We start from the raw sequence: 130636 nt of genomic DNA on the forward strand, positions 1-130636 counted from the left end.
AAGTGTAAGGCTCGGAGCAATGGCGCAGAGCTCCAGGGCCCTTACCATCGCCCTTGCCCATCACGCTGGGCCGCCCTGCCCCGGCACTCCCGCCGTTCCCAAGGGCTTCCTGGGGATAGACCACGGCGTGGCTGGGGATAATAAGGAAGGCAGGGCTCCACGGAGGGACAGGACTCGAACCAGTGGCTCAAAAGTGAATGTATGCTTCTCTCTCAACACTGCCGCTCTTTTATGTACCCTGCTCTACCCCAGCCCTTATGTATTTATGTATCCATTCATTCATTCACTCGTTCATTCATTCATTCATTTTGGTACTAGAGATTAAACCCAGGGGCACTCTGCCACTGAGATCCATCCCTATTTATTTATTTATTTATTTATTTATTTATTTTTGTCATACTGGGGATGGAACCCAGGAGCATTCTCTCTCTGAGCTACACCCCAGCCCTATGTTTTTTTTTTTTTTTTGGTGGTACTGGGGTTCCTGGAAGCCCTTCTACCTCTGGGCTACACTCCCAGAACTATTTTTATATTTTTATTTAGAAACAGGATCTCCTAAGCCAGCGCGCGCGGCTGGCTTCGAACCTGCGCGATCCTCCTGTCTCCGCCTCCCAAGCGCGGGGATTACAAGCGTGCGCCACCACGCCCGGCCCCCAGCCCTATTTTTTATATTTTATTTGGAAACAGGGCCTCACTAAGTTGCTGAGAGCCTTGCTAAGTAGCTGAGGCTGGCTTTGAACCTGTGCGATCCTCCTGTCTCAGCCTCCTAAGCGCTGGGATAACAAGCGTACGTCACCACGCCCGGCTTATTCTTTATTTTGAAACAGGGTCTCACTGAGTTGTAAAGGGCCTCACTAAGTAGCTGAGGCTGTTCATGAACCATGATCCTCCTGTCTCAGCCTCCCGAATGCTGGGATTACAAGTGTGTGCCACCACACCCGGCCTTATTTCTTTGATTTTGAAACAGGGTCCCACCTAGTTCGCTCAGGGTCTCGCTAAGTGACCGAGCCTGGTTTTGAACCTGCGGTCCTCCTGTCTCAGCCTCCCAAGTACTGGGATCACAGGTGTACGCCACTGTGCCCAGCTTCCTTCCTTCCCTCCTGAAGAGTTGAAGGGTGGCATCTCCATCTAGCCAGGTGACACAGACCAGCCTTCTGGACTCTGGTCTGGCAGACTCAGAGCCCAGGGCGACTCTCCCCTCTGCAGAGGTGACTGGACAGGGCGCCCGGGCGTGTTCAGAGGAGTCCCCAGGCAGCGGAGTGTGCAGGGGAAAGAGCTCAGCAGACAGGACTTCATGGTTCTGGTGCTCAGGACGAAGGGGCAGGGGCAGTCCACGGGGAGGGGGGCCAGGGAAGGGAGAAAAGGAAGAGTGCCTGCCATACTGGGAGGGGCGGGCAGGAGGGAGACGGGGTCATGGGGCAGGTGCAGCTTCAGAACCCTGCAGCAGAGAATGGCTTGAACTTCAGCGATTCGCTAGAGGACGTAAGTGGGCCGATACCTGGAACGGGTGGAGAAATAGCGACACCTTCCCCGGCTATACTGATAGCCCAGTGGGCATTAGCAAAAACTCTCTTCGAGGATGCTGGCTGTAAGGGGCCGCTTCCAACAAGTGTCAACTCAGTTGGAAAACAGTCACATTGGTGACGTTGATGCTCCCTTCGGGGGGATGGATCAGCAAAGAAGGGCACCGTCCTGTTCAATGCACCTTTATATATACAGACCCCAGAGTGTGCCACAGCCTCTGCCCGGCCTTTTTCTAGCACCCAGCACTGCCTGTCCAGCTCTGTGCCATAGCACCACCAAGACCCTCCTCCCCTGCAGGTTTCACACACAGCTCTTCCTAATCCGCCTCCTTCCTCTCAGCCCCTGGCAAGCACCAGTCTGCTTTCCGTCTTTACAGACTTACCTTCCTGGCCATTTTTATATAAAAAGACTCAGAGCACACATGCCCTAGCATGACGTTGGAGATTCATGCACCTGGTAGCCATCGGCGCTTTGTTCCTTCCTGGGGGGCTGAATGCTCTCCCCTGGTGTGGCTGTGACTTTATGGTCTGTATAGATTTTTGGTTGTCAGCCGCAGTTCCTGGCTCATAACTCCCTTCCCAAGGCAGCTGTAGAAACTAATCCTGGTTTAAGCCGGGCGTGGTGGCGCACGCTTGTAATTCCCGCGCTCGGGAGGCTGAGACAGGAGGATCGCACAGGTTCGAAGCCAGCCTCAGCTACTTAGTGAGGCTCTCAGCAACCTAGTGAGACCCTGTTTCCAAATAAAATATAAAAAAGGTCTGGGAGTATAGCCCGGAGGTAGAAAGCCTCTGGGTTCCACCCCCAGTACCACCAAAAAAACAAAAAAACAAAGAAACAAAGAAATTAATCCTGGTTTGGAGCTGGTAGATCAAAATCACAGGTAAAACCCCTGGGGTTTACAGCGGATTAAAGTGTGTGCAGTCGAGGGGGCAGTCCAGGTGGATAGCGTCAGAACTGGACTGAATTTTGAGGCCACTTGGTTGGCATCTGCCATTGGGCAATTGCTTTTTTCTTGCTGGCGGGGAGGTAACCTCCACACACCTGGTGGCAGACGTCTTGTGTTGGTTCTGGGGATTGAACCCAGGAGCGTTCTGCCTCTGAATGACATCCCCGGCCCTGTTCTATTTTTTAATCTTTGAAACAGGGTCTCACTAAGTTTCTGGAAGTCTGGCTAAGTTGCTGAGGCTGGCCTCGAACCTGTGCTTCTTCTGTCTCAGCCTCCCACATATTGGAATCAAGGGTGTGTGCCATCGGGCCTGGCTGGAAGTCTTTTGCGTTGGTTGTGGCGTGACGTCCTCCCACGGGGGTCATGGTGATATTTTGTGTTGTTCCAATTGTAGGATATGTGCTGCTAAAATGGGCAAGCTTGTGGTGTGAGAAGGGAGAAAAAAACAGACATTTTGTGTTTTGCCAACTCAGTGGCTGCACCACGTTCTCTTATTTGTGTTGTTTATAGCATTTGTCACTCTAACAATCCCAGACAAGTATTTGGTCTGATGCTTGTTTTTAATTCTTTTGGGAGTAAAGACCTCAAAGTGAATTGCTGAGGCATATGGAAACCCTATGCTAATATTTTTCTTTCTTTCTTTTTTTTTTTTTGGCAGTACTGAGGATGGAACCAAGGAGTATTCTACCGCCAAGCCAAACCCCTAGCCCGATCTTTTAATTCTTTATTTTGAAACAATCTCACTGAGTTGCAAAGGGCCTCGCTAAGTAGCTGAGGCTGTCCTCAAACCACTATCCTCCTGTCTCAGCCTCCCAAATGCTGGGATTAAAAGCGTGCACCACCATGCCCGGCTTATTCTTTCTTTTGAAACAGGCTCTCACTAAGTTGCAGAGAGCCTCACTAAGTAGCTGAGGCTGGCTTCGAACCTGTGCGATCCTCCTGTCTCAGCCATGGGGATTACAAGCGTGCGCCACCACGCCCAGCTAAATATTGTTTCTATAATCATTTCTTTTCAACAAATCTGTAAGGAAGGTACGTAAAGGGAGACTCTCTCCCACCTTTTTTAGTTACTGAGGATTGAACCCAGGGGCATTCTACAACACTGAGATAAACCCCCAGCCCATTTTTTAAAAATTGAAATAGGGTCTCACTAAGTTGCTGTAGGTCTCGCTAAGTTGCTGAGGCTGGCCTCGAACCTGCCATCCTCCCTCAGCCTCCCAAGTACTGGAATTACAGGCATGTGTCCCTGCACCCAGCTGAATTTCCTTTTTTTTTTTTTTTTTTTTTTTCAGATGAAGAATTGGTCCAGGAAGTTAAGTATCATCCCCAGTATGTTAGAGCTAACATGGGCTGTGGACCTCCTAGACTTCTTACTTTTCCTGTGGTCAGACCTTCAGTGGCTCCAGAGACATTTTGGTGAAGTAGGGAGAAGGCAGCAAGGTCAGGACACACCAGGCAGCTGACTCTGGCCTCTAGTCTGGCTCTGGTAGAACTGAAACATTTTTAGTCTAAATGGACTTTAGACAAGACCCTATCCACTCTTCTGCCCCCAGCTCCATAAATATATTTTATATTCACACACACATATACTGGTGGTATTGACTGAGGATTGAACCTATAGGATTTGACCTCTGGCCTATATCCCCAGCCCTTTTTCAAAATTTTTATCTTTAAAACAGGGTCTCCCTAAATTGCTGAAAGTCCTGCTGTGACTCTTATGGCCTCTTTCCTTGTCTGAAAAAACGGAGCCACGCATAGTGGCTTGTGCCTATAATCCCAGCCCTTGGGAGGCTGAGACAGGAGGATGCAGGTTCAAGAGCAGCCTCAGCAACTTAGTGAAGCCCTGTTTAAAAAAAAAAATCTATGCCGGGCGTGGTGGCGCATGCTTGTAATCCCCGTGCTTGGGAGGCAGAGACAGGAGGATCACGCAGGTTCGAAGCCAGCCACGCTGGCTTAAGAGACCCTGTTTCCAAAAATATATATATATAAAATAGGTCTGGGAGTGTAGTCTGGAGGTATAAGGGTTTCTAGGAACCCCAGTACCACACACACACACAAAACAAAAAACTGGGCGTGGTGGTGTAAGCTTGCAATCCCAGCATTCAGGAGGCTGAGACAAGAAGATTGCATATGGCGGACAGCCTCAGCTACTTAGTGAGGCTCTAGCAACTTAGTGAGGCCCCCGTTTCCAAATAAAGAATAAAAAATAGGGCAGGGGGTGTAGCTCGGAGGTCAAATCCCTCTTGCCTAAAATCTGGGACACGTGACTTCTCGTGTGTGTGTGTGTGTGTGTGTGTGTGTGTGTGTATTTAGGTGGGAATGAACCCAGGGGTATTGTACCTCTGAGCTACACTCCCATCCCTATTTTTTTTAATATATTTTATCTTATTTTTTTCTTTTTGTAGGTCTGGGGACGGAACCCAGGGGCATCCTGCCTCTGAGCTACACCCCCTGCCCTATTTTTTATTCTTTATTTTGAAACAGAGTTTCACTGAGTTGCAAAGAGCCTCACTAAGTAGCCGAGGCTGTCAGAGAACCCGGATGCTCCTGTCTCCGCCTCCTGAATGCTGGGATGGCAAGCGTGCGCCAGCATACCCAGTTCAAAATCTGAAACTTTCTGAGAATCACTATGGTGCTAAAAATTATGGGGCATTTAGCCGGGCATGGTGGCACACACCTGTAATCCCAGTCCTTGGGTTGTAACTCAGAGGTAGAATGCCTCTGGGTTCAATTTCCAGTACTACATATACACAAAAAATTAAATAATATTCCTATACACCAATCACCCAGTACAGTTCTGGTGCACACTAGATATCGGGTCCATTTTTTTTTTTTTCTCAGAGAATTGCACAGATGCATAGGTCGGCTGAATCAGGGAGATGCAAGGCATGGGGATTCCTTGACGTGTATAAACCCACCAGTTTATACAGCCCGGGGAATTCACGTGGCTGTGTCAAGTCGGGAGGGGGGCGGATATTTTTGTTTTGTTTTGTTTTTGCAGTACTAGGGATGAAACCCAGGAGCATTCTAACCTCCAAGCTACACTCTCAACCCTATTTTTTATTATTTATTTTGAAACAGGGTCTCACTGAGTTGCAAAGGGCCTCACTAAATAGCTGAGGCTGTCCGTGAACCGCGATCCTCCTGTCTCAATCTTCCAGATGCTGGGATTACGAGTGTGCGCTACCACGCCCGGCTAGGTAGGGGATATTTTTCCCGGACACTGCAGAGACATCGTAATAGCATCTTGAGGTAAGAAGCACAGAAGAAGCTGTTGGGCGCTGCTCAGGTGACTGGCTCTCCAGAAGTGATGGCTAAGCCTCTTCTCCTCCTGCCGGCCTTCGGGACACCTTGCTAGAAGTTGGAGGAGGACCTGCCTTTCCTACCAGCTCACCCATCGGGTCTCCCAGGAGGAGGTGTACGCTTGAAACTGTCCCCTGGATAATTACCAACGCACACTGGTAGATTACCAAGAACGTGAAGGCCTCTGGGATAGATTACCAAGAACGCGAAGGCCTCCGGGATCCTTGGGGGTGTGGAGAATATTGGGCAACACCGTTTTTGACCTCAGTTTCTTCCTGTTAGCAGGCCGTGTGGATCCTTAATGGCAGTGCTGGGATGGGAGGCCAACTTCTAGTCCCTCGACCGTGATGTATGCGCTCATTCAGCCTCCGCCTCACCACATAGAATTTGCTCAATCATCCACTTCACACTTGATAAATAACTACTGAATGGCCAGTGTATGCCAGGCACTCCTGGGGGCTGAGATACAGTAGTGGGCAGGGTGGCCTTGGTCACCACTCTTGGGAAATGAACATTCTCGTGGAAAGAAAGACAATAATAACCCAGCAAACCAACCATTACAAGACACCACAAGTATGTGTTACGAAGGAAACAACCAGGGGGGTGGAGAACAGCCGAGGCCGGGGGTGGTTGGGGAAAACTGGGGGGGGGGTAACTTTGGAGCCAGTCTGGGCGGGGGGCAAGGAGGAACATTGTAGGCAGAGGTAGTGGTCTGGCAAAGGCCATGAAACAGGAATGAACTTGACTTACAGGACCCACAAGCTTGACTGGAGCGTGGACTATTCTGAGTACAAGAAGAAAGGCTGTCAGCGAAGAGCGGCAGGATCCAACCTGTACCAGAAGCCTGCTCAAGCTGGAGGGAGGGAGGTGGCAGAGTGAGCCGGCCCAGACTGCGGTGGGCTCAGCGCGGAGGAGGGTCACAGATTCCAGGGAGGCTACTGTATCTGCCTACATACTGTAGGCACTTCTTTTTTTTATTTTTTATTTTTTAATTTTCTTTTTTTTTAAAAAAAGGCAAACTGCCACGTGCAGCGCCTCAGCAGCGCCTCATTTAGATGTGTCTGGAGTCTTGGAAGCTTGACTACCCTATGTTCTCCTACAAATGGACCTTGAGAGCTTGTTTGGAGGTTCTAGCAGAGGAGCGCAGCTACTTGTATACCCTTGACCGAAGACCGGTCCTCCTCTATTGGGGAAGGTCGTCCTCTTCGACCGAGCGCACAGCTTCGGGAGGGATGCACATGGGGCCGTGTGGGAGGAAGGGGACACCCGCCTAGCCAGCCAGATCAGCCGAATCAACCCTGGCGATCAGTGGAGTGACAGATGTCGCAGCCAGATCGCCCTCACATCCCTGTAGGCACTTCTATGTTTTTTATATATATATAAAATAATTTTTTGCTCCCTGTAGGGGTGCTTTAGCCCCTGTGGAGATACATACTGCAGATCAAGGTCCCCTTCCCAATTATAATGGGGACCCCTGTGTTCATGAACATGTCTACTTGGGCTTCCTTGGAGACCATGTCTCACCACCGCCCCTGCCAGCAGGCGCTTTCCAAGGTGACTCCCCTGCTCCTAAGATCCCAGAGGCCTTCAAAGCTGAAGGCATGAGCCGGGCGTGGTGGCGCATGCTTATCCCCGCGCTTGGGAGGCTGAGACAGGAGGATCGCACGGGTTCGAAGCCAGCCTCGGCTACTTAGTGAGGCTCTCGGCAACTTAGTGAGACCCTGTTTCCAAATGAAATATAAAATAGGTCTGGGAGTATAGCCCGGAGGTAGAAAGCCCCTGGGCTCCACCCCCAGTACCACCAAACAAAACAAAACAAAGCTGAAGACATTCATTGCAGACCTCACTTCAAGCCAGCAAGGCCTCACAGGAAGGAGGCCATGTCCTCCTTCCCTCTGTCCCACTGGGTCTCCAGGGATGGAGGCAGCACTGCGTCCTTCCATCTTGCCAGACAGACCTCGTGACTCCCTGGCCTGAGGCTGGGCCCAGCAAGGTGCCACCCGCTTCTCCAGTGCCGCCTCTGCTGCCAGGACCTCCCAGATGCGCTCCTGTATGAGCCCTGTCACCAACTACCGATCAGCAGCCACCGCGAAACCCCAGCCTGGGCCCAGCTGGTCTCCAGCGCAACGGGGGAGGCCACAGCCCGCTCTCAGGTGTGGCCCATTATCACCCTTCTCCTAACTTGCTTCATTTCACAGCTGAGCACCCCGAGACCCAGAGGGCTCTGGTCTCAAAGCAAGGTCCAGGGTGAGCAGCTCCAAGACCTAGTTCCTTTTTTCTGCACCAGAAGAGAAAAGAACCTCAGAGGCAGTGTCTGTGAATGGGGGTTCGGGGGGGCCCCTCCTCGGGCCTTTCAGGCGCAGAGAGGCCTACTCAAAGTGTGGTCTGCACACCGGAACCTGCCCACCAATTGTTGGTTGCCAGTCTGCGGTAAGTACAGGAATTAGAAGTAAACCTTTAGGAATGTTCCTTGCAATTTTATAGAGTAATTTTATGCTCATTAACACTAATAGAATCTGGCCTCGGATATTGGGGACTTTTTTTGCATTTCATTTTTCTTAAATTTTTTTCAGTTGACACATATTTGTACATCTTTAATGTGGTTTGATACATGTATACGATGTACTATCAGATAAGGGCCATTACATTTCTATTTTTTCAAATAGCTATCATTGCTTTGTGTTGGGAAACTGAGGACCCTACTAATTATTTTGAAATATATCGTAGCCTGGCGTGGTAGCACACTCCATAATCCCCGTACTTGGGAGGCTGAGACAAGAGAATCGCAGGTGAGCGACCAGCCTCTGCAATGTACTGAGACTCTCTGCAACCTAGTGAGACCCTGTTTCAAAACAAAGAAAAAAAAAAAAGAGCTGGGGTGTAGCTCAGAAGTAGAATGTTATCTAGTCTATCACTATACCACCCTACCCCCAATTCCTAGTCTCTAGGGATATTCAGCGGTCTGCTCTCTATTTCCATGACACCACATTTCATTTTTCCAAAGACAGACTTGGGCTGTATTTTATGAAATATGAAAGCGTTCACCTTTGCCAGTTTGGAAATTAAATAAACAGAAACAGCAACAACGAAAAGCTATTTCCTGCTGACAGCGTTTAACACACAGCGTAGAGGTTGTCTACCTCTTCCCAAGCACGAAGGTCTTTGACCTCACGATTAGGAGAAAGAAAATAGCATGTAGCTGGCTGAACCGACTGGAGTTCAGAGCTCAGAGGCCTGCCTTTCAGCCCCGGGCAGACACAGGCTCACGGTGGTCAGAGCCTGGCTCCTGGGAGGCTCCAGGCCTCGCAGCGCTTGTCCCGGGAGGTCGGGCCGGGCCCCCTTGCGTGCCTTGCCCCTGGGGACTTTGCTAGAGCAGTCGGGGATCTGAGACCCGGGAGGGTGATGGCTGGTTTATTTCCCTCTCCCTGCTGCCCGTTACAGAGTCTCTATTCCGGTCTCACCTGGAGCCAAGGGGTTTATCACGGGGTTTGGAAACGCAGCTCAGCTTAGCTAAACTGACACACCACGAAGCCACTATTAGGCCCTAAAACACTGAATGAAAGAAGAAAAGAAGAAAGCGGCCCACCTCAGGGCACACAGCAAGCAACTGATGGCGGGCTGGAATGTGAGTGGCGCCTGCTCACTCCTGGGCATGACCTCGCATGACCTTGCCCCCACGCTCTTATTACTGGAGAGGGCCTGGAAGCCCAGCCCAGCAATGGGCCCCCCTGGGCGGCCCAGAATGTGCCCCACACCAAGTGCCAGGCGTGTAATGCTGTCAGCCTCTAGCCTCTTCCCGCAAGGAGCTCACAGATCGGGTGATGAGGACAGATCCATGCAGTATTTTGATGCAGTCATCAAAGTGCTTTGGGAGCTGGAGGAGGGACCTTCTGGCTTTGCACGTGGCGGAATCTCACTGATGAGATCTTTGGGTTGAGCAGGAGCTTCAGGGAGAAAGGGTGGAGTCAGGTGCTCCGGCTGCCTTTGGCAGGCTGGCAGGTTATCGCCAGGCTTGGGGAATGTGAGCAATTTCACATGGCTGGAGGGCAGTGATGGAGGAGGGAGGCTCCAGACTGTGGGGTCTGGGCAGGAAGATGCTGCTGGCTGGGCTAGGGCAGCGCCTTGGGGCTGGGGAGAGGAGATCTACCGGAGACAGAGTTGACGTGGAATTAACTTGGCCCGCCTGTGGGGTCTCTCTCTGTACTGGGGATTGAACCCAGGGGCATTCTATCTCTGAGCTAAACTCCTAGTCCTTTTTATTTTTTTTTATTCTGAAACAGAGTCTCGCTAGGTTGCTAAGAGTCTCACTAAGTAAGTAGCTGAGGCCGGCCTCAAACCTGCGATCTTCCTGTCTTAGTCTTCCAAATACTGGGATTGCAGGTGTGTGCCACCATGCCCCGGCCATCTCGTTGATCTTTTTTTTTTTTTTTTAAGGTACTAGGGATGGATACCAGGGGCATTCTACCTCTGAGCTACACCCACAGCCCTATTTTTTTATTCTTTATTTGGAAATAGGGTCTCACTGAGTTGCAAAGGGCCTCACTAAGTAGCCGAGGCTGTCCTTGAACCGGGATCCTCTTGTCTCAGCCTCCCAAATTCTGGGATTATAAGCAGGTACCACCATGTCCGGCTTCTTCTTCTTCCCTCTCCTCCTCCTCCTCCTCCTCCTCCTCCTCCTCCTCCTCCTCCTCCTCCTCCTCCTCCTCCTCTTCTTCTTCTTCTTCTTCTTCTTCTTCTTCTTCTTCTTCTTCTTCTTCTTCTTCATTTTAAAGCCAGGTCTCTAAGTGGCGGAGGGCCTCACTAAATAGCTGAGGCTGGCCGAAAACCTGCCATCCTCCTGTCTCAGCTTCCCAAGTACTGGGATTACAAGCATGCGCCACCATGCCCGGTTTATTTTTATTTTGAAACAGTCTCACTGAGTTGCAGAGGGCCTCACTAAGTAGCTGAGGCTGGCCGCAAACTGCGATCCTCCTGTCTCAGCCTCCCAAATGCTGGGATTCCAAGTGTGCGCCACCACGCCCGGCCTCGCTTGGCTTCCAGATAGAGATGGCCAAGGGTGTTACGCGGTGGGGCAGGGCGAGTGTTCTTGCCACTAGGGCAGTTCTCAACGCTGAGAGATGCTGCTGCTTGGGTGCAGGGCCAGTTCATCCGAGGTCTGACAAGCCTCACGCACTTGAGGAAATCGTGGCGGCTGCATGTCAATGACACCGTGTAGCTTTTAGCCAGGATTTGTACATATTTTCAGTAAGAGGGTGGCTGGCTTCAGATGCCTAGATCAATCTTTCTTTCTTTTTCTTTCTTTCTTTCTTTCTTTCTTTCTTTCTTTCTTTCTTTCTTTCTTTTTTTCTTTCTTTCCTCCCTCCCTCCTTTCTTTCTTTCTTTCTTTCTTTCTTTCTTTCTTTCTTTCTTCCCTCCCTCCTTTCTTTCTTTCTTTCTTCCCTCCTTCCTTTCTTTCTTTCTTCCCTCCCTCCCTCCCTCCCTCCCTTCTTTCTTTCTTTCTTTCTTTCTTTCTTTCTTTCTTTCTTTTCTTTCTTTCTTTCTTTCTCATCAGCCTCTCAGCTTCAGAGAAAACCTCTCAGATTTCCTGTGGGGTAACTTCAAACAAGCCAATCTCTGGGTCTCAGTTTCCCTTGCTGACAGATAAAACCAAATAATCACCAAGTTGCCCTCCATGACCCCATCCAATTTTGGCCTTGCCCTGGGCCATGTGCCCCTGTGAGTTCCCACCCCCATTTCTCCTTCTGCTTTAGCTCTGCTCCTGGGGCTGCCTGGGGCTCCCTTTTCTTGGGGGTACATCCTCTGCCCCTTCTGAGCCTCTCAGAGTCAATTATGTGCCATCTGGGTTTGGCTGGTGTCTGCCCTGCCTCAAAGGACCCGTGGAGTGGGGGAGGGGAGCCGGGGAGGCACCACAGTGACATTTCTACCCAGCCCTGCAGGTTCCTAGAGACCCCCTTGGGGGGAAAATCCTTGAAACAGAAACCCAAATCCATACACTCTAGTTCCTGGCTCTGCAATTGCCCTGATTCATGGAGCCAGGCTCATGTCTGGTCAAATCAGATGATTAGATCACTGGTCAAATCAGATGATTAGATCAGGTGCTAAATTGCCTCCGGGGCCAACGTGCTAGCTAGTATCTAGGCCTTATCTATAGCTTGATGTGTCTGTTTTATTCCATTCGCATCTATAACAATTTCAAAAGTGCGTTTTCTGCCCATCACATCAGATGATTGGCACACAACACCCGGAGGCCAGCAGTACGTGTAGATAGCCCTTGTTTACAAGTGGGAAAAACTGGCCCTCAAAAGGCACGCTTGGAATCCCAGCATTTGGGAGTCAGAGACCCGGAGGATGGAGGATCGTGGTTCAAAGACAGCCTCAGCTACTTAGCAAGGCCCTTCGCAGCTCAGTGAGACCCTGTTTCAAAATTAAAGAGACTAAAAATTAGGGCTGGGGGTGTAGCTCGGAGGTACAATGCCCATGGGTTCCATCCCCACTACAAAAAAAAAAAAAAAGGTTAAGAGAGTTGCCTGAAGTAACGCTAGTTTGGCAAGAGGTTGTACTGTGCAGTTAAACCTGAAAGTCAGCTCCCAGTTCTAGCATTTGGCTTCGCTAAGCGCCGATGCCCCGAGCTGTAAAGCGAGGGTGGTAAAGTGATGCCCAATTTTCAAAAACACATATCCTCCTTTCATTGGCACCAGGCTCGGGCACCGTGGTTATGTGGCTGACCGAAGACGTGGGTACCCGAGACTTGCCTGATAAGCCCGCACAGGTCCCTACTCCAAGCAAATTGAAGGCTTCTAACCCTAGGTCTGAGCACACATCGAAGGTGGGAGGAGAGGATGCAGGGGCAGCAAAGGGGGGCGGCCCGGGACCCTCTCAAAGGCATATGTGTGTTTTGTGTGGGCTCAGGTCTTGCTTCTGTATTCACCTAGGCTCTTGTCAACACGGCATTGACCTTTGAGTCAGAAAATGCTTGAGTCAGACGTTTAGTCTTGCGCTGCCATTCAGCTGCTCTGTGGCCTTGGTCAAGCTCGTCATCCTCGCTGGGCCCCAGCCATCTTGTTGGTAAAATGAAGTCCTTCCAGCTCTAACACCAATACTATTACGTAATGGGCAAGTGCGCTTGAACGCGGTAAACTTGCGCGCAGGACCAGAGGTCTGCAGGCGGCTCTCCCTCCTAGCGGAAGGCTGCTTAGTCCCTCAGCCTCGTTTGTGGCGATAGTGGGAACTCCGTAACTATCTGTTACATATATGCATGAATGCTTTTAGAATTAACCATTTATCTATCGTTTAGAGACTACTCTCATTCAGCCAGTACAACTTGGTGGAAAAGGTGTGGGCCCGGGATCGGACAAATTCCTTCAGTGCTTACAAGATGCGGGCCCCTGGGCAAGCCGTGTGATCTCTGAGCCGTATTGGCATCACTGGGAAAACAAGGATACTGAATCCTGTCGTACAGGACTGTCATGAGGATTCAAATAGATAAAAAATTAAAAGCATGCAATACAAGCCGGGTGTGGGGTGCACACCTGTTTCCCAATACTTGGAAGGCTGAGACAGGTAGATTGCAGGTTCATGGGCAGCTTCAGCTACTTACTGAGGCTCTCAGCAAGTTAGCGAGACCCTGTTTTCAAATAAAAAGTAAAATAGGGCTGGGGATGTAGCCTGGTGGTAAGATGCTCCTCCGTTCCATCCCCGGTTTTATAGATGTGCACGTACATGTGGACACACACACACACACACACACACACACACACAGCAGGCAATACAGTGCTTAGTGCATAGTAAATCTTCAAGAAATGTTCATTATCAACATTGATAGCCAAAGAAGCAAACACAGGCAGCGGTACCAAAGCCATTACTGCTAATACAATGACATCGGGAATAATAGTAAGTCCCTTATCCTGGGAAGAGGGACTACTTCGTAGACTGTCAAGTTTTTAGTTTCCATTGTAACGGTCTGATTTTATCTCCATCATGCTCTTTCCAGTGCAATTTGGTGGAAAAGGTATAGACCAGGGATGCAACCAATTCCTTCAATGCTTACAAGATGTGGGCCCCTGAGCAAGCTGTGTGATCTCTCAAAGCCTTATTGGCGTCATTGGTAAAACAAGACAGGTAGTATTCCCATTTTACAGATAAGGAGACTGAGACTTGGAGATCACACAGCTGACAAGGAATAGCTCTTGGATGAGAATCTACGCTTTCTTTCTTTCTTCTTTCTTTCTTCTGTCGTGTGGTACTGGGGTTCCTGGAAGCCCTTCTACCTCCGGGCTGCACTCCCAGACCTGTTTTATACTTTTTTATTTGGAAACAGGGTCTCTTAAACCAGCGCGGCTGGCTTCGAACCTGCGCGATCCTCCTGTCTCTGCCTCTGAAGTGCAGGGATTACAAGCGTGCGCCACCACGCCCGGCGAGAATCTAGGCTTTCTGATGGCAGTTGTCTCTAGGGCCTGGGCCATGGTCCAGTGCCCTTCCTTGACAAGAACATAAAGAGACATGGGAAAATATCGGTTGATCTTGTCCGACATGAGAATCAAGACTAGACGCAGTGTGGACCAGAGTGGACTTGTCTCTATTCTTACATTTGCTTCCTGCAGAGGAAATCAGCCTCCTTAAATATGTAGAGTTGTGTTGGTTCTCCTTTGGGGTTCCAGGGAGGCCTAATATGGGTATTCTAGGACTTAGTGAAGGCGTCTAATTGCCCTGCATCCCACCCTTTATTATTATTATTATTATTATTATTATTATTTATTTATTTATTTTGGTGGTATTGGGGTTCCTGGAAACCCTTCTACCTCCGGGATACACTCCCACGAGCTACACTCCCAGACCTATTTTTTAACTTTTTTATGTGGAAACAGAGTCTCTTAAGCCAGTGAGGCTGGCTCCGAACCAGCGCGATCCTCCTGTCTCCGCCTCCCAAGCGCGGGGATTACAAGCGTGCGCCACCACGCCCGGCTTTATTTATTATTTGTTATGTTCCTCTTTTGATCTTTAGACGAAGGAGAGCATCCTTTTGCGGTAAGACACCTTCTCCCCCTCCTCCCTGCATCACGTTGGATGACACCCTCTATTTCTTTTAGCCTTTTGGGTTAGAGCTGCGGACAAGGCCAATGTTTCCAAAGGAAACTCTGCGTGTGTGTGTGTGTGTGTGTGTGTGTGTGTGTGTGTGTGTGTGTGAGCGTGCGCAAGGCAAGAACTAGGCAAGTTCTCTACCACTGAGCCACAGTCCTAGCACCCAGGGAACACTTTTATTTTTTTCAGTAATAGAGATTGAACCCAGGGACATTCTACCTCTGAGCTACACCCCAGCTCTATTTTTTATTCTTTATTTTTTTCTTTATTTATTTTTATACGATATTAGGGATGGAACCCAGGGGCATTCTACTTCTGAACGACACCCCCAGCCCTATTTTTTATTCTTTATTTTGAAACAGGGTCTCACTGAGTTGCAAAAGGCCTCACTAAATAGCCGAGGCTGTCCACGAACCGTGATCCTCCTGTCTCAGCCTCCCAAATGCTGGGATCACAAGTGTGCGCCACCACACCCAGCTTGTTCTTTCTTTCGAAATAGAGTCTCACTAAATTGTAGAGGACCTCGCTAAGCAGCTGAGGCTGGCAGCAAACTCACGATCCTCCTGTCTCGGCCTCCCAAGAACTGGGATTACACATGTGTGCCCTATGCCCAGCTGGGAATACTCTTAACATATATGAGCCGTCCTTCCTTGCCCCGCCCCTACTTAGTTCGCTAGGCAAGGTGGGACCATGCACCTTTTGAGGCCAAGGGAGGCCACGGCGAGAGCTGGGTTCAGTGTGCAAATGGCGGTGGTTGGGGGGCCTTGGCCAGGCCAGTAGCACAGGCAGCAGAGTAACAGGGGCAGAATAAGACATTTCAGGGGGAGAATCTGCCAAACCCCATACCCTTTTTTGTAAAGGTAGGGAGGTGGGAGAAGAGAGGAAGTAAACCATGAGAATAGTGGTGCCTTTAACAGAAATAAAGATGTTAGAATACAGGGCCGGAGAGGAAAAACCTGGTGGCAAATTCAGCTTCCTAACGGAAGTGGTGCAGCTTAGACCAGAGAGATCAAAAGGCCACATCGGGTAGGATTTCTTGCTTGGCTCAGGAAGGGAGGTTGAGGGTGCAGTGTGAGTGGGACCCCCGCTTTGCCTGCCAGGAGCTAAGTGGAAATGTGGTCGGGCCCTTGGGAAAGAGATGGCACCATGGATGTGAATGTGGTATGCAGAGTCCCCCCAAAATGTGGTCCCTGGGGGAGCCCCAGGCCACGAACATTGAGAGGGCAGGAGAAAAAAGGGAAAACCATGCAGGAGACAAAAATTAGGGGTGGCCAGAAATAGAACCAGGACTCTGTTGCCAGAAAATCAAGGAAGCCGGGCTTTTCAAAATGTCAGTCTAAGCCGGGCGTGGTGGCGCACGCTTGTAATCCCCGCGCTTGGGAGGCTGAGACAGGAGGATCACGCAGGTTCGAAGCCAGCCTCAGCTACTTAGTGAGGCTCTCGGCAACTTAGTGAGACCCTGTTTCCAAATAAAATATAAAATAGGTCTGGGAGTATAGCCCGGAGGTAGAAAGCCTCTGGGTCCCACCCCAAGTACCACAAAAAAAAAAAAAAATGTCAGTCTACAAGCCAGGTGTGGTGGCGCACGCTTGCAATCCCAGCATTTGGGAGGCAGAGACTGGAGGATTTTGGTTAGAGGCCATCCTCAGTTACTTAATGAGGCCCTCTGCAACTCAGTGAGATCTTGTTTCAAAATAAAGAATAAAATATAGGAGGGGGGGTATAGGTCAGAGGTAGAATGCCCTTGGGTTCCATCTCTAGTACTGCAAACAAACAAACAAACAAAAAACAAAAAACAAGATGTTGCCTGCCAGAGGCCCCATGGAGGTCTGAGAAGAGGTGAAAGGACTTTGGGGTGAGGTCCCAGGATGTTCAGTGGGAGGAGGCCAAGAAGGCTGCTGTGGGTCTGGACCCTGCATTCTACTGTGGACAGGTCAAGGGGCAAGACCTGTTCTCTCCCCCAGCGGCCACGTCTTCATCTGCCAAGAAAGAGTAATGATGCCGGCCTTAGGCCTTGAACTGAGGGACAGGGCCATGAGGAGGAAGGATCAGACCTTCATCTACTGAACGCTTTCTCTCTACAGGACATTGTGCAAGTGGTTTTGTCTATTACGTGAAAGTCCTCTGTCGTCCCCACGTGATAGAGCAATGGGCGGGACTTCTATAATTACTTCTTTTTTTTTTTTTTATGGTACCAGGGATTGAAGTCGAGCACATTCCACAACTGAGTTACATCCCCATCTCTTTTTGTTTATTTATTTTGAGACAGGGCCTTACTGAGTTGCTATAGATTCTTGCTAGGTTATTGAGTCTGGCCTTGAACCTGCCATCTTCATGTCTAGCCTCCCAAGTTTTAGGATGATAGGTGTCTACCAACACGCACAGTTTTTGTATTATTACTTTTTGCTGTTGTTTGGATAAGAGTACCCCAAACGTGTTAAAGACTTGGTCCCCAGTGTAGTGCTATTGGGACTTTAAGAACTGGGAACTAGCAGGAGGTCTTCGGGTCACTGGTCTGTGCTCTCAAAGGGGATGGTGAGACCCCCATTCTCTTCTTCTTCCTCTCTTATACTTTGTGACCATAAGATGTGACCCAGCAGTTTTTCTCTGCTGCATGCTCCCACATGATATGCCGACCCAGGAACTAACTGATCATGAACTGAAACCTCTAACACTGAGCCAATATTAACCTTTTTTCTTTGTTCATTTTTTTCTCTCCTCCTCCTCCTCCTCCTCCTCCTCCTCTTCCTCCTCCTCCTCCTCCTTCTCCTTCTTCTTCTTGGTGGTACTGGGGTTCCTGGAAGTCCTTCTACCTCCGGGCTACACTTCCAGACCCTTTTTTTTTTTTTTTAAATTTTTGGAAACAGGGTCTCTTAAGCCAGCGCAGCTGGCTTCGAACCTGCATGATCCTCCTGTCTCCGCCTCTCAAGCGCGGGGATTACAAGCGTGCGCCACCACGTCCGGCACCTTTTTTCTTTATAAGTTAATTATTTCGGGTGTTTATTACAGTAACACAATGCTGACTAACACAGTATTAGAACTGGAGAAGACTGGGGTTAGGGGTGTAGCTCAGTGGTAGAGCACTTGCCTACCACTCTGGGTTCCATCTCCAACACAGAAAGAAAAAAAATAAATAAAAGAAGTTACAATTGGACTGGAGATGATTGTGATGATCTGAGAAATGAACTGGAGACAGGAAGTATGCCCAGAGAGGACTGACTCTGGGCATACTTTATGAAATGTGGCAATGGATGGACTGCGAGGGCTTAAGAAAGATGGAATTTAGGAGATGTTTTGTTTGTTTTTGTTTAACGAGTAGGGGCGATGTGGCTGTATTTATCAACTGAGGAAACGGGAGAGATGGAAGAGGCCAGGGTGAGCATTCAGTCTCCTGGTGCCCCTAAGGGCCCTGACTATGGGATTCCCTCGAGCTGAGCCACCTGCTGCTGGGATGATTGGCTTTCACTTGTCCGGTGTACAGACCCCTTGTGGGGAGAAGATGGCGAGTCTTCCTCAGTGGGGACTATGGGTGTGGGCTCCATCCCTACTGGTCTGTCCCCCACCTACTTCCCCACTTGGTCCAGTTTTTCAGCCACTTGACTTGACTTAATGGGCCTGGGCCCCATGCCAATCAAATTGTTATCTTTTGCTCCTGATAAACATGGGTGATCATAATGAGTTTCCCAACAAGATTCCCAAGAAGCTGCCGGCCTTGGTGCTCCTGGGGGCAGAGAATGCCACAGAAACTTTACCCTTCTCTGAGATCACCCCTTTTCCTAGGCAACTCTGGGGTTGGCTGGGCAACCAGGTCATCAGCCCATCTAAGCAAAGAGAGCATTCAGTGGAGGGAGAGGCCAGAGGTGCGAGGCAGATGTGGCCAGGCCTTCTAAAGTCCTCTCTTGGGGGGGTCAGCCAGCTGATTGTGGCCCCCTAGCCCCTACGGCCTCTGGCTGCACCCCAGGCCAGCCCCAACCTGCTTCCCGAGTTCTCTTTCCACACCACAGGTCTGCTTGGTGAGTTCCCAAGGCTCCCCAACCCCTGCTCCACAAACTGAACTCTGACCTCAGGTGGCCTCCCTTGGGGCGATTCTGGTTCCTAAGTTCCTGGGATTTTTTTTTTTTAATTGTTATTTTTCTAGAACAACTCTGGCAAATGCCCAGCTGGCACCTGCTGGGCATCCGGGCTCTGGCCCATCCTGGGGCCTTCTCACTTGCTTTCTCCTCTGCCTCTTCGAAGGACCCTCTGGGGTGAGGGGACCGTCCCATGGGCCTCCCTTCCGCAACCCACTCTTTCCTCCGAGCGCCACAATCCTTAACAGTTGTTGTTTTCATTAAAGTTATCAATGTGTTGTGAAATCCTCTTTTAAAGAAATAAACGGTATTCTTGGTCCCATTTCAGTAAACATTTGCTTCATTCTCTCTTATCTTGTGGAGTTTTTTTGGGGGGGGTGGGGTGGGGATGTCCGTTTCCCTCCTCGAAGCCAGAAAGGCCTCTGCCTTGATTGGTTGGGAGTCTGTGGAAGGAATGATGTACACTCAGGAAGGATAACAACATGGAAGTCCTATAGGGCCACTGTGGGGATGGCATGAGGGGGACCCCTCCTCACCCCCAGCTCCCCTTCCCCAACAGTCACCCCGTGAAAGGGAGCCCTTAGGAGCTAGGCAGCCGTGTCCCTTGCCAAGGCCACTCGCTGGTCCTCAGCCTCTGTGCCCCGCCTCCTCGGTCCACCCCTATTCCCACCTGTCTCCAGCCGGCCTTCTTGGGGAAGTCAGGACTGCTTCTCCAGGGATCTGGGCTGGCCCCTTTTCTCCGGGTATGGTGTTAAACAGCAGCTGAGGACCTGCAGGCACTAGCCTGCTTGGCACCCTACTCTACACAACAGTACCGCCTAATAAACGCCCGTGGTCCTGTATTGCTTTAATGTTTCCTAACCAGGCTGCGAGCATCCAGGGCAAGGATCTCCTCTTGTCTTGGAAGCGCCACCGGCGTGCCCACGCCCTTCCTATCGCTGTCCCCGCCACCCCTGCAGGTGTTTAACACAAAGGGAGCAAAGGTTCATCTCCAAGACTGTCTGATTAGAGAGTTCAAAGCCCCGGAGGAGCCCGAGGCCCGCTCTTTGGGGACAGGGCGGCGGCGGCGGGGCGGGGAGTGGGGTCTGCGCGCCGGGCGCTGTGAACCGCGCAGGGTGCGGTGCGGGAATCTGCGTTCCAGCGGGCCGGGGAAGGGCGTCACCTGGCCGAGCCCGTGCAGGGCGCACCTACCAGCGCCGCGGCCCGTGCGCGCCCCGGGGCTGAGCGCTCTTTGTGCGGGCATCAGGTGCGGATCCTGGAAGCGCCGGGCGGGCGGGGCGCGGAGTGGGCGGCCGCCGGCCCTGCCCAGCCCTCCCGGGATCTCCTCGGCGCCCCGGGCGGCCTCGCGGGGAGGGAGGAGGCCCGACACGTAGCCGGCCTCGCGGCGGGGCCGACTGCACGCGGGCGGGGGAGCCGGGACCCGGCGCTCCAGCCCGCTGGCCTTCGAAAGATCGTCCTCGGCCAATGGCAGGAGGGGCGACGCGCCCTGATTGGTGCAGGCGCTCTGCTGATCACTGTGGAAACCCGGGCGGCGGGGAACGCGGGAGGATGCGGAGACCCGGCGGGGGGAGCCGGAGGGGCGGGCGGGGGAGGTGTGGAGGCCCCGGGCTTCCCGGGAGTTTTTACTGGAGGCGAAAGTGGCAGCGGGCGGGCTGAGGGTGGGGCGCAGGACGGGGACCGCTGGGGGGCACTGGGAAGCCAGGGTACCCGGGGAGCCGGGGGGGGGGGGGGGCTGGGGGGGGGAGGCAGGGATACTCGCGTGCGGAGGCTAGGAGGAGCGAAGGCGAGGGGAGGGGTCGCGGTGGGAGGAGGAGTAGAAGACAAAAGCCGAAAGCGAGCCGGGCGCGGGCCAGGAGGGAGCCGTGCGCGCAGCCAGCCCAGCCGCCGCGGGCGCACGGGGCATCCCGGTGGGCAGGCAGCATGGGGAAGGGGGGGAACCAGGGCGAGGGGGCCACCGAGCGCGAGGCGCCGATGCCCACCTTCAGCTGGGAGGAGATTCAGAAGCACAACCTGAACGCCGACAAGTGGCTCGTCATCGACCGCAAGGTCTACGACGTCACCAAGTGGTCCAGACGGCACCCGGGGGGCCACCGGGTCATCTCTCACTACGCGGGAGAAGATGCCACGGTAAGGGCCGGGGGCTCCGGCCGCCCCCCTTCGGCTGCAGGCGGTGTCCGGAGCCTGGTGTCCTTCCCTGGGCGCGAAACAGACCTCCGGCTCTGAATGGAGCTCGGGACGTCCGGGACGGAGGCGAGGGAATGCACTGCGCTCCTCCTGCGCCCGGGGTCTTCCTCCTCTGGGCCGACTTGGGGTGGGGGTAGGATGCTGGACCCCGGGGGTTAGCGCCTGGGGGAGGTCCTGGTGGTGCCGAACGGTGCACCTCTGCCGCGTGCGCCGCGACCCACGCGTCTGCGCCTTCCCGGGCTTCACTCGAGCCAGGGACTCTCCAGAGGGGGCGCTCGGGCCCTGGCGCGCCCAGCGTGGAAGATGGCCACCCTTGGGGGCTGCGGAAAGGAGCGAGGCAGCCGGCAGCCGTGTGTGGGACTCCGCGCGCGGCTCGCACTCCTGAGCCACACTAGGGGGCGGAGAAGCAAAGCTGGTCCCCGGCCGAGCTCCCTCCTGCTGGGACTCTCCAGTGCCTGAGAAGGTCGACAAAGGCGGCCCGAAAAAAGCCGCTCGGGTTCCCACGCTCCCAAGGGTTATCCGGACCCACTCCAAGGGCCAGCCTTCTGGGGCGACCGGGGTGGGGAAGAGAACCGGCTGCGAAGGCCAGCTCGAGAGGAGGTCTAGAGCCCGGCAGATTTGGCTTCACTGGGCTGTTTTGGCAACAGGTCCATCCGCGTCCGGGGTTACTCTCGGACATTTAACTCAATGGCTTTCTGTTTTAAAATCCCACCAGGAATGCCTTCCTTAATCTGCATTCTCTAAGGTAGTGGGCCCTGGGGCCTCTCCAGAGCGGGAGGCTCTCCTACCACCAAATTGAGCCCCAGGCTGAAATCCTGGCGGTTCTCTTTAACTGGAGCTCCCGGGACCCAGATAGGTGAGAGGGACTGAGACAAGAGGGGGGAAAGTGGCCTCTCTCGGTGATGGTGGTGAGCTGGAACCCAGAAAAGATGGGCTGGGATAGAGAACAGGTATGTAAAAGAGGTAGAAAGTTGACCAGGAATCATTCCACCAGAGGACTAGGAGGCTGACCTGTTCCTAGGCTTTTTTTTTTTTTTTTTTTGGTGGTACTGGGGGTGGAACCCAGAGGCTTTCTACCTCCGGGCTATACTCCCAGCCCTATTTTATATTTTATTTGGAAACAGGGTCTCACTAAGTTGCTGAGAGCCTCACTAAGTAGCTGAGGCTGGCTTCGAACCCGTGCGATCCTCCTGTCTCAGCATCCCAAGCGCGGGGGATTAAAAGCGTGCGCCACCACGCCCGGCTGTTCCTAGGCTTTCCATCCAAGTTAGACAGTACCAGTTCTTGGCTTCCCCGTCTCTTTTCATCTCATGGGAGCAGACCAGGCAGCCATAATGTAGGCTGTCCAGTGGACTAGAGGCTTTGAGGAACAGGGTCCTTTGGAGTGGGAAGAGCCCGGACAGTATTATCTACAGCTTTTGGACTCCTCCTGTTTTAAGTCCTGGGGGTTTGTGGGCAATCCCTGTGGCACCGCCTAAAGCCCTGGGGATTTGTGGTTCCAGCAGAATTTAGGTGGGCAGCGTTTTCACACGCTTTCAGTATTAGTTCACTTGGGCCTTTCCACAGTTAGGGGAGCCGCTTGGTGCAGGTAATTCCCAGGTGGAAGACCTCTGGCTCCCGTTGTGGTCTCCCCACTGTTCCATGCGGCTGAACTTGTTTTTGTGCTATCCTGTTCCAAGGTTCCTGTTCTACCAGGTTCTCACTAAAACGGTTCCTAGCAGGGTGAGTCAGATATGATGGATTAGGTCTGATTATTTTGTAGTGTCAAATAAACATTTTCCTTTTTTTTTTTTTTTTGCTGTACTGGGGATGGAACCCAGGGGCATTCTACCTCCGAGCTACATCCCCAGCCCGATTTTTTTATTCTTTATTTTGAAATAGGGTCTCACTATGTTGCAGAGGGCCTCACTAAGTAGCTGAGGCTGACTGTGAACCTGGATCCTCCTGTCTCAGCCTCCCAAGTGCTGGGATTATAAATGTACGCCAACACACCCCGCTAAACATTTTCTTATATGGAAGCTCAGTCTGTCAATTGCCTTGAACTTTATAGTTTAGTTCTTTGTTTTTGGTACTGGGGACTGAACTCAGAGGCTTTCTACCTCTGAGCTATACCCCAACCCAATATATATATATATATATATATATATATATATATATATATTTTTTTTTTTTTTGAAACAGTATCTCACTAGGTTGATGAGAGTCTCACTACTTGCTGAGGCTTTCCTCCAACCTGCGATCCTCCTGTCTCAGCCTCCCGAGTACTGGAATTACAAGCATGCGCCACCTGACCTTAAAAAAGTCTGTGTTCCATTCCAACCCATCAGAGTACTGGGATGCCTTAGTCTTCCACACCTTTCCCCGTCTTGTAAGTTTGAACTGAAAACAGAACAGTCTCTTCCTGTTTTTATTTTGCTCCAGTGCTTTCTGTTTAGCTTTCACTGACTGTAAATACGGCCTCTTGGATTTCATTTGCCCCATTATAGAAAGCTCGGTTGGGAGCCACGACGGGCTGTAAATCACCTGAAACTGGAGAAAGATGTGATCATTGGGCTTGTCCATTGCACGTTGCATGAGACTGAGCCCCCGCTCGTTGTAAGTGATATATGTCTGTCCCTTTATCATTTTATCTTATTTATTTATTTATTTATTTATGGTGGTACTGGGGTTCCTGGAAGCCCTTCTACCTCTGGGCTACACTCCCAGACCTATTTTTATATTTTTATTTGGAACCTGCGCGATCCTCCTGTCTCCGCCTCCCAAGCGCGGGGATTACAAGCGTGCGCCACCACGCCCGGCTTGTTTTTATTTTTTGTGGTCCTACGGATTGAACGCAGGGGCATTCTACCTCTGAGTTCCACCCCCAGACCCATTTTGTTTTTTACTTTGAAACAGCGTCTCGCTAGGTTGCTGAGGCCAACTGCGAATCTGCGATCCTTCTGTCTCAATCTCCCACGTACTGGGATGACAAGCGTGTGACACTTCATCCGGCTTTGGGTTTTGTGTCTAAAGAAGAAATGTCCTCAAGTTGGGACTCAACTCTTCCTCCAAAGGATGAGCAACTGTCATTTGGTCTTTTCCCAGAAATTAGACCTTGGCCTTGCCTGTAATATTAAAAGTCAGCCGGGTTCAGTGGCATATGCCTGTAGTCACAGCTGGTTGGGAGGCTGAGGCAGGAAGACCACTTAAGCCCAAGAGCTGGAGGCAGCCTGAGCAACGTAACAAGGCACTGTCTCTTAAAGAAAAGAAAAGAGAAGCCGGGCATAGTGGCGTACACTTGTAATTCCAGCATTTGGGAGGCTGAGACAGGAGGATCGCGGTTCGCGGACAGCCTCAGCCACTTAGGCGCTTTGCAACTCAGTGAGACCCGGTTTCAAAATAAAGAATAAAAAATAGGGTAGGGGGTGTAGCTCAGAGGTCAAATGCACCTGGGTTCCATCCCCAGACCTGAAAAAAAAAAAAAATAGGGCTGCAGGTGTAGCTTGGAGGTAGAATACACCTGGGTTTCATCCCCAGTGCCCAAAATAATAATAATAATAATAATAATAATAATAATAATAATAATAATAAAAGGAAGAAAGTAAAGAGAGACACTGGACCAGTTGATTCTGCAGCTCACGAAGTGTATGCATCCATGTTCTCTAATTTCATCCACAGATCAGCCCCATAGGTAGCTCACTGTTCTGAGGTTCAAAAACCTAGCTTAAGCTGGGCATGGTGGTGCATGCTTATAATCCCAGTACTTGGGGAGGCTGAGACAGGATCTCAGGTTCAGGGACAATTTAGTGAGGCCCTCAGCCACTTAACAAGACCCTGTTTTAAAATGAAAAATAAAGCCAGGCGAGGTGGCCCCTGCCTGTGATCTCAGTACTTGGCAGCCTGAGACGGAGGATCACAGATTCACAGCCAGCCTCAGCAACTTAGTGAGACTCTGTTTCAAAACAACGAATAAGTGGGGGGTGGGGGGCACACGCTTGTAATCCCAGCATTTGGGAGGCTGAGACGGGAGGATCGCAGTTCGCGGGCAGTCTCAGCTACTTAGTGAGGCCCTTTGCAACTCAGTGAGACTCTGTTTCAAAATAAAGAAAAAAAAATTGGGCAGGGGGGGTGTAGCTCGGAGGTTGAATGCCTCTGGGTGCCATCCCCAGACTCGCAAATAAATAAATAAAAATATAATAGTGCTGGAGGTATAGCTCAGAGGTAGAATGCCCCTGGGTCCAATCTCTAGTACTGCCAAAAAAATAAAAAAAGGAAGAAGAGCTCAGAGCTAAACTCAGGAGCTGCTGTCACCAAGGCCTCTGAGGTCACCTTTTCTCCCATCCTCCCTCCCTGCCCATTTCTGCCTCTCTCATCTCTTCTCTCTCCTCCCCTGGAGAGGCTTTGGTGCATCTCCTGTCTTTGTGGTGCCCTGGGCACAGAGGACCCTCACCTGGGCCTCCAGCCTGTGTCTGCTCTTTCTTTCCCTGGCAGTCTTGTTACTGGGACTTTTCATCTTCAGCAACCACTCATCAAACATTCATTGAGCGTCTCGAGAGCTCTGAGCTGGGCCCTGGCACAGATAAATAATTCACAGACAGCGACCGGCATCTGCTGGATTTGGGCCCCTCTCCCAAGCTGGGAGAGTCAGCGACCCTGTCTCCCTTGCTTTCTGTCTCTGCCTGAGAGCTCTAGGGCCCCCCTCTGCTGCGTCTGTCTGTCTGTCTGTCTGTCTGTCTGTCTGTCTCTCTCTCTCTCTCTCTGCGCCCCCGTCCCAGTCGTCAGGACTGCAGCGCCGTGTGCCCCATTTCTTATCCTGTTACTTCTCAAGTACTGGGCTAGTGTCTGGCGGTGCAAAGCTAGGTTGAAGTCTGGCTTTCATCTGCAAGAGGACCTGGCACTTACAGAAGCAGGTATGGGGCAAGAATTGGGTTTTTCCTGCAGTCAGCACAAGTGAAGCCCAGCACATGTAACACCAAGGACCCAGGCGCTGACCCTCCCTCCGGCAGCCTGCACTGGCCCGGGCCCTCTTGCTAAAAAAGGCTTTGGCTTCTCTCCCTGTCACACGAGGATAGAGCCGGATAGAGCCAAGTTCCAATTCTTGTTTCAAAATCAACACTTGGGTTGGCCCACTTAGTTTCTTGCACCGTGGCCTACCTCGCAACAGTCGGAGCTTGATTGCCCGTAACCACACAGCTGTTGGCGAAGGCCTGCAAGTGTGCAAGGCACATTCATGGCACCTTCAAGGGGGAAGACAGAAGAAATGATCACTTCTCCTGGGGGCAGAAAGCTCGCTTTGATCAAGGCCTTTGTATTAACAAGGAGAAAAAGTCTTGAGTGGGTGCAGCTGGCTAAGCTCTGGACCGCTCAGTCCTGCGGTGTGACCGTGGGCCAGGGGTCTCACTGGCCCAGGCTCCCTGCCCATCCCTCCAACAGGAGCTGCCTCCCAGGGTCAGGTGAGGAGTAGAGGCTTATGATGCCAGCCGCTTGCGTGGCTCGGGGGCCATCCGCAGCCAGCTCAGCAATCACCGAGTCATAGATGCCTGAAAAGATTTCTGGTGTTCCTGTAAAACGGTAGACAAGGATATTGTATGAACAGGACTGGGGGGTCTCCGGAGAATTGAGGGTGTACAGCTGTGGGGCCTGGAGTCCTTCGATCCCCTGTGAGCCCTTTGGGGGGGTTCTCTGGGTGGCACAGGGTCATCGCAGACGAAGCAGATGTTCTCCAGGGGACCTTCTACTCTAGAGGCTGAGTCCCACGTACGTCCAGCTCTGGCGTGGGAAGGAACTGGATGTATCCAAGGACCTGCTCAGGAAGCTGCCGGTGGCCTTGGACCGTGGCCAGTCCCGCGTAGCACTGGGTTTTTCTGAAATGCCAAGGGGCATGTGGGAGAGAGGAGGCCCTGGAGGCAGGTGGCCCTGGATCTGAGCCTGGCTTTGCCACCTGGTCCCAGGAGGGGCCTTGAGGCGGAAGGGAGGTAACACAAACAAGGGTCCTGGCCCCCAGCCCCGCACGCGGCTGTCCCCTTCCCCCAGAGGAGGCTCAGTGAGGTCAGGGCGGGGCTCTTCCTCGCTCCAGCAGGTTTAGGGGGAAGGACAGGAGGTCAGGACCTGGAAGACCGGGGTGCGCTGCGGGCTGGGGCGAGCGCACTTGCAAGCTGCCGAACTTCACCTCGCAGTGAACCGTGGAGAGGAATCATTGAGTTATCAGCCTCTGCAGCTGTTCCTCAGGAAACTGCCTTACCAAAGACTTCCTGGTCGTTTCTCAGAGGCCACGGGCTGTGTCCAGGGAGCACGTGAGGGGGCGTTCTCAGGCTGGGCCCGGCTTTGGCAGCCCTGAGCCTGGGAGGGCAGAGCTGTCTTCACTGCACTCCGGGCCTCCATGCTGCCTGCCCAGGGGTCCCCCAGAATAGACACCTTGAGCCTCTGAAAATACACTTGAGCCGACCCTTTGATCTGACTCGGGCCTTTCCACCCAGCTATGGGGGCACAGAGTTTTTTTTTAATAACCTGGGGCGCCAGTTTCGCCTGCAGCGTTGCTTTGTATGCCTGTTATAGACACAAATAGAACAAAGACCAGGCAGAGGCTGAATGCCAGGGCTGCAGAGGAGGGAGACCAGCCACGACTGGTGGGAGATCCTTGGGTGTGGGGTGAAAAGATGTTAACGAGCTGTCAGCATTTTCTCTTCCTTCCCCTTGTTGTTTTTTGGTTTAATTTTTTATTTTATTTTTTTTGCAGTACTGGGGATGGAACCCAGGGGCATTCTACCTTCGAGCTACACCCTCAGCCCTCTTTTTTTTTTTTTAGTTCTTTATTTTGAAACAGGATCTCACTGAGTTGTGGAGGACCTCACTAGTAGCTGAGGCTGGCTGTGAACCGCGATCCTCCTGTCTCAGCCTCCTGAAAGCAGGGATTACAAGGGTATGCTACCACTCCCAGCTTTGTTGTTGTTGTTTTTATTTTTGGTGATACTGGGGTTCCTGGAAGCCCTTCTACCTCCGGGCTACACTCCCAGACCTATTTTTACATTTTTATTTGGAAACAGGGTCTCCTAAGCCAGCGCGTGCGGTTGGCTTTGAACCTGCGCGATCCTCCTGTCTCTGCCTCCCAAGCGCGGGGATTACAAGCGTGCGCCACCACGCCTGGCTTGTTGTTGTTTTTTGATACTGGAGATTGAACCCAGGGACATTCTACCTCCTAGCTAAACCCCCAATCCTAACTGATTCTCTTTCTTCCTTCCTTCCTTTCTTTCTTTTTTCTCTTTTTCTCTTCCTTCCTTCTTCCTTTTTTTTTTCCTTTTTTGTGGCACCAGGGTTTGAACCCAGGGTTGTTCTACCTCTGAGCTACACCCCCAGCCCTGTTTAATTGTCCATCTTGAAACAGGGTCTCACTATTTGCAGAGGGCCTCACTAAGTAGCTGAGGCTGGCCACGAACCTGCGATCCTCCTGTCCCAGCCTCCCAAGTACTGGGATTACAGGCTCGGGCTACCATGCCCAGTTTCCAGTTTTTTTCTTTTCTTTTTTTGAACTTTGAAAGTTTATGAACGTACCTACATATGGAAAGAACGAGGGAACGCCTTTGTCCTCACAGTCAAGATTTGCTCATTGTAATAGCCGGCCACATTTGCTTTTCTTTACACGTAGGCGATTCTCTTTTGAAAAGAGGTCTCGTTCTTAATGGCGGCATCCCTACATCCCTGAGGTTAAGGGGAAGATGTTTGACCGTACTCACAATACTTGGGCTGTATTCAGGAAAATTAAGAAAAGCCTATCATGGTGGTGTGTGCCTGTAATCCCAGAACTTAGGAGGCTGAGACAGTAGAATCGCAGTTTCCAGGACAGCCTTGGCAATTCAGTGAGCCCCTCAGCAACTTAGTAAGACCCTGTTTCCTTTTTTTGTGTGTGTGTGTGTGGTGCTGGGGATTGAATCCTGTGGTGTTCTACCTCCAAATTATACCCCCGGCCCTATTTTTAAATTCTTTTTTATGTTTTGCAGTACTGGGGATGGAACCCAGGGCCATTCTACCTCCAAGCTACACCCCCATCCTATATTTTATTCTTTATTTGGAATTAGGGCCTCACTAAGTAGCCGAGGCCGTCCGCAAACCCGGCTCGTCCGGTCTCAGCCTCCGGAAGGCTGGGATTACAAGCGTGCGCCACCACGCCCGGTTCTTCTTGTACACTTTCTAACTTTGCCAAAGTCAGCACGTCATGTCTTGGGGGGATAAAGATGAAAACGCACACCCTGGCGGTGCTAGAGAAGCCTGGGGATATGAGACGATCCCGCAGGCGGCCCGCTGCCTTCCGCACGCGTTAATCACACGTTCGGCCCTCCACGCCTCTTCTCAGGAATGCTCTTTACACAACTCTGAGTTTGCTTTTTGATTCGAGGGCTCTGCTAAGCACATTTCCATGGCTCAGTTGCTCTCTTCAGTGGTAATTGTGGGTATGTGGGTGAGGGGCTCCCTGGGGTGCGGGGTAGTGTGGTTTTTGTGCGCTGAGCAAGGCACCCAGGTCGGGAGCAGGCCGGGACCCAGGTCCTCCCCTGGCCCTGTGCCCGCGGGGAGCACATGTCGACACAGGCCGGAGAGAGCACTGGCGATGGAGGGAGGCCCCGTTTGGCATCCACGTGTAGACTGGGCTGTGGCTGGCGAGCACGGTTCTCACCGGGGCCAGGGCTCCTCCTCACCGCTGGTCCTTCTGCTCCCAGGATGCCTTCCGCGCCTTCCACCCGGACCTGGACTTGGCACGCAAGTTCCTGAAGCCCCTGCTGATCGGCGAGCTGGCCCCCGAGGAGCCCAGCCTGGACCGTGGCAAGAGCGTGAGTGGGGCTTGCAACCTGGGCAGGGCGGGGGCTCCTGGGAGAGTCCCCTCAGAGTGTGGGGACGGGGCCCAGCCCGGGAGGAGCCATTGCTGAGCCCCCGGGGTCAGGGAGGACCTCGGAGCCTCCGCTGGGAGCCTGGCAATATCTGGTGGCGGCTCCTGTCTTCCAGGTGATTTCGTTTTTCTCCTTTTCTTCTTTCCAGAACGGTGCCAGGTGTTGGTCCTGTAGCATGGCAATCTAGGAGAACGTGCAGATAATGACAAATAGACTACTTTGGAGTGAGTGGAACCCAGGGGCATTTTCCCTCGGAGCTACACCCCCAGCCCTATTTTTTATTTTTTATTTTGAAACAGACTCTCACTGAGTTGCAAAGGGGCTCGCCAAGTAGGAGATGAGGCTGTCTGCGAACCCGGTCCTCCTGTCTCAGCCTCCCAAATGCTGGGATTACCAGCGTGCGCCACCACACCCGGCACTTAGTCATTTCTTACTTGTCTTCTCTGAGTCTGAGACCCTGCTGGGTGCTGGGATAAAAAGACAGCAATTTGCACTTGGGCATCATATGGTCCATGCCTGGAATCCCAGTACTTGGGAGGCTGAGACAGAAGAATCGCAGGCTCGAGACCAGCCTTACCAACTTAGTGAGACTCTTCAGCAACCTAGTGAGACCCTGTTTCAAAATAAAAAGATCTGGAGGTATATGGCTCAGAGGTAGAATGTCCCTGGATTCAATCCCCAGTACAAAAAAAAAAAAAAGAAAGAAAGAAAAAATAGTAACTTGTAAGGAAAAAAAATATAGTGACACCTGCAGCCTCCTGGGGCGTCCTGTTCACTTGTAGAATAGCATGAATGGCCAGCCCCATGGTGATGAGTCCTGTAGGCCCCTCCCCGCTGCCCTTCCCCTTCCCAAGCAGCCTAATTCTATCTTGCTCTTAAGCAGGGCCAAGGACACGTGGCTCATCCCTTCCTGGAGGCTATCTGGCCAGGACAGTGGCCACAGGCCTGCGGAGTTGAGGTTGGCACCATGGACATCCTGCTTCCTCCTCCTCGGGCAGGGCCTTGGAGGCTGTGTGTGGCTTTGGTGCCAGCAGGTGGCTGGGCTGATGGATTCCCTCTTTCCTTGGGCCACCGTGGCCCCTGCCTGCCATAGGGGCTGGCTCCATCTGACTCCTGGCTGGGCGAAGCTCTTTCCCTGGGGCAGCCAGGCCCTCACTCTGATGGGCCTGTCTGCTCCCTGCTCCCCGGCCTGGAGAATCTTCACCAGCCTGGACCCTTGGCTACTCCCTTGTGTCACCTCTGGCCCTCCCCAGAAGATGCAGGCTGCCCCCATGTCCTCCAGAGGCCGACGTCTTCCCCATCTGCGTCTCCATCCCTCCTCTCGCAAAGCTTTGCTCCAGGACGCCGCCTTCACCCTTTCCCCGCTGCCCCCTCCTCCCCACAAGCTGCACCTTCCACCTCTCCGGCCCTCTGCTGTGTCCTGCGGCTCCTCCGACTTCCCCAGCGCTGCCAGCTTCCGCTGCTTAGATGATTGACAGCTGCTCTTCTCCTTCGGTACCCAGGCGCCCGCTCTGGCTCCCTCCACCCACTCGCCACCAAACCACCCTTGCACACCCCAGCGGAACCTCTGGCCTCCGGCTCTCTTTCTTCTCCCCGCTGGCTGCTCTGCCTTCCACGTCCTCCTGCACCCAACCATGCCACTGTTTCCTGGAGCCGTGCTTGGCCGAGCCTCCCAGCCCCTCCTGCCTCCTCTGCTCTCCCCCGGGCAGGGATTCCGTCCTCACTAGCTTGTGTCTTCCTACCCCACTTCCTTTGAGACCCCACACAGCACTGGGTAGTGAAAAATGCAAGCTTTCTTATTTTAAGGATAGTGAAATACACACGGAATAAAATGTAATCGTATTTAAGTGTATAGTCTAGTAGCATTAAAGACATTCACAGCCGGGCGTGGTGGCGCACGCTTGTAATCCCCGTGCTTAGGAGGCAGAGACAGGAGGATTGCGCAGGTTCGAAGCCAGCCTCACTGGCTTAAGAGACCCTGTTTCTAAATAAAAATATAAAATAGGTCTGGGCGTGTAGCCCAGAGGTAGAAGGCCCCTGGGTTCCATCCCCAGTACCACCAAAAAAAAAAAAAAAAAAAGAATAAAAAAAGAATAAAAAGTAGGGCTGGGGCTATAGCTCAGAGGTAGAATGCTCCTAGGTAGGTTCCATCTCCAGTACCACAAAAAGAAGAAAAAAAAATCCCCTTCCTTTTAAAGGGTAAATATTCATGTATGTGTCTAGACCACACTTTGGTTAGCCCTTCAGCTGTTCTTGGAAATTCGGTCGTTTCTACCTTTCTCCTAGGATGACTAATGCTGCTGAGAACGGTGGTGTACAGGACGCAGCTTTGAGCTGAATTCCTTCCTGGCCACTTAGCCAGCCGTGGACAAACCCGCGGTCTCGGGGCCTCTGCCGTACACGTGGCCAGGGCACCTGTTGCCGAGCGCGGTGGCCGGGCTCCTGCTGGCTTTAGGATTGCCCCTCTTGCCCCAGCTCCTGGCGGGTGTCCCGCACCGGATGCATCTGTCCCCCGAGGGGCTGGTGGCTGACGGCCCTGCTCTGCGCTCTTACTCACCAGGCTCAGATCACCGAGGACTTCCGGGCTCTAAAGAAGACGGCGGAGGACATGAACCTGTTCGAGACCAACCACCTGTTCTTCTTCGTCCTCCTGGCCCATATCATCGCCATGGAGAGCATCGGGTGGTTCACTATCTTCTACTTTGGCAATGGCTGGATTCCTACGCTCATCACGGCCTGTGTGCTCGCCACCTCCCAGGTGAGGCGTGACACCCCCGCCTGGCCTCTGCAGCCCTGTCCGCCCCCTCGCAGAGGCCTGGGGCCAGTTCGCTGACACCGGTGGCCCCCTCTCCCCAGGCCCAAGCTGGATGGCTGCAACACGATTATGGCCACCTTTCTGTGTATAAGAAGTCCAAATGGAACCACATCGTTCACAAGTTCGTCATCGGCCACTTGAAGGTAAACGTCAGCAGCCCTGGGCTGCCGTCAGGACGCCATCTCGCTTCACTCTGACCCCGGGACCCCTCTTGGGTCAGGGCTCCGGGCCTCAGGGTGACAGTCTTTCTGAGCAGGGTCTCCACCGGGAAGGGTTGTGCCTCAGAGCATGCTGGTCTTCCGTTTCTCTGACTCTACCCGGTCAGACCATACTGTTAGCCAAGCATGGTGGCCTACCCCTGTAATCCCAGTACTTGGGAGTCTTAGCCAGGAGGATCTCAGGTTCAAGGACAACCGTAGCGACTTCGTGAGATCCTGTTTCAAAATTTTAAAAAAGGGTTGGTAATGTAGCTCAGAGGTAGAGGGCTCCTGGGTTCAATCTCCTAGCACTTAAAAAAAATAGAACCAGGCCGGGCGTGGTGGCGCACACTTGTAATCCCCGGGCTTGGGAGGCAGAGACAGGGGGATCGCGCTGGTTCGGAGCCAGCCTTGCTGGCTTAAGAGACCCTGTTTCCAAATTAAAAAAATAAATAAATAAAATAGGTCTGGAAGTATAGCCCGGAGGTAGAAGGGCTACCAGGAACCCCAGTACCACAAAAAAAAAAAAAAAAAAAAAAAAAAAATAGAACCAGGCCAGGCGTGGTTCTATTTTTTTTTAAGTGCTAGGAGCACTTGGGAGGCAGAGACAGGAGGATCCTGCTGGTTCGAAGCCAGCCACGTTGGCTTAAGAGACCCTGTTTCCAAAAATAAAAAAGTATAAAATAGGTCTGGGAGTGTAGTCCGGAGGTTAAAAGGGCTTCCAAGAACCCCAGTACCACCACCCAAAAAAAAAAAAAAAAAAAAAAAAAATAGAACCAGAAAAAGCCATGCTGTTCTAATTATAAAGACAGACACCCCCCTCCCCCCTTTGGTCTACTAGCTCAGCTGATTATATTGTTTAAAGCTCCTTAGCTATAAACTTTCCTAAGAATTTTTTTTTAAGCCTGGGCCAGTAAAGAAGCAGTCTCTCTTGGTGAACCGGTATGCTTCCTCTCCCTGCGGAGGGCAAACAGAAAGTGCAGACAAAAATCTGGAATGGCGATCGTTCTTAGGCTGTGGTTTTTATTTTTATTATTTATTATTTTTATTTTTTTGTGGTACTGGGGATTGAACCCAGGGGCATTGCATTCTACCTCTGAGTTATACTCCCAGTCCTATTTTTATTCTTTATGTGAAACAGGGTCTCGCTAAGTTGCTGAGAGCCTCACTCAGTAGCCGAGCCTGGCCGTGAACCTGCGATCCTCCTGTCTCAGCCTCCCAAGTGCTGGGATGACGAGCGTGCGCCACCACGCCCGGCCTCTGTGTGTGTGTTTTATTTCTTCCTCCTGCCTCACATGCCAATTATCTCTCTATCTTCATTTTAACCATCCTGTTAAATATGAGTCTATCCTCTCAAACCATCTCAGATGCTCCTTGGAAATATGTGGGCAGACACAGGTGGCCCTCAATTTATTACGGTCTTATGCCAGAATAAACCCGTCATAAGCTGAACACATCACAGGTTAAAAATGCATGTACTGTGCCTAACCCCCGGCATCATGTTTGGCAGCGCAGGTATTGGTTATTTATTCTCATGATCCAGGAAAAGATCAAAATTGAAAATTCAAAGGACAGATTGTGTGTGTGTGTGTGTGTGTGTGTGTGTGTGTGTGTGTGTATGTGTGTGTGTGTGTGGTACTGGGGGTGGAACCCAGGGGCTTTTCTACCTCCAGGCTGTACTCCCAGACCTATTTTATATTTTATTTGTAAACAGGGTCTCACTAAGTTGCTGGAAGCCTCACTAAGTAGCTGAGGCTGGCTTGGAACCCGTGCGATCCTCCTGTCTCAGCCTCAATAGCGCAGTGATGACAAGCGTGTGCCACCACGCCCAGCCTGGACAGTTTCTACTGAATACGTATTGCATAATCAGAAAGGTGAAGAATCAGGGCTGGGGATGTAGCTCAGGGGTGGAGCATGGCTTAGCATGTGCAAGGCCCTGGGTTTCAATTTCCAGCACTGCAAACACAAAAAGAAAGATAAATGAGTGGAAGAGTCCCAGGTTGTGCCATTATAAACTGGGAATCGGCTGTACTGTTATGTGTAAGTTGGATAAGGGAAATCCAGCTATTTGGTGACCAACTGAAACTTTGTTTTTTGGTGGTACTGGGGGTGGAACCCAGAGGCTTTCTACCTCCGGGCTATACTCCCAGACCTATTTTATATTTTATTTGGAAACAGGGTCTCACTAAGTTGCTGGAAGCCTCACTAAGTAGCTGAGGCTGGCTTGGAACACTGTGCGATCCTCCTGTCTCAGCCTCCTAAGCGCGGGGATGACAAGCGTGCGCCACCGCGCCCGGCCAACTGAAACTTTTGAAAGACGAAAGTTCCAAACACGGGTAAGGTAGTTTTTTTTGTTTTTGTTTTTTTTGCAGTACTGGGGATGTAACCCAGGGCCATTCTACCTCCAAGATACACCCCCAGCCCTATTTTTTAAATTCTTTATTATGAAACAAGTCTCACTAAGTTGCGGAGGGCCTCAGTAAGCAGCTGAGGCTGGCTGTGAACGCAGATCCTCCTGTCTCAGCCTCCCAAATGCTGGGATTTCGAGCTTGCGCCACCACGCCCGGCTCGTAAGGTAGTTCTGATGTTACCTCATCTCTGCAGATGAGGAGCGGGACCCATAGAAGGTGTCGTTACAGCTCAGCAAGTGTGTAATGACAGGCCCAGGCCACTTGTTGGTGACCTTGAGCCCATCTGATAGGCGTTATCTCCCTGGCTTTGGAGTCTCTCCAAAACAGACCGTTCCCACCCCAGTCCTAACCCAATAGCAGCCAGCTGCTTCTAAGGAAGGCCGGGTCCTAAAGACGCCATCCTGTTCACCCCAGCTGAGGAGAGAGCTCTTTGCCAAGTCACCCCTTGGCTCGCCGGCTGTGGGTGGATGGTTTTAAGCTCCGAGCTGGCCACCAGTTCCATGGCAAGCACTCTGATTGGCCCTGGAAGGTCTGAGAACTTGGACTCTGTCCAGAACTTGAGGGGCGAAGGGAGAGGGGCTGCATAGTGGACTGCTTTGTTTCATCATTCGGTGCTGGGTTTTGTTGGCTAAAAGCTCCTCAGTAGTAGAAAGTAACATTTCACTCCTTACCCAAGTTCTCTCATACCCTTAACAAAGATGGGCTGTGTCCTGTTTCTGGATTCTGGGCAGGAGCTGGAAGACCTTTTCTGCCCCACAGCCTTGAGTCTGTGTGTGTGTGAGGCGGAGGGGGGGGGTACTGGGAGCTCCACCCCCAGCCCTATTTTATTTATGCCTATTGTTATTAATTATTTGTGGTACTAGGGATGGAACCCAGGGGCATTCTACCTCCGAACTACACCCCCAGCCCTATTTTTTTTTTAATTCTTTATTTTGAAACAGGATCTCACTGAGTTGCAGAAGGCCTCCCTCACTAAGTAGTATCTGAGGCTGTCCTCGAACCACGATCCTCCTGTCTCAGCCTCTCAAACGCTGGGATTACAAGTGTGCGTCACCATGCCCAGCTTATTTTATTTTTGAAACAGGATCTCAGTTGAGGAGAGCTTTGCCAAATTACGGAGGCTGGCCTCAAACCTGCAATCCTCCTGCCTCGGCATCCTAAGTACTGGGATTATAGGCGTGTACCACCAGGCTGGCCTGGCCTTGACTTCTTGTAGGGCCCTAGAGCACAGTTCTAGGATCAAATGGAGACAGGGGCAGGGCAGAGATTGGCCTCCACATAGAATGTTGGCTATGAAATTTGAACTCTGGGAAAACAGAAAACAGGGTCCTTGGTCTCAGGGATGTGGCTTCTAGCATGCCTCCCAGCCCCTTCTAGCTAGACCCTTGGTGCCGAGTCTCATGATGGCTCACCCAGGGTGCTGCGGTCCACGGAGGCTCACGGTTTTGCCTGTGATCTGGTCCTAGCGCTTGGCGGACCCGCAGGCACAGTGGAAGTCTTGTCGGTCCATCTGTGCCTCTGGTCCCGTGGCTGGGGAAGGGGGTGGGGCCTGGTTGGCGGAGCCGGGTGAGCAGGGTGCCCGAGCCCTTGCAGGGCTGGGGCCGCTCTCTACTCTCGGCCTGCGCTGCGGCAGGGTCGCATGCGAGAGCTTGCCACCTCCTGGACTTACCTTTTTCCGCAGCCCATGCCCCTTCTGGTGGACATTCTTCCAGAGAAATGGAATTACTGGTCTGGAGGGAATTGTCTTTTTACGAGGACAGTTCAAAGCGGTCACACCCTTGCTTTTAAAAGTCTTTCCTGGTAGGGCCCTGTGCTTAAGATAAAATACATCCGTGAGGGCGGGCACCACTAGCTGCCTGTAGGAGGGAGGGTGGCCTTATCTAGGCCCCCAGAGCAAAGGTACAAACTTTATGGGGACATCAAACAAACTTGGTTTCAAGATGAATAACATTTAATGCCGTGTGTGTGTGTGTGTGTGTGTGTGTGTGTGTGTGTGTGTGTTTTACTGGGAATTGAACCAGGGCCTATCTCTCTATCTCTGAGCTACACCCACTATCTTATTTTTTGTTTTGAAGTAGGATCTCACTAAGTTGCTGAGGCTGTCCTCGAACTGTGATCTTCCTGTCTGAGGCCCCCCCACCCAGGTACTGTGTTTATAGATGTGCACTGCTACGCCCAGACACCTTTCTTTCTTTCTTTCTTTCTTTCTTTCTTTCTTTCTTTCTTCCTTCCTTCCTTCCTTCCTTCCTTCCTTCCTTTCTTCCTTTCTTGGTCTGGGTATAGAACCCAGGGGCATTACACCTCTGAGCTACACCCCCTGCCCTATTTTTTATTCTTTTTTTTTTTTTTTTTGGTGGTACTGGGGGTGGAACCCAGGGGCTTTCTACCTCTGGGCTATACTCCCAGACCTTTTTTATATTTTATTTGGAAACAGGGTCTCACTAAGTTGCTGAGGCTGGCTTCGAACCTGTGCGATCCTCCTGTCTCATCCTCCCAAGCGCGGGGATTATAAGCGTGCGCCACCACGCCTGGCACAGATATATTTTTTTAAAATATCAAAATTAATGAAAAGAAAATCCACAATAATTCCAAAATATCAGAATTTCCGAGGAAGGTCAGAGCTGGACTGAGGCGTGTGGAGAAACGCACATTCCTATATATGTGTTGGGATGTTATTTTAATGTTTGTTGCTTTTCCTCTTCCTAAAACATTAAACCAGTTGTAAAAGTGTTTAAAATCCGAGAAGTGTAGCTGGGCGTGGTGGCGCACGCTTGTAATCCCTGCACTGGGAGGCGGAGACAGGAGGATTGTGCAGGTTCGAAGCCAGCCTTGCTGGCTTAAGAGACTCTGTTTCCAAATAAAAATATAAAATATATCTGGGAGTGTAGCCCGGAGGTAGAAGGGCTTCCAGGAACCCCAGTACCACCAAAAAAAAAAAAAAGTTTCAACATTATTATTTTATTATTGTTGTTGTTATTATTGTTTTGTGGTCCTAAGGATTGAACTCAGGAGTGCTCTACCACTGAGCTACACCCCTGGCCCATTTTATTTTTTACTTTTGAGACAGGATCTTGCTAAATTCCCCAAGTTGGCCTTGAACTTGCAGTCCTACCTCATCAGCAAAGTCACCAGGACTAGGGCATGTACCACCATGCTGTGCTTGACCCAACCTTTAAGTTGAAATATTTTACTTATATCAAAATAAAATTTATTATACTTTTTTTGTGCATGTGTGTGGTACAAGGGATTGAACCCAGGGGCATTCTACCTTTGAGCTATACTCCAGCCCTATTTCTTTTTCTTTTTTTTAATAGAGTCTCACTAAGTTGCTGAGGCTGGCCTTGAACCTGTGATCCTCCTGTCTCAGCCACCCCGCACCACCACACCCAGGTGAATTCATTATACTTTTACTTCAATGTAAGGCAATTAAAAATTATTTAAATTTTCTCACTTGGTTGACACAAATAGTCAAATCCAGCAATCCTCTCAGAAAACAAGATGATACCAGGTATGGTGGTACAGCCTTTAATCCAAGCACTGGGGAGACTTGAGACAGGAGGATCGCAGGTTCGAGGCCAACATCAGCAACTTAGCGAGACCCTCGGGAACTTAACAAGACCCTGTTTCAAAATGAAAAAGGAGCCGGATGTGGTGGCGCACGCTTGTAATCCCCGCGCTTGGGAGGCGGAGACAGGAGGATTGCGGAGGTTTGAAGCCAGCCGCGCTGGCGTAAGAGACACTGTTTCAAAAATATAAAATAGGTCTGGGAGTGTGGCCTGGAGGTAGAAGGGCTTCCAGGAACCCCAGTACCACAATAAAATAAAATAAAATAAAATAAGAAGAAGAAGAAAAAGGAAAGAGTTGGGGGTGTAGCTCGGAGGTTAGAAGGCCCCTGGGCTCAGTCCTCAGTACCAGAAATTAAAACAATAAAACAAGGCAAGCCCCAAACCCCCCAGATTTTGACAATATTAATGATGAGTATGCCTCCATTAGCACCAGGAGTGTACGGTTGTCTTTTTTCTCAGTGTCTGATGTGACTCCACCCAGAGCTGCTGGTCATGCTTTTACCAAGGGGACCTTCCTTTGGCTTCTGGGATCTTCCACACCCCCTCTTTCCTGGCCTCGTCTCTGTGTGGTACCCGTGCTCCCCAGGACAAGGCTTGGGCTTCTGATCCAGCACAACGCTGGCTCTGGACTGGCAGCGTTTGTTCTGGTCCTGAGGAGTCCGGGGGCCGGCACAGTTCTCACACAGGCAGGGCTTTGCGATGTCCCTGAGGAGGGATTTTCTTATTTTCTTTTTTTTTTTCCTTTGGTACTAGGGATGGAACCCAGGGGCATTTTACCTCCAAGCTACACCCCCAGCCCTATTTTTTTTTTTTTATTCTTTATTTTGAAACAGGGTCTCACTGAGTTGCAAAGGGCCTCACTAAGTAGCTGAGGCTGGCTGCGAACCCGATCCTCCGGTCTCAGCCTCTCAAATGCTGGGATTACAAGTGTGCGTCACCACGCCCAGCTCTATTTTATACTTTATTTGGAAACAGGGTCTCACTAAGTTGCTGAGAGCCTCACTAAGTAACTGAGGCTGGCTTCGATCCTCTGTGATCCTCCTGTCTCAGCCTCCCAAACGCTGGGATTGCAAGCGTGGGACTCCACGCCTGGCAATACCATACTTTTTTAAGTTTTTTATTTTTTTGCAGTACTGGTGATGAAACCCAGGGGCATTCTACCTCCAAGCTACACCCTCAGCCCTCTCTTATTTTTTACTTTGTTTTTTCTGTTTGTTTGCTTTTTGTATTTTTGGTGGTACTCGGGGTGGAACCCAGGGGATTTCTACCTCTGGGCTATCATCCCAGACCTATTTTATATTTTATTTGGAAACAGGGTCTCACTAAGTTGCCGAGAGCCTCACTAAGTAGCTGAGGCTGGCTTCGAACCTGCGTGATCCTCCTGTCTCAGCCTTCCAAGCGTGGGGATTGCAAGAATGCGCCACCACGCCCAGCTTATTTTTTTTTTGCTTTGAAATGGGGTCTCACTAAATTGCAGAGTTGCTGAGGCTGGCTTCGAACCTGCGATCCTCCTGTCCCAGCCTCCCAAGTCCTGGGATTATGTCCAGCGTTCATTCCAGACTTGTCATATGTGCTCCTGGACATCTCTGTGCCAGGGACTTTTCCATTCAGAAAAGGATCCTGGGAAGTTTGTTCCTTTCGGCTTCAGACATAAATATGTTATCTGATTCCTCTAGCCTCTGGGCTTTCATTCTCTGACATTTTGGGTTTGGGGGCCCACCAGCCTTCAGGGACCGGAGGTCACCGAGAAGGCCGCGGCTGTTTATAGCTGCCCCCACCCATGGCTGTTAGTGGGAAGGCGCTGTGTGTGCGCGCCAGAAGCGGCTCCCACGTGCAATGTTTAAAACTTGCAGTGAGATGGCCAGACCCGCAGCCCCAGCGCTGCCCCGGCCCAGTTGGTCAGATGCTGAAGGTCAGCGGGGCCAGCTGACTTGGGTGAGGGCCACGCTTCCGCAGGACGTTTCCAGAGCTTGAGCTGGTGACACGGCGGTCTGTGGCCTTGCAGGCAACACCCTGTAGTGTTTCTTGTCTCCAGGAGGGTCGGAGTCCACTCAGTTCTTCTGCTGTTGGACCTGCTTATTGAGGTAGGGCCTTCCCGCAAACAGGAATGTAGCGGTCACACAAACACACACACCGTACGGGAGCCGGTCTGCACCCTCCAAGCACAAGGAAGAGGTTTTCTTTAAAAAGCTTTATTGAAGCCGGGCGTGGTGACTCACGCTTGTGATCCCAACATTTGGGAGGCTTAGACCGAGGATCTGGGTTTCCGGCTAGCCTCAGCTACTTAGTGAGGCTCTTTGCAACTCAGTGAGACCCGGTTTCAAAATAAAGAGTTAAAAATAGGGCTGGGGGTGTAGCTCAGAGGTAGAATGCCTCTGAATTCCATCCCCAGTACTGCAAAAAAAAAAAAGCTTTATTGAAGCTGGGCATGGTGGGGCACACTTGTAATCCCAGCATTTGGGAGGCTGAGACAGGAGGACCTCAGGTTCGCGGTCAGCCTCAGCTACTTAATTAGGCCCTGCATGACTTAGTGAGACCCTGTTTCAAAATAAAAAATCGGGCTGGGATGTGGCTTGGGGGTAGAATGCCTCTGGGTTGTATCCCCAGTGCCACACTACAAAAAAAAAAAAAAAAAGCTTTATTGAATTGGACATGGGGCACATACCTGTAATTCTAGTACTTGGGAGGCTGAGACAAGAGGATCACAGGTTCAAGGATAGGCTTGACAGAGAAGTGAGACTCTGGGCAACCTTTTGAGACCCTGAACAAGCAACAAGACCCTCTTTCAAAAAACAAACAAAGCCGGGCGTGGTGGTGCACGCTTGTAATCCCAGCATTCTGGAGACTGAGACCGGAGGATTGCGGTTCGTGGACAGCCTCAGCTACTTAGTGAGGTCCTCTGCAACTTAGTGAGACCTGGTTTCAAAAAAAAGAATAAAACATAGGGCAGGGGTGTAGCTTGGAGGTCAAATGCCCCTGGGTTCCATCCCCAGACCCGCAAAAAAAAAAAAAAAAAAAGAAAAAAAAAGAAATATAATGTACATACTGTATACATTAGCCTGGGCACAATGGCTCCCACTTGTAATCCCAGTGACTAAGGATACTGAAGCAGGAGGACCACAGGTCAGCCAAGACAATGTAACAAGAGCCTGTCTCAAAATAAAAAATAAAAGGCTGGGATGTAGCTTAGTGATGGGTATCCCTGTGTTCAATTCCTGGTACTGCCAAAAAAAAAAAAAAGTGTACAAATCAGTGCATATCCTTGTGGTATATTCATATTTTATGTCACTATCATCACAGTGAATTTAACAGCGTCTTCATCATCCCCCAAAAGAAACCCCATTCCCCTCGGCCATCGGATCCCAGGCCTTCAACCTAGGCCTGAGCAATCGCCGATCTGTGTTTCTCTGTAGGTTTCATAGGAATGGCGTCATATCCTTTGGGACTGGCTTCCTGAGCTTAACATGTTTCCAGGTTCATCCATGTTGTGCATGTCTGTCTGTCTGTCTGTCTGTCTCTCTCGTTTTCCTACTGGGGATAGAATCCAGGGCCTCACACGTGCTAAGCAAGTCCTCTCCCGCCAGCTCACCCCCAGCCCTCTTCTTCCTACGCGTAGCCAAGCCAATCCTTTTTATCGCTTGACTACATTCTATTTATCCATTGTTCTAAGGTAGACTCTCTTTGGGTCGACTCTACTTTTCGGCTGTTTTCAAGAATACTGCTGTGAGGCTTTGTGCACAAGTTTTTACGCAGACATGATTTCATTTCTCTTGGCTGTATGCCCAGGAGAGAGACCGGTCTTCCCTCTGCTAGGGAAGACTTCTTACTGTCCCTGAGACCCCTTGTACAACCCGGGGGCGAGCGGCTGCAGAAGGCCCGGTACCCGGTGTTGGCAGAGGGCCAGAGAGCGGCCTCCACGCCTGCTGGGTGGAGCAGCTGTGGTCCAGCGCCTGCTCTTCCACCCACCAGCACCATCTCGTGATGGAAGGCACCGAGGCTGGAGGGATGAAGCGACTTGACCCGTTCAGGGCTGAGCAGTACTCTGGGCTCAGAACTGTCAGGCCACGTTCTTCCAGGGGCCCAGACAAAATGGAAAAGTCGGCCCCGAGACTCAGAGGTGTGGCAAAGTGGGCCTGAGCAGCTCTGGTCTCGGGAGAGCTCGGGACTCCTTGGACCGTCTGGGTCACCCGAGCCCTCTTCCCCCCACAGGGCGCCTCTGCCAACTGGTGGAACCATCGGCACTTCCAACATCACGCCAAGCCCAACATCTACAACAAGGACCCGGATGTGAAGATGCTTCACGTGTTCGTCCTGGGCGAATGGCAGGCCCTTGAGGTAGGACCAAGGGGATGGTGTGGACCTGCGAGGACACAAGGAGGGAAGGAATCCTATAGGGTCAATGGCAACCCCACAGAAACCTTTCTTTCCTAGGCACCCAAAGCATGGCAGCTGGAATTTATTTTATGGGGGGGGGCTCCATGTAAATCCTGGACACAGCTCCTCCTCGGAGTGTTAAGTGTCCTCCATCCCTCCCACAGGGAAATGGGGTTGGGCTTCAGCAGGAAGGCAAGCTTCTTGGCCGGAAGCGCGGTCCCCAGTGGGCCAGCTCGCATTCAGGAAACTGTTTGGAGAATCATAGGCCCTCCCAGGGAGGGCCCTCGGCCTGGCCCGGCCCGAGCTGCCTCAGCAGTGATGAGAAACCAAGGATCAGGGAGTCCAAAAGACTGCTCGGCTCCTTCCTGCTGGCCGTGCGGGCCTCTCTTCTGTTTCTGTGCTGTAGCATAGACCACGCTATTTCATAAGACAGGAAAATTGGGTGTTACTAATCTCATTTTTTTTTTTTTCCTGGGGATTTAATTTCAGGGCCTCCCATGTGTTAAGTCTGTGCTCTACCACTGAGCTACGGCCCAGCCTCTTAGTATTTCCTTTGAATGAAAGCACTCCCAATGCTTTTAAAGAACATTCTCGTTTATTTTTTTATTTTTATTTTTTTTGTGTGGTACTGGGGATGGAACCCAGAGACATTCTATCTCCGAGCTACACCTCCAGCCCCTATTTTTTTCCCTTATTTTAAAACAGTATCTCACTGAGTTGCAAAGGGCCTCACTAAGTAACTGAGGCTGTCCGCGAACCCCGATCCTCCTGTCTCCACCTCCCAAGCACGGGGATTACAAGCGTGGCTACCACACCCGGTTTAAAGAACATTCTCTTTTAAAGCAGCATCTTCCGCCGGGCTTGGTGGCGCACGCTTGTAATCCCCGCGCTTGGGAGGCGGAGACAGGAGGATCGCGCTGGTTTGGAGCCAGCCTCACTGGCTTAAGAGACCCTGTTTCCACATTAAAAAAAAAAAAGTTAAAAAATAGGTCTGGGAGTGTAGCCCATGGGAGTGTATCCCTGAGGTAGAAGGGCTTCCAGGAACCCCAGTACCACCAAAATAAATAAATAAATAAATAAATCAGCATCTTTGTTATGGATCACTGAGTGTGTATGTGTGTGTTAGTTACTGGGGATTGAAACTAGGTGCATTCTACCTCAAGCTATACCCCCATCACTTTTTGATGGGGCTCATGCTTGTAATCCCAGTACTTGGGAGGCTGAGACAGGAGGATCCCATTTGCAGACAGGCTCAGTTACTTAGTGAGACCCTTTACAACTTATTGAGACCTTGTTTCAAAATAAAGAATAAGGCCAGGCATGGTGGTGCACCCTTGTAATCCCAGCGCTTGGGAGGCTGAGACAGGAGGATCGCACAGATTCAAAGCCAGCCTCAGTTACTTAGTGAGGCTCTCAGCAACTTAGTGAGACCCCGTTTCCAAATAAAGTATAAAATAAGTCTGGGAGTATAGCCCAGAGGTAGAAAGCCCCTGGGTTCCACCCCCAGTACCACACATGCAAAAAAAAGAATAAAAAACAGGGCTGGGGGTATAGCTTGGATGGGTGTGCCTTTTCAATCTCCAGTACTGCAAAAAAAAAAAAGTTTTTTTTTTTTGTTTTTTTTTTTTTTGCTTTGAAATAGACTCAGTAGGTTGCTGAGGGTTTCACTAACTTGTTAAGGCTGTGCTTGAACCTGTGATCTTTTTGTCTCAGCCTCCCAAGCACTGGGATCACAGGTGTGCACCACCATGCCTGACTTATGTCAGGGTTTAATTAAAAACTAAACCATATCAAACAAAAACCTCTACATATCCTTTGTTTTTTGGATAAACATTGATGATGAAAACCAAAGTCAGAAGGTCCTCGATGCCTTAAGAAGACATAAAGCGTGCAGGGCTTTTGGGAGGCTGAGTGGTTCGCGGACAGCCTCGGCTACTTAGTGAGGCCCTGTTTCAAAATAAGGAATAATAAATATAGGGCATGGGGTATAGCTCAGAGGTCGAATGCCCCTGGGTTCCATCCCCAGACCTGCAAAAATAAATAAATTAATAAATTAATTAATTAAACTATAAATATAAAATAGGGTCCAGAGGTAGAATGCCCCTGGGTTCCATTCCTGGTACTGCAAAAAAGAAAGGGAGGGAAGGAGGGAGGAAGGAAATAGGGCTGGGGGTGTAGCTCAGAGGTAGAATGCCCCTGAGTTCCATCCCCACTACCTCCAAGAGGGGGAAAAAAAAGAATGCCACACAGTGCCAGGAGTGGGGTCCCAAAACACATTTGCCCAGTGAAGCCAATTGACCTTAGTAGGCAGTGACTTCCTCAACGATAGCTGACAGTGTTGTCGCCCTGGGCTTGGGAGGAGGAGAGGGGCCCTCTCTCCACCTGAGCGAGTATCTGAGCAGAGATGGCTTTGTGGTGGCATGGCCCACTCACGGGACTTGAGCCAGGTCGTTGAGCGCCGAGTCTCTCTGGCTGGCTGGGCAGAGATTTTGTTTTCTGCCAAGATGCACGCCTTTATTTTTCTTCTAGGAAATAGCTTGCTGGCTTTGATTAGAGGTGTTCAGATAGTGGAATAGATTAATTCCCTGCCTTCTGATACTGAAGACAAAGGCTGCCTTTCTCTGGAGGGAGGTTCCTGGAGTAGTAGAGCGCTTGGCTATTCTGGCAGACACAGGTTCTCCGTGTCCCCAACAAATAAAACCTAGTCTCACCCATTCTGCTGGAAAATGACTGTTTCATCGGTCGGTTGGTGGCCCCATAAACCCGCTTCTGACATCTCAGTCCAGTGCTGCTTTGGAGGTGAGAGATTGTGGAGATCAGAATGAGGCCAACACCACGGTATTTGTGAAAATCTGGCCTCTCTCATACACACATGCACACACACACACACACACACACACACACACACACACACACGGAGCTCTGATCTCTTGACCAAGGGGACAGATGGAGGTGGATGATGGCTCTGGTGCAGCCCGTCCCAGACACCACAGCAGCCTTCCTACCCAGTTCCGCATGGCCAGGCCTTGAGCCTCCATCCCAGCCTCCAGAGCGAGGGCTCCTATCAGGGCTCTTGCCCTTGGGCACAGATGCTCACAACAGCCAGCCAGAGCCCACGGGACCGCTCAGCCTGCAGAGATGCCCACGGTGGGCTTTCTTCCTAGCTAATTGTCTACTTTGGGGTCTTATTTATGACTTCTAGGAGGATTTCTGTTTGTCTTGTCCACTTTCCTCCCTGGCGATTCCTTTCCTTGCTTTATGCCTAGGAAGTTCTTTCTACATCTTGTTGTCCATCTTTCAGGGCTGCACGGCTGAATGCTCAGCTTCTACCCAGGGTGACTGGGGTCAAGGGTGCTCTTTCTGAGTATTTCTGAGTATCAAGTCATCCAGTCTCCCCGGCACCTCTGAGGGGTCCCATTGCCCTCCCAAGTGATGCGGTGAGCCGTCCTGTACCCAGCGCCTGGTGTGGACTGTCCACCCTCTCCCAGGGCATCACCCAGGGGGCCTGGGCACTGCGCTCATCTGTCCTGCACTGGACGCTGTGGCAAGCTGACTGCCCCTTCTCGAGGAATGTTACGTTCTGCTTTAGCTCCCAGGACCAAGGCTCCGTCTCCACTCACCTCAGTCCCTTTCTCTCTGGACAAGACCGGATTATCTCTTTCTTTCTTACTTATATATTCACCTATTTGGTACTGGAGATTGAACCCAGGGGTGTTCTACCTCTGAACTATACCCCCAGCTCTATTTTATTTTATTTATTTATTGGTGGTACTAGGATGGAACTCAGGGGCTTTCTACCTCTGGGCTCTACTCCCAGACCTATTTTATACTTTATTTGGAAACAGGGTCTCACTAAGTTGCTGAGAACCTCACTAAGTAGCTGAGGCTGGCTTCGAACCTTTGCGATCCTCCTGTCTCAGCCTCCCAAGCCCCTGGGATTACAAGCGTGCGCCACCATGCCCAGCTATTTATTTATTTTTTTGCAGTGCCGGCGATGGAACCCAGGGGCATTCTGCCTCCAAGCGATACCCTCAGCCCTATTTTTTATTCTTTATTTTGAAACAGGGTTTCACTGAGTTGTAAAGGGCCTCACTAAGTAGCTGAGGCTGATGGCAAACTCGGATCCTCCTGTCTCAGCCTCCTAAATGCTGGGAGTACAAGCATGTGCCACTAGGCCCAGCTTTATTTTTATTTTGAAACAATGTCCCACTAAGTTGTAGTGGATGGTCTTGCTGTGTTGCTGAGGCTGGCTTTGAACCTGCAATCCTCCTCTCTCAGCCTCCCAAGTCCTGAGATAATAAGTGTGTACCACCATTTCTGGCGGCTTGGTTCTTTTCTTTTATATACCTCATGGACTATACTCTTCCTCCTCCTCCTCCTCCTCCTCCTCCTCCTCCTCTTACTGGGGATTGAACATGGGAACATTCTCCCTCTCAGCTATATCCCCAACCCTTTTTGAAGTTGTTATTATTATTTGTTTTGAAACAGGGTCTTGCTAGGTTACTGAGAACCTCACTAAGTTACTCAGGCTAGCCTCAAACCTGAGATCCTCTTTCTTGTCTCAGCCTCCCAAGTACTGGGATTCACCACCATGCCTGGTGAATGCTTTTTACATATATATATATATATATAATATATATATAATATATATATTATATATATATAATTATTTTTTTTATGTGTGTGTGTGTGTTGTGTGGCACTAGGGATTGAACCTATAGACAGCCTACATCCAAGCTATATCTATGGCCCTAACAGGGTCTAACTAGGTTGCTGAGAATCTCGCTAAGTTGCTGAGGCTGGCCTCGAGCCTATGATCCTCCTATCTCAGTCTCCCAAGTACTGGAACTACCAGCATGCACCACCACGCCCTGCTTCAACGGTTATTTTTGTCCTGATGATTCGTTTTCTCGGGTGTGCAAGGAAGCAGGAGATGTCTTGCTAGATATATCCAGCTTGCGTCCCTTGACATCTCTTTTGATGCTAGTTTTTGCGTTTCCTGGGTGGATGATCAAATCCTGAAAAATAAGGAAAATGTAGTCTCTTTCTCCCTAATGGCTCCGCTCTGTTATTTCTGCTTAGGGTGTTAGCGCACTGACGGAATCTTTCAGAGCCCAATTAAATATGGTGATATACGTGGCAAGGTTGCTCAAGGCCGTTATTCGTGCAACACTGTAAATGGGCAGCCGCGAGTGTGTGCGCGTCCCTGCCTGGGAGCCTCTTCCTCTCCCCTTCTCGGGAGCCTGCCTGCCCTCCACCCGTCCACAGTGGAACCCCTAGGCTTGCCGCCACCTGCTTCCTGCACACCTTCACGAACAGGCCACAGTCACCCGTCCCCTCTGTGACAACCGTGGCTCTCCTCTCGGGGACCGTGGATGGGGATTCTTCATTCTGTCCATGCCTGATGTGGCCGCGGTGCCCATTGTCCTCTGTGTGTGAGTTTGCAGGTTTCCAGCGGCACCCACAAGGCTTTCCGGCGCTCTGAAGCAGACAGGAAGGCTCTTATCACTTCTCTGACATTTTGTTTCAAACCTGAAAGATCCCCTCCACGGGCCTCTGGCACCTCCTCTGGCCCTCAGCCCTGCTGGCCTGGCAGTCCCTGGAGAGGCTGAGGCCGGGAGGGTGGCCCTGACCGCCCGCGCTGGAGGCATGCACCCCCCTCCACCTTCGGCCTGGCCCGCGTCCCCGGCTATCGCCTCTGCTTGGGAACATGCTGTCCCTTTTCAAGGCCAGCCCTGGGTGTGCTACCATCTCCTTTTTGGGGTCGGGCCACAAGCCACCCATGTTCTTGCCCACGGCTCAGCTGGTAAAAGCACCCTTTGTCTCCCAGCCTCTCCCCTCCGAAGGCCCTGCCTCCCCGGCTTTCTTGCTGTGTGCGATGGACACATCCTGGGGGAAGCGGAAGTATATGGGGGTCTTTCATTCCTGGTACTTCTCGGTAGCCCCCAGCTGGGAAGAAGTGTTCCCCTGGGGAGGAGAGATTAGCTCTTCGAAATTGTGGGGCCGGGTGTGGTGGCGCACGCTTGTAATCCCAGCATTCAGGAGGCTGAGACAGGAGGATGGTCATCCGAGGACAGCCTCAGCTACGTAGTGAGGCCCTATGTAACTCAGTGAGACCCTGTTTCAAAATAAAGAATAAAAAATAGAGCAGGGTGTGTAGCTTGGAGGTTGAATGCCCCTGGGTCTCATCCCCAGACCCACAAAATAAATAAATAAATAAATAAATAAATAAATAAATAAATAAGAATGAAATATAGGACTGGGGGGTGTAGCTCAAAGATAAAATGTCCCTGGGTTTCATCCCCAGTACCGCAAAAAAAAAAAAAAAAAAAGAAGAAGAAAAACTTGCAGGAGCAGCAGGGCGCAGTGGTGCATGCCTATAACCCCAGATACTTGGGAGGCTGAGGCAGGAGGATCCCTGGGCAACTTAGTGAACCCCTGTCTCAAAATAAAATATAAAAGGGTATGTGGTTCAGCAGTTAATCACCCTCGGGCTCAATCCTCTGTACCAAAAAATAAAATAGAAATGATAGGGTGGCTCCAGAGTAGATACTCCCAGCCTGACAACTCTTAACAATCTCCCAGCCCTTACCTGGGTTCTGCCAGCTGCTGTGAGCTCTGGAAGCTCTCCAGGGAGACTGGGCAGCTTTGCTCACTCCCAAAGGAGTGGGGACAGGCCCAGGAGCCCCCCTCGTGCCCGAGCCCCTGTGTGTCTCTCGGGTCCCAGCCAGGCCCAGTTCTCATGGCCCGGACGGTGGCTCTGGGCCTCAGCTCCATCTGCACTGGAACTGAGTTCCCGTGGAGGAGTCGGTGGCTCGGGGCGGTACGAGGACTGCTGAGAGGCGGTGGCCCGCAGGGCAGGTGGTGGCCGGGGAGGCTGGGACCAGGGAGGCTGGGCGTCCCGCCCCTCACCAGCTTTTTTCTTTTCAGTACGGCAAGAAGAAGCTGAAGTACCTGCCCTATAATCACCAGCACGAGTACTTCTTTCTAAGTAAGTACCGGGGTGCCGGCCCCATACCTTGACCCCACGCCACACCCTTTCCAGACCAGAGAGTGACCAGGAGTCTGCCCGCCGAGGGGAGGCGTCACGGCAGCGAGCCTGTGCAGGCCCCTCTCATCCTGGGCTCCTGGGCCCTTCTTTGGCCAGCGCCTCCCACTCAGGTGGGGGGCACCTCTGAGCACCTCGTTTCTCTCCTGCAGTTGGGCCTCCTCTGCTCATCCCCATGTATTTCCAGTATCAGATCATCATGACCATGATCCATCGCAGAGACTGGGTGGTGAGTCAGGGGGAGCCCCGGCTCGGGGGGCGGGAGGAGGGCTGGGGTGAGGGCGCCCAGTGGTCCTGCTCTGGGGACCTTCTGGGGGTAGCTACCCCATCACTCTTGGGAAGGGACTCTTTTGGGGACCACCAGAGTCAGGAAGGATATAGTATACCAGTCCTAAAGAGCCCTCCAATACTTAACGCATGACGGGAAGGGTCCGTGGGGATAGCCACTGCCTTTGCAGAGACCCTTAGAAAGTTCCAGAAAGCAGTCAGGTCATCCCAACACTGTGGTTGGAAATCAGGGAGCAGTCAGATATGGTGGCACATGCCTGTAATTACAGTGTTGGGAGGCTGAGACAGGAGGAGCGCAGGTTTATGGACAGCTTCAGCAACACAGTCAGACTCTCAGCAACTTAGCGAGACTGGGCGTGGTGGTGCATGCTTGTAATCCCAGCATTTGGGAGGCTGAGACTGGAAGATCACAGTTTAAAGACAGCCTCAGCTACTTACAGAGGCCCTTTGCAACTCAATGAGATCCTCTTTCAAAATAAAGAATAAAAAATAGGGCAGAGGGTATAGCTCAGAGGTAGAATGCCCCTGGGTTCCATCCCCAGTACCGCAAAACGAAAACCAAAAAACAAAAAAATACTGAAGACCCTGTTTCAAAATAAAGAATAAAAAATAGGGCTGGGAGTGTAGTTTAGAAGTAGAATGCCAGCCGGGTGTGGTGGTGCACGCTTGTAATCCCAGCATTCAGGAGGCTGAGACAGGAGGATCATGGTTTGAGGACAGCCTCAGCTACATAGTGAGGCCTTCTGTAACTCAGTGAGACCCTGTTTCAAAATAAAGAATAAAAACTACGGCTGGGGGGTGTAGCTCAGAGGTAGAATGCCCCTGGGTTCCATCCCCAGTGCTGCAAAAAAAGGGCACTAGTACAGTACCCCTGAGATTAATGCATCCCTGTTCCCTCCTGCCCCTCACAAATGGGGATCAGCTAGGCATTGGCTGAGAAAGCAGGTGTGTTTGTTTGCCAAGACCGCATAGCAAACACCCTGAACTGGGTCACTTATACAGTAATAAATTTGTTCTCACATTGTAGAAACTGGAGTTCAAAATCTGGCAATCTGGCTGTCGGCAGGGCTGGTTCCTTCTCAGGGCTGGAGGGAAGGCGCCTCCCGGCCTCTCTTCTTGGCTGGTGGACGGCCGTCTTCCTCCCGAGTCTCTTTTACACTGTCTTCCCTTTACACGTTTCTGTATCTATATCTAAATGTCCCCCTTTTTAATAGGGATGCCAGCCCTATTGGGGTAGGGCTCACCCTAATGACCCTATTACACCAGCAGTGACCCTATTTCCAAAGAAGGTCACCTTCTAAGGTTCTGGGGCTTAGATTTTTTTTTTTTTTTTTTTTTTTTTTTTTTTTTTTTTGCGGTACTAGGGATGGAACCCAGGAACATTCTACCTCCGAGCTACACCCTCGGTCCTATTTTTTAGTCTACAAGTGTGGTCCTTGCCCAGTACGGCACCTGAGGGAGAGGGGTCCTCCTAATGCCGTGTCCTGTGCCCTCCCCCCACACCCCAGCCACCCCTCACTCTCAAATAACAATACCTCAGCTGAGCATGGTGGTGTACACGTGTAATCCCAGTATTCGGGAGGCTGAGACAGGAGGGTCACAGGTTTGAGGACAGCTCAGCAACAGAGCAAGACCCTCACCAACCTAGCGAGACCCTGTTTTTAAGCAAAAAATTTAAAAAAATGGCTGGGGGCAGAGCTCAGAGATAGAATGCCTCCGGGTTCAATCCTCAACAATACAAAACCAAAAATAATGCCGCATCTTTGTAGGACATCTTAGGGCCTCAAACTACTTTGCGCTTACATCCGTTTATTGAAGGACCAGGACTAGAGATTCAACTTGAACAGGTGGGCAGGAGGAGGCGGGACCTGGACATCTTTGCCATCCCTGTCCTGGCAGAACCTGGCATAATACTGTTTCCTCAAAAGTGAGCATTTCAGCCGGGCGTGGTGGCGCAGGCTTGTAATCCCCGCGCTTGGGAGGCGGAGACAGGAGGATCATGGCTCGCGGTCAGCCTCAGCTACTTAGTGAGGCCCTTTGCAACTCAGTGAGACCCTGTTTCAAAATAAAGAATAAAAAATCGGGCTGGAGCCGGGTGTGGTGGCGCAGGCTTGTAATCCCCGCGCTTGGGAGGCGGAGACAGGAGGATCGCGCAGGTTTGAAGCCAGCCGTGCTGGCTTAAGAGATCCTGTTTCCAAATAAAAATATAAAAATAGGTCTGGGAGTGTAGCCTGGAGGTAGAAGGAGGGCTTCCAGGAACCCCAGTATCACAAACACAAAAAAAATCAGGCTGGGGGTGTAGCTCGGAGGTAGAATGCCCCTTGGTAAGCATTTCATCAGTAAGATACCATGTTCCAGTAGACATTTATGTACTTTCGCCCTGTTTTTGTTTTTGTTTTTGTTTGTGGTACAGAAGATTGATCCCAGGGGCATTCTTCCTCCGAGCTACTCTGAAACAGGATCTCACTAAGTTTCAGAGAGCCTCACTAAGTAGTTGAGCCTGGCCAGGAACCTGCAATCCTCCTGTCTCAGCCTCCCAAGTACTGGGATGACAAGCGTGTGCCACCACGCCCGGCTCCTTCACCCTGTTTGACTGAGGAGGCCATCGAGGGCTGGAGGGACAGAGGGATAAAATTTCTGGATTAGCTAAGTGGTGACATTTGAAGCCAGATCTCCTGCCCCTTCTAGGTCTACTGTTTCCACCAGGGCTCACCATAGCCCTGGGAGGGTTCACATCTGGAAAGTCCCGTGTGTTCTCTTATATGTTGTAGCAGATGACTGGGTGTAAATATATACTCTCCCCCCCCCCTTTTTTTTTCCCAATTGTGCTTGCTCCATAAGGAACAATTCATTGAAAGGAAAGAGCAGGAAAGGGAATTGGACTAAGCTCCTGGAGGGCATCCGAGGGCAGAGCCAGGGAAATCTGACAGACCCTTAGCAGGCCTTTCTGCCCAGAGTGTGCTGGGCTGGGCTCAGGTGGCTTAGATTCTGGGGCTTAGACTTGTGAGACCACTTGGTGACATCTGAGACTGTGTGTGTGTGTGTGTGTGTGTGTGTGTGTGTGTGTGTGTGTATGCATGTGTGCTACTGGGGATTGAACCTAGGGGCGTTCTGCCTCTGAGTTACACCCCTAGTCTTTTTCTTTTTTTTTCTTTTTTCTTTTTTTTCTTTTTCTCTTTCTTTCCTTTTCTCCCTTCCTTCCTTCCTCCCTCCCTCCCTCCTTCTTCTTTCTTTCTTTCTTTCTTTCTTTCTTTCTTTCTTTCTTTCTTTCTTTCTTTCTTGGTGGTACTGGGGGTGGAACCCAGGAGCTTTCTACCTCCAGGCTATACTCCCAGACCTATTTTATATTTTATTTGGAAACAGGGTCTCACACTGAGTTGCTGAGAGCCTCACTAAGTAGCTGAGGCTGGCTTCAAACCCGCAATCCTCCTGTCTCCAAGCGCGGGGGGATTACAGGCATGCGCCACCACGTCCGGCATTTTTTTTTTTTTTTTAAATTTTGAAACAAAGTCTTGCTAAATTGCTGAGGCTGACTCCAAACCCGCAATCCTCCGGTCTCAGCCTCCCAAGTACTGGCATGACAGGGGTGCGCCACCACACGCCTCCAGAGACGTTTTTGGTTGTCACAACTTGGGAGTGGGAGGGCAGTGCTGGCGCCTGGCCGGGGAGGGTGCCCAACATCCTGCCGTGTGCAGGAGAGCCCCCACCCCCATGATGAGCCATAGTGTGCAGGCTGGGAAACCCTGCCATGGGGTGGGGGGCAAGCCCAAGAGCTTGGAGGAAGGCCCCTGGAGGGGGGCTCACCTCAGCAAAGGGAATGGTGGCCCAGCCTGGGGGGGCTTTCCAGGTCCCACCTGGACCCTTGCCATATTTGACACCCCCGCGTCGCTTCCTGTGGCTTCCCTAGCCCCCCTCTTGGGCCTCCTCCCCTGACTGTTCCTGCCTGGGGGCTTCTCTGCATTTGTAAGCACAGCCTGGTCATGTGTGCTCCTGGCAAAGAAACCAGTTCATGCAAGGGCCCTGACGTGGAGATGAGCTGGCTCTGGGTACCACGGAGAGAGGGATGTCTAATACCACGGAGCTCTGTGTGCTGCCTGGGGCGGATGAGAGGTTGTTGCACAGGAGAGGTGGTATCTGCTTGGAGCAAAGGTCCCCGGTTGCCATGGGTGCAAAAGAACAGGCAAGAAAGCTGTGGAAGCTCCTGCTGAGGTCCAGCCGAGACACGTGGGCTCGGTGGCAGGCAGGTGGAGGGCGACGGGCCACTCTGAAGCCTGAGGTGGAGGGTGAAGCCCCTGGGGCTCTGAGGGAAGACGTCCCAGCTCAGGACCTGCACCCCTCCCACCCCCAGGAAGGGACAGGAAGGGACTCTGGGAAGACGCCTGCCATGCCTGCGGTTGCTAGGAGGGCCCTGGAGTCAGGGACAGATGGTGCCCACTGGCCTTTGCCCTCCCCTGCTGTCACGCTGGAGTGGCTAGTGACGGAGGCGGTGCAGGTGCGGGTGAGCGGGGACAGGCTGAGGACAGCTCCCTGCCCGGCACGTGTCGGTGGGCGGGCAGTTTCTACACACACCCGTAGGATCCCCTGGCCCCACTTGAGGGCCGCTGGCTTCAGTCTCTCAGCTGACATCCCTATTTCTGACTGACACACTCCAGGTTTCCCTGGACACAGGTGGTCATGCCAACCCCATGCCCGCAGGTGGTATTCAGGGCGGTGTTGCCTCTGCGAGCCTGGCGCCCAACTTCACAGATGCCAGCTGCTGGCTTTCCTTTGGCAACCTGTGCCCAGCGTGTGTGTGTGTGTGTGTGTGTGTGTGTGTGTGTGTGTGCGCGCACGCACGTGCGCCTGCAAGTTGGTAGCCAAGCATGCTGCGTGTCTGATATTGTTTCTCCCCGCAGGACTTGGCCTGGGCGATCAGCTACTACGTCCGCTACTTCTCTACCTACAGCCCTTACTACGGCGTCCTGGGAGCACTGCTTTTTCTCAACTTCATCAGGTACCTCGCTTCCAGGGCAAATCCCTGGGCCTCTGACTTGGGCCCCGGAGGAAAGGCCCAGGCACACCGCTTCGTCCTGGGCCCCGCATCCCGGCACTGTGGCTGAGCCCCTGCACTGCCCGGGCTGGGTGGGAGAGTGGGCCTGTCCCCCATGGCGGGGCCCCCTCAGAGGCCCGGGTGCTGACCTCCGCTCCCTTCCAGGTTCCTGGAGAGCCACTGGTTTGTGTGGGTCACGCAGATGAATCACATTGTGATGGAGATTGACCTTGACCACTACCGGGACTGGTTTAGCAGCCAGGTGAGGGCGGGCAGAACTGGCCACCAGGGCCGTGCAGAGCCATGTCCTCTCCCCGGGCTTGGCTGAAATAAAGGTGGCAGGGATCTTCCAGAGGGAGCAGGGGGCGGATCTGGGGGTGCTGAAGCCTCTAGGCGGAAACGGATGACCCAGAGAGGTGGCCCTGAGACCCCAGGTATGGCTGAGCCTCAAGGGAAAGAGACCGGGCCCTTCGGTCTTCCTTCTACCCCCGGCTGCTCATCCCGTCTCCTCCACAGCTGGCGGCCACCTGCAATGTGGAGCAGTCCTTCTTCAACGACTGGTTCAGCGGGCACCTCAACTTGCAGATTGAGCACCAGTGAGTGCGGCCCGGGCCAGGCTCGAGGGGGGGGGGCGGGAGGGGCGGGGGTAGGGGTGGCCACCAGGCCCTCGGGGGCACAGGGCCCTCTTTTCCCTTGGCAAGGTGGCGGGCTCATCCTAGAGCAGCCAAGCCCCACTGAGGTTGAGGGAGGGACGCTCTGGCCGTCTCCCTGCGACATCGGTGCCAGCGCCCCGTGCCCCTAGCGATGACCACGGCCAGAGCTCTGTGGTCACAGCGGCCGAGCCCCGGCACCTCATGATCCTGTGTGGCTAGCCAGGCAGGGGTGACTGATCCCACTATGTGACCAGGGCAAACTGAGGCCCGGCTAGGTAGCTTGCCTGGAACACAGTGGCCGAGGCACCGTCTCTGCTGCCCCTTGGCCTCGTCTCAGCTCTGGTTTCTGTTCCTCTCCCTGCACCTCCCTCTAGTTCTCTCATTTCTTTGTCTGGACATTTAGTCTTCCCGGCTTTCTAGAGCACAGACACACCTGCTCACACACAGCCCCAGCGGGCACGTGGGAGAAGTTACACACACACACACACACACACACACACACACACACACACCCCGGGAACCTTGCCCTGGCTGCAGACTGGGCCCCCCGGGGGAGATACTCACGCTCTGCTGCCTGCACCCCCAGCCTCTTCCCCACCATGCCCCGGCACAACCTGCACAAGATCGCCCCGCTGGTGAAGTCCCTGTGCGCCAAGCACGGCATCGAATACCAGGAGAAGCCGCTGCTCCGGGCCCTGGTGGACATCGTCAGGTGAGGGGCGGGGCGGGGGCGGAGGAGACCCAGGGGTCTCACAGGGAAGATCACAGGCTGCGCCCTCCCCCGGCCCTTTGTCCTTCCCCAGGGACTTCCCTGGAGAGCCTTGGCTAGCAGCCCCCAGTGCTATCTGGGAGGAAGCAGGGCCCCCCCAGTGTGGCCTCTCCACTCCCCAGGGCCCCTGGCTCCTCCCCACTCTGTTCCTGAGCCCCATCCCCTTCTCTCTCTCTCTCTGTCTGTCTCTCTCTCTCTCTCTCTCTCTCTCTCTCTCTCTCTCTCTCTCTCTCTCTCTCTGCAGTTCCCTGAAGAAATCCGGGGAGCTATGGCTGGACGCCTACCTCCACACGTGAACGGCAGCTCTCGGCGTCCACAGGAAGGGGCGTGGGTGGGGTGATAGCCAGAGTGAGGGGCGGGCTTTGGCTTGAGTGGTTCCCGTGAGCCTGGGGGACACACTGGCCCACACACCCCATGTTTGGCCTTTTACCCTTCTCCTCTCCTTTCCCTTCACTCCCCCACTCCCAGGCCCCCACCCCCTGGGCGCTCCCCTCGGTCAGCCCTAGCCCTCCCTTTCCCAAGAGAAGGGGGAGAGGTGGCCAGGGAGAGGCTCTCTCCCTGCCTCCAGCTTTTACCCCTAAAGATCTGAGGAGACCAGAGCTCCAGGGGTCTGGCATGGGGCTTCTTTCACCTCCAGACCACCAGGCCTCAGACACTCGGGGTCAGTGGGCAAGGTCCAGGCCCAGCTCTGCCCTCCCTGATGGCCGCTGGGGTCTGTCCCCGCGAAGAGAGGTGTGCTCTGTGCTCTGGGTCTCCTCATGGCCGGGATGGGTACCTCAGGCCTTCCTCCAGCTGTACAGGGCTCGAGACCTCGCAGTCCAGGGAGATGTCTTCCTCTGCCCACCACTGAAATACCAGGGCCCTGGGCTCATGAGGCTTCTGTTCCGCCAACTCTCGACCCCAGAGCCTAAAGGGGTCTGGAGAGGTAGTCCCTTGTGAGGGCTCAGCGGAGGCGATGGCCAGGCCAGGGGAGGGGCCGGCCAGCCTGGAGGCCCACTGCCTTCTGCCTCATTCACACATTTTTGGGGGATTTTTGTTTTTTGTTTTTGTTTTTTCTTCCTAGTTGAGAGTCCTAAGGTTCCGAAGCAATCAGATTCTCCCCCAAATCCCCAAATGCTCTGGCCAGTCCATGGCTACTGGGGCAAGAGGACTTGGTGCCCAGTGGACAGCGTTTAGCCTCCTGTCTCACCGGTTCTTAACCTTTTCCGTTTTAACCTTTTGCTACAGATGCATCCTGATGGGAGGGTGGCAGTGGACTTAGGACAATCCTAAATGCTCCTACCCGATGCCCCTTGCAGGGTGGAGCCTGGCTCACTCGCCAAGGCCATGGTGGCACTGTGCCGGGGCCAGAGCCAGGGGGACCTCAAGAGAGGCCGCTGAGGTGCTGGGGGAGAGGGGGACCCAGGGAGGGAGCTGGTGCTAAGAGAAGGAGGCTGGGCTGGAGGCCAGGGCAGCGGAGGCCGTGGGATGTGTGAGGGAGGGAGGGAGGGGAAATCTGTGCCATTGGGAGGGACCCAGGCCGCCTCACTCTAAGATCTAACCCACTAACCATTATTTAGGACCAGGGGAGAGACCGGGCATGAACAACACAGGGCTGGGGGGGAGCTTTGGGGAGACCTTCTAGTTCCCCCCCTTTCTGGGCAGATGGGAAGCCTCCAGGATACCAAGCAGCAGCCCCCCTCCCCACCCCAACTACCTACTGTATGTGCCCCCAGAAGCAGGATGAATCCATAGGGAACTGTGTTTAATTTGTATATTTCCCCCACCCCTGTGTTTTTGGGAAATAAATAATTTTATTCTCACTTCTTGTAGCTCAGTAAGATTAATGGGGAGCTGGCATGCTTCCTGTGTGCTGAGGTTGGGCAGGGGGAGTGGTCCTTGGCAGGGCCTCCGGCTCCTGGCCCCTGTGCCCACGCGATGGCTCAGTCTGTCTCCACAGGGTGGGGGAAGCCAATGTCATTCCAGCCCAGCCCCCTGTTCATATCCACGGACACCAGGTCCTAGGCCTGTCTGACCCCGAGCCTGGGAAGAGTCTGAAGGTTGCGGCAGGGGCGCTTGGACAGTTGCTGCTCTCTGATCATCCATCTCAGGCTGGCTGAGCTGGCTGGATCCTAGCAGGCGCCAGGGAAGGGCAAGAGGTCCGGGGTAGCCAGCATGTCCGGCTTCCCACTTGGCCTCCTTCCAGCAGGGCTCCAGAGACCTGGTCAGCGGCAGCCCTGTGGGGGTGTGATTGCCAGCTGCTGCCTGGGTGGCCATGGTGGGTCCTTTGACCTCCCTGGTACTTGGGCCACGGTTTCTGCATTTGAAGGGACTGAGCGAGAGGGCTGTTATCATCTCTCAACACCCAGGAGCCTTGCCCTCCTGCCAAGCCCCTTGGAGGCTGAAGACCTTGAAGAACATGCCTTCTGTCCCGTGCCCGAGTCCTGCCTGTCACCTGAGCTGTCCCCGGCACCTCTCATAAACCTTAGCCATGGTACAGGGCAGGGCTAGCCACCAGCCCAGGCCCGGCTAACCAGAGATTCAGGGTCTATCACCATGACAACCAGGGGCCTGGGGAGAGGGAGAGTGATGGGAGGACTGAAGGGCTGCGCAGACACCACAGCCAGGACATCAGGTGACTCCTGGCCCAGATCCATGGGCACTGGGGGAAGGCTGGCCAGAGCGCACACAGAGATAGCAGCTTAATCGGGGCCAGCACACAGGACTCCTCCTGATCCAGACTCTCGTCTCTAGTCCCCACTCTGTCCTGTCAGATGTCTGACTGCTCCCAGGAGGCCCGAGTGGGCGGAGGGCAGTTAGTCCAGGCAGAGGAGATAAGCGTTCACCCACAGTGGAAGTAACACTCATCAGCTTTAAGGGTGGAATGCAGGGTGCCGGGTTGAGGGGAGTTGGTGCCCAGAGGCAGCCAGCAGCCCGCTAAGTTCCTCAGACATCCAGGTGGACACTCAGAAGCCCTCTGGGCCCAGGAGGAGGGGAAGGGGAGGGTGGGCTGGGCTGGGCTTCTGCTAGTGCACTTTGGTCCCATCACGGCCTCTCAGCTAAGAAGCTGGCCCAGCCACTCCATTCCCGGGGAGGAGTGCCCCTTGGGACAGCCCCCTCTAATGACTGAGGTGGAGACAGGTGTGGATCTTCGCAGGGCATCTGGTGACTATGGAGAAACCAGCCAGAGGGAAGGCTTGCCGCAGGATTTTTTTTTTTTTTTTTTTTTTTTTTTTTTTTTTTTTGCGGTACTGGGAATGGAACCCAGGGGCATTCTGCTCCAAGCTACACCCCCAGCCCTATTTTTTATTCTTTATTTTTGAAACAGGATCTCACTGAGTTGCAAAGGATCTAAGTAGCTGAGGCTGGCCGCAAACTGCGATCCTCCTGTCTCGGCCTCCCAAATGCTGGGATTATAAGCATGTGCCCCCACGCCTGGTTTACCTGGTGCTCTTTTGACCAGATCTTAAATTTCTAACTAGCCTAGGTTCACACAAAGATGGATCATAGGGCCACTCAGCCTGCTAGTGGGTCATGATCATGGCCGTGTTGAATCCCACCATTTCAAATGTTTCTTCCCAGGTGTGGTGGCACGCACTTGTAATCCCTGTACTTGGGAGACAGAGATAGGAGGATCGCTGCAGGTTGGAGGCTGGCCTCGGCAACTTAGAGAGACCCTGTTTCAAAATAAAAATAAAAGGCCGGGTGTGTTGTCACACATTATAATCCCAGCATTTGGGAGGTTACAGGAGGATCCGGGTTCGCGGCCAGCCTCAGCTACTTAGTGAGGCCCTCTGCAACTCAGTGAGACCCCGTTTCAAAATAAAGGACAAAAAAAAAAAAAATAGGGCTGGGGGTGTAAGATTGGAGGTACAATGCCCCTGGGTTCCATCCCCAGTACCACACACAAAAAAAATTAAATTAAATTAAATTAAAAAGGGCCTGGGAAAGCTCAGAGGTACATTCCCCTGGGTTCAATCCCCAGTACCAAATAAACAAACAAATGCATTTTGAAAACAGTTCAGTCTTTCTTCCAAATCTGGTTCAAAAGCAAGTGTCTGACCCAGAGAATCTGTAACTGGAGCTCAGAAGTGGCCACTAGCAGCCACACGCTAAAGTGTCCCAGGACACAGTGTGCAGGAAGTGCGTGGGAAAGACCCAGACGGCAGGGGGAAAGGTCTGTGACCTGTTTGTTGGTCACAAAGGCTTTGTCTGCTCCCCAGGGCAGGAGGCTCCCACATGGCCGGGGCGGGCTGGGGCTGGTTCTTATAAATGGGGCCTGCAAATGTTGATTCGCTGAAGGCACAAATGAACACCCGTCTCGGCTTCCCTCAGTACTTTTTTTTTTTTTTTCTGGGTCTAGGATTTGGGCAGACACGAGGTTTATCGGAGGCTCCACCGAGACCTTTTTCTGCATGTTTTATACACTCAGCCCGCGGTCCTTATGTCTGGGTCAGTGACTAAATACAAAGAAAACTGGATGGGGAAGGGGCGCTCACTCCACTCGGGTGGTGAGTGGCTGTTCCCGGGGCTCCTAGCACGGGGGGACAGAAGGGGACGAGGGCAAAGGTGACCTGTCGGTGATGGATTCCAGGCAGTAGAGAAGGGGGGGGGGCTATCTGGAGAAGGGGGGCTTGCTTCCTCAAGGGTCCTTTGAGCAAGTAACTGGGTAACTCTGAGTCCGCCCACAGAGAAGTGCATTCCCCCAGGCCGCCACTAGGGGCAGCATGGAGCAAAGCCCAGGGCCCAGCGGTGCAGCCCGGGGGCTTGTACTGGGCGTTAACATCTGAGTGCATCAGAGCCACCGCTGGACTCTGACGACCATCTGCCATGCTGCGAGCCAGGCCCTGCCGGGAGGGGATGCAAGGACTGGTATCCAGCGCGTGCCTGTGTGACACCAGGAGTCAGCTGGATTCCGACGGGCTGGCTGAGGGGGACTCCACACAGGAGTCCTGTGCAGAGGCCGTGAACTGGGCACAGGCCTTTCAAGAAACATTCAGCCCTAGCCTTGAAAGGAAAGTGAAGCTCGGAGAGGGCAAAGCGCCCGCCTTAGGTCGCAGAGCAAGTAGCAAGCCCAGGGAACGGGACCTTGCGCGTAAAGTTGGTAAACAACTTCTGAGCCCCGTTGGGCCCTCGGCTAAGCACTTCCTGCAACATCCCGTTCATGCCCATCACTTAGGAGGCAGTCCTACAGTTCAGAGAGGTTGGGTGCCATCCCAAAGGTCACACAGCTTGGAGTCTTGATACAGTAGGGAACTGTTCACCCACTTCTACCCCTCCCAGGCCCGTCAGATCCCAGAGAAGGGGGCTGGATCAGGGTGAGGCTGAGGCGCTTGTGGCTAAATGAGCCCCTGGCCTCTGTCTGCTTCCTGGGTCCTGCAGAGGAGGCTCCTGCTGGCACAGCCCCGGGCACAGGGGGCATGGGCGTCTCTGGGCTGCCACCAGTGAATGAGGTCAATGGTCCAGGTGTGGCCCAGAGACCATGGCCTTGGGCTGGGGTGAGCAGGGGAGGAGTCTCAGTGCTCCCCAAAGGTGAGCCTCCAAGCCCATCATGAGTGCAGGGGACTGTCAAGATCGCCATTTGCATTGGGGGAGGTCAGCCTTGGAACTCAAGGGCAAAAACCCAGGGGCAGAGATGCCCAGGGCCACCTGGTGGATGGGGTGTGCTGGGGGGCAGGGAGGGCATCTCCCCCCCAGCTAAGCATGGGCAAAGCCATGAGTTCAATCCCAGCAGTGGGAAAATGATTAAGTAGACAAAGCCTTCCCCAGGGTGAGTCCTCAGATCTCAGCGCCCCAGGGACAGAACGGCCGTCTTTGAGGGGCCGGACTTATTCACCGCAGCGCCTGCAGGCCAGCACCGTGCCCAGGTAGGCAGGGGGATGGGTGCTCCCCTCCTGGGTCAGTAGGCACAGGCCGAGCTGCCTCTACCCAAGTGCAGTTCCCCGCCCGGCAGGCGGCCCACGGCTCGGCCCCCCGAGGTCCCACTACCTGGAGGATGAGGCTGCTGAAGGCCCAGAGACACGCCAGCTCCCCGGCCTGCACCCTACGGTGCCTACAGACACGGCCCTCACTCAGCCTGCTACCTTGTCTGCGGGACCGGCCCATCCTATTGGGCAGAGGAGCGAAGAGCTGAATCCCGGCATGCCTTGCACCAGGGTGCGTAAGTGCACCGAGAGGAAGGGACAGGCCCCGCCACTTCCCCAAGCCAGCGCACCCAAGGGGGCTCCTTAGCCACCCTGATGCCCCCGGTGCCTGATCACCTCTAAGGATTCCAGGGCAGATTCCAGCTCCAAAATCCAGGCCAATGAAACACTATGCTTCATAATATATTTGGGTTGGGTTTTATATATATAAAAATAACAGTTTTCCCTCAGTTCTTGCCGTGGGAAAACATGCTGGGCTCACCAGGTGGTTCTGCGTACCCTCCCTGGACCCCTGGTCCTCTGGGGCCCAGAGCCATGGCCGTAGGGCTGCTGGACAGACGAGGGCTGAGGGAAAGACGGCGGGACCGACCAAGAGGGCAGGCGCGGCGCCTGCCCATCCCGCCGGGGCCTGGCTCCGTGGCTGCTGACCCGTTACCCCTTCTCTGCCCTCCTGGGCTCCGTCTTCACTGGTGGAGGTAGGCATCCAGCCAGACATCACCGGACTTCTTCAGGGACCTGGGAGGCGGGAGAGGGTCAGAGGCTTCACTGCAAGACTCTTAACAGCCCGTTCTGCTTCTCACAGGGGTGTGGGTGGAGACGCCCCGCCCCGTTCCCTGTTCCCTTGTGAGTCCCTCCTCCCCTGGGGCAGCTGGCGGGCTGGGGCGAGGAGCTGGCCAGGGGAGGCTGGTATGGAATCCAGACTGGGGCGAGGGGCAGAGGAGGCGAGGGCTGATGAGGCTGAGGCTGGAGGTGGGGTTCGCCTCCCTGCTGCCTCCTCCTGCTGGGCCCTATGACCCAAAGACACAGGACACAGAACCTGCCCGCCAGGAGCCCCACGTCAGGCAGGGAGGCCAGAGATACCAACATCTTGCTAGGGGCCCTGTGCCCGGGGCTCTAACGGGGCTGTGCCAAGCGGCAGGGGCTGGAGGACCAGGCTGGGCAGGATCAGAAAGGAGAAACATAAGTATACACAGCACCAGGATAGAGGGACGGGCAGCGGGGTAAAGAGGACAGTGTGTGTGGAGTTTCAGAGGAGGGACACCTGGATCACGACCTCAGCTCCCTCCCGCCCCAGCTATCTTTCCAAGATGTTAAATCTGTTGCCCCCACACTCCACCCTCCTGCCTCAGGACCTTTGCACCGCCCAGCTCTCTGCCTAGAATACTCTTCTGCCAGATGCCTGCCCTGCTCCAGGCTCTGTTCACCGTCAGCCTCTCCAGACCGTCTACATATCATCCTGTTAACAACCACAACCCCAGCCTGGTGCTAAAATCCCCTCGCCCTCGGTTTCCGTGGTTATTATTTTGCCTCAGTACTGCTAGGACTTTATACCCTTCGCTCATCCTTTTTTGGGGGGGAAGTACTGAACCCCGGGACATTCTACCTCCGAGCTACACCCTCAGCCCCATTTTTTTATTCTTTATTTTTGAAACAGGGTCTCACTAAGTTGTGGAGGACCTCACTAAGTAGCTGAGGCTGGCCATGAAGCCGGATCCTCCTGTCTCAACCTCCTAAGTAACTGGGATTACAAGTGTACCCGGCTCACAGCGCCAGCAGACATAAGCCCTCAGTGTGTGCGTGAGTGGGGGAAGGGTGGGGGGAGGGGCTGATCTGGAAAGGCGCGGGATAGCAGCTCTTAGGAAGGGCCTCATATGGCCCGGGGGCTGCCGGGGACCGCACGGGCCCTGGAGAAACGCCACACGGGCCTGGGTGCGGCCTTACCCGATGATGTCCACCAGGGCGGTGAGGAAGGGCTTCACCTCGTAGTGCAGGCCGTGCTTGGCACACAGCGCCTTGACCAGCGGTGCCACCTTGCGGTAGTTGTGTCTCGGCATCGTGGGGAAGAGGCTGGGGCGGGGTACGGCCAGCACCTGAGCGCCCACCACACCTTGCTTCCCAGCCCTGCCCCGCCTCGCCCAGGGCCCCCTGGGATCCAGGGCTTGGGTCTTGGTCTCCCCAGGAGAAGAGCCCCCTGTAGAGGGGCTCCCGGTGCAGCCCCTGGCTCAGCCCTCCCCCCGCTCATCGTTGGGGCCCTGATACCCACTGGTGCTCAATCTGGAAGTTGAGGTGCCCGCTGAACCAGTCGTTGAAGAATGAGGGCTCCACGTTGCAGGTGGCTGCCAGCTGCCGGGGGCAGGCGGGGTTCAGGTGAGGGAGGCTGACCCCCGGGTATCCCTCTTCCCCGGCCCGCAGGGACGCCCCGCCCACCTGAGAGCTGGCCCAGTCCCGGTGCTTCTCGTGGCCGATCTCCTTGGGGATGTGGTTCATCTGCGTGATCCACACGAACCAGTGGCTCTCCAGGACCCTGTGGGGTGGGGGGTGGGGGCTCGGGCACTGCCCACGTCCAGCTCACCACCGAGGCCCTGGAGGGCGGCTGTCCCCACACCTGGGCCCCGGCTGTGCCACACTCCCTTGCTGGGCTTTAGAGAAGATGGACGGAGCAGCATCTCCTGCGAGGCTGAGCCCAGGGTGGACACCCAGGGAGCCGCCTGCGCGTCAGGCTGCTCCTCCCAGACCCGCTAACCCCGGGGTCCTGCCGCCAAGTGGGAGGGCTGCGGCTGGGGCTCCCACTGCCTGTGCGACCTCCCCGACCCGGCCGTACCTGACAGCAACGAAGAGAAGCAGCGCCCCCCGGACGCCGTAGAAGGGGGCATAGGAGAGGAAGAAGCGACAGTAGAAGCTGACGGCCCAAAGCAAGTCCTGCAGCAGGCGGAGGCATTGCTCAGGGAGGTGCCCCGGGAGGCGGCAGGAGGGGCCGGGTCACCCAGCCTCCTGCTCCATCTGCCTCAGAGCCCTGGACAGGACCCTGGCCCTCCCTGGGTGGCGGCTCGCTGGGCGCTGAGCTCCGTAAAAGGAGAGGGTCCCTGCCCGGTCAGCTCACGGGGCTGACCACGTAGGTGCAGGGGCCACGGACGGTGAGTCAGGACAGCCCCTGCCTGGCAACAGCCAGCTCAGTGAGACCCCGGGGAAGCCACTCCTGCAGAGAGGGACCCCCACCGCAACACCCGCGCTCCCCTGCACGCGTACGGTCGTGTGTATGCTCCACTGCCTGCACACAGCCACCTGGCTGCGTTTACGGATAGTGCCGCCCCCTGGAGCCCGGACCTCAGCTAGGTCCTCAGCCCCGACCACCTAGGTCCTCAGCACCCCTACTCACCGCCCACTGCAAGCACACCAGCATATATGCCAGATTCTCCACTTCAAAGTTCACCAAGGTGAGCAGCGGCGGGCCGACTATAAGACAGAAAGGAGAGAGGGCAGGGGCAGGGCTGGGAGGGGAGGCAGGGCAGGCGCGGGGCGGGGCTCTGTGTCTCCAAGGACACCTCAGATGCTGGTACCCTACCTGCCCAGCTGGGCGGACCCCGCATCACCACAGGGCCGGCCCCACCCTCTGCTGCCCCTGTGGCCTTTCTGCTGCCTGTCAGGGGTCACCCTCGCAGATTCCTGCCCTTGAATTCTCACCCTGTCCCTGCTGGCCGAAGCAATATCTCGAAGGCTTCAGGGTCCAGACCACCCTGATGTGGGGGCAGAAAGGCATTTGGGCTGGGCTGATTGGAGGCCTGGAGTCTCGAGAGGGACCACAGGCAGCAGGCCTCAAGGTGGCAGGGAGCAGCCCCCACACGTCGGGAGCCAGGACTTACTCAGGAAGAAGTACAGGTGCTGGTGGTTGTAGGGTAGGTATCTGCGTTTCTTCTTGCCGTACTGTGGAGACAGGCGGCAGCTGGGGAGAGCAGCTCTCTAGGCCAAGATGAGGGGGCTGGCTGGCTGGGGCCAGGTCAAAGGCAGCTCTAGGGCCGGGCAGCTTACTGCATCCTTCATCCCAGTGAGGATGGGGAGGAGCGGGGCTGGCATGGGTCCCCTCGGCCGTGGGCTTGGCCCGAGGGTATCTGTGTCCCTCTCCACCCACCTCGACAGAAGACTCCCCTAGGAGGAAGACCGGCGCCACGGTCACATCTGGGTCCTTGTGGAAGATGTTGGGCTTGGCGTGGTGCTGGAAGTGGCGGAAATTCCACCAGTGGGCCGAGAAGCCCTGTGGGGAGGAGGGTGTCAGCACAGCGCAGACCCAGCACAGTGCCCCAGCTCAGTGCCAGGCTGCCACCACGCCCTGCCCTCACCTTCAGCTGCCCCATCACAAACTGCTGGGCCACGTGGTTCCACCGGGACTTCTTGAAGATGGAGGCGTGGCCGAGGTCGTGCTGTAGACACCAGCACTGAGCCTGGGGGGAGGGGCAGGGTCAGGAGAGGCCCCCCACCCCCGGCCCTGGGGCCACAGAGGCTCCTCCAGTCCCAGGTGAGTGCTCTATTCCAAGTCCCAGTGGGCCAGCTTCCTCTATGTACACACCAGGCAAATGAAGTTTCTTTTCTTTTTTGGGGGTGGGAGGATACTGGGGATGGAACTCAGGGGCATTCTACCTCTGAGCGACACCCTCAGCCCTATGTTTTATTCTTTATTTTTGAAACAGGGTCTCACTGAGTTGCAAAGGGCCTCACTATGTAGCTGAGGCTGTCCACGAACCTCGATCCTCCTGTCTCAGCCTCCCGAATGCTGGGATTATAAGGGTACACTACCACGCCCGGCTCCTGAAGTTTCTTTTTTTCTGGGGGAGATGCGGAGTGGCTTGCAAATGTTGAGGCTCAAAAAGCCATCCCCCAGCAGGGCATGGTGGCGCACCCTTGTAATCCCAGCATTTGGGAGGCTGAGATAGGAGGATCATGGTTCGCGGCCAGCCTTAGCTACTTAGTGAGGCCTTTGCAACTCAGTGAGACCCTGTTTCAAAGTAAAAAATAAAAGTAGAGCTGAGGATGTAGCTCAAAGGTAGAATGCCTCTGGGTTCTATCCCCAGTACTGAAAAAAAAAAAAAAAAAGCCATCCCCTAGCTGGATGTGATGGTTCACACTTGTAATCCCAGTACTTGGGAGGCTAAAATAGGAGGATTGTGCAGGTCCAAAGCCAGCCTCAGCTACTTAGTGAGACCCTGTTTACAAATTAAACATAAAATAGGTCTGGGAGTATAGCCCAGAGGTAGAAAGCCCCTGGGTTCCACCACCCAGTATCACAAACAAACAAACAAAAAAAAGCCAGCCCCCAAAGTGCAGGCTTCAGGAGCCAAGTTTCTGTCTGACCACTTTCTTTCGGTCTCCTTTTCAAATACGGCAAACCAGAGAAACTCGGATTTTCTTCCCCAGGTAGCTCATGAAACCCGTCCCTAACCACCAGGGCCAGCCATAAGGCGTAACAATATTGCTCTAATGTCTCCTTTCTGTACTCGAGCTGGCTATAAAGAAATCCTCAGACCTATCTTATTTCAAAAGGGTCTCATCCCACCGGGCATACTGGCATATGCTTGTAATCCCAGCATCGGGGAGGCTGAGACAGAAGGATCTTGGTTCAAGAACAGCCTCAGCTACTTAATGACGCCTTCTGCAACTCAGTGAGACCCTGTTTCTAAATAAAGAATAAAAAATAGGGCTGGGAGTGTAGCTTGGAGGTAGAACACCCCTGGGTTCCATCCTCAGCACCGCAATAAATAAATAAATAAATAAATAAATAGGGCTAGGGGTATAGATTGAAGGGAGAATGCCCCTGGGTTCAATCCCCAGCACCATAAAAAATAAAAATGGGTCCCATTCCATACCTGCAGGAAGGAATACTCCTTCTTATCCAACCCCATTTCTAAACAGCTGTCCCTGCTTCATAGAACCCAAGCATAAAAATGGGTCAGATTGAAGACCCAGGCCTTTGGGTCTTCGATCTGAAGGCTCCCATGTCCCATAAACCTATGATTACATGAATGTGGTATGCTTTTTTCTTGTTAACTCATTTTTTGTTACAAGGGTGTAGGCCCTGAGCCTTCGCAATGGGCAGGATAGGGGTGGCCCTTTCTTCTCTTGTACAAACCTGTTGTGGGGTTGTGACCTTTGGCTCCCCACCCTAAGATCCAGGGTTTGTTTGTTTGTTTGTTTATTGGTAATGCTGAACCCAGGGACAATCTATCTCTGAGCTCCCTCCCCGGCACTTTTCATTTTGTAAACTTTGAAGCAGGGTGTCACTACGCGGTGGCTGAGGGTGTCGCTAAGTTGCGGACGCTGGCTTGAAAGCTGGGCGTCTTCTCTCTCAGCCTCCCGTGCACTGAGCTTGCAGGCCTGCGCCGCTGAGCCTGGCTGGGGATTTATTAGATAAGGAACCTCCTTAGGCTCATTTAGAATTCAGCTTGACCCACAGGCTTGCCTGATAGGCCCTCTGGATGTTCATTCATTCATTCACTCATTCATTCATTCATTCATTTATTACGCCCCCCAAATATGCTGGGCCCCTGTGTCTGTTGGGTAGAAGTGTGGTCACCTGGGAGATGGCCAGGATGAAGGCAGCAATGGTGCTGGGCACCCAGCCAGGACCCAGGAGGTAGACAATGAGCCAGGCCAACACTTCCATGGCTAGGATGTGGCCCAGCAGGAGAGCGAAGAAGGTGGGATCAGCCTCGAACAGCTTCATGTCCTCGGCTGTCTGGCGCAGGGCTCGAAAGTCCTCAATCAGCTGGGCCTGCCACGGCAGAATGGGCAGTCAGAGGAGGAAGCAAGGCCTCCCGGTCCCCAAGTCCTAGCCACGCCTCCCTCAGCCCTGCCTTGAAGTGGGGATAAAGGAAGATGGATGGAGAAACGGGAGCCGGTAACTGTCTGGTGGCAGAGGCTTACCCCTCGCTCCCCATCTAAAAGCTGTGGGGTGGGTGATAAGCAGAGACAGCTCAGGCCAGGAGAAGAAACCCCCAGAGCTCAGCTCATAGAAATCCCATTGCGGCCAGGCATGGTGGCGCACGCTTGTAATCCCAGCGTTAGGGGGGCTGAGACAGGAGGATCGTGGTTCCTGCCCAGCCTCAGCTACTTAGCGAGGCCCTTTGCAACTCATTGAGACCCTGTTTCAAAATAAGGAATTAAAAATAGGGCTGAGGGTTTAGCTTGGAGGTAGGACGCCCCCTGGGTTCCATCTTCAGTACCGCAAAAATATATATTATATATATACATATATACCTGCATATATATTTATATTCCATTGCAGTTGAGGCTGCTGGGCCCAGAGCAGCAAAGGGGTCTTGCCTGGAGACCCACAGAGGGCACCTAGCAAGCCTTATCCGGAGCCTCAACATCGGTGGGGCATTGCGACAGCTTCACCTACAACTGCTGTCCGGGCAGGGGTGGCAAAGCCAGCTGTGGCCCCGCATCCCTTGGGGTAGTTAGTAGCAGATGGAGCTTCTCCTGGCAGTGTGGCAATGTCCCCAAACCCTCCAGCACTTGCCCCACCCGCTCACATTCTGAGGTCCGTCCTGGCTGGGCTCCTCCGGGGCCAGCTCTCCGATCAGCAGGGGCTGCAGGAACTTGCGCACAAAATGGAGATCCTGATGAAAAGCGTGGAAGGCATCCTGAAGGAGAGCAGACAGTCAGGTGGACAGACAGACAACTGGAGCAGCACCCAGAGGCAGCTGGCTGATGGATGGGCAGAGCAGACAGACAGATGAACAGAAAGTCAGCAGGTTGCCCAGCAGTCAAAGAAACAGGACCACGGGGTCAGCTGCGCCCGCAAGCCCAACCCTGGTCCTCTGTAGGCCCCGGGTACCTTGCCCACGGGTACCCCGTGCCTGCCAGGCAGAGAACCCTCTCTGAATGTGGCCGAGTGCATACAATGTCTGGATTTACAGAAAGTTCTCCCTGGAAAACTGAGGGCTTTCATGAAACATTTCAGCTTTGCCAAAAAGCTCTCCGTAAGCCATACCCTTTTCTGCTGCGGGTAAAAGAAGATTTGGCTCACAAACATTAGATCTGCCCAGTTTTTACAAACCCAGGGAGCAGGTAGCGTGGGGGTGGGGAGAGTGGTGATTAAGGACCACTGGGTCGCCAGGGAAAATAAAATCAGTGGACGGCCGTTCACGAGGGGTTCTTGGCGGTGTGCAAGGAAGATGCTTGAATAGTTAAAACTGTGCAATTTAAAAATAGAAGCCTCAAGTCTGATTTTCTTAAAGTAAAACATGAATAATAAGCTAACATTCCTGTGATTCTCTGTAATAGCTGGGGTGGGGGTAGTGTAGGAGAAGAGAGAGAAGAGAGAGGTGGTTTCAGGAAAAGGTAAAGGAGAAAGATAAGGAGTTGCAGAGAGACAGCTGTCAGGAAGCGGCAGGACCAGCCTGCTTGGCCTTGATACTGAGCTCTACACAATGACACAATTTGGTCAGCTAATTGTTCTCAGCCCATCGGCATTTTACCTCTGAGCTATATCCCGGCTGGGGACATTCTACCTCTGAGCAATATACCCCTAGCCCTATTTTTTTAATTCTTTATTTTGAAATGGTCTCACTGAGTTGCAAATGACCTCAACTAAGTAGCTGAGGCTGGCCACGAACTGCGATCCTCCTGTCTCAGCCTCCCAAATGCTGGTATTACATGGGTGCACCAACACGCCTGGCTTTTTTTTTTTTTTTTTTTTTTTAACTTTTGAAACAGGGTCTAAGCTGCTGAGGCTGGCCTGGAACCTGCGATCCTCCTGTCTCAGCCTCCCAAATGCTGGGATTACATACATGGGTGCGCCAACATGCCAGGCTTTTTTTTACTTTTGAAACAGGGTCTAAGCTGCTGAAGCTGGCCTGGAACCTGCGATCCTCCTGTCTCAGTCTCCCCAAATCCTAGAACTCCAGGCACATGTCTCTTGAGCTGATTTTTGTTGTCGCAGTGCCAGAGGCTCCCTCTGAGTGGGCGAACTGGAAGCCATATAGCCGGCTGGACTACAGACACTGGGGTTACGGGGTGGAGTCCCCAGGGATGTGGGAAAAGGCTACTGAGTGGCCTCCCAGAGGCTGAAGTCTAAGTAAACACCTTTGTAGAAGGCTGCTGGAGAACAAGGGACTCTTATTGTCCTTTGGCTCATAAGCCTCCTCCGGAGTAAGTAGGTGTAAACAGAAGTGACCTTGTTGGCTGCGGTCGACCTGCTGTGCTACCGTGCCGATTACCCTGATCCAGTCATTGCGCGGTGTCTCCGCACTGCACGTTAAAATAACCCACGGAATCCATGAATATATATCTTTGTTAAGTAGCAATGAAAAAGAAAACAAAACAAAGTAATGGCGTTACAGTGGCAGCTGGCGCATTTCTGCAAAGTCCTGGGGACCTGAAGTTCTCAGACCCCTCGATCCCCATGGGTGGAGGTCCATCCTGGGGGTCCCCTTCCATGTTGCCGGCTCTCATTGGCCCCAAGACAGCCCAGGGACTGGGGCACTGGGAGTGTGCGGCTTCTAGAATGACCCAGGCTGAGTTGGCTGTCTGGGTTTATAATACAGAAGGGGGCTGCAAAAGCTCAAACATCATCTCTTGAAAGGGCCAGCAAGCCAGGCATGGTGGCACATGAAAGGACAAAGTTTGACCACACCAGAGACCACCTTATAGCCAAGAAATTTATTAGGGAGCTGGTATGGGCGAGGGGAGCGAAGGAAAAAAGAGAAAGAGCGCGTGCTGGAGTCCGGTTATATAGGGGCTTGGGGGTTACGTACTTGGGGCTAATAGGTTAGGGAAATGCCCTTGACCTAATTGGCTGGGTTCCCATAAGAGGGGGTCGTGCAGCCAGGTAATCGGCTTGAGGTCGGTGGGGGATATTCCCTTCACTGATTGGCCAACGGGTACCAGAAGGGGGGCAGGTCCCAGGTAAGTGACCAGGTGCATCAGAGGGGGGATGGTAGCTTAATCGGTCAGCCCAGGGCCTATTTCCGGGAAACTCAACTCATGGGGGTGGGGGGGCTCCTGAGATAAAAAACTTAATTCATCTAACAGCACACACCTGTAATCCCAAGATTTAGGAGGCCGAGGCAGGAGGATCGCAGGTTCAAGACCAGCCTCGGCAACTTAGCAAGGCCCTCGTCAATTTAATGAGATCCTGTTTAAGATATATAATGTCTGGGGATATACCTCAGAGGTAGAATATCCCTGGATTCAATCCTTGGTAGCAAAAAATGGGGGAGAGTGTGTAGAAGGGAGATGGGTGAAGCTGGGGTTGGTGAGGGCAAAGAGAGGGGGGAAGGTTGCTCTTGAGGCCCTGCTGTGTGACCTTGGGCTAATTCACTCTCTCTAGGCCTTTGCTCAAGGCCCCCACAGAAGTGAAGGCTCAGAAAGGTTGTGCCACTTATTTAAGGTCACACAGCCTCATCTGACTGAACGGGATCTCACTGTGAAACTCTCTTATGCTAATGGCCACTTGGCAGTGGCCCCAGGGTGCCCACCCCTGGATCGGAGGGGAGGCAGGGGCCTCCTAGTTGGGAAAGGGGAGGCCAGTCATCATCCCAAGCAGCCCAGGACCTGGCTGCTGAAAGCCTGGGCTGTGGGGAATGGGAGGTGGTTCTTGGGCCAGGCTGACAGTCTCAGGGGCACAGCAGGAGATCCCCCAACTTGTGTGTCTGGATGCATCCTCCCAGGAGTACGCGTGCCACACCCTATGACCCCCCACCTCCACCTGGACAAGTCAAAGGTGGCCCTTGAGGTGTCTCCTTGGGTCTGGGAGCCAAATTGAGAGAAAATAAAAAGGCTGGATTTTTTTTTTTTTTTTCAGTACTGGGACCACAGTGGAACCCAGGGGCATTCTACCTCTGAGCTACACCCCCAGCCCTGTTTGTTTGTTTATTTATTGCGGGTCTGGGGATGGAACCCAGGGGCATTCAACCTCCTGCCCTATTTCCCTGCCCTATTTTTATTCTTTATTTTGGTGGTACTAGGGGTGGAACTCAGAGGCTTTCTACCTCTGGGCTATACTCCCAGACCTTTTTTTTTTTAAATATATATATATACTTTATTTGGAAACAGGGTCTCACTAAGTTGCTGAAAGCCTCACTAAGTAGCTGAGGCTGGCTTCGAACCTGTGCGCTCCTCCTGTCTCAGCCTCCCAAGTGCGGGGATTAGAAGCCTGCGCCACCACGCCCAGCTGTTTTATTCTTTAATTTGAAACCGGGTCTCACAGAGTTGCAGAGGGCCTCACTAAGTAGCTAAGGCTGTCCGCAAACCGCAATCCTCTGGTCTCAGCCTCCCGAATGCTGGGATTACAAGTGTGCGCCACCACCCCCGGCTATATTCTTTATTTTTAAACAGGGTCTTACTGAGTTGCAAAAAGCTTCACTAAGTAGCTAAGGCTGTTCGTGAACCCCAATCCTCCTGCCTCAGCCTCCTGAATGTTAGGATTAACAAGCGTGCGCCACCACGCCTGGCTAAATTGCTGGAATTTTAAAACGGGGGTCCTAGTGGCCCCTGCAGGCTCTGTGCACAACGGTGTGCATGGTGTAGGACCCGCTCACCAGCAGGTGTGCAGTGGGTGAGCCAGCCTTCTGCAGCCCGGGAGGAGGGTGCTGGTGACACCAGCTCGGGCCAGAGTTCCGAGTGGCAGATCTGGGGAAGGAATGAGAGTCTGACTTCTGCGGTGTTCTACCCCGTCAGGATACAGCTGCGGCCCAGCTGCACCTTGGTCCCTGAAAACTTCAGAGTGGCCCGTGCCCTGTCCCCAGCTCCCCCACCCTGTGTTCACACACAGAGAGCAGCTGGCTTCGGGGAGGGATGCTCTGGAGCCGGCCTGTATAAGATGAAACCGGAGCTGCCACTTAGGCGCCCTGGAGCCCCAGAGGAGACTGTACCCCTCTTCAGCGGTGCATTTTCTCAGGAACCATTAGTGTCCATCTCACAGGCCACTGGAGTCAGAGCAGGTAAGGCACTTAGAAGGGGCCTGGGGACTGGCAAGGGCTGCACAGCCCTGCTCTCAAAGGAGCCCTGTGGCCCCGTCATGCACCTCCTCCTGGAGTCCACTTAGAGATCGATGCGTGCCGAGGTGGGCAGGAGAGTGGATGTACGTGCGTTTGTCCGCATCGGGTCCCAGCCATGCCTGGTACTAAGGGATGGGGTGGGGGAGGACAAGCAGCCGCCTTCTACCCCAGGTGGTGGGGGAGGAAGGCCAGAACGAGAGCAGGCCAGCTCGGTCAGGAAGAGGGTGGAGTAGGGACAGGGCAGGGCTGTAGGGTGGGGGCCCAGGTTTGTGCTAGCTGCCTGCTTTGTTTGGAGATGGGGTGGGGTCACCAAGGACAACCCCAGGTGAGATGATAAAGCAGGAACCCAGAACGGAGGCCCAGCACCTACCTAGCCAGCCTCTCCCTAGCACCCCCTTCCAGGAAGTCAGCGGCGAAACACTTATCAGTACCTTATTTTAAATTTTTTCATTTTTCTGTAGTCCTGGAGATTGAACCCAGGGGCACTGTGGGTTCATCCGAACGACACCGCCAGGCCTTTTATTTTTTAGTTTGAAACAGGGTCTCACTAAGTGGCAGAGGGTCTCGGTAAGTAGTTAAGGCTGAATACAAACCTGTGATTCTCCTGTCTCGGCTTCCCAAGTATTGGGATTCCAGGTGTGTGCCAACACGCCCGGCTCCGGTACCTCGCTTTTACAGAAAGGGAAACTGAGCCACGAGACGAGGAAACAAGGACACAGTACTCTGAACACGGCACATCCAGCTCTAGCCTGTGCGCCAGAGCCCGGCTCAAGGGCAGATACCCCGTCCCCTACACCCCGGTGTCCCTGTGAAGGGTGGCACGTATGCCCAGTCCTCCTCCAGCCAGGACCCTTGGCCTCAAAGGTGTTACTGACCCAGCAGTGGCCCCCAAGCAGCCAGACCCTCTGGCACTTGGCCCTCCCTCCACCCTGAACTCTGGCTCCACTGCTGGAGTCTGCCTGTTTTATCAGAAACCCAGGGCAACCCAGGCAGCCTCAGGAAGGAACGGGAAGGCTGCCTGAAAGGCCCAGCTCGCCAGCATTCCTGTTCATCCGCACGCTGCACTCCTGCTGGTGCCAGACAACCCCGACTCTTCCCCCAGGGAAGGGGTGGGCACTGCAGTCCTGCTAGAGGAGGGGCCCAGGTAGGGGGCATTGCAAGAAACGGCTGCCAGCCCCCTAGCAGTCATGCTTCGTGGGGAACGGCTGTTGAGCAGCAGACTTTCCAGGCAGTAGTTGGAGGGCGGTGGGAGAAGCAGAGGCACTGCTCCAGCTTCAGACCTGTCCAGGCTGAGCCCTGCCCCTCCCCAGCTCCCTCGCGGACACAGGACACGCATCTCATGTTCCCAGCCCAAGGGTGAAGACCTGCCCTTTCAGGGTCCCAAGAAGGTGGGCCTCAGTCTCCCCATCTGCAGAATAGGCTAACCATAGGCCCCATCTTGCAAGGTTGTTAGGAGAATTCAATTTGTTACTGCGTCTAAAACCCTCAGAATTAAGCCGGGCGTGGTGGCGCACGCTTGTAATCCCCGCGCTCCGCTCGGGAGGCTGAGACGGGAGGATCGCACGGGTTCGAAGCCAGCCTCAGCTACTTAGTGAGGCTCTCAGCAACTTAGTGAGACCCTGTTTCCAAATAAAAATATGAAATAGGTCTGGGAGTGTAGCCCGGAGGTAGCAAGCCCCTGGGTTCCACCCCCAGTACCACCAAATAAATAAATAACCCTCAGAATTGCGCCTGGTCAATTACTGTTGGTTGCAATGACTATGACATGGCTCTGGTGGTAGCACTGGCCACCCCACCTCCAGCTGAGGTCAGGTCCAGTGGGCCACAAGAAGGGAAGATCTCAGGCCAGGGGGTTCAGAAGGTCTCCTGGATCTTGGATCCTCCGATGGCTCTGAGTGTTTCAGCCTGAAGGGCACCGAGGAGTGCCGGGAATACCCTGCCCCTCCCTGGGGAGCTATGGGCAATGAATTCGCCACATCCATGAGTCGAGTTTCATAGCCCATGGTAACCAGTCACCCAAGTGCCCCTCAAGTGCCCCTCACCATCCCCAAACACTGTGCCTAAGACAAAAGCATTCTGAGCCCCATTACACTGATGGAGAAACAGACCTGGAAGGGAAGGGACATAGCATTAGGATAGGTCAGCTCCCTCTCCAAACATAACACCTAGCTAAGCCTAATGGATACCTCTGGTCACAAGGCACGTTGGGGTCTAGCTGGAATTCTGAGTGGCCTCCCCGAGGGGAGGGCAGGCCCCATCACACTTCTCTTACCCCCCTGCTCTCTATTGGGGTCAGATTCCTTTGGCTTCCCTGCTCAGCTCTCCACGGCTCCCCCGCCTTCTAGAACTCACCAAAGTCTTTCTAAGGACACGCTGTCCTGGGGGAGCCCTGGCCCTGTGGCCTCTTGACCTCACCCTCCCCTCCCTTCCCCAGCGCTCTCTACTGCAGCCTCGCTGTATTTCTTAGATACAGAAGAATGGTTCTACCTCTGAGCCTTCTTTCTAGCTGCAGATGTTTTATTCACAGCTGCATCTTCAGAGGTCAGAACAGAGGCGCACAGAAGACCCTCACGGATGGATTAAGGGTCCAGTCGCTGAAGAACGAATGAATGGTGGAAATGAACAGGGACGTGGCCAGGCAACGTGCGGTCTAGAGGGTACAGCTGTGCGTTCAGATACCAGACCTACCACCTAGTTTCAAGTCACCTGGCCTCTCTGGGCCTTGCTTCTGTCATCTGTAAGGGGGAAGTAACAACAGTGCTTGCCTCATGGGGGCATGTGTGTGTGTGTGTGTGTGTGTGTGTGTGTGTGTGTGTGTCTGGGGATGGAACCCAGGGGCATTTGGCCTCCGAGCCACACCCCCTGCCCTATTTTTATTCTTTATTTTGAAACAGGGTCTCACTAAGTTTCGGAGGGCCTCACTAACTAGCTGAGGCTGTCAGAGAACCACAATCCTCCGGTTTCAGCCTCCCAAATGCTGGGATTACAAGCTTGCGCCACCACGCCCGGCTTTCAGGGGGGCATCTTGAGGATTAAAAGAGAGCCTTTCAGCCAGGCGTGCTGGTACATGCCTATAATCCCAGTACTTAGGAGGCCGAGATAGAAAGAGCACAGGTTTGAGACCAGCCTCAGTAACTTAATAAGATTTTTGACAACCTAGTGAGACCCTGCTTAAAAAAATAAAGTAAGCTAGGCATGGTGACACCTGGTTGTAATCCCAGGAGTTGGGAGGCTAAGACAGGAGGATCTCAGGTTCATGGCCAGCTTCAGCTACTTAGTGAGGCCCTCTACAACTTAGTGAGCGAGACCCTGTTTCAAAATAAAGAATAAAGATAGGGCTGAGGGTGTAGCCTAGAGGTAGAATTCCCCTAGGTCCAATCCCCAGTACCACATACACAATAAATAAGTAAATACATAAATTTAAAATAAATAAATAAACAAAAAGGGCTAGGGCTGTACCTTGGAGATATAGATTGGAGGTAGAATGGCCCCTGGGTTCAATCCCCAGTACCACAGACACAATAAATAAATAAATACATACATAAATTTAAAATAAATAAACAAAAAGGGCTAGGGCTGTAGCTTGGAGATATAGATTGGAGGTAGACTGGCCCCTGGGTCCAATCCCCAGTACCACATACACAATAAATAAATACATACATAAATTTAAAATAAATAAATAGGCCGGGCATGGTGGCACACGCTTGTAATCCCTGCTCTTGGGAGGCAGAGACAGGAGGATCGCGCAGGTTCGAAGCCAGCTGCGCGCGCTAACTTAGGAGACCCTGTTTCCAAATAAAAATATAAAAACAGGTCTGGGAGTGTAGCCCGGAGGTAGAAGGGCTTCCAGAAACCCCAGTGCCACCAAAACAAACAAACAAACAAACAAAAAGTGCTAGGGCTGTAGCTTAGAGATATAGATCAGAGGTAGACTGGCTCCTGGGTTCAATCCCCAGTACCACAGACACACATACACACACACACACACACCAATAAATGAGAAGGTACCAACAGCAAGTGTTGAACTTAGAACCTGGCACTTAGTAGGCGCTCAGGGCCCGGCCACTCTGTATTAATGGCCAGCAGTGGCTGGGCCCTGCCCCCCTGGCCGGCTGTGCTGGTCTCAGGGTGCCTGTGACTCTTAGACAAACCTGGCCCAGGGCCCAGAGCACTCTCCCTAGGGCACCAGGCTCTGTATCCCAGGATGGCCACAGGCTGACTTCATGGCACAGGAACTCTGGGAATTTCCCGGCAGGAAGGCGTCTGTTGCCTGGACATGGGAACAGCTGGCGGTTGGTGAGAGGTGGCTGCCCCGCCCCCACCTGAGCTCCAGGGCCTGGGACAGGGCGCTTGGCATCTGGGCGGGTCCCACTCCCAGTGGACACTGATGGCGGTCCTCCACACCCAGCCACTGCACAATCCCTTCGCTGGAGCAGAGTACGTACTTCTGGCAACTCCAACTTGGTGCTTGGAGCCTCGAGGGAGCTAAGCGATGGCCTATAGCAATCCTCTCCTATTACAGATAGGGTTGAAATCAGACGAGGTCACGGGCAGGGCCTAGCCCAGCCACGCGGCAGCACACCGCTCGCAGGACACAGACTCGGAGCCGGCAACATTTACTGCGCTGGACACTATGGCCACCCGGAGTCCTTGGAGTCGAGAAGGCACGGTCCTATCCTTGGCTGGCTTGCCAATTGGCCCAGCTCTCCCCACTTTACAGAAGAAACTGAGGCTCACAGGAGCAGTGTGCCTATTCAAGGCCACCGAGCCTCCAATGGCCAAGCTGGGACCTGGCACCAGAAAAAAGATTTTTTTTTTTTTTTTTTTTTGGTGGTACTGGTGATTGAACCCAGGGAGGGGCATTCTACTTCTGAGCTACACGCCCAGCTCTATTTTTCCTTCTTTATTATTTATTTATTTATTTATTTTGCTGATCTGGGGGTAGAACCCAGAGGCATTTGACCTCCGCGCTATATCCCCTGCCCTATTTTTTATTCTTTATTTTGAAACCGGGTCTCACTGAATTGCAAAGGGCCTCACTAAGTAGCTGAGGCTGTCCGCGAACCGCGATTCTCTGGTCTCAGCCTCCCAAGTACTGGGATTACAAGCGTGCGCCACCACGCCCGGCTTCCTTCTTTATTTTGAAACAAGGTCTCACTGAGGCTGGCCGAGAACCTGCGATCCTCCTGTCTCATCCTCCCAAGTACTGGGGTTCCAAGCATAAACCACCCTGCCTGGCTAATTTTTTTTTTTTTAACAGGCCTTACTGACCATGAATCGAATCAGTGACAAAACTGTCAGAAGGAGGTCTCAGGTTCTCACACTAAATGTAAAGTTGGGAACCCCACGTAGGAGGGCCCTCCGCCAGAACTGGCACCATGCAGGAACTGGCGATTAATAAATGTGCTCAGTAGTCCTTCCCCTCACCTGCCTCCGCCCTGTCCTACAGGTTGCAGAAGACCTGGGAAGGGTGGCCAGGCTCAGGCTGAGGAGAGCCGCCATTGCCTGGCACCCCCCCCCCCACGGCTATGCGCTCACATTCAGGCTGGCACATGCCCACACATTCCCTGGCCCACAGGTTGCATCAACCCATGACTACACTGTTGCTTCCAGCCAGCGCCTGGTCCCTGGGCACCCATGGGCCCCATGGAGTTTGGTCCTTCCACTCCAATCCCTCAGCTCCCCGGGAGCGGGAGACGGGAAGACAAGAACCCTGATGTCCCGGGCGGCGCTGCGTCTCGTCTCCTCTGCCATCTAAAAGTGTGGCCACATTCCCCCGGGGTGTTGAAGGCCTTCCTGTACCCAGGGTGGCTGATCTAGAATTCTGGACGGTCAAGGACAGAACTCCGTGGCCTTAACTCCCATTGTCCAGGCAAGGGACTGGGAGAAAAAGGGCTGGTAAGTCTCTTCCGGACAGCTGGCTTTGTTAAGGGGGCTCCAGCCGGCCAGTCAGTCCTGCAGGGCCGGGCCGCATCCCTCCTTGTCTAGACACCGGCTGAGAATGGGAAGCCAGGGTCCCCAGGGGGCCAGCCTGTTCAGGGGGTGACTGTGCTTCCCAAGGAGGCCCACCCAGACTGGCTGGCAAAGTCCTCCCACTCCCACGTGGGGCTGCCAGCCCAGCGGGAGTGAGTCACTGGCCCTTAGAAGGGTTTTCGGCAGCTCTAGGGTAAAGCCACAGACCTCCAGGCCGTGCCCAGGCCATGTTGCCCAGCCCCCAGCCTCCCCAGACACATCGCTGCCTGCCTCTGGGGACCAGCCCTGCCCGGAGCACCCGCACCCGGCGCTGCACGACGGGCCCGTGGGGGGGGGACCTAGGACTGAGACTCTGAGCGCCACAGAAGGGTCCTCTCTCACCTGGGGCTGGCTCTGCCTTCTGCGGCACACCCACCTCTGGGGACCCTCTCCGCCCCCACAGGCTGGCCCCCTGGACTCCCACACAAGGAAGTCACCCCCACACCCTCCATCAGGCCCCCCGGCCCGGTCCCCACCCGGGATCCTGGGCGTGCAGAGCAAAGGTCAGCGCGGGCGGGGCGGATGCTAAAGGTCTGGCAGGTGGCAGGCGCAGGCGAGCGGCCCCTTACCGTGGCGTCCTCCCCGCCGTGGTGGCCGATGAGGCGGCTGCCCCCGGGGTGTCGCTGCGCCCAGCGGCTGATGTCGTAGACGCGGCGCTCCAGCACCAGCCACTTGTCGCCCGGCAGGTCGTGCGCGCGGATCTGCTCCCAGCGGAAGGTGGGCAGCGGCGCCCCCGGCCCCTCCCGCGGCGCCCCGACGCCGCCCATGGCTGCGCGTGGCCCCCGGCCCTCGCCCGCCGGCCCCGCCCTGCGCCGCGGCCGCGTACGAGCCTGCGCTGCGGCTCCGCGGGCAACTTTTCCCTCCCTTATAACCGCGCTGACAGCGCCGCCGCCCGCGCCGCTCCAATCCCGGCGCGGCGCCTCGGCCCCCATTGGCCGCCGCGGGAGGGCGGTGTCGCGGGCCCCGCCCACCGGGCCCCGCCCACCCGCCGGCCACCACCCGGGCCGGGGCCGAGGGGGATGGGCGCCCCGCGCCCCGCGGGCCGGCCTGGGGCTCGCAGCCGCGCCCATCCCGGTGCGCATCCCGGAGCCGGGAGGTGTGGACACCCCCGGGGGCGGGGGGTGGAAACAGCCCTTCAGATAACGGGCCCCAACTTCTGCGCGGCCGGGCGGCCCCCCGCCCCGCCCCCGGGAGCTGGGAGCTGCGGGCTGGGGATGCCCGGGGCCGGCGCGGGGGAGTCAGGAGGTCGAGGCGCGGGAGCTTGGCGCGCCGCCATTCACGAGGCAAAAGGATGGTGCTGCTGGATGGCTGCTGGTGACGGCCTCCCCCGGCTCTCCCACGCCGTCCCGTCTTTGACTTAATACACGCAGATCTTAGCCGGTTATGGTGGTGGTGGTGCCCGCCCCGCAGTCCCGGTACTTGGTTGGGAGGCTGAGACGGGAGGAGGATCGCAGGTTCGCAGCCAGCTCCAGCAATTTAGCAAGCCCCTGTTTCCAAATAAAACATTTAGAAACGGGGGTGAAGGGTAGAGCTCGGAGGAATGTGTGGTGCTGGGTTCAATCCCCAGCACCACACACAAGTAAATAAATAAATTCAAGTCCTGGGGTCGGGGGTTCAGTTCAGTGGTTGAGCCCCCTGCCTAGGAGGCCCAAGGCCCTGGGTTCCATATCTGACAGGGACCCACCCCTCTCTTCCAGAAGGGAAAAAATAACTTCAAGTTGTGTGTGTGTGTGTGTGTGTGTGTGTGTGTGTGTGTGTGTGTGTGTGTGTGTGTTGGTGGGCATTGAACCCAGGGGCATTCTACCTCTGAGCTGCACCCCCAGACTGACTTTATTTTTTATTTGAAACAGAGTCTCACTAAATTGCTGAGACTGGCCTCAAATCTACAGTCCTCCAATCTCAGCCCCCTTAGTACTGGGATCACAGGCATGCACTACTCTTTTTTAAAAAATGTACTTTTAGCGGGCCGTAGTGGCTCACGCTTGTAATCCCCGCGCTTGGGAGGCGGAGACAGGAGGATCGCGCAGCTTGGAGGCCAGCCATGCTGGCTTAAGAGACCCTGTTTCCAAATAAAATAATTGAAAAAACATATACTTTTATTGGTGCATTGTAGTCGCATATTATAATGAAGTGCAGTGATGGGGCACACTCCTATTCCACACTGGGTGAGCTGCTCCAGCTCCTCCTCCACTCCCTCCCCTCCCCCATCCCAATCCCAACCCTTTTTCCCATAAATAATACTGACACTGGCATGATAACTCCATATATACCCATAATGTCATAGGTAGAGCCCCAAACCACTGTGTTTTCTCTGAGTAGACCCTCTCTCTATCCTGCGGTGGGAGTGTGATTCAGGAGGGCCGGTTGGGGGCAGAGAAGTGGATTTCTTTCTTTTGTGTGTGTGTGTGTGTGTGTGTGTGTGTGTGTGTGCGCACGCGCACGTGAGGTTGGGAATGGAATCCAGGGGCATTCTACCTCCAAGCTCCACCCTCAGCCCAATTTTTAATTCTTTATTTGGAAACAGGGTCTCACTAAGCTTTGGAGGGCCTCGCTAAGTAGCCGAGGCTGGCCACGAACCTGCGATCCTCTTGTCTCAGTCTCCCAAATACCGGATTACAAGCCGTGCGCCGCCACGCCCAGCAGAGAAGTGGATTTCTAACAAGTTCCGGGGTATTGCTGCTGTGTTAGCAGGGGGGTGGGGGGGGATATACTTTGAGAAGCCGAAGCATATTTTTAATAAAATGCTAACATTTTGTCTTGGGCTGACAATTTGTAGGAAATTATTGTAGCTAATTCAGTGGCTCCTCCTGAGCATCCATGAGGGACTGGTTCAAGGACCCTCTCTGGATACCCAAATCCATGGGTGCTAAAATCCCTCAGGCAAAAGGGCGTGGCATTTGCAATAGACCCCTCACACACTGTCCCCTAGAAGTTAAATCACAGCTAGGTGACTTGTAAAACCTAACACAATGTAAATGCGCTGTGAAGAGTTGTTGTCCTGTGTCTTTTAGGGAAATGACAAGAATAGAAAGGCTGTCCGTGTTCAGTACAAACACGATCATCGTAATGCTAGCCACCTGATGCAGGAAGGAGACGAGGCCCCCAGTGCTGAGTGCCGCAGAAAGACAAGCTCTGAAATGTCCGGAGGCTCCTGCCGGATCCGCCGACACAGCACGTCATCCACATGCGTGCAACATAGTACCTGGTGCGTGACAAATTCAAGTTTTGCTTGTTCAATTTTCTGGAACTTTAAAAAAAAATGTTTTTGTGATACTGGGGATGGAACCCAGGATCATTCTACCTCTGAGCTACACCCCCAGCCCTACTTTTGTTCTTTATTTTGAAACAGGGTCTCATTGAGTTGCGGAGGACCTCACTAAGTAGCTGAGGCTGGCTGCGAACCAGGATCCTCCTGTCTCAGCAGCCCGAATGCTGGGATTACAAGCGTGCGCCACTACGCCCAGCTCTGGAACTTTTTTTTTTTTCCTGAATATTCCAATCTGTAGCTGGTGGAATCTGTGGTTGCAGAACACACAGACATGGAAAGCTGACTGCCTTTGTGCCCTGGACAGACCAGGGCTACCCGATCCCTCTCCAACTGAGAACACGTGTGCGTGGGGGTAGAAAATTATGGCAGGCCTTGGCCAGAGGGGCCTGGCGGGGGACACTGCTGCCTCCCACACCTTTACACTGAGCTTGGGGACAAAGGCGGCAGCCCCTTGGAGGAATGCACCCCCTGCGCCCAGATCTGACTGTTCACCAGGGCACGGACCTTGCCCATCTTCAGCAGCCCTCTGTGGTCAGGTATAGTTAGCCCAGAGCCATCCAGGAGTTCCTTGCCCAGTACCCCGACCTGGCCTCTGCCCGCCCCCAGCCGCCTCAAGAGGGTGGGGAGCCAGATGTGGAGGTATACAATCAGAATCCCAGTAAGCTGGGTGTGGTGGCCCACGCTTGAAATCCCAGCATTCGGGAGGCTGAGACAGGAGAATCGCAGGTTTGCAGACAGCCTCAGCTACTTAGTGAGGCCCTCTGCAACTCGGTGAGACTGTTTCAAAATAAAGAATAAAAAATAGGGCTGGGGGTGTAGCTTGGAGGTAGAATGCCCCTGGGTTCCATCCCCGGTAATGAAAAAAAAAAAAAAAAGAATCCCAGTACTTGAGAGGCGGAGACAGGAGCATCACAGGTTCAAGGCCAGCCTCAGCAACTTAGTGAGGTCCTTAGTAACTTAATGAGACCTTGTTTCAAAATTAAAAAAAAAAAGCCAGGCATGGTGACGCACACTTGTAATCCCCACGCTTGGGAGGCTGAGACAGGAGGATCGCACAGGTTCAAAGCCAGCCTCGGCTACTGAGCGAGGCTCTCAGCAACTTAGTGAGACCCTGTTTCCAAATATAGTATAAAATAGGTCCGGGAGTATAGCCCGGAGGTACCCCCCAGTACCACAAAAAAAAATATTTTTAAAAAGGAGGGGGTCAGCCGGGCGTGGTGGCGCACGCTTGTAATCCCCGCGCTTGGGAGGCGGAGACAGGAGGATCGCGCAGGTTCGAAGCCAGATGCGCTGGCTTAAGAGACCCTGTTTCCAAATAAAAAAAAGTATAAAAATAGGTCTGGGAGTGTAGCCCGGAGGTAGAAGGGCTTCCAGGAACCCCAGTACCACCAAAAAAAAAAAAAAGAAAAAAAAGGGAGGGGGTCTGGGGGGGTGTGGCTCGGAGGTAGAATTTCCCTGGATTCTGTCCCCAGTACCATCAAATAAGTAAATAAGTGGCGAGATGGGAAAGGTGAAGGCCCGGACAGGTTCTCCCCAGGGAGCTAAAACACAGACAGGGCTTGGGCCATGCTATTGTTTCTGGCTAATTCAGTCCAGCATGGGGCGGCAGGCAGTCCCGGACCCCGCCCTGCCACCTGCAGTCATGTGTTCCCATAAAGCCTGACTGTGAACATCCTCTTCCCAAAGGCAGGTGGAACATTGCTCCTCTGCAGTACCCAGAGTCTTCCATAGATTGCTTTACCTCTTCTGGCCTTTAATCCAGTGGGGTTGAATGTTCCGATGCCCAGGGATGGAGGCTGGGGAAACTTGGGATACCATTGTCCTAAATCCCAGAGTCGGGCAGCCAAGGCCTCTCAGACTACTTGGAAAGGGAGAGGCATCACTTGACATTCCTGAGCTGCCATCGGACCTCTGCCAGGGTGTGTGGGGTGTGTGGTGGCACCCGGCCAACTCGTGTTGGAGCAGGGAAGAGCTTGAGGTTTTGAGGGGAGCCCCTTCGAAATCCTGGAATGTCACCCCCACCCCGGCCCCTGCTGGATTTTTCCTGCTATGAGTTGCCACACTGCCCTCTTGTTAGACACATCAACAACAGCATTGCCACTCCTTAGAAGTAACTGAGTGATGCCCCAGCAGGGCTCAGGAGAGCTGGGCAAGCAGGGAGTGGCCAGGCAGGGCAAGTTGAATGGAAAGTTCCAGCACGGGCATTTACCCTGCAGCAGACATACATGCTGGACCCAAGTCAGGGCTTTACGACCTGACTTTGAGTTCAGGCTCTGTTATGAGTCCTGGACACAACCTTCTGAGAAGAGAAGGGTCTGGGGAGGTGAGGACTGCAGAATGATGTGTGGGTGATTTGCAGCTAGTTTGGCCAGAGACCACAGGCTATTAGCCACCACCAAAGGTCCTCCTTAGCAGGACAGAGATTCTTAGATAAGGCCCCTTAGTAAAAAAGGATGGCGTACAAATGGCTAACAAAGGTGAAGTGATGCTTACCATTACTAATCATTGGAGAGGTTTCCAAGTCAAAACCACATGAGATGTCATCGCACACAGGTTAGAATGGCTGTCAAGAAGCCATAAGGGCTGGGCGTGGTGGCGCACGCTTGTAATCCCAGCATTTGGGAGGCTGAGACGGGAAGATCTGGGTTTGCAGCCAGCCTCAGCTACTTAGTGAGGCCCTTTGCAACTTAGTGAGACCTCGTTTTAAAATAAAGACTAAAAAATAGGGCTGGGGGTGTATCTTGGAGGTAGAATGCCCCTGGGTTCCATCCCCAGTAAACACACACACACACACACACACACACACACACACACACACAGGCTAGGCAGCTGGGCATGGTGGCACACTCTTGTCATCCCAGCATTCGGGAGGCTGAGACAGGAGGATCGCGGTTCACAGACAGCCTCAGCTACTTAGGCCATTTGCAAAACAGCGAGACCCTGTTTCAAAATAAAGAATAAAAAATAGGGCTGGGGGGTATAGCTTGGAGGTAGAATGCCCCTGGGTTCCACTTCCAGTACCGCAAAAAAAAAAAAAAAAATTAATAATTAAAAAAAGGGCTAGTCATAGCTGAGACGTAGAATGCTCCTAGGTTCAGTCCCCAGTGACGCTCCTCCCCACAGAAACCATAAAAGAGTTGGGTGTGGTGGCACAAACCTATAATCTTGGGAGTTTGAAACCGGAAGATCGGAAGAGGAAGATCGGAAGATTGCAGATTAAAGGTCAGCCTCAGCAACTTAATGAGACTCTATTTAAATAATTTTTTTTTCCAAAAGGGCGTGTCCCCCCCCCCCCGCCCCTGGCATGGTGGCGCACGCTTGTAATCCAAGCACTTGCGAGGCTGAGACAGGAGGATTGCACAGATTCTAAGACAGCCTCATCTACTTAGTGAGGCTCTCAGCAACTTAGTGAGACCCTGTTTCCAAATAAAGTATAAAATAGGTCTGGGAGTAGAGCCCAGAGGTAGAAAGCCCCTGGGTTCCACCCCCAGTACCTCAATCAATCAATCAATCAATCAATCCATAGGGCTGGGGGTATATCTCAGAGGTAGAATGTCCCTAGGTTCAAATCCTAGTACAAAAAAAAAAAAAAAAACAAAGAAGGAAGCCGGGCTTGGTGGTGCACGCTTGTAATTCCAGCATTTGGGAGGCTGAGACCAGAGGATCGCGGTTTGCGGCCGGCCTCAGCTATTTTAGCGAGGCCCTCGGCAACTTAGTGAGACCCTGTTACAAAATAAAGAATAAAAAATAGGGCAGGGAGTGTAGGTCAGAGGTCGAATGGCCCTGGGTTCCATTCCCAGACCTGCAAAAATAAATAAATAAATAAATAAATAAATAAATAAATAAACAAAACAAAGAAAGAAAAGAAACCAGAAAATACTAAGTGTTGGCTAGGATGCGTAGAAGCTAGGATGCTCTGTCGGTGGTGAAGTAAAATGGTGCAGCCAGAGCCGGGCGTGGTGGCGCACGCTTGTAATCCCCGCGTTTGGGAGGCTGAGACAGGAGGATCGCACAGGTTCGAAGCCAGCCTCAGCTACTCAGTGAGGCTCTCAGCAACTTAGTGAGACCCTGTTTCCAAATAAAATATAAAAAAGGTCTGGGAGTATAGCCCGGAGGTAGAAAGCCTCTGGATCCACCCCCAGTACCTCACATACACACACACAAAAAGGTGCAGCCACTATGGAGAACAGTATGGAGTTGCCAAATAAATAAATATTGAACTATCAGACGATCCAGCAATCCCACTTCTGAGTATACTCCCAAAAGAACAGACAGTAAGGTCCCAAAGAGGTATTGGTCCATTCACGCTGATAGCAACATTAATCACAATCACCAAGAAATGGATTGCAGCCTAAATGTCTCAATGTCTCTCCACAGATGAGTGGACAAGCAGATGTATCTCACCCTGGAACACTCCCAAGCCTTAAGAAGGGAGGGCGCCGGGCGCGGTGGCGCGCACGTGTAATCCCAGCATTCGGGAGGCTGAGACCGGAGGATCGCGGTTTGCAGACAGCCTCAGCTACTACTTAGCGAGGCCCTCTGCAACTTAGTGAGACCCGGTTTCAAAATAAAGAATAAAAACTAGGGCAGGGGGTGTAGTTCAGAGGTCAAATGCCCCTGGGTTCCATCCCCAGACCCGCAAAAAAAAAAGGGGGGGGGAGGAAATCCTGCTGTGTGTCACACACCATGGACACTGAAGACATTATTCGAAGTGAAGGGATCCTACCACAGAGAGACGACGAGGGCTCAGATTTCACTTACAGGAGGTTCCTACAGCCGGGCGTGGTGGTGCACGCTTGTGAGCCCCCAGCACTTGGGAGGCTAAGGCAGGGGAATAGCAGGTTCAAAGCCAGCAGCTGCAACTTAGGAGGCTTTCTGCAATTTAGTAAGACCATTTTCAAATAAGAAATAAAATCAGGCTGGGGGTATAACTTAGGTAGAATGCCTCTAAGTTAAATTCCCAGTCCAAATAAAAAGAGGTTCCTACAGTGGTCAATTTTTTTTTTTTTTCAATATTGGGGCATTCTACCTGTGAGCTACACCCCCAGCCCTATTTTTGATTCTTTATTTTAAAACAGGTTTTCTTGCCGGGCGTGGTGGTGCACGCTTGTAATCCTCGTGCTTGGGAGGTGGAGGCAGGAGGATCGCGCAGGTTCGAAGCCAGCCGTGCTGGCTTAGGAGACCCTGTTTCCAAAAAATAAAATAGTTCTGGGAGTGTAGCCTGGAGGTAGAAGGGATTCCAGGAATCCCAGTACCACCAAAAACAAACAAACAAACAAACAAACAAACAAACAAACAAAAACAACAGGTTTTCACTGAGTTGCAAAGGGCCTCACTAAGTAGCTGAGGCTGTCCGCAAACCACGATCCTCCTGTCTCAGTCTCCCAAATGCTGGGATTATAAGCGCGCACCACCACGCCCGGCCAGCTCAGTGGTCAAATTTCTAAGAAATAGAAAGCAGAATGGTGGCTACCAGAGTCAGGAGGAGGCGTCGTTCAGTGGGTCCAGCAGTGCCCTTTTACAAGGTGAAGAGGTTCTGCAGATCCGTTTCACAACGTGATGTGCCCAAACAGTACTGAACTGTCCACTTAAACAGGGCTAAGATCGTAAATCGTGCTGTGTGTTTTTACATGATAAAGGCAGGATTCTGCAGAGAATGTTTCATCCCATCTTCCCAGCTTGTGGGTGAGAAAAAGGCCCAGAGAGCAGTCACCTGCTTGGATGCATCGCCCCAGCAGGCCTCAGTCAGGGTGGGCTTGGTGGGTTGTAAAGTGTGACGGACACCAAAGGAGCGCCGCAGAGGCTGGAGGGTGGGCTTGGGCTCAGCATCTCTGCCCCAGACACCAGAGAGAGCTAGCCCCCGCGACTGCTGCCTCATGATGTCTGCGAGGGTCACCCACGAGAAGCCTTTGTCCAAGAGCGGGGTCGTCTGGGTCTCCTGGGACTGGAAAACCAGGCCTGAGCTACAGTGGGGTCTTGGTGAGGCGTTGCGACCCCCTGATGCTGTGTATGGTGCTGGAGGCGCTGCAGGTGCTGGAGCAGAGCTGGGACCTGTCGGTGGTGCCCATTAAGGCCTACATCCTACAGACGTACCCCACGGTGGACATCACCCACTTCAAGTACCTGCTGAAACAGGCCCTGGACACCGGCATGCGCCGCGGGCTACTTGCCGGGCCTACTGAGTCCAGGGCCAAGGGGACCACGGGAAGTTTCAGATTAGTTCCCAAGCCCAGCCAGGGAGACACCAGCTCCCTCGGCCCCGAGGGAAGCCAGGGAAGGCCAGGAGAAGAGCCCCAGTAAACCAAGCTGGGCAAATAAAAACCCTGGCGACTCTGGCCAGGTGGAGAAAGCAGCCAGGAAGCTGGCCAAGGTGAAGGAGGCTCTTCCAGGGTCAGAGCAGCTGGGCAGGAGGCCCCGAAGAAAGGCCACCAGACTGGGGATGTCAAGGCGAAGCCAGGCAAGGCCAAGAAGATGCCCCCCAAAACCAGGCAAGGCTGCCCAGGCCCTTACCAATGCCAGCGGAGTCAATGCAGAGTCAAAGACCAAAGAGTCAGGGCAGACAAGGCAATGCAGAGGCTCATGGGAAAACAAGAGCAGTCAAGAATAGAGCTGCTTCCCCAAGCCAAAGGAAGTTGGACGTCAAGGCTCCTAAAGGGAAGCTGCCTGGGGGGCCAGAGCTGAGGCAGCTGCTCCTGCTGAGGGTGAGAACGCCACGCCCCCACCTGCACACCTGGCCAGGAAGGCTGAGGCCCCGAGGCCACAAAGACGTCCACGGCACCAGCCAAAGCCTCGAACCCAGGGCCATTCTACCTCTGAGCTACACCCCCAGCCCTATTTTTTATTCTTTACTTTGAAACAGGGTCTCACTGAGTTGCAAAGGGCCTTACTAAGTAGCTGAGGCTGGCCTCGAACCTGTGATCCTCTTGTCTCAGCCTCCCAGCTTGTACTGGGATTACAAGCATGTGCCACCATGCCCACCCCCCCTTTCTTTTTTTTTTTTTTTTTGGAAACAGGGTCTTGCCAAGTTGCTGAAGGCCTTGCTAAGTCACTGAGGCTGGCCTCAAACCTGCGATCCTCCTGTCTCAGCATCCTAAATACGGGGATTATAGGCTTGCTGTGCCTGGCTTAGCTTTTCTTTATGTAGTACTAGGGAGTGGAACCCCCCCCCCCCCTGAGTATTTTACCTCTGGGCTACAACCCTAGCCTTTTTAAAATTTTCTTTTAAGATAGGGTCTAAGTTGCCCAGGTTGTCTTTGAATGTACGATCCTTCTGCCTCACCCTCCTAAGTAGCTCGGATTACGGACATGCACCACCATGTGTGGCAGGCTGAGCTTTTGACCGCATTTGTAATCCCAATACTAGGGAGGATGAGACAGGAGGATTGCAGGTTTGAGGCCAGCCTCAGCTACTAAGTGACGCCCTTCACAATTTAGTGAGACCCTGGTTTGAAATAATGACTAAAAAACAGGGTTGGGGTTGTAGCTCAGAGGTAGAATGTCCCTGGGTTCCATCCCTAGTACCGCCCAAAACAAACAAACAAACAAACAAACAAAAACTGGTCAAGGAGGGCTAAAATGATTTGTATGTGCCAAAGGCCCAAGTGAATTATCTAGAAAATTCACTTCAGAAGAACAACTGTTTGCTAGGAGTGGTCAACTCATGGGTGAACTGAGGTGAGTGGGTCTTAAAATAAAACTAAGACGGGCTCAGTGTAGAGTGCTTGGCCTGGCACGCTCCAGGCTCTGAGTCTGATCTCCAGTAACGATGACAACAAGAAGTTGGGCGTGGTGGCACACACCTGTAATCCCAGGACTTGGGAGGCTGAGACAGGAGGATCGCAGGTTCGAAGCCAGCCCCAGCCACTTAGCGAGGCTCTCGGCAACTTAGTGAGACCCTGTTTCCAAATAAAAAATAAAAAGCGCTGGCAGTGTAGCTCAGAAGTAGAACACCCCTGGATTCGATTCTCATACAACAAAAAGCTCGCCTGCCTCTGGCCTCTGGGTGGAAGTACTGAGCCTCAGCCCACCAGCCTCTTGTAGCTCAAAGGTAGAATGCCCCTGGGCTTAGTCCCTCGGCATCACTGAATAAATAAATGAATAAATAAATAAAATACAATAAAACAGAAAGCATCCTCTAACCCCCCCCCCAAAAAAAAAAAGCCTGATAACACCTGTGTGGCTGATGTCAGCTGACCCTGCCTAGCCAACTCCAAGAGCCACGGCCTTGGGCTTCCCCAGAGCAGGGACCAGGGCAGCCATAATAAAATAAAACTGAGATCGAAAGTCTAGCCCTGCCACAAATGAGCCTCGGCTTCTGCATCTTGCTTTTTAAGGGTGGGACCCAGGGTCTAGAGCACGCTGGGCAAGCGCTCTATGGCCGAGCTTCTGCAGCCCTTAGGATAGGCGGGAACTCCAGGCACTGTGGGGCCTCGTGAAAGGCCTCCAGGAGGCTGCTGAACACCAGGCCCTCGGGCCGCGCTCACTACTCCTATCCTGGGGCCACCGTGGCTTCCTCTTAACCTCCAGGTGCTTCAGCCTGCTTATGGGCAATGTGGCGAAAATAACACTTCCTGGGTGTCTTTGAGGTTGAAATGGATTCGCTAATAAATTAACTTACTTATTAATTTTGCAGTACTGGGGATGGAACCCAGGGGCATTCTACCTCTGAGCTACTATGTATTCTTCTTTTTATTTTTATTTTTTTGGTGGTGCTGGGGTTCCTGGAATCCCTTCTATCTCCGGGCTACACTCCCAGGTCTATTTTTATTTTTGGAAACAGGGTCTCCTAAGCCAGCGCGGCTGGCTTCGAACCTGCGCAATCCTCCTGTCTCTGCCTTCCAAGCGCGGGGATTACAAGCGTGCGCCACCACGCCCGGCCTGTATTATTCTTTATTAATTTTTATTTTGCAGGTCTGGGGATAGAACCCAGGTGCATTCAACCTCCGAGCTACAGCCCTTGCCCCCCCCTTTTTTTAATTCTTTATTTTGAAACAGGGTCTCACTGAGTTGCAGAGGGTCTAAGTAGCTGAGGCTGTCCGCGAACTGTGATCCTCTGGTCTCAGCCTCTCAAATACTGGGATTACAAGCATGCGCCACCATGCCCAGCTTTATTCTTTATTTTGAAACAGGATCTCACTGAATTGCAAAGGGCCTAAGTAGTTGTGGCTGTCCTCAAACCACCATCCTCCTGTCTCAGCCTCCCAAATGCTGGGATTACAAGCATGCACCACCATGCCCAGCTGGATTCATTTATTTATTTATGTATTTATTTTTTTGGGTGGTATTGGGGGTGGGACCCAGGGGCTTTTTTCTACCTCCGGGCTATACTCCCAGACCTATTTTATACTTTATTTGGAAACAGGATATCACTAAGTTGCTGAGAGCCTCACTTAAGTAGCTGAGGCTGGCTTTGAACCTGTGCGATCCTCCTGTCTCAGCCTCCCAAGCACTGGGATTACAAGCGTGCGACACCACGCCCGGCTGGATTCATTAATTTAAAGGGCCTAGAACCAGCCCTCCCAGATGCTGTTCCAGGGACTAAGGCCAGCATGTTTGTCTCGTGGGTACCCCTGTTGTCTGCAATGTCCCCACCTGCAGCCTGGCATCAGGCAATGGTACTTCGAGGCGAGCAGAGCTAGACTGGGTGATGGAGCCTTGGCTGGGCTTCTGGAATGCTCCCCTTGTCTCCTTGGTCCTGGGTGTGGGTGAGACACGGGCACAGAAGCTGGGGGCAGGAAGACATGGCCCTCAGGCCTTCCTCCGTCCTTCTCCCCCCAGATTAGCAGGGGCCGACGCAGAGCTGCTATTCAGGAGGAGGAGGCTGCTATTCAGGAGAGGATGCTGGGGTCAGCCCCGTACCATGGCAGCCCGGAATGCAAAAACAAAACAAAACCAAAAAAAAGCAAAAAACAATAAAAAACCGACTTTTTATTGGCAGTGTCCAGCACAAGCCGTCTCTGGTATTGGTTGAGTCAATGAGTGAATGTTTGTTACAGAAAGCCTGGCCAGTGATATCTATGGAGACACCGAGGGATGACGGTGGAGTGGAGAGGAGGGTGGGGGCACAATGGGGGGAGAGGAGGCAGGACAGCCCTAGAAAAGCTGACTGGTGGGGGAGGGGAGGTGGGGGTCCCTGACAGAGCCCTGGCCAGCCCACAGTGGTCCTGCCCTGCCCCTGGGCCTCAGGCCAACAGGGCGAGGTGCCACTGGCCCCAGCAGATGCTGACCCGACTCAGAAGCTGCCACGCCCTACTGCCAAGAAGGTGGGGAGGGGGTCAGGCACAGGGCACCTCCTCAGCCCCACTCCCGGGCCTCAGAGTCCCTGGCCACCTGCGCCTTCTTCCAGCTGTGATTGCTGTCCCCGCTAAGAATCAACCTAAGCCCTGGGCCGGTGAGTCTGGCGCTCCCATAGTTCCCATCCATGCTGGGGGCAGACATCACCAATCAATCCTGCCAGCCTCGATGCTTTGACTCTGCACTAGACAGGAGCGGGCCATCTCTGAGCATCAGGAGACCCAGAGGAAGGAGTGGCCCAAACCACAGCAGTGAGGCAGCCAGTGGCCCCAGGGTTCTCCCCGATGGCAGCCGCTCCTCCCTGGTGTCCCAGAGCCCACAGAACGCTAATGGAGGACTCCAATGGTCTTCCTTACAGCAAGGAAGTGGGGGTGGAGGGTGGCTTTGGGATTTGGGTTTAATCCCAAGCACGAGGGCGGGCAAGGAGAGGATTTGGTTTCATTCCTGCAGATACCCAAGCCCTGGCCAGAGCCCCAGGGCGCAGGAGTGAAGGCCAGCAGCTGCCCAGCCCCTACCAACAAAGCCTTCCTTTATTAAATAGAGATCGTGTTACATTCCACTCCAAGAAAGAACACGGGGGCACGGTGAGGGACGCGTTCAGGTTGGCTCCCCAGCCCCCGGGCCAAGGGGCTGTGACAGGGGTCAGGGAGGGCCCAGGCCCTGCCCGCCTCATCCGGCCCCATGCGCAGGGACTCCTGCTGAGTGGCCACCCACAGCTCAAAACAGTCTGTCTGGGGCTCACTTTGGAGAAAAATCCCCCAGCTCCCCAGCAGTTTGGAGAGCAGGGCCTCTGGGAGCCTGGGGCTGAGAAGGGACATTAGGTGACAGGGGACCTTTGTCAAGAGAGAGAAGGGAGGGCCTGACTCATCTTAAAAATGCTTTGAGGGCAGTTCTCCACCATGTACAGGCCGGAGGGCGGGGAGAGAGTTGGGGGGGGGGGCTGCCAGCCCTTCCTCGCCTGGCTGCTATTCCAAGGGCCATTGGGGTAGCCCCAGCTGATGCAGAGGCCACCTGGCACAGGGGAGGGACGGCCACAAGGGGGTGCTGGCGGCTCTAGGACTGGGGGAGGCTACCCTGGGGACCTGGCCACCCCAAGATAGCCCCTTTTAGAAGATGTGGTAGCAATAATACACCTGCAGGCAGCAGCTCCCAGGACCATAGAGGAGGTGCTGGCTGCCCAGCGGCCCCTTCCAAGGGCTAAGCCCCTGAGTATGGCTCCAAGCTCTTTGATCTTTGGTGCTTTCTCGAAATTCTCCTGGTGGTTGCAGAACCAGAGCGGAGAATAGAAGGGTCGTCTCGAGCAGTCCAGGCCTGTCCGTCCCTGTGTCTGTCCCGGGATGGATGTTTGGTGCAGGCTCACTGCTGTCTCCATGGCCTGGCTGTCTGTCCGTCCTTTCAGCTTCTGGCTCAAGACTGGCTCCAGGACGCTGCCTTCCTGTCTGTCCTGGGGCAGGTGTCGGCTCCAGCCCAGAGCCCCTTCCGGGCCCGGGCCATGCCCTAGGCCTCCTGAGGGAAGAAGCCAAGCTTGGCCAGCGACATCTCCTTCCGCAGCCTCATGACCTCCCAGAACATTGGCTCCACTGTAGACAGAGAGTGGGCTAGCTCAGGGTCACCCCAGGAGGCCTGTGGTCCCCAGGAACTGCACTTGATAAGCTACAGATGGGGCAGTGAGCGGGGCCGCAGGTCTGTGCCGCGCCTTAGGAGGCAGCCCTGCAGGACAAGCACTGTCCTGGACACCGGGGAAGCTACAAAGCAGACACATAGGATCAGGGAAGAGATTCTCAGGGGGAACCCACAGTCCAAGACTTTGAATGCCAGGCCAGTAACAGGATGTCTGTGCCTGAAGGCTCAGGGGCCAAGAGCGGTTTCTGGGCAGCAGGCCCTGGGTGTATGGGAGGGATCCGGCTTGCTGTCCTGTAGGGCAGGACCCAGCAGGCTCCTGAGCTCATCTCTCAGCAGAACTCAACACTGAAGAGGATCTTGAGCTCTTTACTAACCCACAACCTTCCCCTTCTGTGGCTTCCTGCTGGAGGAGCCCCAGAGTCCTGTCTCTGTCTCGGGGCAGGGAGACCTAGGACACCCCCCTCTCAGGGGCGCTATCCCGCACTGGCCACCAGGGGGCGCTCACCATCCTGCCGCACCAGGCCTTGTTGGATGTAGCGTATGTAGGTGAAGAAGTTGCACACGGCCGTAATCTGTGGACAGAGGAGGGCAGGGTGTGCGCTGCCAGCCAGCCCCCGTGCCCAGGGCTCTCCCCCAAGCCAGTGTGGATCTGAGACCACAGCAGGAAGCCCCAGGTCTCCGGCAGTGGTCCCAGACTGGCACTAGGCATTAAAGTTTTCATTCACAGCAGCAAGACCACCAGTGCAGTGCCACTTCTAACAGTAACAGTTGCAGGTGTCTCTTAATGGGGCCCGTGTAGCAGACGAGGCAGGGATGCTTATCATTCCCACTTGACACGGTGGGGAACCGGAGGCCCCAAGAACAAAGCCACAAAAGCAGACAGCCTGCCCTAGGTTCTATGCTCGCCCCGGGCGGGCTGCTCTCTCCGGGTGCTGAGACAGGTGCTACGCTAGGAAAGGCCAGCTGCTCACCTGGGCTTCCCAGGTACTGGGCAGGTACCAGGTACTGGGGGTGGAACCCAGAAAATAGGGTCTCACTAAGTTGCTGAGAGCCTCACTAAGCAGCTGAGGCTGGCTTTGAACCCGCGCGATCCTCCTGTCTCAGCCTCCCAAGCGCGGGGATTACAAGCGTGCGCCACCACGACCGGCAGGAGCCTAAGGGCTGGTGATGTAAGCCCATACAGAGGGGCCACTGCTGTGGGACTTCTGTCCTGGGGAGGGCGCTCTGGGTGCCCTGTCCAGGGGCCATCCCCAAGGCTGGTCCCTCTCCCAGCTGCTAAGAGTCAATTCCCTTCTGCATCCCATATCCCTGCAGACCTAATGACTGACGGGCATGGTGGGTGAGTGAGGCCAGCGCCCTGGTCTGGGCGGAAGCAGCTCTGCACTCTGGGGCCCCTGTGGATCTGGCCGGAGCATCCTGGCTTGGCCCCCCCCCCCCCCCCCCCCCGTCCATCCTGATTCTGCTTCACTCGCTTTCCTAGGGGCTCCTGAAATCCCCATCCCCGGCTTTGCCTCCAGGAGTCCCGTGGAGGGGAGGCCGGGAGGGGGCTAGAATGTGTGGGACACGCCGGGCGTGGTGGCGCACACTTGTAATCCCAGCACGTGGGAGGCTGAGACAGGAGGATCGCTGTTCGCAGACAGCCTCAGCTACTGAGTGAGGCCCTCCGCGAATTAGTGAGACCCTGTTTCCAAATAAAGAATAAAAAAATAGGGGTGTAACTCGGAGGTTGAATGCCCCTGGGTTCCATCCTCAGACCCGGAAAAAAAAAAAAAAAAAAAAAAAGAATGTGTGGGACACCCCCCCCCCCGCTGGGGAATGGAGGGCTCCCACTAGGCCCTCAGACTTGCTAGGATACCAAAGGGGGTGCAGGAATGAGGGGGTGCGGGAGATAGGAAGTGTCCATCACTCTAGGCCACCATGTTTATCGTAATTTGCTATGTGGCAGTAGCAAAGTGATACGCCTGGCAAAGGCAGGGAGGTGGGAGACGGCAATGGACCAGCTAGATGTGGCGGAGCGTGGTGCCCCGAGGTGAGGTGGCTGTGGCGGGGCCGGAGCAGCTCTAGTGCGGGGTATGCAGGGGGCAGAGGGTACTGCCCGAGGCTCCTGAGCAGGGATGGGGGACCTGTCTCCCCAGGGCTGTGCCCCTCCTGGTCAACACCCTGTGCCCTGGTCTCCCAGGGTGGAGACCACCTAAAACACCAGCCCCTCCTCACATCCCCTCCGACCATCAGCTCTGCCCAGCAGAGCTGGTTCCCCAGGCCAGGAGACCCCAAAGGGCCAAAATTGGCTAGGCATGGCGGGCTAGCGTAGGTCCTTCTGCTGAGCCCTGGTTGGGCTTGGAAAGGGGCGAAGGGGACCTGTGGCCACCGAATAAGATTCTGGGCACCGATGATCCATGGGCCAACTCAGAGCGAGAAGCTCCAGGCTGAGGCCATGTGGCCCGGGGCACAGCCCTCTGCAAAGGCTCCGACTCCCTGCTGGTACATCAGCACTGGTGAAACACAGGAAGAACTAGGAGTGCGTGGCGACCCACGGGGGGGCCCCGCAGACACGCGGGCCCCCACAGACACGGTCTCCCACGGGGGAGGAGACCCATGCCTCTGGCGCTCCCAACCACATCCGCTTCTGTTCCTCTCAATCCTCTGCCCAGTCAAGAATGGGGCCATGGGCTGGAACCCCCGTTTCTCAATCCCAGCTCGTGCTGGGAGTTTGGTAGCGTCCTCGTCTGACCACTGCCTGAGCTGTGGCCGCACCTGAGAACCTTCCCAAGTGCCTCAGGCCAGAGCCTGGGCGTCGGAGCATCGGGCTTTCATTTGCAGTCTAGTGACTCTCTTGATTGGGTTTCCAATCAAAGGACAGAGGTGTGGATGGCAAATCATGGTTACCCTCCTCACGTAACACCATGCACTAGCCGACTGGATAGACAGACAGACAGACAGACCCTCCTGATGGCTGCCCAGCTGTGAGAGGACACATGGCAAGGACTGGGGGCAGCTTCTAGAAGCTGAGAGTCCCTGGCTAATAGGAGCCTAAGTCTTTTTTTTTTTTTTTTTGGTGGTACTGGGGGTGGAACCCAGAGGCTTTCTACCTCCGGGCTATACTCCCAGACTTTTTTTTTTTTCTTTTGGAAACAGGGTCTCACTAAGTTGCTGAGATCCTCACTAAGCAGCTGAGGCTGGCTTTGAACCCGTGCAATCCTCCTGTCTCAGCCTCCCAAGCGCAGGGATTACAAGCGTGCGTCACCACGCCTGGCAGGAGCCTAAGTCTTACAACCGTACAGAGCTGAATTCTTTTTTTTTTTTTTTTTTTTTTTTGTGGTACTGGGGTTCTTGGAAGCCCTTCTACCTCCGGGCTACACTCCCAGACCTATTTTTACATTTTTATTTGGAAGCAGGGTCTCCTAAGCCAGCGCGCGTGGCTGGCTTCGAACCTGCGCGATCCTCCTGTCTCCGCCTCCCAAGCACGGGGATTACAAGCGTGCGCCACCACGCCCGGCTACAGAGCTGAATTCTGCCAGCAGCTACATGAGCTTAGAAAAGGATCCTGAACTCACAAAGGAACGTATTCCAGCAGGATCCTGCCAAACAATACACGTACTCCTGGCCCAGGAGAACGGGGAAGGGGGAAGTGTGCATCAGTTTAAACCATGATGTCTGCCGGGCGTGGTGGCATACGCTTGTCATGCCAGTACTTGGGAGGCTGAGACAGGAGGATGGCAGGTTCGAGGCCAGCCTCAGCAAATAGTGAGACTTCCATCAACCTAGCGAGACCTTGTTTCAAAATAAAAATAAAATGGGACTGGGGATGCAGCTCAGAGGCAGACTGCCCCTGGGTTCAATCTCCAGTACCACACACACAAAACATGATGTTTATGGTGATTTGTGACACAGAAATAGCAAAGGTTTGGCTGTGGCCCAGGTCACTTTCCGCACCCCTCCGAGCCTGGACCCTGCTCTGTAGACTGAGGTATAGTGCAGAATGTTCTCCCAGGCCTGGGGCCCAGAGTCCCAGCCCAGATGGCCTCTAAGGACCCAAGCAGCACTCGTGACGGATGACTCACCCTGGCCCGGGAGGATGGCGAGATGTAGTAAAGGCTTTCCGAGTCCCCGAGTCGGATGCGATGGCGGCAGGTGCGGGCCAGCCCGCTCAGGGCACAGGTTCTAGGGGGAGAGGAGGCCACCGGGGCTGATGGGACTCGCCCGCCCAGTTCAGGCAGGGAGGGCGAAGCAGCCAGCAGGATGTACCAAGGCGGGCCTGGCCTCCCCTTCCTGCCCAGCTTCTAAAGGAGCCCAGGAGGTAGGGCGTGGTGGCGCATGCTTGTAATCCCAGCATTTGGGAGGCTGAGACTGGAGGATCGCGGTTCGCGGACAGCCTCAGCTAGTTAGTGAGGCCCTCTGCAACTCAGTGAGACCCGGTTTCAAAATAAAGAATAAAAAAACAGGGCAGGGGATATAGCTCAGAATGCCCCTGGGTTCCATCCCCAGACCCCAAAAATAAAATAAAATAAAAAATAAAATAAATGGTCTTAAATGTTGAGCCGAGCGTGGTGGCGCACGCTTGTAATCCCCGCGCTTGGGAGGCTGAGACAGGAGGATCACATAGGTCCGAAGCCAGCCTCGGCTACTTAGTGAGGTTCTCAGCAACTTAGTGAGACCCTGTTTCCAAATAAAATATAAAATAGGTCAGGGAGTATAGCCCGGAGGTAGAAAGCCTCTGGGTTCCACCCCCAGTACCACCCAAAAAAATAAAAAATAAAAAATAAATAAAATAAAGGAGCCCAGGGCCAGGCCTATCTCCTTTGTCCCTGGGAAAGGCCTATGTTTTCCCCTAGTGATCCCCTAGTCCCTATAGATACTGGAAATTGAACCCAGGGATGCTCTACCACTGAGCTACATCCCCAGCCCTTTTTATTTTTTATTTTGTGAACAGGTCTTGCTAAGTTGCCCAGACTAGACTGTGATCCTCCTGTCTCATCCAACCAAGTGCTAGGATTACAGGCATGGGCCGCCATGCCGAGCTAGGGACAGCCTTAAAACCAAGCTGGACCCCGCCCCGAGGCCCTGGCCTCGGTCCACCCGGGGAAGCTGGCTTAGCCAACCTCGTACCAGGTCGTACGAAAGCCTCAGCCACTGCAGGCTCTAAGGACCTCACTGGGGACCTCAGACCTAGTCGCCCCCTCCCCAGTTAAGCAGGAGGTGGGTTCTGGCTGCCTCCCCTTCCCCACACCAGCATGCTCAGCTGGCTCTTCATCTAGCCCTGCTACCCCACCGAGTCTACCACCCATCCCAGGGTATCCCCAGTGCCTAGGAAATCTTTACGGAGAATCCCAAGTAAAAGCAGGTTGAAACAGCTCCTCGACTGCAGGACTTCAGGGTCCTTGTTGCCTCCTGATTCACTCTGATGCTAAATGGACCAGACAGCTCTCTTTCCAAGGAGCATTCGCTGATGGCTTAGGGAACACCAGCCGGGTGGGCCGATGCCCAAACCCGTGGAGGCTCTTTATACCCCTCAGCCGAACCTCCCACCCACCCACTGCTCTGCCCCTGACCCAGGTGTTTCCACAACACCCCAGTTCCTCCTGCCTGCACTCTTCTGGTCCCTCTTTTGAAAGACCCTTCTCTACTTGGCTAACTCCTACCCATCCTTCAAAACCTCGGTTGCCAAGGGGAGACAGATGCTCCCGGGTCCCTATGCCTCGCTCCTCTGGGGAGGACCAGATGCACTGGGCTGTTTATTGACAGGAGTCACTGGTGGTCGCTGTGTGTCCCCAGGGGCCAAAACCCACTGTGAGAGAGGGGGACAGGGAGAAGGAGCGGGCGGCAGGCCAACCAGGCTCCCCTGGAGAGCCAGGGGGCTCACAAATTCCTGCCAAAGACGCTCCTTGCGCCGAGTAGGGGTACCCACTGTCCAGTCCAATGAGGTCAAGTGTTCCAGGCCAGGCCATGCACCCCGGGGCACCCCTGGGCCCCCACAGGCCTGGGACTCAGCCTTTTTGGTCACCCGCTGGCTCGGCCCTGGGCCTGGTGATGGACATCTTGGGGCGGGCAGGGAGGGCCGAGAGCACAGACTTACTTGGCGCTGCGGCACTGCGCCTCGGCTACCTTCCCTGCGGGCGGCGTCTGTGAGACCACGGGCTCGATGGTGAGTGTATTGTCCTCCACGGCGGCCCGGACCAGCGCCGAGAGCTGCGGCAGAGTGGGGCAGCAGGCGAGCTGTGCGGGGCCGGCAGCCGAGGGCCGACGGGCTGCCCCCGCCCCGCGCCGCCCTCCTCACCTCCTGCATGGTGAAGTCCAGGCAGGGGCTCACGTCCTCTCGGTACACTCTGTCCAGGAAGGGGCTGGTCTTGTCTAGGGTGGGCGATGCCCTCCAGGCCTGGAACTCTGCGAACAGAGTGGTGTCCACCTAGGGGAGGGGGTGCCGGGCGGGGCGGTCAGGGCCCAGGAGAGGTAAAGCCAGGGAGACAGGGGCAGGTCCAGCGGGCCACGCAGCCTGTCTCCAGTAGCCGTGCTAGGGGGCCAAGTCTGGGGAAAGTCCTTTTGCACCAAAAAAATTTAGAACTCAAAGATTTGGCCGGGCGTGGTGGCGCATGCTTGTAATCCCCGCGCTTGGGAGGCAGAGACAGGAGGATCGTGCAGGTTCGAAGCCAGCCGCGTGCGCTGGCTTAGGAGACCGTTTCCAAATAAAAATGTAAAAATAGGTCTGGGAGTGTAGCCCGGAGGTAGAAGGGCTTCCAGGAACCCCAGTACCACCAAAAAAAAAAAAAAAAAAAAAAAAAAAAAAAAAAACTCAAAGTTTTGTGTGATTTTGTTTTTTGTTTTTGCGGTACTAGGGAATGGAACCCAGGGGCATTTTACCTCCAAGCTACACCCCCAGCCCTATTTATTATTATGATTTATTCATTTCTTGTGTGTGGTACTGGAGATGGAACCCAGAGGCATTATATCTCCGAGCTACACTTTCAGCCCTATTTTTTATTTTATTTTTAAATACCTAAGGGTATTCTACCTCTGAGCTACACCCTCAGCCCGTGTGTGTGTGTGTGTGTGTGTGTGTGTGTGTGTGTGTGTTACTGGGGAATAGAACCCAGGGGCTTTCTACCTCCGAGCTGAACCCCCAGCCCTATTTTTTATTCTTTATTTTGAAACTGGGTCTCACTGAGTTGCAAAGGGCCTCACTAAGTAGCTCAGGCTGCCCGAGAACTGTGATCAGCCTCCTGAATGCTGGGATTACAAGCATACGCCGCCTCACCCGGCTCTACTTTTTATTCTTTGTTTTGAAACCGGGTCTCACTGAGTTGCAAAGAGCCTCCCTAAGTAGCCGAGGCTGTCCTCGAACCGCGATCCCCCTGTCTCAGCCTCCCAAATGCTGAGATTACAAGCGTGCGTCACCACGCCCAGTTTCCAGGTGTGGTTTTAAGTTTCCTGGTGCTACAAGATTCTAGACATCAGTCCGGAGCCTCGCTGATGACCCTCACCACCTCCTGTAGGAGGAAACCAAGACCCAGCTGGCTGGAGCCCACAGGTCCTCGCAGGTCCCACCCACACTCGTGGAAGGGAGGCACAGAGAGCCGTCCAGTTACAGATGCCTGCTGGCCTGCCCCGGGGCCGCATGCAGAGTGAGCGAAGCCAGGAGGGGGCAGGGGGGCAGCCCCCTCTGGAGCCATTACCTGCCAGGAAAAGGAGAGAGAGGTAGTGGAGCTGGGGGCCGCGGACGGCTCCCCGGGCGGGAGCTGCCAGGCCGGCTCGTAGGTGAGGTGGATGGCCTTGCTGGGGAGCACGCAGAGGAGCAGAGAGAGCAGAGGGGGGAGCCCGGGCTGGGCCGGTGGGCCAGAGAGAGACAGACAGACGGACGGATGGACGGACAGACAGGTGGACAGAGACAGGAGGAAGGAAGAGATGTCAGTGTCCTGTTGGCACCCCAGAGCTCAGAAGTGGGCCGGGGGGCTTTGCTTGCCCGTCCTTCCCGGAAGCTCCGGAGACAGGAATGGAGGTTGGGACGGAGCCGGGGCGGGGCAGACGTGAGCAGTCGGGAGCCGGACCCCACTGCATCTCTCTGTGGCGTTCACTGGCTGCGGCCCCAAGCTGGCTCTTGACATCCAGTGTGCTGTGCGGCCCGGAACAGCCCATCTGCCATGTGAGGAAGCTTAGGGCCAACGGGTGGCCTCACTTGCCCAAGGACCGAGTATCGGCCCAGCCTGGACCAAGCACCCAGGTGCCCGGCTGAGGCAGGAGAGAGACACCTCTCTGACGCTACACGCGTCCTGGAACCAGAGCAAGAGGCACCAAGAACCCTCGGATATGGAAAATATCACAAAGCAGTCCTGGCCTCAAGGCTGTGGCCACACAGTGTCCAGGGCCCCAGCCCAGCCTCCTCAGGATAATGGGGGGGGGTGTGTTTCCACAAAGGCCCTCAGAGATCCTCAGGGCCAAAGCGGCCCCAGGCCCAGAGACCACCACCCAGCGCCTCATGTTGGCAGCAGGGCTCACCAGCCAGGACCGTGCACCTGGAGGCTGAAGGCCAGATGCCTCATATCCTGAGAGGAGAGAGACAGAGCCTGCCCGCGCTCACGGCCCAGAGGACTTGGGGGCCCAGAGAGGGGCGAGGCAGGCTCCGGGCCCTACGCGAGGACTGGCCTGGTCCTCACCTCTTTGCCCTCCTTGTCTGGGGCGAGGGTGTGCCCCGCAGCGGGGCACATAACTGGGCAGAGGGCGCTGCTGGTACTCTTGTGACGTGAGTGGCCCTTGCGGGGACCAGTCTTGGAGGGGCTCAGCAGCTGCGGGTGGAGTTCACGGTTGGGAGAGGCCGGCGTGGACGTGATGACCAGTGTCTTCAAAGCTGTCACCTCCGCCTGTAGCATGTCGATCTGGCCGGGATGGGACAGCCATCAGCCCCAACTCGGGGCCACGGCCACCCTAGCCACCACCACCTATCAGCTCAGAATAGCCCGTCCCCACCTGCAACTAGCACCTGACCCACCCAGTCCTGGGGACAGTTTCTAAGGTGGAACCAAGACACCACATGGAACAGACAGAGTAAATGAGGCTGAGGGAGGTGACGTGGTGGCCTTGGGCCACGTAGTGCGCCAAACCTGGCTGGGAGCATCTTCTGGAAGCGTCCTGAGCATCTTGAGACCCCCCCAGAGCAAGGAACAGCCCTGACTTTGCATTTTACTGATGAATAAACAGATTCGAAGAGAAGCAGCTACCCGCCTGGGTTCCACAGTCAGCCTGAGGTTTCTGCTTTATATAGCAGGGTGAGAAGAAATTATAATAACCACAGGGTCCTCCAGTCCCTGGAAGGCTCCAGAAAAGTCTCAGTGGTGCAGCTGAAACACTGGTGGGGCTCAGGAGCCTGGGCCGTGGGATCGCAGACACCCCTGCCTCCCCGTCCTGGGTTCCCTGCTTCCTGAAGCCTGATGGCCTGCAAGGGCCTGGTTGGACATCCCGAGCCAGCGCTCCTGGGTGGATGGGAGCCCAGGGCTGGCCTGGGCAGAGGACAACCGGCCTCACCTTGCCCCGGGCCTCCTTCAGCTGCTTTTCAGACGCTGCCTGCTTCATGTTGGCTTCCCGAACCATCTTGTGGGCTTCCTGAAAGAGGGCCGCCTCCGCGTGAGTGGCCAGGAGCCCCCGGCTGCCAGGGCCACCCACTCCCCAGCTGCCCCAGCCCGCCCGCATGCCATACCTCAAACAGGCTGGCCGTGAGCTCCTCCAGCTCCTGCTCCAGCTGCTCCCGCACCCTGCACAGCCGCTCACATTCCTCATCCTTCAGCTTCAGCTCCTGGGCACAGGCAGGCCGTCAGCCAGCTCCCCGGGAGGCCCTGGCCCGGGACGGGTCCATCTGCCTGGGCTCCACGGGCCCGGCCATCCTGTGTGGTGCTTTGGGCTCCCAGCATCCTTTCTCTGGTACCCCACGCTCTGTGACACATCTTCCAAGTAGCCCATAGTGTGAGGCTAAATGGATCCCCACCCTCCTGTCAGCCCGAGAGCCTAGAGCAGGTGTTCATATAAGTCAAGATGTGTGAGAGTCATTTAAAAGACCCAAGAGTAGCCGGGCATGATGGCGCACGCTGGTAATCCCCGCACTTGGGAGGCTGAGACAGGAGGATCGCACAGGTTCGAAGCCAGCCTCAGCTACTTGGTGAGGCTCTCGGCAGCTTAGTGAGACCCTGTTTCCAAATAAAATATAAAATAGGGCTGGGAGTATAGCCCGGAGGTAGAAAGCCTCTGGGTTCCACCCCCAGTACCACCAAAAATAAAAAAATAAAAAATAAAAGACGCAAGAGGCAGGGGTGTAGCTCAGTGGCAGAACTGTGCTTAGTGAGCACGTCCATGAGGCCTGGGTTCAATCACCAGCACAAGATAAATATTAAAAAAAAAAAAAAAAAAGCCAGGCGTGGTGGCTCACGCTTGTAATCCCCGCGCTTGGGAGGCTGAGACAGGAGGATCGCACAGGTTCGAAGCCAGCCTCAGCTACTTAGTGAGGCTCTCAGCAACTTAGTGAGACCCTGTTTCCAAATAAAATATAAAATAGGTCTGGGAGTGTAGCCCGGAGGTAGAAAGCCTCTGGGTTCCACCCCCAGTACCACCAAAAAAAAAAAAAATATAGAGAGAGCGAGAGAGAGAGAGAGAGGGCAAGCGCACACGCAGTATGGGCCCCTCCTTCGTTCTTCCCAGGTGCCCAGTACAGGCCTGGCATGCAGCTGGCCTTGGGAAGTACAAGACCCCTCTCCCTTGGCCACATCTCCAGGCTATCCCAGGCTGATCCTCCTCCCCGAAGCCACCCCTCCCTGCCCCGGGGCCCCCACCTTCTGGGCTTTGTGCAGCTCCTCCTTCAGGAACTCTGAGCCCTTCTCCCGGATCTCCATGGAGGAGCTGCGCAGGCGGGACACATCCAGCGGGGCGGCCGCCGGGCCCTCCTCACCTTGGGCCTCCTGTCCTGCAGAGCCCTCCACCAGGGCTCCTGGGGACTCCCTGTGGCCCTTGCAGGGGCCCACCGTCTTCCAGGGGACAGCCGTGCAGGGTGGCGGGAGGCCCTCGTCTGGCTGGGGTGGGCTGGAAGGCAAGCAAAGACATCAGCAGGCACAGGGAGGAGCCCTGGGACCTGAAGCGCCATGCCGGGGACCCACGCGCACCTGCTTCGGCCCCGGTCTCTCCATCTATAAAACACGGCCGCTGGAAACTACGGCCGGGGTGGTCACAGGGCAGAGGGACTGAGTATGGGCTCTCAGGGGCAAGGACTGGACTGGTGGGCAATGTATCAGTGCTGAGACTCAGTCTCTACTTTCGTACAGCGGGGATCATTCCAATGACTGCCAACCGCGAGGCCCAGAGGGGGTGCACACAAAACCGGGGGCCCCCAGGAGACACTTAAGCGGCAGCCACTATCAATCATTGCTTCTGTTACTACAAATGTGATGACACAGTTCAGGCCAATGTTAATAGTATACAGTGAATGCAAACCCTACCCCTCTGGGGGCGGACCAGAGAGGAAGCAGGAGGTCAGGGCAGGCAGGCAGATAGCCCAGGCAAGGCAGACCCATTTCCTGCCCCCCTGGGCTTTGTGGGACGCAGTCTCTGCTCCCCCCTAGCAGGCTGGAGATCTCAAAAATAATAGTCCCTTCTCTGGACCTCAGGACCCTCTGCTCTCTGAGGCCCAAGGGGGAGGGGGCGTCTCCACACGGGTGGGGCCCGTGCCCTCATCCGCCCCAGCCACACTGCCCCCTTGGAAGGGATCCTGTAGAGGGAAGGGAGGGGAGGGGGAGGGCTCGGCCAGCCGTGGTCTGTGCTAAGAAGGCACCTCTGGATTCGCTTGCTCAGCAAAAGCGGGGGCTCCTGAGCCAGCAGCTTCTGAGCAGCGGTGGCTGGGGGGGATGGGCGCTGATAACAATGGGGAAGTGAGGGGGAGGAGGGCAGGCCAAGGGTGTGGCGGAGGAGGAAGTGGGGAGGCAGGTGTGAGGGCCGGGGGCACTTTGGGAAGGTCACAGGATGGAGTCGGGCCTCAGTTTCCCTCTCGGTAACACAAAGAGACCCCAACAAAGAACCCTCCCCACGGCTGTGTCCTGCTGCCCAGCCCAGCTGCCCTCTGCCTGGAGCTGGCCAGGCGTGTGGCCTGGAGGAGCCCAGGACACTTGGTGAATGAGGTGACAACAGAAATCCATGGCGTGGTCCCCAGTGAGCATGCCAGACAGGGCACGCTCCCAGTACCCTTGCCTGGGAGTCCCTAAAGCTCGAGGGGCTGCGGCAGTCCCTCCCACCTCATTTTCCCATCCAAAACCTTTTCCAGAGCTCACAGGATGGTCCTGGTGCCACAGATGAGGGGATAGAAGCTCAGAGAGAGGAACGGACTTGAGCAAGATCCGCTTTCAGCCCCGGCCGGAGCTCCCACAGAGGGCTGGGGAGCGCGCCTTGGGATTGACCCCTGGGCCTCAGGACCAAGGGCTACTGGGCCCAGGGAGGACTCAGGAGACTCTTCCTTGGCAGTAGCAAGGAAATCTGACCCAATTTCTGCCTGAACTGGCTCCTCAAACTTGCTCAGGCTTAGAAACCACCTTTCAGAAGCTGGGAGTGGTGTCCCATGCTTGTAATCGCAGCATTTGGGAGGCTGAGACAGGAGGATTGCAGTTTGAGGACAGCCTCAGCTTTTTTTTTTTTTTTGGGGGGGGGTCTGGGGATGGAACCCAGGGGCATTCTATCTCCGAGCTACACCCCCTGCCCTATTTTTTATTCTTTATTTTGAAACAGGGTCTCACTAAGTTGCGGAGGGCCAGACTAAGTAGCTGAGACTGTCCACGAACTGTGATCCTCCTGTCTCAGCCTCCCGAATGCTGGGATTACAAACGTGCGCCACCATGCCCGGCTTTAGCCTCAGCTATTTAGTGAGGCCCTTTGCAACTCAGTGAGACCCTGTTTCAAAAATAAAGAATAAGCCGGGCGTGGTGGCGCACGCTTGTAATCCCCGTGCTTGGGAGGCGGAGACAGGAGGATCCCGCAGGTTCGCTGGTTTAAGAGTCCCTGTTTCCACATAAAAAAGTATAAAATAGGTCTGGGAGTGTAGCCCGTAGGAGTGTAGCCCAGAGGTCGAAGGGCTTCCAGGAACCCCAGTACCACCAAAAACAAAACAAAACAAAACAAAAATAAAGAATAATCCGGGCGTGGCGGCGCACGCTTGTAATCCTAGCGCTTGGGAGGCTGAGACAGGAGGATCACGCAGGTTCGAAGCCAGCCTCAGCTAGTGAGGCTCTCAGCAACTTAGTAAGATCCTGCTTCCAAATAAAATATGAAATAGGTCTGAGAGTATAGCCTGAAGGTAGAAAAGCCCCTGGGTTCCAGCCCCAGTACCCCCCCCCACACACACACACATACAAATAGGGATAGCTCGGAGGTAAAATGCCCCTGGGTTCCATCCCCAGTATTGAAAACCAAAAAAAAAAAAAAAAAAAAAAGAAAAAGAAAAAGAAAAAGAAAAAAAGAAAAAGAAAAGAAACCATCTTTCTGGGAGGGAGGGCCTGGGCGGGGGGGGGGGGGCGGCTGTGTCAAGTGCACAGCCAGGCTTGCTTGGGCCAGGCTACACATGTGCCCCTGGGAATGTTCTCAAGTCCTCTCAACCTGTTTCCCCTGTAGGATGGAGGCTAAAAACCTGCAGGAGGTGCTGTAAGAATCTAGAAGTCACTTGATATGGGGCCGGGTAAATAGGGTTCAATCTGTAGCCATATTCGGTAGAGACACCCACAAATGCCTGCCCAGGCTCTGGGTCCCGCAGCTGAAACCACAGGCACTCCGAGAAGTGAGAAGTGGAACGGTGCTCCCTGGGAGGTGTAGGCCCCCACTCCATCTCTGCAACCACCCACACCTGGAGGGCTGTCCACTTAAAATGAGTAAGCCAGCAGGGATGGTGGCACACACCCGCAATCACAGTGGCATGGGAGGCTGAGGCAGGAGGATCACAAATCGGAGGCCAGCCTGGGCAATTTAGTGAGACCCTGTCTCAAAGTTAAAAACATTTAGCCGGGTGTGGTGACACAAGCTTGTAATCCTAGTACTTGGGAGGTTGAGACAGGAGGATTGCAGGTTCAGGGTCAGCTTCCCCAACTTAGAAGGCTCTCTGCAACTTAATGAGACCCTGTTTCAAAATAAAAAAATAAAATTGGGCTGGGGTTATAGGTCAGAGGTAAAATGCCCCCTTCCAAATTAAAAAGCATTTCAAATGCCGGGCGTGGTGGTGCACGCTTGCGATCCCAGCGCTTGGGAGGCTGAGACAGGAGGATCGCACAGCCTCAGCTACGTAGTGAGGCCCTCAGCCTCTTAGTGACGTAGCTTACTGGTAAATCACTCCTGCTGTCAATTACTGGTACTAAAAAAAAAAAAAAATGCGAGCCAAGGGTTGGGGGTGACCAACAGGACAACCGAGGACATGGGGTGGGCTCCCAGGTCTCAGGAGCCCAGCCAAGATCCCCCAGCCATCACCCACACCCCTGCCTACCAGCCCTTCCCACAGACAGGGTCAGCGCTTTGCCCACTGGCGTGGCCTGGCCCTCTACACCCTGAAGGCTGCTGAGGGCGTGGGCTGAGCGGAGGCCGGACAGTCCCCACATTTCCCCAGCAGGCTCTCCCTGTGGCCCGGTGGGGGAGACGGGACTCTATTTTGCAGCCAGAAGATGCAGTAGTCCAGAAGGCCGGAGTAGGGGTTTTCATGATACCTCCTCCTCCCTGAGGTGGAGAAGCCCAAAGCTCAAATCCTAATAAGAAGAAGTGCAACGGCGTCTTGCCCCCCCACCAACCAGCCTCCAGGCTGGGCGGGAGGAGGGGGGCATGGCTTGTGCTGGGAGGGGTGCTCCAATCTGCAGACTCTCTGCCCTCCCACTTCCCGAGTGGGACTCAGAGGAAGGGGGATGCGGCCCCCAGGTCAAGCAGAGCCAGAACTCCAGGCCTGTGTGTGGACAGTGGGCGCAGCAGGGAATTGGGGGGCAGCTCTTTTGCCTGACGATGTCCCTAACTCCTCCTGGGTCCCCCTTCCCTGCAGGAATAAAGAGGCCCTCCTCTGGGGGAAGGAGTCAGCTTGGCTTAGGGGAGGGAGAGTCAAGGTTAGAGGCAGATGGTGGCAGCCAGCAGCCCTCCCATCCTGAAGCTGGCTCCCAAGCCTGCAGCCCCTGCAGCTCATACAGGAAAGGCCCCCGCTGCTCACTTCCCCAGGAAACACTCGACCAGGGGGGAAATGTAGCAGTCGCCATCCTCGGCCTACCAGGCCTGCCCCGGGAGGGCCGGCGGGCCTTCTGTCCCCGAGGAGGAGGAGCAGGACTCCTGGCCCCAGCAGCCCTCAGCTGCTCAGTAACCCCGACAGATCCTGCGTGCCCCTCCGAGGGAGGGTTCCGTCTCTTCTCAGCCCAGCCTGCTTCGTGGTCTTTCTGGCCCTTGGTGCCACCCTGATATCCCTCTGAGGTCATCTCCCAGCGTTAAAGACCCTCTGTGCTAATGGACACAACGGGGCTCACAAAACAAGCAGGGGGGCCGGGCGTGGTGGCACAGCATTTGGGAGGGTGAGTCAGGAGGATCTGGGTTCGCAGACAGCCTCAGCTACTTGCAACTCAGTGAGACCTTGTTTCAAAATAAAGAATAAAAAATAGGGCTGGGGGTGTAGCTCGTAGGTAGAATGCCCCTGGGTTCCAACCCCAGTACCGCAAGCTCTGAGATGGGGGGGCAGGGCTCGGAGGACACTCTGGGACACGTGCCCTCAGCCCAGGACCACCAGGCCCAATCCCCAGGGCAGCTGCAGAAACTTGCCCAGGGCCCGGCTCAGACTCACACTCAGAGCGTCCAGTAAGGGCAACAGGGAACTGAGGTCAGAGGTCACATGACAGGTATCCAGGCCCAATGGGGTCCCAGGAAATGTTTTGCAGGGGCTCTTGGAACAGCCTACAAACCCAGCAAAGCTCAGCACAGAGAGGGCCAAGGCTTTGGGCCCAAACCCACAAGCACGTGGGTTTGTGAGCTCTTGGTCCTGTTCCGACGAGCCCACTGATCCTAGCCGGCACGGGGGTGTGGAGACACAAGATGGCACCTCGGGAGAGCACCGCAGCACTGGGGATGGAACCCAGGGCGCTCTGCCATCGGGCCACACCCCCAGCCCTATTTATCTATTTAGAGACATAGCTCACAAAGTTTCCCGGGCCGTCCTTGAACCCATGATCCTCCTGCCTCAGCCGCTAAGAGGCCGCAATCCCAGCCTGGTTTTAGTAAGGAAGCACCTGAGGTTCAGAGAGGGCTGGTGACCTGGCCGGAATGCACAGCAAGGAAGTGGCAGGACGGGAGTGGACCCAGAGTAGGGGCGCAGTGCGCCTTGTGACCTGCCACCCGGAAGAGAGGGGATGAATGGCAGTTTCAGAGAAGTCGGGCAGGATGCAGATGGGGTTTGCGGAAGTTTGGAGACTGTGCCCGAGGGGGGTGATGCCCAAGGCTACTGTGCCAGCCAGCCAGGCCCCGGGCCAGGAGGGGACACGCAGAGACCGAAGGCGCTGAGGGGGACTGCAGGAGGACACCGTGCAGGCACACAGTGCTGTGAGGGGTTAGCTAAGTTAACGGAAAGCCCAGGTAAAGGTGAATGCGGAGGTGGCGGTACCCAGGACGGGGATGAGGAACTGCCTTATTCCAGGGAAGGGGGTTTCTTTTGGGAAGTGAAGGGGTGTGGCTGGCGCATCTGGGAAGTAGCACATGCTGTGGGCAGGTGCAGGGCAAAGGGAAGGGGAGGGCAGAGGGTCCCAGAGCGGGGCGGGACTCCGGGATGGGAGAGGTGTCTGCCTCCCTTGGGTAGGACCTGGACTTGAGCCAGGATCCAAGGGTTCCAGGCTAGGAGGAGAGGAACAGGTGGGAGCACGGGGGCCTGGGCCACCCCAGTGGGGGGAGCTGGTCTAGGGCCGCGGGAGCAGCAACAGGTCCCGGCAGGAAGGCGACCCGGGACAGGGGATAGGTCAGGGCACTCAGGCAGGAGCCAGGCCAGGCCCGGAGGGGATCCAGCCTGGGATCCATCACTGGGAGCCCGACCTAGGTGGAGAGGGGTGTCTCTGACGCTCCAGCCCACACCTATCTGCCTGAGGGGGATCCCTGGCATTTATTTCAAAAACTGACCCCCTAAGACTTCAGACAGCCAGCATGGACCTGATCCTTCCAGTGTGTACAAGGCAGGTTCCCAGGGACACGGCCAAGCCCCCCTCCCCGGTGCTATTACTTCTGTATCCCCTCTCCCCACCTGTTTCCTTCCCAAGGCCTACTGAGCACAAATCTGGTGCAGATGCTGGAAGAGTCCAGGATAAAGAGGACACCAGTGAGGGTGTGACCTTGCCCCTGGCACGCAAATGTGCCAGTTAAGGATAAACAGAGCCAGGTGTGGTGACATTAGCCCGCAGTCCCAGGACGTGGGAGGCTAAGACAGGAGGATTGCAGGTTTGAGGACAGCATCAGCAACCTAGCAAGACTCTGTTTCGAAATTAAGAAAAAGGGCTGGGGGAGGAGCCGGGCGTGGTGGCACACGCTTGTAATCCCAGCATTTGGGAGGCTGAGACAGGAGGATTGTGGTTCGTGGACAGCCCCAGCTACTTAGTGAGGTTCTTTGCAACTCAGTGAGACTCTGTCTCAAAATAAATAATAAAAAATAGGACTAAGGTAACGCCAGGCGTGGTGGCGCACGCTTGTAATCCCCGCGCTTGGGAGGCGGAGACAGGAGGATCGCCTAGGTGTCTGGGATAAAAAATAGGTGTCTGGGAGTGTAGCCTGGAGGTAGAAGGGTTTCCAGAAACCCCAGTTCCACCAAAATAAATAAATAAATAAATAAAATAAAATAGGGCTAAGGTAGTTTGGAGGTGTCCCGGGGTTCTACCCCCAGTACCGCAAAAAGGGGGGGGGGCTGGGATATAGCACTATGGTTACAGTGCCCCTGGGTTCAACCCCCAGTTTAAAAAAGGTTATCTCCACCTGTTGGGGGGCAGATAGATGGCAGATCATGGGGGGCTCCCAGGAGGCAGGAGCAGTTAGGGCTGCATAACGCCTCCCCACTGGGGGAGGACTACATGCCTGACCCTGGGGCCCTCAGTTCCTGGGACTTAGGCTTCCCAAGCAGGAGCCCACAGATCCATGTCCCTTAGGACAGTAAAGGCCCAGAGACCTTTAGTGACTTGCTTAAGATTACCCAGCCAGAGCCCATGGTGCCTACAGCCCTGGAGCTCCCAGAACCTGGCCTGGGGCAAAGAAACAGCCCCCATCCCTGAGAGGCTGGGCGTTTCATCCCATCTGGGCCAGTTCAGAGCTGGGGCTGGTCCTCCTTAGGGATAGATACGATGAGTGGTCAGGTGGGGAAACTAGACCAAGAAGCTGAAATCTGTGCCCAGCACTGTTAGATGTAGGGGTCTCAAGATGCCGTTTGCACCCCATCACTCCAGAGCAAACCAGTGGAGGGGCTCCTTAAAGTATGTGTGTGGCGGGGGGGGGCACCTCAAATTCCAACTGGAGCCAGGCCCAAGGGCACGCACACAGCTGGAATCTCAGCTACTCGGGAGGCTGAATGAGGGGTCCACAAAAGTGCAGTGCTCGAGGCACCCCACAAACTCTGCCTCTCTTGGGTGCCCAGCTTCTCATTCATGCTATCTGCACTTATGAAGTCCCTACTGCATACTCTGCACCCAGCTAGGCTCAAGGGGATCCTAAGGTCCCCAGAGGAAGGGCGCCATACTGAAGATTACGTGTGTGGAGGGGTTACTTGGGCAGCCTGGCTGGCCCAGGTGGGTCCTGGGAATATCATGGCAAGCAAAGGCTTCTCTGAGGAAGACCTTGACAGTCTGTCTGTCCCTAGGAGAGCATCCATTGACTGGGCCCTGTCTGGCCCTGGCCTGGATGCGTCCAAGAAAGAACATTCTTAGGGTGAGGATCACGGTCACCCCACAGCCCCCTTATTTCACCGAGAGACCCAGAGAAGGGAGGCCAAGGGTCTCCGGATCCTCCAGCAGCTCAGCGGCTGTGTTTTACCTCAGTCCATCCAACACAAAGGGTCAGAAGGTTCCCCAGACCAGGCCGCTCCTCTGACGCACCAATCCCCGGACAAGATAGAACACATTTTCCCCCAGGTAGGATGATCCTTTAAATCCACGCAGCCTGAGGCTTCTTCCTGCCTAAGCCCAGCCTCCTTTTGCAGGGCTCAATTTCAAGGAACTTCAAGTCTCTACCCTAGGAGGCTCAGCCTCTCCACTCCCGACGGCTACCTGGGCCCCCCCTCTCGGCACCCCTGCTAGGGACGGAACCCCATTGCTCCTGGAGCATGTCAGCTCCAGCTCTACTGACTGCCCCCCCAGAGGCTGCCCTCCCTCCCCAGCTGTGGCTGGGAAGGGGCCCTGTCCCGGGACCACCACGCACCTACCCTGGCCATTTACAAGAATACAACCCCAGGACCTAGACTTTCCAGCCAGGAGGAAGAGAAAGTCTCTGTCCAACTTCAGCAAAAGACTTCAATCTCACTGCATGTACAGGGCAGGGGTCCCTCCCCCCATCAGCTTGGCCAGGAACTGGAACCACCCCCTGAGATCAATGTGTGGACAGATACGGGTCCCTGGGGCCACTAACCGGGACCCTGAGCGGTGCTGGACCCTTCGGGCTGCAGGGAGGTCCCGCCCATTCCAGCAACAGACTGCAGGACTGGCCGGAGACCTTGGAAAGACCCCACACACACAAACGCCGCTAGCTGCACCCCTTTCCCAGTGGTCCTGCTTTCCAGAAACCCACCCAGCACACAGGGCCGGCGGGGGGGGGGGTCCCCTTTACTTTAGATGCGCGCCCCAGCTTCACGTTGGCATGCACACATCACCACGCCGTCCCCCGACTCCCCGGTGCTCCTAAAGAGCTCAGAGGAGCTGGCGTGGCCATCCCACCCCCCGGGGGGGGGTCCCCAATGGCTCGCGAGGGGGTGACCCTTCATCCTCCCGGCCTGTCTTCAGCCGCAGACAGCGCTGGGGTGCCGCGCCTCTCCGGGTGGGGATGCAGACTCGGCGGGGACCCCTGTTCTCCCAACCCTAGCAGACCCCGCACGCGCAGGACCTACCCGCTCCACATCCCGGCGCCTCGGGGACCTCGGGGGACCGGGGTCCCTTCCCCGCAGCCGCCGCGTCCCCGCCCGCCGCCAACTCCGCCCCGGACGGCGGGCTGTCCCGCCGCCTGTCAGTCCGGCTGGCAGCCAGTCGTCTGTCTGGCGGCCCGGGATAGCGGCTCGCCCTGGGCGGGTCACGTGCCCAGGGGGCGGCCCCAGGACACGTGCCCGGCCCCGCCCCTCGCGCCTCCCCAGCCCGGAGCGGGACGGCCGCGCCCCACCCTGAGCTGGAGAGAGAGCGGCCGGCGCCCGCATCCCGCGGCTCCCCCAGCCCTGCACGCTCGGGCCAGCGCAGCGCCGGAATTGCCATGGGGCCCCGGGTCCCCTCCCGCCCCTCATCTGCCCTCCAGCTTTGCTTCGTATCCCTCCCTGGGCGACCTTCGGCTTGGGGGGCAGGGGGAAGGGGCGGACCCCAAAACCAGTTTGCTTTGTCCTGTTCTAAGTGTGTATCCCCAGGGACTGTCTTTGGCTCAGATCCCGCCCCCCACCCCGAGACCTCGGCTTCTGCCTCTGAACATACCCTGCCTTTGCCCCGCAACCCCCGTGCCCACCATCTCATCCCCCAACACGCACCTGTGTAGTCCCACACCGTCTGTGAAACCTTGCCCTGAGTCCCTGACCACTCACTGGTCTACCTGCCCCTCGGGCCCCCTGTCCCACCTGGGGCTCTGACTTCAGTGCGGGACAGGAGCCCCCGCCCCCAGCACATCTCCCTCCTCCAGGGATGCAGGCACTGCCTCTGGAGGCGGGCTGGGGGTGGTTTTCTTCCTTCAGGGTGCCCCTAGAACCGTGGGTGCTTCTCTTCCAGGCCCACAGACCCTGGGACCCCAGGCTTGAGTTTGGCAGGTCTTCATCTGGGGTCTCATTCATTTACTCAACCACCCCCCTTTTTTGCAGTCCTGGGGATGGAAGCCAGGAGCATTCTCCAAACTACACCCCCAGACCAATTTTACTCTTTATTTTGAAACAGGGTCTCACTAAGTTGCAGAGGTCCTTGAACTACGATCCTCCTGTCTCGGCTCCCCAAAGGCTGGGATTACAAGCCTGCGCCACCACGCCCGGCTCCTCATTTACCCCTTCTGAGCGCCATCTATGAACCACACGAACACTACTACGGACCAGAAGGAAACTGCACAAGGCTGGGCATGGTGGCAGGCGCTTGTAATCCCTGCGCTTGGGAAGCTGAGACAGCAGGATCACACGGGTTCGAAGCCAGCCTCAGCTAGCTGAGGCTCTCAGCAACTTAGCGAGACCCTGTTTCCAAATAAAATATAAAAAAGGTCTGGGAGTATAGCCTGGAGGTAGAAAGCCTCTGGGTTCCACCCCCAGTACCACAAAAACAAAGAAAAGAAGGAAACTGCACAGACACATGCCCTGCTCTCCTGGGGATCTAGTGTGGGCTTTTTTTTTTTTTTAGACAAGGTCTTGCTATGTTGCCCAAGCTGGTCTCTTAACTCCTGGTCACAGGGATGGCCCTCCTCAGCCCCCCAAGTAGCTGAGACGTCAGGCGCACATCACCATACTTGGTTTATGGACTTCAGTATGACAGGGGAAGGGGACTGGGGGGACATGCCCTCAAGGACCCCCACTTCCAGGGCCACCACTTGCATACAGCTAGTAATGGTGACTGTGCTTGAAACAGAAAAGAAACCAGGCATGGTGGCACAGGCTTGTAATCCCAGCTTTTTGGTGGCTGAGACCGGAGGATCACAGTTCACACTCAGCCTTATCTACTTAATGAGGCCCTTTGCAACTTAGCGAGACCCTGTTTCAAATGAAGAATTAAAAATAGGGCTGGGGTATCGCTCAGAGGTAGAATGCCCCTACTATAAAAAAAATTAAAAATTAAAAAGAAATAAAAAGAAAAGTGTTCTACTAGCCAGGCCTGGTGGTGAACACTTGTAACCTCAGTACCTGGGAGGCAGTGACAGGAGGATCGAAGGTTTGAGGTCAGTCATAGCAACTTAGTGAGACCCTCAGTAACTTAGTATGACTTTGTTTTAAAGTTAAAAAAAGGACTGGGGATGTAGCTCAGAGGCAAAATGCCCCTGGACTTATCCTCAGTACAAAAAAGAAAATAAACCGGGCATGGTGGCGCATGCTTGTAATCCCAGCGCTTGGGAGGCTGAGACAGGAGGATCGCACAGGTTCGAAACTAGCCTCAGCTACTTAGTGAGGCTCTCGGCAACTTAGTGAGACCCTGTTTCCAAAGAAAATATAAAATAGGGCTGGGAGTGTAGCCTGGAGGTAGAAAGCCTCTGGGTTCCACCCCACTACCACCAAATAAATAAATAGCCGCTCCTTTCTCGGGTGGGTACTGCTCACACCAGGGAGACAGAACCTGGGGAGCGGAGGCTGGGCTGGATTTCATGCCCTTAGCTGATGGCTTGTGCAGTGAACAACCTGGACTAACCTCCGGGCCATCCCCTCCTGCTCCCAGAATTATTCAGCCCAGGCTCCCTGTGTCCTTCACTCTGCAGGTGAATTGTTTCCAGGACTACAGAGCCCAGAGGACAGGGACCAGCCTTTCCTGGAGCGGTGACTTTCTGTGCATCCCAGCCCAGCTCAGGGCCTGGCCCCAAACAGATGTCAACATAGGTCGGCTGACCTGCTTCCTTCACCGGCTAATCCTCGTCTTCCTGCTCCTTGTTCTGTTCACTGATCCCCCACCCTGTGCTAGTGGGGATTGAACTCAGGGCCTCAGGCATGCTAGGCAAGGGCTGTACCATGGAGCTCCATGCCAGCCCTTCTTATTTGACTATTTGACTTTGAGATGGGGCCTAAGTTGCCTAGGCTGGCCTCGAACTAACTGTTCACTATTTATTTATTTAACTTATTTATTTATTGCAGTACTGGTTATGGAGCTACCTCCGAGCTACACCCTCAGCCCTATTTATTTAGAAACAGGGTCTAAGTAAACGGAGTTGCAAAGGGCCTCACTAAGTAGCTGAGGCTGGCCGCGAACCGCGATCCTCCTTTCTCAGCCTCCGGAATGCTGGGATTCCAAGCATGCGCCACCACGCCCGTCTGCTGCTCACTCTTCAGAGGAGGAAGAAGATGACTGACGGGAAGGACCCCCGCAGGGCCCTTGCCCTCCAAGTCTCCCTGACCCTGCGCAGGAGATAAGTTGTAGAGTAGCCCTGACCAGTGGGAGATAAGGAATGGAGGAGGTGTCAGCCCAGGCCAGGGCCCCAGAGGAAGAGGCCTCAGCTTCAGAGGCCTGGCTGCCTGGGAGGCCCTTGAGAGAGGCCTCAGGGGACAGGTGTGCAGTCCCTAAACAGCACATCTACTTACTAACCCCAAATATATCCTATCATCTATGCATCTAACTGTTACAGCCTTCTGGGCCTCGCTGCCTCCTCCCAGCATGGTGAGCCCTGCTTCCCAGCTGAAAGGGCCGGGCTCAGAGAAGGTAAGGCACCTGCCTGATGTCACACAGCCAGGGGCGAGGAGGTCACGTCTCCTGACACCGGTTTTCCAAATGGACAACCCAGAGAGAGACCAGCGTGCTACCACTGTCCGAAGTCAGGCCACGGAGGGTGACTGGTGCCTGCCAGGCGCCTGGCCCGGCAGGGAGGGGGCAGAGAAATAAAAAGTGTGTCCTCGGCCCGCCAGCCACTGCCCTCCTCCGCCTCCCTCGCTGGGTCCCCCCTGCCTTCCTCCTCCCCGGCGCGGCAGCCTTAACCACAGATCTTTGACTCAAGGCAGATGGGCAGACAGTCCAGGCCCGATTCTGGACTGGGGTCTGTCCTCAGCCCACTGTGTGACTCAGAATGAAGTCTTTCCCTCTCTGGGTATTCTTCTCTACTTCTGTACAGCCAGCAAGAGGGAAGGCTCCCCCCTGGGAGCGACCCTGCGGCAGGCTTCTGAAATCACTCACAGCTCCAGGCCCCCCAAGACTGCCCTTCCCCTCCAGGTCCCAGGTGCCTGGCTCACCTGTCTGTGCCCCAGGGCTCTTCTTCCAAATTCCTCTCAAGCGAAGGGTCCGGGCCTGAGGGGGCATAGCGGACCGTCCCTGAGCTCATGGCCAGGAACACCGGGCATGTCCCTCGGGCCGGGCACCCAGTGGGTTCCTCAGAGGCATCCATGCCTGGGGGCCGGACCGAGGGTCCCTCTGAAGGCGAGGACAGGTGACAGGAGCCGCCTCCCACCCGAGGCTGCGCCTCACACTAACCTTTGCTATCTCTTCGAGCAGCAGCCCTGGGCGGGCGGGGCCTCCCACTCAGGCCTCTATCTCCTTAAACCCATAATTATTAACTCCTGGGGCTCAGCGGCAAGCAGAGGACTGGCCCTCCTTCCCGGCTCTGGGCCATGGAAGGTAAGTGGCCTCCAGAGGAGGTAGGAAGCTTCCCCTAGTGCTGAGGCCCCAGGCAGGGCCAGTTGGCAGCCCTCCCAGGATGCTCCGCTGGAACGCGCCCGTGTGGTGTGGCGCTGCCCTCGCTGGCTGTGTGACAGCGCACAGGCCCTTCCTCTGCTCCCCAGGGCCTCGGTCCCCTTCAAACTTGCTTTTTCTTTTTTTGGCACTGGGGATTGAATCCAGGGCCATTCTATCCCAACCCTTTTTATTATTATTTTTATTTATTTTTATTTTTTGCAGTGCTGGGGATTGAACCCAGGGGCATTCTACCTCCAGGCCACACCTCCAGTCCTATTTTGAATCTTTTTTTTTTTTTTTTTGTAGTACTAGGGATTGAACCCAGGGGCATTCTACTTCTGAGCTACATCCCCAGCCTTGTTTTTTTATTTTTTTATTTTGAAACAGAGTCTCACTAAGTTGTAGAGGGCCTCACTAAGTAGCTGAGTTTGTCCAGGAACCTGTGATCCTCCTGTCTCAGTCACCCAGTACTGGGATTACAAGTGTTGCGCCACCACGCCCGGCTCCTTTTTATTTTTTATTTAAAAGTGTGTGTGTGTGTGTGTGTGTGTGTGTGTGTGTGTGTGTGTACTACCGTGGATTGAACCCAGAAGCTTTCTACCTCTAAGCTACATTCTCAGCCCTATTGTTTTTTTATTTGGAACCAGGGTCTCACTAAGTTGCAGAGGGCCACAAGAGGTTGTTGAGGCTGGCCGCAAACCGTGAACTTCCTGTCTCAGCCTCCCAAGTACTGGGATTACAGGCATGTGCCACAGTGCCTGGTGTTATTTTATTTTGAAACAGCCTTACTAAGATTCTGAGGCTGGCTTCCAACCTGTGACCCTCCTGTCTCAGCCTCCCAAATACTGAAATTACAGGCAGTTGCCACTGCGCCCAGCCCCTTAAATCTTTTAACCACCATCAAGAGACAATTCCATGCAACAGTTGGAAATCCAGGCCTGGAGTCAGGCCTGAATTCAGTCCACTTCTAGACTGTGGAAATTCGGTCATATTAAGCCTCCCTCTGCCTCAGTTTCCCCAGCTATCCTCTCAGGCAACCAGGCCACTGCTCTGACAGGCCCTAACTCACCCACCTTCTTTACAAGGTCCCTGTATCTGCAACATATAACCCAGCCCATCCCGCTCAAAGGAAAAAATGTCCTTGGCTAGTATCCCTTCTTCCAGGACGCCTCCCTGCACACAAGGTTGGCTGTGTGTCAAGATGGGTGTGCCAGGGAACTGTCAGTTACCCCTGGGGGAACCCAATGGCCCTCCCCCAGGACTGGTCTGCCTTCATCCCAGAATCCTCATGGGCCCCCGGCCTTCACATGATCAGCCTCAACCCACACAGGTGTGTGTGTGTGTGTGTGTGTGTGTGTGTGTGTGTGTGTAGGCTGAACAAGTGCCCTGGCCTCATTTAGAATTCTAATCCTAGTTCTGCCCTTCCCTGGCTGTGTGACCTTGGGCAAGTCACTTAACCTCCCTGGGACTCAATTTCCTTCTTTATAAAACAGGAAAGATTTTTCCCTGAAAGTGGTCAGTTAACATTTGAGAGGCTAAGATAGGAGGATCACAGTTCGCAGACAGTCTCAGCAACTACGTAGTGAGGCCCTTTACAACTCAGTGAGACCCAGCTTCAAAATAAAGAATAAAAAAAATAGGGCTGGGCGTGTCTCTCAGGTAGAATGCCCCTGGGTTCCATCCCCAGTATTGCAGAAACAAAAACAAAAACAAAAACAAAGTAGTCAGTCAAAGAAGGCAATGTCTGTGGAGCGGCTGGAAGCAGAATTCCCTTTCCTTGCGCCTTCCATTTTCCTCTTTCCTGGTCAACCTCTGAGTCAGGAGAGGAGACTCTGCATTCCCCGGCCAGGCGGGCCGCACCGCCCAGCGCCCAGCGGATAACAATATCTCCAGCTCCGCTCTGGCCTTCCAAGCTCTCCCAGCCTAATGAGAACCAGATGCCGGCCTCCCTTTCCCGTGGTGAATTTTCCATGGCCTGCTCCCACCCCCTTCCTGTTTTTACTTCTCCTCGCTTATTCCCCTGCTGAATTCTCCAGTGCCCCCACCTTCCTCTGCCCGGCAACCTTGACCTCACCTGGAAACCATCAAGGGAAAACCGGATGTGGAAGAGGGGAGCAGCTCCCATCACCCTCCAGGGCAGGAGGGGAAGGGGCTCGGCCTCGGTGGGGTGGAAGGGCTTGGGAGAGGGTCCTTCCCTGCCAAGCCCCCGGCAGACTCTTGGTGGGGAAACTGAGTCAGTCGCGGGTTGGGTGGGCTGTACAGAGGAATGCTGTTTCCTGTACATGTGGACACAGTTCTGGCTGACCAAGAGGAGCTGGGAGGACCTCATCCTTGGCTGTGACTCTAGAAAAACCAGAGCCGAGTGCAGTGACACACCTGCAATCCCAGGACTTGGGAGCTGGGGCAGGAGGATGGCATTAAAGGACCCTGTTTCAGCAACGTAGCAAGAGCCTGTTTCAAAATTAAAACTAGGGCTGCGGGTGGGAGAGGCAGAGGAGAGGGAGAGGGAGATAAGGGGAGGAAGGAGAGGAGAGGAGAGAAAGAAGGGCAGGGAGAAGAGAGGGAGACAGAGGGGGGGAGGGGAGAGAGAGAGAGAGAGAGAGAGAGAGAGAGAGAGAGAGAGAGAGAGATTCTTCCTTTCTCCTCTCAGTCCCTCAGGGCAGTCAGAGTTGGCCTTGAAGGGGGGGGACTCATAACATTCCTTGAAAAGAACAGCCCCAGGCTCCTGAAGCCCCTCCCTCCTCTGGCCGCGTGGTTGGACAACTGGGTGGAATGTTTTGAAGCCAAATTCTCCCTGGGTTCCCCAGCTCGGGTTTCAAGAGAGGGGGTGGGCCGGAGGGGACGCCTAGCGCAGGAGGTCAACTGTGGCCCCCAGGCCTGACCAGGCCTACTGCCTGCCTGCCTTCAGCTCCGATGGGGAGTGGGAGGCCGGCCAGGCTCCTAGGGAAAGGGCAGGGCCCCCCGGGCAGATCTCTGCCTGATGGTGTCAGAGGTTTGGCCAGTGTGGGGGAAGTCGAGCCTCAGGGACCCCCAGGGACCATCTGCACTGTGCTGCAGAGGGGTTGGCTCAGGAAAGCGCTCTGAGAACTCCAAGATTCCTCAGCAGAGACCCCCCCCCCCCATGCTACAGCTAGGACAGGGGGTTCCCCAGGTCCAGGGGATTGTGGGGTGATGCAGAGGCTAGGTGTGGAGCTGGACTGGATCCCGGCCTTTCTTGACGGTCTCGGACTCAGAGTCCTTATGGCTACTTTTCCTCACACAAGGAAAACAGGCTGTGGCCAAGCCGGGCGTGGTGGTGCACGCTTGTAAGCCCAGCATTTGGGAGGCTGAGACAGCAGGATCGCGGTTCGCGGACAGCTACTTAGGCCCTTTGCAACTCAGTGAGACACTGTTTCCAAATAAAGGATAAAAAATAGGGCAGGGGGTGTAGCTTGGAGATAGCTTGGGAGGCTGAGATGGGATCACAGGCTGTGGTTTGGGCTTCGGGTTCACAAAGCAAAACAGAGGCACTGAGCCTCCGTTAGCATCTGAGAGTGTGGCATCGGCCCTGCACAGACCAGGTTAGAGGCCCGGGGAGCCAGGATTCTTGGCCCATCTCTTGCTCTGGGATCAGAGCTCTCCCTGGCCCCCACCCCAGCTGCTCAGGCCTCCCAGGGCCCCTGGAGGGTATCCTTTCCCTGGAGACAAAGGCACACAAGTTCTAGAACCAACTCTGTGGAAGCTAGTTTGAACCTCTGTTTATCCACATTAAATTTGGGTGGATTAGCAGGTGTGGTGGCGCACCCCTGTAACCGCAGTCTTTGGGAGGCAGAGACCAGAGGATCAAGGTTCAAGGAGGGTGGAGGCCAGGCTCGGCAATGTAGTGCCCCACAACTTAGTGAGACCCCTGTTTAAAAATAAAATTAGGGCTAGAGCTGTAGCTCAGAGGTATAATGCCCCTGGTTCAATCTCTAGTACAAAAACAAAACAAAACAAATACCCCCAGGGGATTGTCTTTATTTGACTTGACTTACCATCACATGTGGGGTGCTGATTGCAAAGGGCATCAAAAACGGGTGGGCCCCTGGGGACACTTACTGTCCCACTGAAGAAGTCACTGGAGCTCAAATAAAGAAGGAAAGGAGGGCCAAATTGGAGTGGGAATCCCAGCTAGGTGCCTGGGGCCTGGGCTGGATTCCCCAGTAAAAGCTGTCTGCTCACTCCCTTCTGCCCCATAGGAAAGCTCAGCCCATCAAGGAATTCTAGAATAAGTCACTTATTTAGGGGAGGAAGTACCTGGGGGGTGGGGTATGACCTGGAGCTGGAGACTCCCCAGAATGGCCAAATGTGGGGTGTGGCAGGGACCACCACCTTCACAGACAACGGCACACTAAGTTCACCCTAACAACCAGCCCCGCAGCACTTTCTGTAGCCAGGCATGGTGGCACACTTCTCTAGTTCCAGTGCTTGAGAGGCTGAGATAGGAGGATCACAGGGTTGAGGCTAGCATGTAGTACCTTACTGGGGCCCTATTTCAAGATTAAAAAAGAAAAGTTAGAAAAGAGGCTGGATGTAGCTCAGAAGTAGAAGGTCCTGGATTCAGTCCCCAGACTGAGGTAGTCTAGGAGTGTAGCTCAGTGGTACAGCGCTTGCTTAACATGCACAAGGCCCTGGATTCTAACCTAGTACTGGGAAAAAAAAATGTGGTCACTGAGACTTGCAAGGTTAAAGGGTTCCGGGCGTGGTGGTGTATTCCCAATACTTGGGAGACTGAGATAGAAGGATCACAGGTTCAAGGCCACCCTCGGCAATTTAGTGAAACCCTCAATAACTTAGCAAGACCTCGTTTCAAAATAATAATAATAAAAAAAATTAGCCGGGCATGGTGGCACACGCTTATAATCCCAGCTTTGGGGAGGCTGAGACGCAGAGGAATATGGTTCCCGGACAGCCTCAGCTACTTAGTGAGGCCCTCTGCAACTCAGTGAGACCCGGTTTCTTTTTTTTTGGTGGTACTGTGGGTGGAACCCAGGGGCTTTCTACCTTCAGGCTATACTCCCAGACTTTTTTTTATATATATATTTTATTTGGAAACAGGGTCTCACAAAGTTGCTGAGAGCCTCACTAAGTAGATGAGGCTGGCTTCGAACCTGTGCGATCCTCCTGTCTCAGCCTCCCAAGCGCAGGGATTACAAGCGTGTGCCACCACGCCCGGCTGAGACTCGGTTTCAAAATAAAGAATAAAAAATAGGGCAGGGGGTGTAGCTCGGATGTAGAATGCCCCTGGGTTTCATCCCTAGACCGACAAAAAATAAAAAAATAAAAATAAAAATAGGGCTGGGAGTGTAGCTCAGAGGTAGAATGCCCCTGGATTCAGTCTCAGTACAAATAAATAAAAAAAAGGAAGGTTGGTAAGTTATAGCCAAAAGTGAAGATCTTGGATTTTAATCTAGGTGTGTCTGACTCCAAAGCTCATACCACCATCTACTGTGTCAGGAGGAAGCCGAAGGTAGGCATTTGGAGAAATTAGGGTCTTGAAAAATAAGACAGATTTCAAAATCTCTGTAGAAGGGGTGGGGGACATTGTAGGCAGAGGGAGCGGGAAAGCGCGCGCACACACGCACATGTGCACACACACACACGGGCTCTGCACACACACACACACACACACACACACACACACACACACACACACACACACAGGCTCTGCTCAGCCAGGATGAGGCGGGCTGGGGACCTTACAGAAGGCTGGACAAGCAGGTTCAGCTTGCAGTCTGGGAGGCCAAGTTAAAGAATTTGGACTTTATTCTAAAGGCTTTGGAGACTGTTAAACATTTTTTAGCAGGAGAGGAAAATGATCAGAGCCCTGCTGGCAGCAGAGTGCACAGAAAACAGAAGTGAACAGTTAGTTACTCATCCAGGATCCAGTGTGGGAAAGGATTCTTAAACTTGGAAGTGTTTGAAGAAATCGCAAGAGAAGAGAATCAGATCTGTTTCCATTAAAATTCCGAACTCAGCCGGGTGTGGGGGCACTTGCCTGCAATCCCAGTACTTGGGAAGAGGTTCACAGCTCTAAGGCCACCTCAGAAATTTAGTGAAACCTTGTTTAAAATGGGGGGAAAAAAAAAAAAAAAAACAGCCAGGCGTGGTGGCGCACGTTTGTAATCCCAGCTTTTGGGAGACTGAAACAGGAGGATCCCGGTTCGCGGACAGTCTTAGCTACTTAGTGAGGCCCTTTGCAACTCAGTGAGACCCTGTTTCAAAATAAAAAATAAAAAGTAGGGCTGGGGGTGTAGGTAGAATGCCCCTGGGTTTCATACTCAGTACTAAAAAAAAAAAAAAAAAAAAAAAAAAAAAAAAGGCTTAGATGTAGCTCAGAGGTAGAATGCCCCTGAGTTCAATCCCCATTGCCATAGATAGATAGAGAGATAAGCAATCCAGCTGGGCATGGGGCATATTCCTGTACTACCCATACTTGGGAGGCTGAGACAGGAGGATGGCAGATTCAAAGTTAGCTTCAGCAACTCAGTGAGGTCCTCAGCGACCTAGCAAGGCCCTGTTTCCAAATAGCATATAAAATAGAGCGAGAGGTGTAGCCTGGAGTTAGACCCTGGGTTCCATCCCCAGTACCGCACAAAACAAACAAACACCCACTTCTCTATGCTCTTCCCTACCCCATGGGGGAAAAAAGATAATCAAAATTCAAAGTCAAGTGAGCCAGGGAAGAGATTTTCAGACAATGGCAAAGTGTCAACATCTTTTGCATATAAAGAACTCACAAAACTCAACAAGAAAAGCACCAGGAGCCCAGGAGAGTGGAGCTGCCCAGCACTGTCATGTCATCAAATATTGACAGGGCCTTAGTGCCAGGAGCTGATGATAAGTAAGACAGAGCTCTTGCGTTCACAAAGTAGACGGTTTGGGAAGTAATGGTGTGCGGGTGGGATTCAGTCTCAGTACAAATAAATAAATAAATAAATAAATAAATAAATAGAAAGGTAGGGTGGTAAGTTATAGCTAAAAGTGCAGATTTTGGATTTTAATCTAGGTGTGTGAGGGTTTTGCTAAATTTCTTTGGCTGACCTCAAATCTGCAATCCTCCTGTCTCACCCTCCCGCCTCCCAAGTTCTAGATTTCTAGGCCTATACCACTGCACCTGGCTAAGAAATGTCTTATATATTCAAGGTCTCAAAACACTTAACTCTAACATGCTAATTTCTCAAGTGGCTCCTGAAGGATGGTCAAATGTGGTGGCACGCCCTTGCAATCTCAAAGACACGAGGAGCACTTGGAGACCAGCCTTGGTAAGTTAGTGAGACCCTGTCCCCAAAAGGAAAAAAAAAAAAAAGGGGGGTGGTGGTGGTGGTGCTGGGAATGTAGCTCAGTGGTAGAGCACCCCTGGGTTCACTCCCTAGTACAAAAAAAAGTGGGGCTTTCAGGAGTGAATTCAGTCATGAGGGCGGGCCCCCCCATGAATAAGATTAGTGGCCTTACAAGTGAAGTTGAAGAGATCAGCTAGTTCCTTCTGACTTGTGAAGACACGCGTATGTCCCTCTCTTCACACAAAGATGCAGTAAGAAGGCACCATCTTGGAAAGAGAGAGGCAGCCTTTACTAGACACCACATCTATGGACACCTTGATCTCGGACTTTAATAAAGAAAATACTGACAATCAGAGCGAAGAATAAATAAATCGACAAGCAAAACAAACTTGGACTCAAAAAAATCTTATCTAAATATAACCAACTCTAGGCCCCAAATCTCATCATAGAGAGGAGGGTGTGATGAGTGAGGCTTTGGGCATTATCCATTCTGGGGAGAAATTCCTCTTTTCTTTTTCTTTTTTTTTTTTTTTTCAGATCTGGGCATTCAACCTCCGAGCTACACCCCTGCCCTATTTTTTTTACTTTATTTTGAGACGGGGTCTCACTAAGTTGCAGAGGGCCTAAGTAGCTGAGGCTGTTCGCGAACCACAATCCTCCAGTCTCAGCCTCCCGAATGCTGAGATTACAAGTGTGCGCCACCACGCCCGGCTTGGGAAATTCCTCTTTATCTTTTGAACCCTGAAACTAGAAATCAAGGTATCTGTTCTCAAAATACAATGTTGGATAGGCAACGTATAACAGTTGTAGATAGTCTCATGCCAAAAGGAAGAAGATGGAAAGGAGTAAGGAATCACTGGTTTCAAACAATCCCCCAATCCAACAGGGCCTAATTCCATTAGGTTTCAAGAAGAAACTCTGTGACCAGGAGTTCCAGCCTTGGTACCTGGGGCTCTGACCTTTGGGCCTGAAGCTCTTCCCTTTTAACCATTCTTTCTTTTTCTTTAGTGCACATTTATTTATTTATTTATTTATTTATTTATTTATTTATTTTGGTGGTACTGGGGGTGAAACCCAGAGGCTTTCTACCTCCGCGCTATACTCCCAGACCTTTTTTATATTTTATTTGGAAACAGGGTCTCACTAAATTGCTGAAAGCCTCACTGAGTAGCTGAGGCTGGCTTCGAACCCGTGCGATCCTCCTGTCTCAGCCTCCCGAGCGCGGGGATTACAAGCGTGCGCCACCAGGCCCGGCTCTTTAGCGCACGTTTAAAGCTGAACCATTTTATTAGCCCTATTCCTGCCTGTAGAATTTTGGGAGCCCAACAACCTTCCCTCACTTCCTTCCCTCTTTCTTCCTCTCTCAGTCTAAGATGGCAGTGTTCCTGCTGATATAACATTCTTGAAGACCTTGTAGTTCTCCTATGTATATCACAGGGATCTACATCATTAAAGAAAAGGGTCCTCGCTGGATGCGGTGTTGCACACCCATAAGCCCAGTACTTGGAGTCTGAGACTGGAGGATTGCAGGTTCGAAGCCGGGTACAGCAACTAAGTGAGACTTTTAGCAACTTAGGGAGAGCCTGTTTCCAAATAAAAAATAAAATAGGGACGGGGGGATAATTTGGCGGTAGAATGCTACTGGGTTCAACCCCTAGCAACACATATACACAGGCACGCCTGCACACACCACGTCTTCCTTCCACAGATCTTTCATGGATACTCTCATCTCTAGTCCCGTCTTGTGCTGAGATGGGTGAGTGGATTTGTGAGTCACACAGCTAACATCCTCGACAGAAGCAAGAGGCACTCCATCCATGCTAACGGCCTTCTCTCTACAGCACAATTCCTTAACAATAAACCATCTAATTTTGACATCTTTTGCAATCTGGACAGGCTGAGGGTTTCCCAAATCATCGAGTGCTGGTTTCTTTTTGTTTAACGGTTCTTTTTGTAACATGTCTTTTACTGCTCACATTTTTATTACAATCGACAAAAAGCAATCGGGCTTTTTGCTTGCAAGCCTTTGATTGCAAATAACCTCAGCTAAATATCCAGGTTCATCACTTACAAATTCTGCTTTGCACACAGTTTTAAGACACAGTAAAATTAGACTTTCTTTCTTCCTTCCTTTTTTTCTTTTTCTTTTTTGGTACCAAGAACTGAACCTAAGCACATTCTACCTCTGAGCTATACCCCAGCCCTTTTTATTTTGCTTTGTTTTGTTGATACTGGGGATGGAACCCAGGGGTATTCTACCTCTGAGCTATACTTCCAGACCTATTTTTATTATTCTATACTATTTATTTATTTTGCGGTATTGGGGATGGAATCCAGGGGCATTCTAACTCCAAGCTACACCCCCAGCCCTATTTTTTTATTTTGAAACAGGGTCTCACTGAGTTGCAAAGGGCCTCAATAAGTAGTTGAGGCTGTCTACGAATCTCCATCCTTCTGTCTCAGCCTCCCAAATGCTGGGATTACAGGTGTACTCCACCACGCCTGGCTTTTATTCTTTATTTTTGAAACAGAATTTTACTAAGTTGTGGAGGGCCTCACTAAGTAGCTGAGGTTGGCCTAGAACCTGTGATCCTCCTGTCTTAGCCTCCCAAGTACTGGTATTACAAGCATGCATTGAC

General features: G+C 53.9%; 3 protein-coding genes across 5 annotated transcripts; 1 reads left to right on the top strand and 2 right to left on the bottom strand.

Annotated features, from left to right (window-relative positions):
• Window positions 1-20841: 20841 nt before the first annotated feature.
• FADS2 (fatty acid desaturase 2) lies at window positions 20842-63320 on the top strand (the record flags this gene model as incomplete). Its single annotated transcript, XM_080691906.1, has 20 exons — window positions 20842-21048; window positions 29793-29903; window positions 32521-32718; window positions 32817-32918; window positions 43159-43284; window positions 50254-50314; window positions 50524-50600; window positions 55555-55652; window positions 55854-55950; window positions 56205-56284; window positions 56928-57053; window positions 57355-57402; window positions 57579-57605; window positions 58755-58811; window positions 59050-59149; window positions 61628-61686; window positions 61991-62184; window positions 62472-62555; window positions 62887-62956; window positions 63068-63320. 20 exons carry the CDS (start codon window positions 20842-20844, stop codon window positions 63318-63320), a joined length of 2175 nt encoding a protein of 724 aa, XP_080548032.1.
• A 376-nt stretch (window positions 63321-63696) lies between these two features.
• Window positions 63697-81785, bottom strand: FADS3 (fatty acid desaturase 3; the record flags this gene model as incomplete). Its single annotated transcript, XM_080697705.1, has 12 exons — window positions 63697-63748; window positions 64955-65080; window positions 65277-65356; window positions 65441-65537; window positions 65835-65932; window positions 66390-66466; window positions 66874-66934; window positions 67140-67262; window positions 67348-67449; window positions 69576-69773; window positions 70537-70647; window positions 81588-81785. The coding sequence occupies 12 exons, from the start codon at window positions 81783-81785 to the stop codon at window positions 63697-63699; spliced, it is 1323 nt and encodes a 440-aa protein (XP_080553831.1).
• Window positions 81786-96076: 14291 nt separating this feature from the next.
• RAB3IL1 (RAB3A interacting protein like 1) lies at window positions 96077-120409 on the bottom strand (the record flags this gene model as incomplete). Of its 3 annotated transcripts, XM_080692867.1 has the most annotated exons (11): window positions 96077-96159; window positions 96708-96774; window positions 100264-100363; window positions 102276-102388; window positions 102477-102605; window positions 103870-104016; window positions 104848-105066; window positions 105713-105790; window positions 105885-105980; window positions 107008-107254; window positions 120258-120409. In XM_080692867.1, the coding sequence occupies 11 exons, from the start codon at window positions 120407-120409 to the stop codon at window positions 96077-96079; spliced, it is 1431 nt and encodes a 476-aa protein (XP_080548993.1). The 3 variants fall into 3 exon arrangements, with proteins under 3 accessions (XP_080548993.1, XP_080548994.1, XP_080548995.1); XM_080692868.1 differs by lacking the exon at window positions 103870-104016; XM_080692869.1 differs by lacking the exons at window positions 103870-104016; window positions 104848-105066.
• Window positions 120410-130636: the final 10227 nt, after the last annotated feature.

Source organism: Muscardinus avellanarius (genome assembly GCF_963383645.1).
Source record: "Muscardinus avellanarius genome assembly, chromosome: 1".
NCBI classification, from domain to species: domain Eukaryota; kingdom Metazoa; phylum Chordata; class Mammalia; order Rodentia; family Gliridae; genus Muscardinus; species Muscardinus avellanarius.